This window comes from Molothrus aeneus, chromosome 6 (genome assembly GCF_037042795.1).
Source record: "Molothrus aeneus isolate 106 chromosome 6, BPBGC_Maene_1.0, whole genome shotgun sequence".
NCBI lineage: Eukaryota > Metazoa > Chordata > Aves > Passeriformes > Icteridae > Molothrus > Molothrus aeneus.
In genome coordinates, this window is record NC_089651.1 from 39428163 (window position 1) to 39568323 (window position 140161).

At 49.9% G+C, this 140161-nt stretch overlaps 5 protein-coding genes and 1 long non-coding RNA gene across 14 annotated transcripts; 3 read left to right on the forward strand and 3 right to left on the reverse strand.

The window, feature by feature from the left end:
* Positions 1–23831: 23831 nt before the first annotated feature.
* VSX2 (visual system homeobox 2) lies at positions 23832–45402 on the forward strand. The gene is made up of 5 exons (XM_066552823.1): positions 23832–24270; positions 25447–25531; positions 28360–28483; positions 43934–44114; positions 45071–45402. Exons 1-5 carry the CDS (start codon positions 23832–23834, stop codon positions 45400–45402), a joined length of 1161 nt encoding a protein of 386 aa, XP_066408920.1.
* Positions 45403–47396: 1994 nt separating this feature from the next.
* On the reverse strand, positions 47397–51978 carry LOC136558354 (uncharacterized). The gene is made up of 2 exons (XR_010783862.1): positions 50816–51978; positions 47397–49545 (listed from the first exon to the last, which is right to left on the reverse strand). It is a non-coding gene; the product is annotated as an uncharacterized lncRNA (long non-coding RNA).
* LOC136558353 (acetyl-coenzyme A synthetase 2-like, mitochondrial) lies at positions 50531–61066 on the forward strand. The gene is made up of 14 exons (XM_066552733.1): positions 50531–50904; positions 52280–52376; positions 53519–53718; positions 54188–54363; positions 54965–55117; positions 57176–57323; positions 57724–57861; positions 58009–58101; positions 58491–58603; positions 59100–59226; positions 59899–60026; positions 60266–60329; positions 60677–60801; positions 60890–61066. Exons 1-14 carry the CDS (start codon positions 50592–50594, stop codon positions 61064–61066), a joined length of 2052 nt encoding a protein of 683 aa, XP_066408830.1. The 5' UTR covers positions 50531–50591.
* A 452-nt stretch (positions 61067–61518) lies between these two features.
* Positions 61519–76533, reverse strand: ABCD4 (ATP binding cassette subfamily D member 4). 7 transcript variants are annotated; one of them, XM_066551630.1, is made up of 19 exons: positions 76489–76533; positions 76133–76257; positions 75890–76017; positions 75555–75694; positions 72244–72360; positions 71831–71956; positions 71094–71144; positions 68879–68973; positions 67829–67950; positions 66890–66981; positions 66619–66708; positions 66142–66350; positions 65759–65850; positions 65537–65573; positions 64402–64451; positions 64069–64121; positions 63641–63717; positions 62370–62485; positions 61519–62215 (listed from the first exon to the last, which is right to left on the reverse strand). In XM_066551630.1, the coding sequence occupies exons 1-19, from the start codon at positions 76503–76505 to the stop codon at positions 62120–62122; spliced, it is 1833 nt and encodes a 610-aa protein (XP_066407727.1). In that variant the 5' UTR covers positions 76506–76533; the 3' UTR covers positions 61519–62119. The 7 variants fall into 7 exon arrangements, 6 of the variants coding, with proteins under 6 accessions (XP_066407727.1, XP_066407725.1, XP_066407726.1 ...); XM_066551628.1 differs by lacking the exon at positions 76489–76533 and adding an exon at positions 76354–76446 and having other exon boundaries at positions 66142–66347; XM_066551629.1 differs by lacking the exon at positions 76489–76533 and adding an exon at positions 76354–76446 and having other exon boundaries at positions 62370–62479.
* An 11473-nt stretch (positions 76534–88006) lies between these two features.
* Positions 88007–90034, forward strand: VRTN (vertebrae development associated). Its single transcript, XM_066552739.1, has one exon. It carries the CDS (start codon positions 88007–88009, stop codon positions 90032–90034), a length of 2028 nt encoding a protein of 675 aa, XP_066408836.1.
* A 9317-nt stretch (positions 90035–99351) lies between these two features.
* Positions 99352–117191, reverse strand: SYNDIG1L (synapse differentiation inducing 1 like). Of its 3 annotated transcripts, XM_066551682.1 has the most exons (5): positions 117066–117190; positions 106245–106352; positions 104024–104479; positions 102669–102806; positions 99352–101069 (listed from the first exon to the last, which is right to left on the reverse strand). In XM_066551682.1, exons 3-5 carry the CDS (start codon positions 104450–104452, stop codon positions 100911–100913), a joined length of 726 nt encoding a protein of 241 aa, XP_066407779.1. In that variant the 5' UTR covers positions 104453–104479; positions 106245–106352; positions 117066–117190; the 3' UTR covers positions 99352–100910. The 3 variants fall into 3 exon arrangements, with proteins under 3 accessions (XP_066407779.1, XP_066407777.1, XP_066407778.1); XM_066551680.1 differs by lacking the exon at positions 106245–106352 and having other exon boundaries at positions 117066–117191; XM_066551681.1 differs by lacking the exon at positions 117066–117190 and having other exon boundaries at positions 106245–108089.
* Between the last annotated feature and the right edge of the window lie 22970 nt (positions 117192–140161).

A 140161-nucleotide genomic window follows, 5' to 3' on the forward strand; every position in this document is an offset into this window, starting at 1 on the left:
TCACCAGCTGAGTCTGGGTGCTACTGAAAGACACACTGTGCTGGTTTTTTGCCAGTGTTGCTCCAGTGACCTGAGCTAGCCTTCATAACCCTTCAGGAGACCCTTGTATGTGTTCAGGAGACCCTTTGCATCACTGTCAATGCCTGTGAGCATGGATGCTGCACAATCCCTGTGTGTGTCAGACCCTCACCCATTGTGGATGCTGAAAAAGCTGCAAGTGTTGGTAGGTTCATGATGCTGGATGGGGACACCACTGCTAAGGGGGCAGGGGGCACAGATGGCCCTGGGCCAGGGGCTGTGCACATGAAGGCAGCAGCGGGTCCAGGACGTGCTGCCTAGCGTGCAGAGGCTGTGGTGGGCAACAAGCAGGGACCATATGGAAGGTGCTGCCAAACGAGGTTGTTGAAGCAAAGGCTGCAAATGAGTTTAGCAGACAGACATTTTGAGGAGGGGGAGGCAGAGGGAGTGAAGGAGAGCAGGAGAAAGGGAGAGCTCAACACCACAACCAAGAGGGGCCTGCCAGGGCCACACAGGCCTGGTGGACAGTGCTCCATTTTCCCTCACTGCACACCTTTTCCCAGTGCCTTAACTTTAAGATCCCTCAAAGGAAAGAGGGGACCAAGGTGTTGTGGCCCCTTCTTTGTTTTTAATTACTTCCCATTTTAATCTTGATTTGCATGCCGATCTCTCAGAACTGGGCCAGAGACTCTACAAAGCCCTCGTCAGCAACTCCCCCAATAATAAACAGGAAAAGGCTTAAGGGGCAAATCACTTGCATGTTAATGAGACTGTTTGCTGGAGTCAAGAGAGAAAACAGCAAACAAACAAATGGACTGAATTCCAGCGGCAGCTGTTTGCTCCTTAATCTCGGCTTGTCAGAGCTGCCCTTTGATGGGACACAATCTACACAAACGATTGTGCTAAATCTTCTAATCTACGTCCTCATTATTACATCCCTTCTTACGCATGTAAATCAGGGACAAACTCATTTTAATATTTAGATAGATTATGGAAGGGAAGGGGAGGGGATTGGAGGGGAAAGGAGCTGTTGGTGGTGTCTGCTCCTGCCGGTTAGGAGGGGTGTTAATAAGGAGCACAGGGAGGGGACCTGTCTGCACAGAGCCCAGGGCAGCAGCAGGAGGAGGAGCACCTGTTGTCAAGGCAAAATGGGGAGTATAAAGGGGCAAGGACACCGACACTGGGATTCTGCAGAAGACATGGGCATGGGGCAACATTGGCAAGGGTATGTGACAGGGCATTGAGGAGGACCCGACCCTGGCATTCCCCAAGCCCTCTACCCATGCACTCAGCCCCTGGCTTTGTCGAGGTGGGATGCTGGAGGAAGGTTTGGTGTTGTACGTGGGGGCTTAGTGGTGGCACAGTGAGAGGTGACAGGGCCCCAGTGTGGGGGCACACCAGGGCTGTGGCATTATCCCTGGGCACCTTGCAGTGCAGGGCCTCCCTACAGCACAGCACTGTTGTCTCCCACCCCTCCTCAACCTGCCCTCACTGTTAGTGAGCTGAGGATCAGATCAACCACTAGGCTGGAGAAGCAGACTAACACCTCACTGCAGAATTCAAGGATACAGCCTCACTGCCTCCACATAAATGTCATTAGAGCTGTGGTTATGATATTTAATAATGCTCAAAATAATTGCTGTGACCACAAGTACAACTGTGGGAAAAGGAGCTCTCCTGCATTTCCCTGCTTCTGGCATCTCCTAATCCAATTGTCAACCTACAACCTACCCCTTAACCTTCTTCTTCAACTGCAGCAAACTCATGATACACCAGCCTTATTTCTCTGAGCCCATATCCTCCCCTGCTCCAGGAGGGGCTGTCATATCATAAAATAGGGAAAAAAAATTAAAACAACCTGGTTAGTTCACAAATTTGCCATTGACCTCGCACCTGTGAAGGAAGGGTGCAGAAGATAAGCAATAGCTTGGTGTACAAAAGGTGAGTACAGAAGAACAGCAGAGTCAAGCTGGAATATAATCAAAAAGGCCAAGCATAAAATAAGTTTGTAAGTAGCAGGATAATCAAAGGGAACAAGAAATCATTCTGTAAATTCATTAGTAGCAAGAGGAAGACTAAGCAAAATATTGGATCTCTGCTCAACAGGGAGTGAAAATTATTGACAGAGGATAATATTAGAGAAACTAATAACAGTGATAAAGAAGTAAAATCTTGGCATAGAATAAGAAAAGTGTATGGGAGAGGTAATGCTATTGAGTTAGGTGCATTCAGATTTATTTGGCATAACGAGCTTCATTGAAGGTGCTTAGAAATTTGGCTACAGCAGTTTCAGAGTCAGTAGTGGCTGTCTTCCAGAACCTGCTGAGATGTAGTGGAGTACAGGAAAATCAGAGGCATTGCTCTTACAGAAGTGAAGGAAAGGGTGATGGGTAATTATAGACCAATCAGCTTAATTCCCTTTCCCATTAAAATTCTGGAATAAATTACCTAGTTTTCTCTGAATATCAAAGGCTAAAATGAGACAATTGTTTTCAGTGTGAATTTGTCAAGGATCAATCCCTTTCAGTCAATCTAATTTCTTGCTGTAGCAAGGCAACAGGTCTTGTAGATAAAGAAGGAACAGAAGAGGTTGAGTATCTTTACTTCCATTAGCTGCTTAGGCTCCATTTCAAAAGCTATCCTTGTGAGTAAACTAGGGAAATATAAATTAGCAGAAACTAACATTAGATAGATGAAAAATTAGTTGAAAAACTAATTGTATGTGCTCAGTGAATAGTCCTCAGTGGTTTACTATCAAAAGAAAGGATGTATTGAGCACAGCTTCATGAAGATCTGTTCTGAGTCTGGTTCTGCTCACTGGATGAATTAACAACATGGATGACAAAAGGGGAGTGGGCACATCAGGAAGACACAGACCTGGAAGGCACTTTAAGTACACTGAAGGACAGACTTAGCATTCAAAATCATCTTGGCAGTTTTGGAAAGTAGTTGAAAAAACGTAGATGCAAATCAGTAAGAAACCATGCAAAGAATCTCAGTGATGCAGAAAGAATGAAATGCATAAACAGGGGTTGGAAAACAACTTGTTATGCAGCAATTCTTCCAAAAAAGCAGTAGGGGTTAGAAGGGATTACAAGCACTGTCAAAAATACTATGGTGTTGCAAATAAATCAAACCTCCTACTGTAAAGAATAGATAAGACTACAACTGTCAAGACCTCTGGAAATTACCTATCCTTGTACTCAGCATTGGTGAGACCTTAGTTGGTGTGTTGAGCCCAGTTTTGGAATCGCCCTTCTAAGTGGACTCATTGGAGAGTGCCTAATGGAGGGCAGTAAGAATGATCACAGATCTGACATGTGTCCTGCAAAGAAAAAACTGAAAGAAGTGGTACTGTGTGACTTGAAGAGGGAAGACAGAGAAAGGGTAAAAGAAAATCCCCAGGCATGAAAGCTGTATAGGAGGAAGGGAAAAAGCTGCCCTCTGTGCCCATGGCACAGGAAATTGTAGCAGAAAAGGTCTGTGTTAGACACTAGGAGCAAAATTAAGAAAAATGAGCTGGGGGAGCAAAACAGACTGCAAGGGAAACACTGGAAGAGATTACTTAGATGCTTGTCCCTCTGTCAGGAAGGAGATGGGTATAACTGCTCATGGCACAGGGCAGAAGGGACAAAGAGACAGCTTCTCTGGGTTCCCACTAGTCCTAGCTTTCTAGCAATCCATCTCCTGATTTGACATCCACCATCTAACCTTCAGCAGTGTTTGAGATGCAAGTACACATTGGGCAATGAGGCATTAGGAAGTGACACAGGTTCACTGAACACACCACTGCTCTCCTTACCCATGCCCCACTGTATTCCTACTAACCAGGAACGACAACAGGATGGAGACCTGAAAACTGATGGAAACCCCAGAGCTGACTGGACTCTGGAGATGGACAAAGTACTGGCCTTTACCATCTGGGGTGTGGCTAAAGGGAAGGGCAGGGGTGTGCCACCCAGATCACGGCCGTGTGAGCCCATTGCTGTGAGAGTTAAGAGTGGTGTGAGCATCTGCTCCCCTGTCACCACCAGGTAACCAACATGACTGCTGGTCCCACTCCTCCCTGCAAGGAAAACTAAATCAAGTGATGCCTTGAAGACTTAAAATAAACTGTCTACATACCTTAATAGAAATATCTATTTCTGCAACATTTCCTTTGGGAAATCTAGCAAGGTTGTAAATGTATGAGGTTGGCATGAGTATCCACCACAAGTAATGGAATTTCAAGTAAAGGTTGGAAAATTTTCCTTTACCCTTTCTCTCTATTCCCAGCTATTTTCACTCTGTATGACTGTCGTTCATCACCTACTTTCCTGGGACCCCTGGATTCTTAATAATAGAATAGAAATAAAGGACCATTTAGGTTGGAAAAGACCTTTAATATCATTGAGTTCAACCATTTACCCAGCACTGAACCATGCCCCTAAAACCCACATCTATGTGTCTTATAAATACTTCCAGGGATATACTCAACCACTTCCCTGGGCAGCCTGTTCCAGTGCTTGGCAACCCTTTTTTTGAAGAAATTTTTTCTAATATTCAATCTAAACCTCCCCTGGCACAACTTGGGACCATTTCCCCTTCTCCTATTCCTTGTTACTTGGTAGAAGAGACTGAACATCACCTGGCTACAACCTCCTTTCAGGTAGTTGTAGAGAAATAAGTTCTCTCCCAAACAACCCCAGTTCCTCACAGGACTTGTGCTCCAGACCCCTCACCAGCTCTGTTGCCCTTCTCTGGACACACTCCAGCACCTCAATGTCCTTCTTGTAGTGAGGAGCCCAGAACTGAATATAAGATCCAAGGTGTGACCTCGCCAGTCCCAAGAACAGGGGACAGTCACTGCCCTGGTCCTGCTGGACACACTGACACAAGCCAGGATGCTTGTACCACACACTTGTATCACACTTGATGCTCCACACACCCTTGTCTATCTGAGGAGCACAAACCTTTTCATTTGAGATGAGGGACAGACCATGAGAGGATAATGGTCCCTTGGCCAGATGGGCCTTGGACTTATATCCACTATATCTGGGATTAAAGGTGGACACATTCTCAGGATCCATCTTTGAGTCAATACAAGCAGCTCACTGTTGTGTTCTAGACGTCGTGCTGATTCTCAGGTTGCATTGTCTGCCAAGCCAGGATATTAGCTCTGGTCTTCAAAGGTCTCCCAGAGTCAATTATGCCTCAGTCTGCATTTTCATCACAGCCCACATGCTCATTTGGGAAAACACAGTGGCCTAAGTCCATGATGAAGTGAGGGAAACTGGAGATGAAATGGAGATAAACATCAATGAGGTTTGGCTACTGAATAATTTTGGCAAGGAAATACACTACCCCAGACTGGATATGTTTAGGACATAAAGCAGTGCTCCCTTTCTTATGAAGCTTTTTCACCATAACAGAAAAGAGGGGTTAATATTATAAAATATTATTAAAAGAAATAAGCAAATGCAATAGTCCCTTCTTAACAGACTATATAACCAATTACCAAACTAGTTTAATAGTCCTTAGGAAAACTGGTTTGAAACCCTAAGACATGTAGCAGCCCCCAGTATGCTTAAGGGAAGGCAGCATCAGAAAAGACACAGAGCATGCAGAAGATTGCAGGAAAACATGTCAAAGAGGTTGGGATGGGACAATGGTACATTATGTAGGAGTTTCCTGCCTTCACTGGGATTTATATGCGCCAAGCAGGCAGGATGTAAGGAGTTGGCAGCATTGCACAGCTCCTGTGTCTTGCAGTGGTGGCTACTACCAGTAAGAGGGCAAATGTGTGAGAATGAAAATATCTAATCTATTGAATGTTCCCCATGACAGGGCTCCCATAGTCCTGCCAGTTACTCTGGAGAAATGGCTACCGTTCAACATCCATTCCCCCTCAATGCTCACCTTTATCCTGTGCATAGGTGAACTGTGATCTGCCTTTCACTTAGTGACTAGTACTCCTTTTCCTGGTGCTAGCCCAAATCTTAGTCTTTCTCATCAGATTCTGTACCTTTCCAGTAGCTGAGGGATTCCTATTCCTCTCTTCAGTTATCACTTAAGTCAGACACATCTCTGCATGCCTCACAGACCAAAACCACAAGTTCCCAGGCATTATCTTTCTTCTTTTCTATGCTCTGTTCCATTTATTAGTATTTCCTTAAAAAACAAAATTTCAAAACTGCATAGAAAATTTGAGTTTTAATATTGGAGAAATATAACATTAATAGGCTGCTCCACAATGTCATGTTTCTGAATGTGGAGTTGTTTCAATCCTTTTTAGAGCTTCGTCATATTCCAAAGTACATTGCAATCATACCAAACTATTATGTCCAGCTGTTCTCATTGGCCTGCTGTCTGTCTCTGAGGCACATTTTTTGGCTCTGGGATTTTTCCCTTTAAGCAGGTTGCTGAATTGACTCCCACCTATGTTGTCCATGCTGCAGCACTCTGGTTTTCTTCTGCTCATGGGCATAAATTCTCCCAACTCAGTATCCTGCAAATGGCATTAATACACCCCTCGGTCACCTTTCTTTGTTGGTTATGAAGACTTGAAGAAGGGCTGATTTAAACCCTCCTTGCTGAAAACTTTTGTCCCAACTTTATGGCTGTAGTCAATCATATGGCTACATTCTTGTTATCACTGATAACTCCTATCTGAAAAACTCACAATAATTCTTCCACTGGCAATTTCACATTTTGCTAATTAGAGCCTCAAGAATCAACCTGAAAAGGGAATTTTTTAGTCAACAAAAAAACCCCTGCAGAGCTGAACAAAGCCCAGTGCATTTCTGACACTGGGCAAGAAGGTCACTTGAACCACTTTAATTTCATTTGCATTGTATTCTTAGCAATTCAACCTGAATTTATTTTGACATACAAATCTTGTGAGTAGTCTTCCCACACACTGAATGCATCTTTGGTGTTCCCTTCCTCCAACAGTTCCATAATACTAAGACAATTCAGTATGCACAGCAAAATTCCTCCAGTTATGACAGAGTGATGGAAATTAGATTTTTGTTATAGCAATTGAGTTTAGCATTCTTTGCCCCTTCGGAAGAGAAATTTATCTATCATGCTTCTTTCTTCAGCACCTAGGTCTGTGGCATCCAAATGTTGAAGTAATATAACCACAGCCCAGAACAAGAACTTCATTTTGATCTTCCCTTGTTGAGGCAGAGGAATATGCAGTTGTGCTGTTCCACTACTGCAAAAGCAGAGTAATATCTCTCCTCCCTTATAGTGGGATCCATCTTGCTTAACTTTAGATGCCCACACCTGGGCTAGTCCTGGGCCACTTCTCTAGTCAGTCTATCTCAATAAAGTCAGTGGAGATGCAACTCCCCTAATCCAGTTTATCTTACCTGTATCAAGGTAAGATAAACCATGTCCTAGGCTCTCCTGAGCCTATTGGTCAAAGTCCTCTGGCTACAATGGGAGTATGCCCAACGTAGACTCCCTACTCTGCAGGTATTCCTGCTGGATCTATCTCACTACGACATTGTGTTCTCTCTCTGGACAGTATTTGACTCCATTTCTGCATTTGCTCATTCTGACAGTGCCCATATAGATGACAATGAGCCAGAATCTTGGGGCTGTTCTTTCACATTGCTGCTGCCACAATGCTTTAGTCCGGTTCCTCTGTGGTACTTGGTTACTGCCTTTGATCGTGGAACCTCTCTTTGAACAGTCTATCTACAAAAGTTTTTCCTGATTCCAAAATTCAGAGTTTGGGACAAGCAATGAAAGATTAGACCATGTCTATCAAAGAGCAGGGAGGCATTTTCGAGGAGTAAGGCATAGGCTCCAGGGTTCCAGTCAGGCCTGTGTTCTGAGTTGGAGTAGCTCCTTCACAGCTGCCTCCAGTCAGTGCAGTGCAGCTCTGGGCTATCACACAGTAAATCATTAAGAGATCTGGGTTAGAAACAACCTCTCCCTGGAAGGCAAAGGGCACTTCCAGGTGCTGATTTGGCCACTGTTTTCAGCCCTCAGAGAAATGATGTTCAATACAGGTTGGTCCCTCAGGTAAAGTGAGACAGGTCAGGCTTGGTGGCCTCTTATATGTGTGTTAATATCCAACACACAATACCCAAATATTCCTAGCATCCCCTGTCACACCTGAGTCCTCCCAGGGAGCAAGGGCAGCTTTTGGAGAGTCCTCATTAGGTCACCGGCCTTGGGAGCCGAAATCTCCCCTCCCCCTCCTTGGTACACAACTGTTCCTCATTTACATAAATTATCTCTATTCAATTATCTGTCCAGATGTCCGAATTGTGCCACCAATGATCTGTGAATGAATTAAAAATGGAATATAATTTAATAATAACTGATTAGAAGGAGATTAGTTGTTATATAAAAAGCAAAAACCAAGAGATAGCTAGTTGCCCTTAATCCGAGCCAATCCACAGTAATTATAGAAATACAGTCTCGCTTGCTCTCCTTCCCATTTCTCTTCTTCTCCCCCCACATTTTCTCTCTTTCTGCTTTTCCCTTTTCCCTCTGTCCTTTCTTTCCTCTCTCTCTCCCCCCTATTTCTTTTTTGTTTCTTGGTCTCCATCCCTCCTGTGCCTTCTCTCCACTTTCTCCTCCTGATTATAACTACCTACGTCAACAGAGTCAAAGCCCCTCCGGCTGCTGAAACACCCGTGTGGCTGGGGATGTCCTAGCAGATCCAACCAGCAATAGCTTTCAGCTGCATTAACATGCTGTCTTTCTAGCCATGTTAATGATGGTGTCTATATACTCTCACTTTTCTGTTAAACATTTCTGGAATCACTGCTTTTTCCCTAGGTTCATAAGGCCGGCTCTTTAAAGATTTCCCTCTTCTTATCTTTTTGAGTCATGCAGAGCAATTTCTACACTGTCCTGGATATTTTAAAATCATAAGTAGCACAGAGGCTCTGCTCCTCCTCCTGCACCAGGAAGAACCAGCAGCAAGTCCCCGAGCCCCTGTGGTGTCTCTTCTGAAAAAAAGCACCCAGACTTTTGCAGAAAACTTGCCACAGGTTTTTTTTCAGTGATATTTTCTCCTGTCCCAATCATACGGCCAGAGCCAGGCTGAGATAGCACCACACTTAGTAATAGAGGCAGAAAAATATTGGAGAGAAAAATAGAGCACCTTGTTGTCTGAATGCTCCATGGGGATCCCCACCCTGTCTAACAGAGCTCCCTCCCTCCCAGCTGCCACCCACCTGTGTCACCTGGGACTTCTGGTGCAAACCTCCACCACTCACTGTGATTTGCAATGGCATGAAGCTGAATAACTAAAAACTATTATTAGTTTATTTTTATTCCTCTTGTAAATTAGAACAAGAAAAAAAATAATTTGCTGACCTTAGTGGACAATTTATTTCAGGCAATTCCATAACATGACTTGGAAACTATCAGCCAGTAATAGCCTAAGTCAAATTTCCCCACTAGTTCAACATGGGGTTTGTCAGACATGGGCAGTGATGATTAGGGATATTGCTTACAGACACACTCTTACAAGAAAAATGAAGCTGAAAACAGATATAGTCACTGTCACAGACTCACCTCCCTGTACTAAGATACCAGATATTTAAAATTTCCAATGTCTTGGCTTGCTATGTGAATGCAGTCTTTCTGAATTAAAAGCTCTGCTCTCCCTTCATACATCACCCTTAAGAGCAGTGCTCACAGCAGCACTTTTTGCCTCTTCTAAGCACTAAGCCATCTGCAGCTGGTTGTCTCTACCAAGGTGGAGCAGAAATCAGAGAGACTGAAGGTCTGAGGCCCAGAGAGCAAACCTACATGATGTAATACTACATGTAAAACCTACATGATGTAATACTACACAGATCATTTTTGATGAGCTCACTAATGACACTGTGATGGTAGTTGGTAGTTATTTTACCCCTTAATGCACCTTCTATTTCTTTAAAAGAGAAGGATATTTGTAGACATAAAGGATGTAGTTAAAGCTACATGTAGTTAAAGCTTCACCTAGAAGCAGCAAATGTTTCCCAAAATAAATTTTGAGAATGTTAGCATCAAAAAACACCAACCATTTCAAAAGCAATAGAAATTAATTACTACAAAATGTGTGAAGTTTTGAATACCCAGTCATTCAACCCCTTTCATTAGCAAAAATCAAAATGTGAAGATTTACTTTATCATTCCATTAATATGCAGTTTGGGTAAATTGTCTTGTTTTTTCAAGAAACACCACCCTGACCTTCAAAAATATTTATGAAGGGTTATTCTGGTAAGCTAGTTTGTGTAAGTGCTGGAAGCACACAGTATTTTTTTCCCTGTTTAGTTGGTAACGCCAGAATGGATGTCCAGTTCCAAAGGAAGATGATTAAGGTAATATCTTATTTACAGGTCACTGCAACTAAAATTCTTCATTAACTGTAATTTCTGTTACAATGCTGCCTTACATATCACTATATTTGTGCTTTTCATGAAGACGTCTAAGAATCAAGAGAATACAAGAAAATTTCAACTTTTATTAAAAAGCATTGCTGGTGCAAAAGGTTTGACAACACCAGTTGGAGCCATTTTATTGCAGAAAAAACTAAAAGAAGTTTAATGCATTATTTAAAGCCTTCTACAATTTTGAACCTAATATATTTATTTTTTATGGACTTAATTCAAAAACTTTGGACTCTTGGGCTTTTGCAGTGAGCATTTTTATATTTTGATAATTAAAATGTTATCGCTCTGTGGCTAGAAGATGTGTTCAGCAGACTTTGAAGGATATTATTTACATATGATTTGGCTTTGATAGTCTTATTTTTTTGAGTAACATTTTACTCACAAGTAGTTCAATTGGCTTCTATGAGTACTATTCAATATGATAATGTGAGGAGAGGTAGAAAATTTGTTCCCTAGGTTAATGCAAGACAAGCCATAGTTACTGAAGGTAGATTAATGATTTCCGGTTTGAAAAAGTGTTTTGTTCTATTTTATACATCCATCACTAAAGCCCACATGAAAACATTTTTGCATTTTGGTATTTCTGTTGCAGAAATTCACAGTTAAAGGGATTACTGAAATGTTTCTTTATTGTTAATTTTCCCAGGTTTAGATTTATGTTAAAGCATGTTTTAACTGTAATCATGATCAAACCCTTAACACACGTTACCTTTTTATTCTCCCTCTTTTTGCATTGTTTCTATCAGGGTTTTGGCATTGGTTTTCTAGGGTTCATAGTCCTCTAGAGCAGCCTTAGTTTGTTGTTTTTTTCTCGATGATTGTTATGGGGATCTTCAGGAAAAGCATGTGCATTTACAACAAATCTAAGAACAAATTGCAACGTTTTGTTTCATTTTTTAGTCCAGGTTTTGTTAGAAGTCTGAAAACAAGGGCAGTGCCGTGGCATGAGCGGAGGGACCAGGAGCACTGCAGTCCAGTCCTCCCATAACTTCACCAGATGACAGTGGGTTTAGCACACCAAAGCCAAGTGACTCCTGCAGACCACCCCATGTGCAGGACCTTCTCCAGGTGATGCTCCTGCACGTCACCCATGCGGGGCAGTGGCACCACCCTGTGCCACTGGCTTTGCCCAGCCTCACCCCTGGGCAGCAAGCACTGCTTTCTTTCCAGGGCCTGTAAACACCTTAGTTCAGTTCTGAGTGCTTCCTTATCTCTTTAACCTCTTCCCATCTAACAAACATGCATGGCTCATCTCCCTGGGCTCCACCTCTGCCACACATACCAAAGCCCTGACAGCTGGCTGAGAGCCAGCTTTGCCCGTACTGTGCCACACAAAAGCAGCAGCAATGGCAGAGGCTTCTCTCATCCCAGACTATCAAAATGCTCTCTAAAGTCATCCAAGTTAACTGTAAGATGTCTGTGGAGTGAGACTGTGGCATTTCCAGGAATCCACGCTGATCTGAAGGTGGGCTGCTCAGCTCCATACAAGGATGAAGGCAGAGATGTGTTACTAAGCAGAGGCTATTTTGCAACAGAACAGGACAAGTCTTCCAACAAAATGGGATGCACATTGGAAGATATGCAAGGATGCAAGATTAGAAAGAGGCCCAGGAGTGTTCATAAACAATGGACCTATCCCAAGCAACCCAAATTTGGGATACACATGAGGTATCCCAGCTGCTAACACAGTCTCCAAGGAAACAAAGGGCACCCTGGGCTCATTGTGCCTCCTCTGTCCTTTGGTTCACCAAGGGGGAAGCCAAGGGATGCGGGACTCCAGTGGTTGAGATCAAAGCAGTGTAAGTGACACCTGCTGGCAGATGCCTGGGCAGCCAGAGCACAGCAGGGGTGGCATGGGCTCACTGTGGGTCACACTGAGCCTCCACACAGCCCCAGCTTCATTGAGTCAGAATACCCTGAGCTGGAAGGGACCCACAGGGATCACCACAGTCCAGCTCCTGGCTTGGGAATGTCCCCTGTTTAGATCCAACCAGGGTTGCCCAGATAGGGGAACCTTTTGACTACATCCCTTCACCCTGATTCCCCATTACTGCATTCAGCGGTGGCTCCATGGATTTGTTTTAGACATTGGATGGCTCTAAGTGCCCTGCAGGTTATTAATTCATTAGGGCACACTGGGAGGCACTAAAAACTGTTGTTGCTGAAGCCTTGGCACCTCCACTGTAGACATTTGGGGTGATTTGTTTGGCTTAGCTCTTCTCTGGAGCAAGGACCTATTGGCAGCTGGAAGGTGTTGGAAGTGGGGGCTCAAACCACATCTTCCAATGCTGTTTCATCTGCAAGGACACCAGGCTGAACCTCCTGCCACCCCTGTGCAACACAGAGCAGCAACTGAGGCAACCGGGGCCTTTGCATCCAGAGAGCAACCTGGATCCAAAAACCACCCTGAATGTGGACAGACTCATTAGCCACCAGGTCTGACCTGAGCCAAAACTGCAAGGTTTGTCTGTGCTGGAGCATGTATTTTAGAAGGTCTAAGTGGGAAAGGCCATTCCTCAGGTAAACAGTTTTAATGCTGGAATATTAGACATGGCTGTAAATCAGGTTCTCTCATACTGTGGGAAATTCTAGCATTTTAAAGTATTTCTCTCCATGGAGAATTAATGTAATTTTAAGATGCTGTTTTTGCAACTGATTCTTTTTTTAACTAGTCTTACAGGTCATCAGGAACAGCTGACAGCAAACAATATATACTGCAATATACAGACACTGTGATTGACAATGGAGCTAGTGATTCCTAGTTTATATTTTAAAATCATTAAGGTCATCTGCAATTTCATGGCACATGAAATATTTCACACTTTTGGCAGCATGAAGATTCTCTGCTGTGTTATAACAAAAGGATTTTCCATTAATTTAGCATTTACTCTGTACTATGTAGCAAATGTACTTAACAGTTTGAAAATTAAAATGAAAATAGATTTAAATGATTTTTCATGCTATAATGTGATAGTAGTAGAATAATAGAAAATGAAAATGCATAAATTAACATCAGAAAATACATTTCAGAACAATTTTGTAAAACAAACGGTTTCAAAATATATTGCTCTAGGGATTTCTGTAAACAACTAGATATTTTTCTGTCAAAAGCCCAAACACTTCCATCCAAAGAAGTTTTTTTTTCAACAAGAAGCTGTTTTTAAAATATCTTGTCTACTCTACTAATTATCCTCACTGTGAAAAATTCAGGACTTATATTAATACTTATATTTAATTAAATTAATTATGAATTAGTTAGCTTGACCTTCTAGTGCTAAATCCTGTTATGCCTTTGTCAATAAATTAAAGAACCCTCCATCCTCTGAAAGTATCTCTCCTAACTCATAGGTTGTTTATGAAGTTCTTTTCTGAATAATTTCCAGTTCTTTGGTGTTTTTTATTGAAAATGTAGACACCAGAAGTGGACACAGTATGAGTCTGTTATGGTCTTGAGATGCCAAGACCACCCCCATTTTGCTAGGTAACATTTTCTTGCTGATAGATCCCAAAATGACATAGCTCTGATAGAGCAGATTACACCAAAAATCCATGCTTAGTTTTTGTTATCTGTCACATCTCTTCCATCCTCCTCAGAGCCACTGCTTCCCATGACAGCAGCCTGTGACCTTCATTTTCTGTTCTGAGATATATAGTCTTGCATTTGGCTATATTAAAATCACATATTGTTCAAATGAGCAGAGCCTGCCAAGCGATCCAGATTGCTCAGTATAACTGACCTACTCCCATCATTATTTATCACTCCACCAATTTTTATGTCAAGTTGAAATCATTACCTGCATTGATTTCGTATTTTCTTCTGAGTCACCACAAAGATATTGCATGGTATGGACCAAGAACTGATCTCTAGACAACACATCTTTGAAATTTCTCTGGCAGTGGATGATTCCTCAGTGAATTTGTCAGAAGCACTAATTAGTCAGGCTTTTAATTCATTTAACACGTGTAATTCCGATTCCACCTCAAGCTAATTTTTTACCAAGAAAGTGACGGGGTGCCAAGTGAAGTGCTGGCCCGGCACCCAAACGCACGGTGACAGCGGCTGCCCCGCACCGCTCTATTTCTCCCTCCCCGCAAACCAAGCCGCACTCCAAATGACGCTCCCCACTGAGCGCCCATGCTCCGCGATTATCGGGGTGGTGGATTCGGGCACTCCGCGCCCCGCCGTGCCAAGCGGCCCGCGGCGCTGGAGCTGCGGCTGCGGGGCTGCCCCGGGGAGAGGCGGGAGTGGCGCTGGAGCTGCGGCTGCGGGGGCTGCCCCGGGGAGAGGCGGGAGCGGCGGGAGCCCGGCTGCGGGGCTGCCCCGGGGAGAGGCGGGAGCGGCGCTGGAGCTGCGGCTGCGGGGGCTGCCCCGGGGAGAGGCGGGAGCGGCGGGAGCCCGGCTGCGGGGCTGCCCCGGGGAGAGGCGGGAGCGGCGGGAGCCCGGCTGCGGGGCTGCCCCGGGAAAAGGCGGGAGCGGCGGGAGCCCGGCTGCGGGGGCTGCCCCGGGGAGAGGCGGGAGCGGCGGGAGCCCGGCTGCGGGGGCTGCCCCGGGGGTCCCCGCGCCCGGGAGCCTCCGTGGCGGCGGAGCTGCCGCCGGTAATTAGCGGCATTAGCGGAAGGAAAGTTGCCTGCTCTGATCTCCCGTCCCGAGGCCACAAGGTCCCCGGGAGTCTCCATCCCTCGCCAGCCCTTCCCTTTCCTTTCCTCACTGCTCTATTGCAGGCCAGGGCGGCCACCCCCTTCTCCCCTTCCCTCCCCGGCAGCCGGGGGAGGCTCCCGCTTGTATTTACCAGCAAATGATTAATTGTTGCTCGGCGCTGGCCGCTAATGCTGCTAATCCGGGCGGCTGCGTGTTCGGCCGCTCGCCCGGTGCCAGGCCCCGCGGGCCGGGCTGCGCCCCCGCCTGTAATTACTGCCCAGACAAATCTCTGCAAACAGAGGAGCGGGGAAATCTCTGCCCATATTGCAAGGGGCTCCGGCCCCCACCCGCGGAATAATTTTGAGACTCAAATCCCAGCAAAGACCTGCTACAAATTGCTGCAAATTAAGCTGATTTTGCCCCGAATGAGGGATTTTCTGCTGCAGATCAGCCCTTCCCGGAGCTGATGAGGTGGGGATTAGAGAAGGGACTGAAATCAAAGGGACAGGATGGTGCGGGAGGGGGGAGCCCGAGAGGGTAGCCCAGCAGTGAAAGTCCTGGAGCATTAACACTTATTGATTTCTACTTTGCTGACATTTTATTCTATTACCAAGTTTACGATTAGCCTAAACTAGGATCTGTGACAGCCAGGGCAGGGTGCAGAGCCCCGAGGGGTGAGGGCGCTCATTTCTTGGCTTTGCACCCCCGCAGCCCCGCAAGCCTCTGCTCTGAGCAAATGCCACCTTCCGGGGGCTGCCCGGTTCCTGGCACTGGAGGGGTTGTGATGGGAACTGAGTTTGCGACCCTGGGCAGGCTGCACTCTCTTTTTGCTCACCAAGAGGATGCTGCTGATTTTGAGGAGAGGGAGCTTTCTCCAAATTCTATATCCTTATCAACCCCCAAATCTTTCCTATTATGTGTGATGGGAATAGTCAGCTCACCCCCTTTTCAACATCCGTCTGTCCATCTCTCCATCCCTTCTTCTCTCCCTCTCCCTTCCCTCTGGATCCTCATTTCCATCTGTTTAAACAGCAACAGCAATGTCTGTTGCAGGTATTTCAAATTGCACCATTAAAGATTTTATGTTGTGGATGTTAAAATTAAAAAGATATATGTGCAAATAGTCACTATGAATTTAATCAACTTGATTTAATACTAATAGGAAACAGCAAATGGAATTTATGACTCAAAAAGAAGTGAATTTTTTAAATAAATACAAGTACTTTGTGAAAAACAGAAAAAAAATCCCAATCTGAAGAGTTTATTAGAGTCTAATCCCCCAACAACAACCGAAACCGGGGCTGCCCACCCAATAATCCTGGCTGCCATTAAAATATTAAAGATAAATCTAATCGTCTCTTTATCCAAAATAAGCGACTTTTATGTGGAGAGAAAATGTCTAACCCTTTGGGAAGAGAATTACTCCTAATGCATCAAATGGAATTCAGGATGGCAAAACTAGGTTTAAAAGCAAATGAGATGGTAATAGAGATAAAGGCCAGTATAACAAATTAAAAATACTCATTTACACGAATTAAAATCACTCCTGAAAGGTTCTGAATAAGGAGGCCACTGGATGGTCTTGGCCCTTCTTGGCATGCATGGCTTTATGCAGCCTCTCAGGACACAAGGGAAGGCAGGATGTGGTGCTGAGTATCTGTGGGGAAGAAGAGCTGTTCCTGACCCCACCTCTCTGAGGCAGTTTTTACCCATATCCTACAGTGGCCCCAAGCCCATGCATAGTGGATGGGTTATCTGTCTGTGGGAACACTGTTGAGGATGAGAGTCCCCAGGAAGCTCACCCAGCTGGGGCAAAATCACCTCTGGGACCTGGAAAATGAGCTTGCTGCATGCCAGGAGGAGCTGCACCTGAGTGGTGTTTGAGCACAGCGCCCTGTGCAGAGGTCTGGGAGCTGTGAACTCCCTCTCCTTTCCTGCTACCTCAGAAGCTTAAAAGGAGTGGGCCAAGGCAGAGAGGAAACCTGTGGGCACTGCTGCCTTCCCAAGCCCTGTGCCTGGACGGAGCCAGCACGCCAGCCACAGTGCCCCTTCCCTTCCCACAGCTTCACACCTGGCACATGGGAAACAGCTTCCAGGCACAACCTGCCTGTTCTGGACCTGCAGGAGGGTCAGAGCCCCATGGCAAGGGCATGGATGTGGGCAAGGGCAGCAGCACAGCTGCTGATGGGTGCTGGGGTGGGGGCTGATGCAGCATCCTGCCTCCACACACATGCCCATTAGCACTGATGTGATGAAGAACGTTGTAGCTGGTTCCAGTACCTTGTTAAATCACTTTGAGATTGTCTGTGTGCCCCACTTTTGGAAACCCAAACCAATGTGTGGGTGCACTGAAGGAAAAATCCCACTGGAATGCTTTTTCCAAAACACAGCCCAGGGCACGCTCACAGGCAAGGTGCCATTTGCAATGGGTTGTAGGCAAGCATGTTTGCCAAAACTGGGAAGATGCTGAGTTCCCTCACAGCCAACTTCATGAAAGACATCTGGTAAATCAATAAAACACACCTTTACCTGCTCAGACTTCTCCTTCCATGCATGAAATGCAAACATGGTGCCAAAGAGAGAAAGTAAAACAAATGGAGATGTCCTCACTAGCAATCTGTGGCATGAGTAAGAGCAGTTCTTTACAGCATCAGAGCTTCAGGCTGCTTAGATTCCCTAGCTTCATTTTAGGTTCACTTTGCAGTTTTGAGATTATTGATGCAATTTTATAGGCAAAATATTTTTTCTTTAGTTAATGATTAGGATCTGGAAAGCAAGATTGCTTCCTTTAGGGGAAAAGCCACTTGTCTTCCAAAATACGCAAACCAGTCATGTGAGACGTGTGTAACCTGTCCTTAAACCTACCCTGTGAAGTTTCCCCAAGATAAGCATTCTATCCTAATGCCTGCCCTAAAGAGGATCAGCATCCTGTCCTGACACTTTCCTGACTGTTAAGGAGTTTCTCCTACTGCCTTGCTACAGACAAAGCCATCTGCTGTAATGCCTCTGGTCTATCTGCCATGCCCAGTAGATATAGTGGACAATTTTGGAAGACCACCACTGCTACATTTTTTAAAATGTATTTGAAGACTTGTTGGCATCTCACTTCAGTCATCTTCTCTGTAGACCAAAGAAATGTATGCTTTCTAGAGATCTCATTATTTTTCTGCTGTCCCTCACCAATTAGCCCAGATACGTCCTGAAGCTCAGGATGCAGAACAGGCAGAGCAGAGTGCAACTGTGCCATGGAGTGGCTAGAAAGCTGTTTTAGGTACTTTATGTTGTATATGGTACCCAGGACAGGTATTCACCCATGGACAGAAGCTGAATCTAGTAATATTTTCCTATATATTTATTTTCCTTAAAGATTCCATACCTTGTAATAAAACTAGATCTCCGTGGGATTTCCCCCCTAACACAAACACGTAATTTTCTTTAAACAAGGCAGTGGGGGTTTTTTTTATCTGATGATGGAAAGGACATGAAATTGATCCTCAAATTTCCACTTTCTCACAAACTAAGAAAAGGGAACACCTAATATAGTAAAACGGAAATACATCAGACAAACCCCTTTGATACAATGTATAATTTACTTGAAGTACTCATGTGCCAAAGCATTATTTAGAAGTGAGCAGGACATCCTCAGCCAAAAACGATATTATAATTAATTATTATAATTAAATGGTAATGAGGTGGCCAACATTCATGGTGAATCAAGCAAATTTTTATATACATTTATGACAGCTTCATTTAGGATGTCCAGGTCAAACATCATTACTTTCCTACACCACACTTTAGCTGACTTTAAAATGATATCTGCTGAACAGACTTTAGTCCACATGGTAAAGCCTATGTCTTCCTGCTCTGTTCCTTTCTAATAAATCAACACTGGAACTCTTGAAACTGGTTGAACAAAAATATGTTCAGTTGCTCCAGAAGAATTAAAAGCATGTCTACATATGGGTCTAGCTTGCTATCAAAATCATTTATAGTAAGCTTCTTCAAAAAGGAGAAATAAACATTGATCCATTGAATAATATTCTCTTCTGTTTCAGGAGTTGGAAGAGTGGCAATAAACCTCTGGAGCTGCCCCATCCAGCACTGCTCAGAGAGAGGAAGTGAACCAGATGTGATGGGGCACTGACATGCAGCACCCACTCCAGACTGGCCCAAAGGGTTACATTTTTCTCCTCTGATTTCCAGGCAACCGGAAGTTACTGATATATAATCAGCTAACAGCTTTGATATCCAGCCATTACCTGCTCAGCAGCCCCATGCAGAAAAGGTTTGTTTAACCTCTTGTCATAAGCAGAGCAGAGCCACCCAACATCTCAAGCTGTACCAGAGGAGAGGTGTCCTGAGTTACTCTGACCTTGCCACAGGAAACTGCAGGACAGAGGAACTGCCTGTGGTGCAGCATGGCTGAGTCCTTGCAGCTGGATGTTCCACGTGGCATGAGTGGAGGTGCTCAGCCAGAGAGAAAATATGAGAAATATGGATGCATCTGTGTCAGGAGAGAAAGAGAGGTATAATGGAAAAAAAGGGAAATGTCAGAAGTGCTAAGTAAAGTGAAATCCTAGCTCTGCTAAATGTCAGTGACCAAGGTCTTGCTTCTTCAGTAGGATGGAGATTTTACCCACGGGTTAAGAGGTGCAGCTCAAAACTACCAGGATGATTCAGAGCAGGCAGAAACAGAGAGGTCTGCTCAGGGCTGCAGTAACTCAGCCAGCAGCTGCCAGCTGGGAGCATTTGGCCATGGGCATGACAGGTGCCATAATCTCCTGTCATCATGTACTTTGTATCTTTGATTATTTAGACATCGATAGACTGACATGTAAAGAAAAATGTATGTTCAATAGGACACTTGACATCAGAAGCTTCTTATATGGGAAGGGTTTTATATAGAGAGAACATCCCAATCAGACACTATGAGCTCCGTGGAATTCGAGATTTTAGGGCCTGAAGGGAACATTACAACCTTCTAGCCTGAACTTTGAGATAAAATAGGCTACAAAACCAAATAATTTCTGCATCAGGCCAATATCTTCTGGATGAGTTATAGATAATCTCTTACAAACTTCCAGCCTTGGTCTGAAGACTTTATATGATAGACAGAATTTAAAACATCTGTAGGCAGATAGCTCTGGTCAGTCTTCATGTCTCAGCAGTTTTGATTAATACAGTAAGTGTCTCTTCTTGTAATATTAGCATTATCATGTCTTATATCCATCTACAGTGCAACATATGGTGGAAGGATAATGTAAAAATGTCCAGTGACTGTGACTTCAGTGTATCACCAGTGCTCCCCCAAGTTTAAGAACATAGCTAAAATAAAAACATACTAAGAGAGACTTTTATTCATAGTATTTTTATATATGTAAGTTTTGAAAGGAGACAGGCAGGAGCTGCATGCACTTGCACTGCAGAGGAGACCAAGATAACTGATGCAGTGCTGGAAGAACCCAAAAGCCATTGTAGAGGAGATGGAAGAGCCTAAGAAGCTCTGTTCTGACCTATCTGTTTGAATCATCAGAGAATCACAGAAGGTTTTGGGTCGAAAAGGGCCTTAAAGGCCATGTAGTTCTAACCCCCCTGCCATAAGCACCCACTAGATCAGGTTGCTTCAAGCCCCTGACAGAGGCAGCAAAGAGCATGCTTCTGTAATAGAAATGGAGAAGTGACACTACTTTAGAGACTAAGGGGTTAACAACAAACAATGCTTCTACTGGGATTCAAGTTTTCCAGAACACAGGAGAAGGCTGAAGTAAAGCTAAGACTGAAGAAAGAACCAAGTCAGCCCAATACATGTACCTGGATGAAGGATAGATTTGCAAACAAATGGGAGAAGTGGAAAAGTTCAACCCCAAGGATAAGACAGATGAACTATGGAAAAGGAAAAAGGATGAGCTGGATCAGAAAAATGTGAGAGAATTCAAGGTTTCTAATGTTTCTCTCCCCAGGAAACCATCTGAGTCATGTAGCTGAGGAAAGCTTACGTAAAGCCAGATTTTTTTCTGGTGAAGACAGGGTAAAAATACTGTCAGAAATTAGTTAGAGAGGTATTGAGTAATACAAGTAAGTACTGATATATAAGAAACTTCAGTATATATCAGCAAGGCCCCTATGTCTATACTTTTATATCCTGACAGTGGTCAGAGCATTAACTTGGTATGAACTATTTTTAATCACCCATCAAGGAGGCTAAAAATGATAAAGGTGACACACGCTGTAGAATGGACTTCAGGCTGATAAACTCTGATGGGCTTGACAAATTGGCCTCTGTGTTTAGCTTGAGCTAGAACACCCAAATAACCCACACCCCTCTACCTGTCCTTGGGCAGGGATGCAGTGCTGGGTCTGAAGGAAAAAGAGAGAAATTGTGGTGCACAGAGAGCTGTCAGAACACGGGCTCAAGTTGAGAAGCAGACCCTGTGCATATCCACACCCTCTGTGAGCTCTGGGCAGTTCTTCAGGCAGAACAACACTGTGCACCTCCTCACACTGATGCTGGTACTACAAAGAGGTATTACAACATTTCAGAGTGCTTTATAACTGGAGAGTTTAGTTCTACAGCAGACTGCAGCTTGGGGCCACATAACCCACACAATGTCATTCTGCCTCAGAGATGTTTGGGGAGGAACTGTTTCTGGAGAAATTTGGATCAGCTTACAGAGAACTTGAGAATAAGAGAAATCATAATAAAGTTCTGAATAATTTATTGAATTTTTACCCTAACAGACCCAGTCATGCTGAGGCACAGCTTGTGTAACTCCACATGAATGCTAGGGAAGGAAATGGCATACCATACCTGGGGAGCCCCAATGAGGTCAAACCAAGAACTGGCTAATGCAGACAAGACACAACCAAAGTTTGAGGTGGTAGGATTGTCTCATATGTCCCTGACAAGGTGTACATTGCAACCTCCCCACCCTCTAGGAGAGAAGCTGGCTGCTCCAGGTCAGCTCACTGATACAGGCAGCTGCTAGGAAAGCCCTGGAGGGACCCTCAGCAGGGGCTCCTCCCTCCTCTGCTTGGCAGCTGCTTTTAAACTGAAGGTCTCATTCCTGGCTCCTGCCTGAGCTACAGGCCTGGACCAGGCCATGTACCTACTGATCCGGACCCCCACTCAGGGACTGGACTTCATGGCCAGAACTTGGAGCTGCCTCATCCCCATCAACTTGTCTGGTGATCTGCACTGAAGGCTGAGTCTGGCTACAGCCCACAGCTGCTCTGCTTGCCTTGCTCAGGTACAGTGAAATGGGGCCAGGGCTGGGGGAAACCTGCTCCAATGACTCTTAACGCATTTGGCTCCCAGCTTCCTGTCCTTTAGAAAGCAGCTGGCCACCCCAGTGCTCTGGCAGTCTTCATTCACTTCTTCTGAACCATTTCCATCTTTGTGGAGATATGAATTTCTTTAAAATAATGCCTGGGAATATGACTACCTTGCTGCTCTAACATGAGACAGTCTCAGCAATCCTGCCATCACAGTGGAGGTGCCCTTGGTTTGCTCAGGGAAGGCATGATTTTCAGCATCTGCAGCAGCCCCAATTCTTTGGCTGGCCAAGACTCTAAACCAGGATTTCCAAAGTATGCAGGACATGGCCTTTGGGCAGTCCAAAACACTTGTGGCCATCCTGGACAGATAACACAAATTTAGGGAGAGTCCCTGCCCTTGTTTCAGATGCACCTGGCCCTGGACAGCCTTTTCCAGAGACCAGGAGGACAGGTTTCCCCTGGGGACAGGTTCCCCTTCATGGGAAGGATGGAGCCATTTATCTTGATGAACTGCCCCAGAGGCCTGCAAAACGGAGAAGGGGAGCAATAGGGAGCTGCTTCTCCTCGAAGCTGAGGCAGAAGATGGATTTTCCATGCTGATCTGGAGCTACAGTCCCAGCCCCACTGTGGTATCCCGCTGATTACCTGGCCCCATGAGCCGGCTGCAGGAGCCCTACTGGCTGCTATCACAGGACATATGCTGGGGCAGCTCCCCTTGCCTGGGGACGAGCAGAACAGGGGAAGTCTTGTGGTTTCTCTTAGTTTAGTGTCTTTGGTTGGGGTAATGCTGGCAGACATGAGGTGTGTGGTGTCTTGCCCACAGATGAAAAAAGGCAAGTTAACAAGAAACTGTGTGGTTCAGAAACCCTGCTCATGGGCATGGGTGTCTAGAGAGTCCAAGCAACTGTTTCACTTCCTCTGATGGCATGATACCGAATACTTCTCCAACGTGCAAAGCTTCCAGCTCAGTCTGTCCAAGAACATTGCTTCAACTGAACATTGCTCAGTTTTAATTCTTAGCTCACCTGCGTGGGCCCTAATTTCTCTTCTGACCTCTTATTTATCTCAGAATATGGGATGAGCAGGAAAGCCAGAGGTTTCCCTACACGTAAGCCTTGCGCATCTCTCCTCCAGGGCCGGTGCCCCACGCCGTGCGTGTTTATGAAAGCAGGGATGCCTCCATCCCTCCCTCCCTCCCTCTCTTCCTAACCCCACCTCCCCAGCACGGCTGGAGGCGAAGCGGGGCCGGGGCCTGCGGGGCCGGGCCGGCCTCTCTGCGCAGGGGCGGGCGGCAGCCCCAGTCCGCTGCCGGGCACCGGCCCCAGCCCGCCGAGTAGCGGCCCCGCCGCCGCCGGTGCCGGCTTTTTGGCATCCCTAATCGCGGCTGGCCCCTGTGATTGGCTGCGCGGCTCTGACCCCGCTCGGGCTCCCGGCTGGGCGGATAAAAGGGGCCTGAGCCGGGGGCTCCCAGGCATTCCCGGAGCGGGCACCAGGGACCGCTGGCCGCAGCATGACGGGCAAAGCGGGCGCGGCGCTGGCCCCCAGCCTGCCCGGCAAGCCCAAGCCCGACGGCGCGGCCGCCGCCCCCGCCGCCCCGCCACTGCCTCCGCCGCCCCCCGCGGCTGGGGTCAAGTCCAACTCCGGGCCCACCCCTCCCCGCTGCACCGGCTTCGGCATCCAGGAGATCCTGGGCTTGAACAAGGAGCCGCCGTCGCACCCTCGGGCCGCCCTGGACTCTCTGCCCGCCGGGCACCTGCTGGCGGCCCGCTCCGTACTCAGTCCCGCCGGGGTGGGCGGTGTGGGCATGGGGCTGCTGGGCGCCAGCGGCATCCCCGGCTTTTACACCCAGCCCACCTTCCTAGAGGTGCTCTCCGACCCCCAGAGCGTCCACCTGCAGCCCCTGGCCCGGGCCCCCGGGCAGCTGGACAGCAGCCAGACGGCCAGCTCAGGTAGGCACGTCCCCGGCCCCCGGGGACCCGCTGCCCCCCGCCAGCACCGCCGCCCGCACCCAGCCGCCGCCCGCACCCCGTGTCCCGGCGGGAGGCCACTTGCTCGGCGGTGGAAGGGAGATTTCGTTTCGATCCCGAGAATGAGGAGAAGGGCGGGCGGGACCATATTTTCCCCCGTCCGGGGCTGCGGCCGCGGTCTGATGGCGCGGCCCCGGTCGCCCGGCCTAGGGATGCGCAGAGCCCCGTCGGAGCGGCCCCCGCGACCCCGTGTTGCCGGATAATTGGGGGTCTTTCGGCATCCTTTTCCTAGACGGCAGCAGCCTCCCACAACTCTGCCTACAGGCCCCGTTCCGCGGCCGCTTCGGGTCCCCCCAGAGCGGCAGGCAGCAGCGCCGGACCCTGGCTCCGGGGGCAATTCCCGGCCTCCCTCCGGCAGCGGCGCCCGTCCCGAGCCGTGCCCGTCGCCCCCGCTCGCAGCACGGCCCGCCGAGCAGCACGGCGCCGGGCCCGGGCAGGTGGAGCGGCGCCGCGGGCAGGAGTGGGACCGGAGCGCGCATCGAAATACGGGTCCCCGATCGGTCCCCCGGTTGCTCCTTCGGGGCAAAGGCGGCGGCGCCCTGCCCTCAACACCCCCGGGCCGTGGCATCCCTGGGGAGCCGGGGGTGGCGGATAGGCAGCAGCTCTTCCCGGGGCTTGTTTTTGCTGGTTGGTAGCTCCATAAACCTCAGTTTCTCCCTCCCCGCTCCGGTGTTTCCGGGGCGCAGTCCGGGATCCCCGAGCTGGAGCAGGCGGTCGCGGTTGCCCGGCCGCGGAGCGGGGGCTGCAGCTTTCCCGTTCTCCTACGGTTTGGTTGAGCTCGCCGGGCTCTGCGTGTCAGCAGCGAGGCAACAGCAGCCTCAGCAAACGACTCTGGTGGAAAGAGGCGAGAGCTAGAGCCCGGTCCCGGCCCGGAGCCTTCCCTGGCTGGGGCGTACCGCCCCGAGCTGCTCGCACCGGATCGGGAGCGGCGCCGGTGCCGCGCTGGAGGGAGCAGCCGGCGTCGGGCCCCGTCCGCGGCGCGATCGCAACGAAATCTTCGGCCAGAGCCGGCGGAGGGAGCGGAGCCGGCGGGCCTGGCCCGGAGGACTCTGGCGGGGAGCGAACCCCAGCCCACAGCCGCTGCCTGTCTTTCCGCAGATTCCGAGGATGTCTCCTCCAGCGACCGAAAAATGTCCAAATCCTCCCTAAATCAGAGCAAGAAACGAAAGAAGAGGCGGCACAGGTAAGACAGCGGCGGCCCGCTCCCGTCGCCTCGGTCCCCAGGGAACCGGCCAGCGGCGAGCCCTGCCGCCCCGGCCCGCTCCGGCCTGGAGCAAAACATTCTTCCCGGCCGCCGGAGCGCCCCGGCACTCCTGCGGCTTCTTCAGTGGGTCCTTCCCTTTATTCTTTCTCCCCGTCCAAAATAAATCGGATGCGGGGACGTGCCTACAGGGGGATTCGACCACAGGTGTAATTTTATTTGATTTTTTCTGGCTGCGGATCCAGAGATCCCGGGTCGCAATCCTGTTCAGCCCATGAGCTGCGGTGGAATGGGGATCATCAGTGTTTGGAAGGGAAAATCATCAACCTGTCAGAAATAATAAAAGCCGTTTTCAGCTCCACATGCAGCAATCTTAATACTGGCTGTCAGCAAGATAGAATTCCTATCAATAATTTAAATATTTTATTACGTAAAAATAAATATTTTGCCAATAGATTAAATAGTAGGGAATCAGAGACAGCCTGCAAAGAAGCTGAAGAAGGCTGGAAAACTGTTTAAGGAAACGAAGATCCACTTTGGGATTTGGTTTCCTATAAGCACGGTCAGGGTAATAGACTTTGCCTGACTTCTCCCACAGTTAAAATGGAGTTGGTTTGTTTGCGCTTTATAAATAGAAACGAAAAATCCCGTGCTGGGTTCTGGCATTGCTGTGGCCAGAGAGCCAGGACAAAGGAAGGCCAAACACCATCCACTGAGGGTGATTTAGGAATAATTAAATCAATCCTGCCACGATGCAGGAAAGGTGGATTAAAAGACGCTCCAGTGAAAGCTTAGCAGGATGCGGGGTGGAAGGAGACCGACTATCCCAGGAAGACACCCTGCTATGTGTGCAACAGGAGGCTCGGTCTGGAGGGCTGCTTTCCAAAGCCGGACCCCTCCCCAAGCAAATGTTCCCAGTTTGGGTGCTCTGGAGTAAGTACGAGTTCATTTTCTTTGCACCCCAGACGGGGCTGGGCGATAACACAGCTGGGACTGGTATACAGGTCCTGGTCTGGATGAGAGATAGGAAACGAAATTCAGATTTGTTTTGTTTTCAGTTCTAGACAGAAACAGACCTGCAACATTTGTCTGTAGTTGAATATTTCGTTGTAAACAATTAAGACCTCTAATTGTACCGAGGAAGAGCTGGAAGATGACTGGCCAATAGCCTGCAAATAGCTGCAGGATAGAAACACCAAAAGGGCCAGTGGGTTGTGAATTGCAAAAGGGACGGGGACTACCCGGGCATGAGCTAAAAAGGGAAAACTTCAGCTGAATGTCAGCAAAACCCTCCCGCCGGTGAGGCTGGACAGGCTTCAGCGCTCTTGTGTGAGGAAGACGGAGGGGAATGCTTGAAATATAAATTGGATCAAAATTGGAATAATTTTTCCTGAGGTCGCAGAGAGAGAAAATACATGATTCAGTGTGCTTCTGCTGTCCCTAGAGTTCACAGATTTGTCAGAGTTGAAGAAAAACTGTTTGAAAAGAGAATGGATTTAAAAGTGAATTTAAAGAAGGGTCTGATCGCAGGCAGGTCCCTTGCATTTGCATCCTGCTTTTGTTAGCATTATTATCGATCTGGTGGAATCCTTTTCATTTTGTATAGGGGAGGATATTTCTGATATTTTCTGTTTATGCTCTCTGGAACTGAAAGGCTTTTCTGAAATTTGGATGTATTTTAGAAAATTACTCTATTTCCTCTTTCTTTCTGGGAGATACATGTTTTTTAGATTGAAGGTAAATTTACACATTTACTTTGCACAAGGGCTGCAATTCGTTGTTGGGTTTAGGATTGTTTTATTTTGGTTTGGTTTTTTCGTTGAGGTTTTTTTGTTTGACTTGGTTTTTTGGTTGAGTTTTTTTGTTTTGTTTTTGTTTTGTTTTTTGGTTGGTTGGGGTTTTTTGTTTGTTTGTTGTTTGGGGTTTTTTTTTGTTTTTTTTGGGTTTTTTTTTGCCATTGCAGTATTTTTAGCTTTTATCTAAAATTGTGCTTTCTCTACTGGAGGAGTTGAAGGGTGGGAGTTTTAACCCTCAGGGAGTGGAAGTGGTCCGAGACTTCTCATCCATCTGCTAGGGAGGGGCTTTCATCTGTCTCGGCTTTCCAGCTGCTGATTTTTCAATTTGGTTGTCCCAAAGTGAGAACTGGCTGTGTGGAGGCAGGTTGGGCTGCTGCCTGCCCAGGGCAGTCCAGGAGGATTTCTAAAGGATAATGGGGTAATGCAAACTAGCAGGGAGCAGCTAAGGAAGCTAAGGAGATTTTGGAGTGGAAGCAGCCAGGGGAGAGGCAGAGGAAGGGACCTGGTCCTGGCTCTCATGGGGAAGAACTGGTGAAAAGTGGTGGGTTAGGGTGGAGAAAACATTTTGAGAATTCATCCAAAGACTGAGACTCAAGGTGAAGGATTATTTGCTCTTGGAGATTGAAGAGGCTAAGGACCAGCAGCTGGGAAAGGGCTCAGCACCTCTCCAGACGGGGTGCTGAGGAGGGGATGTGATGATCCTCACGAGAGGCGGCAGAGACTCCGATCAGCTGCCATCTCTGCGGGCGCTGGCTGCTGGGGAGGCACTGTCTCCAGAGGCAAGTCCCTGAAAGGGAAGGTGATTTGTAACTGTTAAAAATGCTGTCTTCTGGCATTTTCTGGTTCTCCTTTCACCCTGGCACTTGACCTTTTGTGCACAGAAACACAGGAGGTGGGGAAAAGCTATGTATTAGCCGGTCACCCAGGTTTCACTGTTTTCAGTGTCCATTTCTCTGACTCTTCATCATCTTTGCTGCTTCTCGTGTTTTGATCAAAGAGTTTTACTCCCCTCAGGACAATCTTCACATCCTATCAACTGGAGGAGCTGGAAAAGGCCTTCAATGAGGCCCACTATCCTGACGTGTATGCTAGAGAGATGTTGGCCATGAAAACAGAGTTGCCAGAAGACAGGATACAGGTAATCATATCTCTTGGACCCCCTTATTGTGCTGCTCTCAGCCATGCTCATCCCTCCATGAAGAAGAGGTAGTGGCATGGGCAGGCTGACATTTTTCTGAATAAACTTCCCCAGGCTGTTCAGTCTCCTGCTTTTGATGGCAGGCAGATCAGATATTCTTGGCAGATTTGTATTTGGTGTTTGTATGTCAACATGTGCTGTGCCTGGTGTGTGGTGCTAGTGATCTGGGGGTGTAACAGAGGGGATCTTAAATCAGAGAAGGACAACAGGCATGCAAAAAAAGATGACAGTATTTCAAGGTCTTGGTAAAAGCAAGAAGAGAGCCTCCCAGAGACCATGTCTCCATGTCTGGGTAGGCATTGCTGAAGGGAAAGAGCTCATCTCTGCTCCTCTGGCCACAGAAGGATGCACAGGGATGGCGTGGGCAGCTAGTACAGCTGTGGGTAGGATGCAGTGTGGGAATGATGGGTGAGTCCCAGCGAGATGTTTGCACCACATCTGCACTTTGACTGGATTTGCCTCCTCAAGTGATGTTTCCCTGAAAGTTTCTGGGGATAATTCTTTGTTATTTTTGTATTAATCTGTTAAATTTTATTAAGGTAACAGCTTTTAACATTGAGGTTTTAGCTGCATGTCAGTCCTGTCATGGTACTGTGAGGAGGTAGAACAAGGGGGTGTGGAATATCACTGCTGTGTGGGGAGCAGGAAGGAGCAGCCTGAGGTGCAGGGCTGGGCCAGGACCAGCCTTTGGCATGCATTACAGCCAGAAAGCTGGAGAAGACTTAACAGCTGCTGTTTCCAGTGTGGGAGGCACACTGGACAGAGTTAACTGATGTTCACAAGGGTGGGCAGCAGCCCCTTTTGCCTCACTTTACCCCATGGCTTGCTCCCACCAGGTTTCTACACAAGGCACAGGATTGTAATGGTCAAGCCTTGAGCAGGTGGAGTTCTGGTCTGGCTGGAAGTTAACCTGCCCTGGTTCTCCACACAGTGGCAGTGGCTGGCTGCTGTGACTGGTGCACAGTAGTTTCTACAAGAGACTTTGTCCTACGTGCCATGTCGTGTTGGGAGGGTCCTGGTTTCCCTGGTTCCTCCTTCTGTTCCTCCCTCATGCATGCCCAGCACCCACCAAGCTGTGTCTTGAGCTTCTGCTCTTCCTTTGCTGAAGAGATGGCCCAGGAGGCTGCTCCCTTGTGGGTTTGGAATGTAGCTCAGAGGGCACTTAGCAGGATAGCACTGATGCTGGGAGCTGCTGAGGTATGACCCTGTGCAGGGACAGGAAGATCCTCCAAAACAAAAGTGTAGCCTTTCTCCGCTCTGTTCTGAGCCCCCCTCACTACCCTTATTCTTGTGCTCAATCAAAAATGACATTTTAATAAAAGCAGCTCATGCTTCTTATCCCATTGACCTGGCAGGACTCCTGCTGATCTAACAGCTTGTAGATAACCTGTGTGCTAACAGGATTTCCACCAGTCTTCAGAAATAATGCCCCACCATCTCAAATCCTACCTGATGCATTAGGATTTTGCTCTGAGAAACAAGCCCTGATGCTTTGCCTTTAGAAAGAGTGAAATGGATGGATGGTCACTTCTCCACTTGTGATCCTGTAGGACATCAGGCCAAGAGAGGAGAGATTGTTGGGAATTTATTGTTGCCCACAGCCACAGTTTGGTGCTGGGCTGGAAAGAAGATCCTTTGATTTCCCATAAAAGACCTTTCCAAGGAAGAGGTTCCTCTAGTGGCACAGTGTATGTTGAATTCCAGAGGCCCCATTTCTCTGGCCAGAGCTGAGAGCATTCACTCTGTGTGAGGTGGAGTGAGATCTTGTGGCAGACAGTGTAGAGCTGACACAGCTTGTACGGCTTCAGCACCTGGAACGCCCTGAGTATCTTAACTGATCTGGAAATTAAATAGCAGGAAAAGTATCTTAGCTGTCCCTGACTGGTCTGCCCTGTCATTCTGCAGCTGGCTAATGAGCAACTGCTTAGTCTTCCTGTATTGCAGCTTTTTAACCTAGGAGGGCTCCTTACTGTGATCCCTCTGCTCTTGAGATCAGGTTAGACTTGGGCAGCAGAAGCACCCCAATGTATGGCTGTTCTGAACATCAGGTGTAACTAATGGCATGTGTATTCCAGAAAAAAGTGATTGTGAATAACAGTGATTGTAAATAACAGTTTTTCTGGCCATGAAAGAGGAAATAATGAGAAACAACAGAATTTCTGTGGCATCTGTTGAGCACCTTGCCAGGGTGAGCATCAGGCTCACAGAGGAGTCCTGAGCACCACTGTTCTTCCCAATAGGTCAGCAATCCACTGTCCCTTACCACACGTTCTATGAAATCTTTTTGTCAAGATTTTTTTTCTGTGACAAGCCATGGCAAGGTGATTCCCAACTTTGATCATACTTCTTGATATTTTACCTCATATTTCTTTTCAACTTTGGGCCTTTTTGTTACAAGCCTAATTATTTCCCCTTGGTTATAAAGTTCATGCTCTTTAAATAAATGTAAGATATTTCTTCTCCTGGTCACTTTTGGTTTTCATCATTGCTGAAGTAAGTTGCAAAGATCTTTCCTTAAATCATCCTTCATAAATCACATGCTCATCTCTTAATCATGTGGTTGTTCTTACGTGAAGTCATCCTGTCTGTCAGCCTTCCTGGAGATAAGAGACCCCATGCCTACAACTGCATGCTGGGTGTGTTCACACCAGTTCAGCTGGACTTGTGGTCCTTTGCAGTCTTGGATTAGCACTGATCTGCTTGCTTCCCTATTTATTTCTACTATCTAATGCAGTTGCTTCAAACTTCTTTTAAACAGATTTTATTTTATGCTCAGGATTTTTCCTTCAGTGTTCTGGGTTTCATATTTTGTTAACTTTGGCTGACAAGCATAAAAACATCCCTACCAGCTCTGACAGTGGTGAGAGGTGGGTGCCACACAGGGCAGCTATCTGGTGATACTGAGCACTTTGTCAGTCTCCTGGGATTTTGAATGCATGTAAATTTCTTAATATCCCATGGCAAGAAGTTCTGCAGCAGAACTGCCTGAGTGCAGTAGATCTTGCTTTGAATCTCTTAGCATCATTTAATGCTCCTTGGAAGAGACAGCTTACCATGAATCTTTACTCCCATCTTCATAATATTTATAATTTCACATCATCACATTTTTTTCCTTGCATGAGTTTCCAGCTGCCTGAGGGAGTTGTATAGTTTTGCATTTTCATTGCAGCTTGTGGTTCCTCTCATCTTTCAGCAATCTCCTTCCTGTAGGTCATTAATGAAAGTGTTTTCTAATATTGTTGTGAGCATCATATGTTGTGGACTTGTACAGCATTTCATGTGGTTTCCCACTGGATCCTCACCTAAGACTGATGTCTACCCCTTATTTTCATTCATGGAATTATTTCTCAGGAGGTATTAGTCAAAGAGAAAGTAAATCAATCACCTATGAAATTTGATGTGAAAGTGAAATTCAAAGAGGGCAATTGAAAGAATGATATATAGGAACTGTTTGCAGATAAAGCCTTCAGCAGAACACTACAAATAGCCATCAGAGGCCAAGAAAGTTACTGGTTTAAGAGAACATTGAATACAGGAAAAAAATATTCAAACCCTCCATTTAAAGAGGATACGAAAGTGTATTTTTTTTCCAAGGCAGACACCCACTGTATGTGTCCTACTCCCACACTGAGCTGGCTGCTCCTGGAAGGAAAATTAGCATCCTCCCATTGGGCAGCATGGGAAAATAATTTTTTATAATAGTGAGATACTATGCACAAGTCACATCAGATGTCACTGTGGCCATTTTGCAAGATACTTGAAAAAGACCACATTCATCAATGTATTTGAAAGAATATTCATAGGAGTTGAAGTGCCAGTATTGGAATAAACTCTGTTTATTCCAGGCTGTTCTGTAAAATCCAAGAGAGGTAAGTAGATTCCTGTGAGGAAGTATATCCTTATTAAACATGATTAAGTATTAAAAATGTCCTGAGGCTGACAAATACTTAAATTGCCGTTTCTCATAACAAATCTCTTAAATGTAACATGTAGATTTTACATAAGTTAACCCTATTGAATTTAATTATACATAACAGTTCCAAACTTTAAACTGAGTAGTTACAATATGAAAGTTCAGTAACAGTTTGATTTGGGGATTATTGAAATGATTGTGTATGTTTGTCCTTACAGTATGTCTCCTGCTGATCAAACAAATTGATTAATCAGTATTTAAAAAAAATAAGATCCTGACTGCTATTGTAGGGACATTAGAGTCACCTTTTAAGGGAAGTAATCAATTAAAAAAGGTAATAAAGCTGCTAAAAATTGTCAGTTCTTGTTGTTAAAAGGTGCATGGTAATTATTGGATGACAATTTTTGGGACAAATGAAATTGCTCACACAAGCAAAAGGAATCCCAAGAAGAGGCTGGTGCTGTGTGAGGAGTGGGGATTGTCTGTGCATCCAGCAAGCTTTGTCAGGCAGCTAAGAGGCCAATTTTGGCTAAAAACAAAACAAGGTCAATTAAATCTCTAATTGAAAAAGTATTGGTTTAGCTACCAGATTAACACATTTCAGCATCACTGTGAAGCCCTTTAGGAGCTGAACAGGGATGGAGGAGTCAGGAGGAGTAATCATTTAGAGGGAAGCAAGTACCAAGAGTGTTTTGCAAGGACAGAGGCTTATCTTCCTTCAGTTTTGCAAATAGGTTCCCTGTTTAGAGATAATTTGACAAGGCCTGAGGAGCCTGTACTGCACTGAGTGTGAGCTCAGGAGTGAAGCCACGGAGCCCCCTCAAGGAACATGACAGAAAGCATGAAGGAAAAATTAGTTTTATGCAGCTTTAGCAGCCCTGGCTTCTCCCTCTCCTGCCAGATTTTCTTGCTTGTTGCAGAGTGCTGAGGTGTAGCCTGAATCCCAGGGTGTAAGTATGGAATGCTGTGATTGCTCCATGCAGCAGGTGACCTTTCCTGAATGTGTGCCTGGAATGGCTGCCAAAGCATTACTGAGTGCTGCAGAAAGTGGTGATTGTGGCTTTTCTAAGCTTATCACTATCACTCTAAGAAGTGAGGACCTGTCTACTTTTGTTAAAATTTTGGGTGACTGTCACACATGGAACAGAGCAAGGCCAGCATGAGGCACACTGCCAGTGGGCTCCAACTGGTACCTCTATACAGCATATTCATGGGGACCATGTAGCTGGAAGGAAATTGCCACACTGGGTAGGGTTGTTGGAGGTAGATTACCAAGGTGAAGGACAAGCCAAAATTGTTGCCATTGTGTGAGCCAACTATTTCAAAAGATATACATTTTAAGAGCTCTGCAAGCAGTTAATAATGAAATAGAGTTGAGCAGCTAGTGCTGGTTACCTTTGCTAATAATTCGTGAGCACTGGGGCAAGCCATGGCTCTGTGATACCAGATAAGTTCAAAAACTTCCCCTATGCTTCTAGAAATGTAGAAAGTGCACAAGTGAGAGTAATAAAACTAATCAAACTTAGTGGCTTACTGAGGATATTATTATGAGTTTTCATCATGGCATATGGTGCATCTTTGCCTCCATGTCTTTAATTGGTATGTTAGGAGTTCATCCACTTTTCTGCCTCTTCAATAACATGCTTGTTTAGTTGATCTAAATTCATATTCATTTCCATTTTTCAATTAAGAGTTGTTTAATTTGGCCCTTTCTCTAATGGATTGTTTTCATTACCCTTTATCTATGGCCTGTTTTCAGCCCATGTGCTAGAACTTAGTTTACAAGTTAATTACCAGAGCTGCAAACAGAGGGGCTGGGTGATGGGCAAGAGCAGGGGCCCAGGCAAGTTTTCCAAAGGAATTCTTGTCTGAAAAGTCTTACACCACATGCTTTTGGACAGAGAAAGAAAATGTGGTAAGAGAAAAGAAGGAAAATGGAGGGCTGGGAGTGACACTTTAGCTTAATGAAGTGGGGGCTCTCCTGCTTGTTGCTAGACCATGCAGATTGCCTGCTTATCTTGTGGGATTTTACCCTGCTACAGCTGGGGCTGCTAGGTGCAGTTTTAAAAGGTCTTTTTGGTGGAGAGGTGAAGGTATAAAGTGATGAATATTTTCTTTACCCAGGTACTGCTTTATCCCTCTGTGTCAGTCCCTGAGTTGCTTTAGTCACTGATCAATTTTCTAAATGAAAGAAAAAACCAAATAAAACCAAACTTGCCTCTTCTTGCCTTCTGCTCTGTTCTTACAAGATGTTTATGGCTGTCCCAGGAGAAGGGACTGGGAATTTGATGCGCTTTTGCACAGAACTGGGAGGAAAACAGGGGCCTTTACTCTGCTTGTTCTCTCCCTAGTTTGGAGACACTATCAGCAAGGATCTGACCCCTGCAAGCATTGGGTCACACGAGTTCCCTGTGAGAGGAAAGACGGGCAGGAAAAATGGGCATCCTGAAGCCCATTTCTCTGGAGTACCTTGGTAAAGGCTTTCCCCATCATGTCCAAGAGAATCAGGAATGGCTCTGCAGACATGATGCCAGGCTGGGACAACTCTTCCCTGCATTCATCTCCCCATTTTCTTGGTCTAAACAACAGTAGTTTAAGGCTAACACTTCTCTGAGTTAGCTTAGGTTTGCAGCTCCTCGATCACTTTAGCTCTTCTGGAAGTACCATCCCAAATCCCTGTGCTGGGAACACTTGTATTCACTTCTTCACTTAATTATGAACTTTCTTTTATCTCTTCTGATACCACTGCAGTTTTTCACATCTGATTTTTAAAAATAATTGGTCATCCCAGCAATTTCAGTAGTTAATTCCTCTCTGGCCTTATGACACACACCTGGCAGAGGTAACAGCTGATGGTTGTGTTCATGTTTTCCTTTAATGACCCTTTATTACAAAGTTTTCCTCCTTTCCTGGCTTTGAATAGAGATTTTTCTAACAGTTCAATAACACAGGCACTTTAGACACTCAGTTAATTTACTCTTCCCTTTATTTCTTAATGGATCTATTTCTCTCTGTAGTGTTTTTGTTTTACCCTGATAGATCTCAACAAGTTCTTCTGATTCTTCTCTGGAAGCACAAACCTGCTCTCCTTTTCATTGCCCTTCTCTGTGGGTGTTCTGTGAGCCAGGTTTTGCCCAGGCACTGTAGAGCAGTCCAGTCCTCAGCAGACATACCAAGAACCTCAATCTCCACGTGCATGAGGCTGCAGGTCCTTCTGTGGAGCAGAAAAGAGGAACTGAGCGCTGAAACAAACTGTTTCTACAGTATCTTACAACAAAGATGCCTTCCAGAGGGTGCTTTATTGGAGGCTGTGAAAAAGCATTAGGTGCTCCTCTGTCTACCCTGAGTGTTACTATCCTGGGAGCAGCAGTGAGAGGTGTTCAGTTTAGGACCTGCCCAGTGTGAGAAGCACACGTGCTCCCTGCTTTCTCTCTCAACAGGTAGCTGGTAGGGTCCCAAATGTCTGAGCAAAGGCAGAGCTGAAGCTATGGCTCCCACACAATTATTAGAGCTTTCAGCTGCAGCTTTCTCCTCAAAATTGTAGCAGGGGAATGCAAGCCAAGCACTGGTTGCCTTTCTGTGAGTTCAATAAATGCTCATGCCATGCATGTTGCACACTCATGAGCATAGGGGTTATGTTCCTTCCCTGGGCTAGAAGTAACCTGGTGACTGACTCGTGCCTGGCTGCTGTAGCTGACATGCTACAGCGCGGATGAGCAGCAGCACCTTGCCAGGCCAGGGTAGCTCCTACCTGTGCTGCTCAGGCAGCCCAGCACAGACAGGCTGCCCACCCAGCCTGGTCACCTGCAGCTTTGGGATCCACGTGGCAGCACACTTTCTCACTGTGCTACCCTTTCCTTTCTGAAGACACTGCTTGGCTCATCCAGAGGGAGGGCTGAACTGTGAGTGTTGTTGAGAAAAAAATTCTTGGAAGGATCTAGCCATCCCATCCATGTGAACATGCATGATGAATACCTGTCATAGCCAGATGTGCCAGTGATGTCCATTCCAAGACAACTTGCTTTATGTCCATCACATCTTTCTGATATCTCTGGGTCCCTTCACTCCCAGCCTTCCAACTCAGAGTGCCCCATCACTGTCACTACAACAACTGGCATTTGTTCTTTCACTGGATCAACTTCTTCAGCTTATATGATGACCATGACTGAGATCAAGGCTCAGTGTCTAAGTGACAGCTAAGGGAGATACCTGGGACTGTGCTGTCCTGGTGTGAGCAGCACTCCTGGCCAGCCTGCATGTCCCAGCTCTGCAGGTCACACCATCAGCGGTACTGTTCCCGAGCTGGTGGTGTCGACTGCAGGTGTCAGCGGCACAGCAGCAGCCGATGCCTGGAGCATCTGTTCTCTGCAGCTGGAAGATGTCATGTGAAAACCCCTGGAGTTGTGAATTACCCAAAGAAGGTTAAGGATACACAGAGCTGAGGAACCAGTAGAGCCAGGAGCAGACACATCGTAGGAGTAGAGTGCTGAAGGCCCACCCAAGCTGGTGCATGGAAACTGATTACATCTTAGAGCATTTTATAAAATGTCATGTTTGTATAGATATCTTCCAGCTAATGCTTCAAGGGTGCTTGGGGACTTTGCAGACTGTCCCCATGCATGTAAGGCTTGAGCCCTGTCTCAGGGAGCAGTGGGCACCAGCAGTACTGCAGACACCGTCTCTTGCTGGTGCACAGCCTCTGGTGCTGATGTGTTTTTCTGGAGAAGGTCAGAGAGCACCTTTGCCCTTTGCTCAGTGTCTGGGCAGGGCACCAGGGAGCTGATGCTGGCATGCGGGGGGCAGTCCCAGAGCACAGGCAGTGCTCCACAGCCTCAGGGGAATGCTGGCATCCCATGGTCTGATTTGAGGGCCCATTGAAAGGCATTGTGAAGGGGATGTGACATTTCTCCTCTGGCTGTCCTAACTCGCCTTCTCTAGCATGAAAGTGATAATGTGGTGTGTCCCTGCATGATTACAGAGTCCATTACTTACGGGTGTTTATGAAGATCTATGCTAAGGTTTCCTCTGTGCTAGGGGACCTGAAGAGCAGTGTTAGTGGAGGAAAAGAAGGCAAAATGAAATAATTCAGGCAGGATAGCTGCTTGGTTAATGGAGTCAGGTACTGGGATCACTTAAAGGATGGATGTGCACTATCACTGTTTGTGACAATGACAGATGTCTCCCTGGGTTTCTGTGAATTAGGATGATGACTGCACTCTTGTCAGCTTTCTTGTGACTATCATGCTTCTATGACCCTGATGTTCTTCTTGTTTTTCACTCAGCATGTTAGGAAAAGAGGAATTTGGGTGTTGATCTGCCAGGTCCCAGCATATGGGAGTCTATTCTGTAGTGCCAGCTAATCTACTGGTCAGTTGGAATCACAGTGTGGCCATGGTGAAGTCAGTGTCTCAGAGATGCATTTGCTGTGCAGATGTTGTGCACACACAGACTGAGTGTGTGCTGAACCACTGATCTCACTGTGCTGACCCTGCACGTCGTGTGCACACTCGTTTTCCTTTGGAGAAGATGGGATCCCTGCAGCAAATGAAGCTCTTTGCTTTTGAAAGGTTACAGGAAGTGAAAAAATGTTGCCCATGAGGCCAGGTGAAAACCCCAGATTTACCAAAGGAACACAGTTTAAGACATGTTTCCTAGTGAAGAGGGATTTTATAGCTTTGGTTGCATAAGTCAGATAAATTGCAACAAACAGTTATTCTTGGCCCATGTAGTGCTTTTAAGAGCAGGATTCAGAGACAGGACTAGCCTGCAGGGCCGGTGGCATGGTAATGCCATGCACATTTTTGCTGGGTGCCCATTAAGCCCGTACTCAATGAGTGCCCTGTTACTCTTTTAGCTTAGAGGGGACCCAAGCATGGTGCACCATCATGTCTTCACTCAAGAGGGATGAGCACTGTCTCACAGCTCATCTTGTATCTCTGGTTGGACCTGTTAGCCATGTGGGTTGGACACAACTCCAGCTTTTATCAGAAGGGCTCTTGCTATGCTATGTATAGGAATGGCCCTTTCTAAAGTGAGTTCAGCAAGCTCTTTCCCAGTGTTTAGCAAGAGGAGGGATGATGAGTCCTTTGATCAGCCATGCAGCCCATGTGCAACCTTTACTGCTCTCATTTAACTTCATAACCACTTTACACCTGCCATAGAAAGTGATGTCACCATAAACAGTACCAATAACTTTGATGTTACATTTGAAAAGACAGCAATAAACTGTTTCCAGGCTTACACAGGTGCTGCAGTCTCCACCAGCAGTCAGGAGGCTTTTCTGCAGTGATTGCTAAAACAGAGGGATTTGAGGAAGCCCCAGGGCACAGTCAGACCTCATGCTCTCCTGGCAGTCTGTTATACAGCCCCAGTATGGGTGGGGACGTGCTCCAAGCAAGATATTAGGCCATTCTTTGCAGTGTTCACATCTTCAGCTTGAACCCAGCCAGGGCTACAGGTCCTGTCTGATATGAGGATGAGAACATCACTGTTTTATCAGAGGAGGTTTTCATTTTGACCACTATCATTGTTAAGTCTTGGGTTGGACAGGGAGGAGGTAGAAAGGGAGCGGTGTGTTTGTCAGGAGACACTGGGTACTGAGACAGCAGCAGCCCGGGCGTGGCGGGCAGCCGGAGGTGCTGGCTCGGCCCCCCGGAGCGCTTCGGGCAGGAAGTGCCGGACAGAGAGCCCACACCGGCCTCCCGTGTGCTGGGGAGCCGCGCTCAGCGTCACTCGCGGGCCTTGGCGCTCTGCCCCTTGCTTCGGGGGCTCTTTTGCCCGCAGCTGGCCGCAGCTGCTCCTGCAGCCCCCAGAGGCAGGCGAGGCAGTGTCTGTGTGTCCGTGTCGGTGTGTCCGCAGGTGCGGACGGGCACCTGCCCCTGGCCATCTAGCGGACACTCAGCTCGTGCTGCTCTGGGCTTGTGCTCCACAAACCTCGCTCCTTGATACCCCCTGTAGGAATGCTACGTCAGAGGCAGGACGAGAGATTGGTTGAAGCAAAATTTCACAATTCTCAAGCCTGGAATTTTCCTTTAATAGATGAGGAATGCTTGGGCAGGAATGCTTTCTCTATTAAAAAAATATATTTTTTTATATTATTAACAAAAAAAAAAATATAAATTCTCCTGGCTTTTTACTCTAGCTTGGAAAATAGCTGCCAAGAAAATGAATGTTACCAGTGGAAAATTTTAGGTTGAAAAAACCAGAAACAATACACAGGAATACCACAGATGTTTTAAAATATCCCTTCACTAATTCAGATTTCTGAATTATGGCTAACCTCAGGGAGATTTCTCTCTTCAGCAGACAATGTTTCAGACACTGATTTGGTAAACAAACTAATATGATGAGTGTGGATAACAAGGATGTGTCAAGTCTTATGTCCCCTTGCAAAATGAGAGATTTCTCTTCCTACAATTTGCTCTTCTGCATCATCAATAATCTGGAGAAGTATCAGTTGTCATTTGTGATTCAGAGGAGGAAACTGTTGAGATTATCCTTGCCAGTCTTGACTCCAAAATTCCCACTCCAAAACCCTTGCAACACTATAGTCAAGTACAGAGTGCCTGAACTTCTATTGCTTTGGGCAGTGGGCACTGGAGGTGAGTGTTAGGTGATGATTAAAGTTAGAAACATTCCCACTTTTCACAATACTGCAAGACAAACCTGTGCACTTTTCTCCATTGTTAATTTTTGGAGAACGGGCTTCCTGGAGCAGTTTACCAGATTTCACAAAGGGTGTTTGTGTGAAAATAGAGGTGTTGAAACTTTTTGGGGTGTAACACATTGGTCCAAAAGACACCTCTGCACATCATACTGTGACAGCTTTGCACAAACGTACTTCAATCTAAAATTAATCAGAAGGTTTCAGCACTGCCCATGAGGTGTGGAAGCAGAAGCACAGTCCTTTCACCATACCCTGGGCTGTGCAGCAGAGACCCAGATGAAAACAAGTGAGAAGGAAAGTGCAGGGTACAGAGCAATGCCAGTAAAGCATTTTGCAAAGCTGAGCCAATGCTCAGGGTGGAAGGGGAAAGAGGAAATGTGGACAAACCTAGACATTGTTTGAAGCAGACCAAATCTTAGAGAGTCAGAGGAAGCTGTAGAGTAGATATCTCCGAGCAAGGACAATAAGCAGCCAAAGAATACCAAAACCACAAGAGATGTGTAAGGTGAATAAAGTGTAAGGGGGAAACCCTCTCCTGGAAAAGTGAGGTGCCAGTACTAAATAACTGCATATTTGGATGTTGTGCCTGATGTGCCAACACAGCTGAAAATAGCTCTGAGTTACTAAATCACTGTGTAATTCAGCTCAGAATCAAGGCATGTGAAAATTTTGGTAACACATCGATAAATTTGAAGAAATCACTGAGATCTTCTGTAAATGAAAGCCCCACTGATGGAGCCATCTGAATGAGGACAAAATCATGGAAACAGGACACAGGGGACAATCCTGCTGATTTGAAATGGCATGAGGGCTGCCAGTGCCATGCTGGAGCTCATCACTCAATGTTCCTCAGAATGAGCTTGTGACAGAGATGATTGACTGGGATCTGATCCCAACAATACACAGTATTGAGTACCATTGGTTTCACTTCATTTCATGATGAAGCCTCAGATGAAGATATGGTTCCTAGTATTAAAGCTAGATGGTCAGTCTTCCTGATTTCTGTTCTGCTAAACATTCTGGGATTTCAAACTTTCATTTTTCCTAATCAAAACCAAGAAGAAATTCCCATCAAATGACCAAAAATTGATTTTGGAAATCTCAGAATGATCTTACTGAGATGTTGATGCAATTTTGATTTTCTCATTTGGCTTTAAAGCATAGATTTTGCATGTCTTAGGCAGCTGAGATTAAAATATGGCATTCAGAAGAAAGCTATAGATAATTTTGATTACACTTCCACTGGCTGGACACAGTTTTTCCTGTGTGATTGAATCAGCATTTTTTGATTGAAGATTTTCTACCAGCTCTAGTCAAAATTGGGCTGCCAGCTGGCAAAGCTTCTGCTGCCTCCAGCATTTGCGTAACACTGCCATGGAAAAGGGGATGCTCCAGGGTAGCAGGTTTAACACTGCCATGGAAAAGGGGATGCTCCAGGGTAGCAGGTTTAACACTGCCATGGAAAAGGGGATGCTCCAGGGTAGCAGGTTTAACACTGCCATGGAAAAGGGGATGCTCCAGGGTAGCAGGTTTAACACTGCCATGGAAAAGGGGATGCTCCAGGGTAGCAGGTTTAACACTGCCATGGAAAAGGGGATGCTCCAGGGTAGCAGGTTTAACACTGCCATGGAAAAGGGGATGCTCCAGGGTAGCAGGTTTAACACTGCCATGGAAAAGGGGATGCTCCAGGGTAGCAGGTTTTGTGGCAGTGGGCAGTGCTGGGCCAGGCTGAGACCCAGCCAGGGAAAAGGAAGAGGAGCATGTGGCAGGCAGGAATATGATAGGGGCATCAGGGTAGGAGGGAAGAGAAAGGGCAAATGGTAAAAGCATCAGTAAAGAGGCCTCTGCAGCTCTGCACCCTGTGCTCTGGGAATGGGAGGATTGCATGACCTGGAGTGAGACCCTCTGCCAGCATCCTGCTGACTGCACAGCCAAGCAAACCCATGTTTCACACAGGCATGGAGGAGAGGGTGAAGAGAGGAAGCTCTGCATTCCTGAGGGTCTTTGCTTAGGCCCTGGAGGATTTGCAACCCTCCCCAGTCCAGGGGTTACAGACTGGCAGTATGAAAGTGTAAATCACACCGTTTATCATGCAGAGGAGATGACGTGGTGAAGCAGCCTCCTTCCTCAGCCTGGTAAAATCCTCTCTGACATGCACAGAGTGTCTTCTGCTGGGAGAAGCTGGGATCACAGCCAGTGGGACCACCACCCCACCCATTCCACAGAGCTGTCTGGGGGAGCAGGCTAGCTGGGCTCCTGGGAATGGCCAAGGGTGGCTGTCATCAGTGCTAGCAAGCCACCCATCTGCCCACCCTGCAGTTCTGTCCCTACCATAAGGTTTCAGTGCTGGGCAGTTCTCCTCTGCACAGGTAGGAGAGATGATATTGCCTTGCCACCTGAGACCAGGACATCACTCAGTGGCATCAGTCTTATGGTCCCCATGTCAGAGCTGGGGGACTGGCACAGACCCCCAGTGCTCCCCACTGCAGCTTGAGCTCCCCCACAGCTACGAGTAGTGGCGACAAGAGAGGGTTAAGCTGTCAGCTCTGTAATGTTAAACAGGTGTCAAAGGCACCTCCATATATCTGCAGATTGAAATCAAATTCTTTGCAGTATAAAAAGATAAATTACCCAGGCGATTCCCGCCTCATCCCACTCATCAGGCCAGCGCCAGACGGCAAGCAATTTTTTTTTTTAATGTGCTAACGACCTAATCAAGCAATCAAGTCGGAGAAGATTGCGGAGTGACCCCGAGCATCCATCTGCCAGCGAGACCCCGACATTCATTTCCATTCTGCCGTGTGCTTTCCGGGAAAGGGAGGGAAAAAAATAGAAAAGAAAAAAAAAATCCTAAACAAATTAACACCCAATTTTCTGTGAGTCTAATTAGTTAAATGAGGAGGTGTTTGGGGTGTCCACCGGGAGGGAGGGACTGCCTCTCGGAGAGGGACCTGGTAACTCCGTGGCATTAATTAGCGCAGGTCAATGGCGTGGTTCCCTGGGGACCAGCTGCTTTAATTTCCCGTGATATTTCAGTGCCTGAGGCCCATCGATTCAAACTGAAATTAACTTATTTTTCAATCAGGCCTGGGCTGCCCCTGGGGCTGACTCTTCCTTTGCCTCCTTCTGAATAGACCTCAAGCAATTTTTCATCTAAAGCTGATGCCTCTGCTCGGGGGGAGAAGGGAGGGGAGCCGGGGAGGGAGGAGGGTGAGGGAGACAAGAGGAATGGAAATCGGAGAGAGAGCACTAATAGATTTCTGCGAGTATCACCCCCTCCCTGCCATTGCTGCCTGCCTCTCTGCTCACTGCCCCCCAGGTCACAGCTCAGAGATTATTCTGCCAATTTTCTGAGAAGATGAGGGGTTTTTCAAACTGGGATTTCAGGGCAAAGCGCACAGAGCAGCTTCCCCCTTCTTTCGAGCATCCGCCCCCATCCCAGCCCTCCCTGCAGGCACCGCTGCCTGCGGCCCTGTACCGCTGCTCAGACACACAGCAAATAATAAACGAAAATCCCAGGCACGAGAGCCAAAAGCCACTAGAAAAAAGACGTTGCAATGGCAAATTAATTACATCCTGTGGAGAGGGATGGGACCTGCTTTCACGCTTGGCCCTCTCCACTCCTTCAAGGGAGGGAGGGAGAGATACCCAATGTCTGTTGCATGGGGGAAGAGGTTGTATTGCCTTTGGGATAAACATCCACCCATCTGCTTTCATCATGCTGCAGAAATACATGCATGTTCCCATGTGAGAAGGGGCCTGGCATGCCTTCTCCATGCACAAAACCCGTGTCCCTCCTTGCTTGCTCCAGGTTTGGTTCCAGAACCGCCGGGCCAAATGGCGGAAGAGGGAGAAGTGCTGGGGCAGGAGCAGTGTGATGGCTGAGTACGGGCTCTACGGTGCCATGGTGCGTCACTCCATCCCGCTGCCTGAGTCCATCCTCAAGTCTGCCAAGGATGGCATCATGGAGTCCTGTGCCCCTTGGCTCCTGGGTAAGAGAGCAACCAACTTCATGGGGGATGGCAAATGGGTAGAGACAGGGGGATGCAGGAATGAAATCAGAGTCATGTTGAAAATAGGTGAGGGGCAGCAGGGCAAGGTCCCCCCATCCTGCCACCCTCAATGCCTCTGTCTGCTAACGACCCTTGTCAATAGGGTTCCATCAAATTCCTGCTGGACCTTGGATCATGACCTGCAGAATCTGCCTGGACACAAATTTGCCCACATGCTCAGGCTGGTGCTAACCTTCCTGTCCCATGGCTCAAGCATATTTCATGCCCAGCTCTGAGCAGGGGCTCTAATCCTTGCCCAAAGCAGGAGGTCATCCCAGTCTCACTCCTCCAGCCCTGTGATGTTGGATAGGGTGTTAGGACTCCCAAATGCTCTGTCTTTGCCCAAGTTTCACTTGGTTTTCTGTGCAGGCGTGGAGATAGCAGCTACCCTGTCACACTCCTGCTCTTTGCTTCCCTCTTTCTGACCTTCCAGGCTGGTTCTGCCCCAAAACTAGTATCTGGCATCTTGACAATGGGCTGTCCTGTCTTTATGTCTGTGTGAAACAGAGAGAGGCAGAAGGGTGTTTGTGGTTTGACACAGAAATAAAAATATCCCTCCTAATGAGGGATCTCCTTCACCAGCCTCGGTGAAGCTCAGGCAGCTATGCTGCTGTCTGAGACCCTCATCTCCATGCAGGAACAAGTTAGCTTCAGGTTCACAGAGAGAAATGAAGGGGAGAGTAATTATAGACCTTTGGGACCAGCCACAGTCCACAGGTGCTGGGCTGCCCTTGTGCGGGGGCCAGAGCGAGTGGCTCGCCATGACTGCTGTGTGAAGCAAGGGTTTCTGCTTTTCCTTAATTCTGGCCTCTCTTTATCTTTGCTGTTTTCAGTTCAAGATGGCTTTCCCATGCCCAGGCGCTTTTCTAAACCCGAATACCAACAATTCTTTTTAGGGATGCACAAAAAGTCTCTGGAGGCAGCGGCTGAGGCGGGGAGGAAGACAGAGGTGGAGCGCCAGGCCCTGCCCAAGCTTGACAAAGGTGACAAGGAAGAAAGGGGTCCTGATCCCAAAACCACCATTTCCCAGGAGGAACTGAGAGAAAACAGCATTGCTGCCCTCAGGGCCAAAGCTCAGGAGCACAGCACCAAAGTCCTGGGGACCATTGCCGGGGACAGCCCAGCCCCAGGCAGGAAGCCGGAGACAGGGGAGGAGGCGGCCATGGCAGAGGATGAGAGACAGACGGAGAAACTGAACTCATCGCAGAAGGAGGAGAAGCTGATCTAGGGGGAACAGAGGTGGCAGAAGCCAGCCCCGACAGACACTGTGTCCTCTGGGGGCCATGTTCCTCTTTGGACTGCCAGGTGTCCCTGGCCACCCCTGCCAGGGAGAGGGGTCCTGGTCTCTGTGTTTGGGACTGCCTGGCAGGGGTGCCCACTGCCTGCTCCCCTTGAGCATACCTCTGCCCCTCGCTCCTCCACCCCACCAGGCCTTCCTCACCCCCCACCCCTTCCTTCTGGGGAACCGGGAAGTGTCACATCATTGCTGCCACCAATGACACTAAGGCTCTGGTCCCTTCAGCCTCACACCTGGCTCTGGGGCTTTCTCCTTCTGCTGCAGCCCCAAACCCCATTGGCCGTCCTGAAGCAAGCCTATTCCCTGCTGCCATGCCTCTCCTTGGTGCACATCTCTGCCCAGTGCTGCCCAGGCCCCTTCCCCTTGTGCCCTGTCCCACGTGCCCCAGGCAGACACGTCACCTTCTGCTGGCCATTGCCTCTGCCTGTGGCCCAGGCTGCAGCAGAACAAGCCCATGGCAGAGCTTGCATGAAACGATGACCATCCATCTAGGGCGGTTTGCATCTTCCACCCATCTCTCCCTGCTCAGCACTAAGGTCTGCGGGGAAGGGACTGCAGCTTAAGAGCAGTTATGTTTTGCCTCTCTTTGGCAGGGAGAGGCAGGTTTAGCCCACAGGCACGACACCCTGGTCCTACCTGGCACCCTGAGCTGACCCCAGCCCATTTCACTGGCTCCTTCAGGGCTGGGTCTGACTCTGCACCAAACACCAAAACCCTACACCCCTGCAGAGGGGATGAATGGTGAATTTATTTATTGAATACATTATTCTAGGTGAGACAACAACATCCACCTCATGTATTTATTGAATTAAATTTGTCCAGTACACCCTCTGAGCGTTAAAGGGAATGACAGCCATGCACATCCACCAATACACCCTGTAACGTGTACACGCATTCCATAGGAGCACATGCAGACCCACACATCCAAACTCACTCCATGGTACCATCACCTTCCCACCCCAGTAAAGCACTGTTCCCCCTCCGAAAGCCCTAGGACAGTGACTTCCAGGTGACCGTTTTTGTCCTGCTTTCAGCTGTGAGCACCCTTTCCCCAGAGCTACTGTTTCTCTTCCATCAGAGGTTAAGCCCAGACATCCAACCTGTTTGTCTTTGTCCCCCGATTGTTTGACGTGTTAGATGATAGCCCATGGAGTGTAAATAATGTATATACAGTGAGAAAATAATTCAGTATTGAGGTGTTTGAGATATGGAGCTGTAACAACTTCTAGTCATCCAGCATCTGTGATTTATGTGCCATTTTCTGTAAAGATATGAAGAAGAATAAAGCTAAACAGGAATACTGTGTATGAGTCCAGTCACCAATGTTCAAGGAGGGCAAGTTCAGCCAAAGCTCAGAGGGAGTTGGATGTCATGCTGTAGCCAGACAGAGGTAAGAGATCCAAAGCAGCCCAGAGGTCTGCACTTTCCTCCCCACTGGGGCATGGAAGAAATGGGGCTTGGGTCTCTCTCTGCAGTGAAATACAAAACTGAAAAGGGCGTGCTTGTACTTGGAGCAGAAGTCACAGCATACAACTGGTAAAAGAACAAGTCCCTTCAGTGTCCAGAGCAGCCGTGGTGCTTGGGGTCACCCCATATCACATTGCCCTGGTGTTCAGAGAGTCAGACAGACCTCCAGACAGGCTCAGCCTCTGCCAAAAACAGGCTGCAGGGCCCCGCTGGCCTGAGGACCTGGGGCAGCAGCCAGACACCACAAGTGCAGGGGAGCTGGTTGAGAGGGAAGGGCACCCACGGGATTTACAGCTAGGTGAGCTCCAATTCAAGAGCAATGGAAGCCTATTCTGGGTTACCAGGCACAGTGGGTTTAGTGGTGGCCAAACACCAATGCATCCTCTAGAATTATTAACTCATTTCCTGCTGTGAGAGGGATTAGGAGGAGGGCAAAACAGGCTCAAAACTTTAAAGGGTATAAATAAAACTTTATTAATAGAATTAAAAGAAAAATATAAAAAGAAAATCAGAATAAACCTTCAGAACACTTTTCCTCCCCCCACACCCTCTTTTCTTTCCCACTGAAAATGTAAAGAGACAAAACCTGGGACTTTCAGTCAGTTTGTCACCTCTAAAACAATCTTTCTTCAGTTCTCTTAGGGAGAGGAGTCTCTCTTGCCACGCTATGGAGACTTCTCCACAAGAAACGGTTCTCTCATGGTTTTTAATTTCCACATATAGCAGCCACCTGGAAATGTGAAGTCCCTCCCATCTCTTGCAGCCTTCCCACAGCCTGTGTTCATGGGCCATGTCAACTTATAGGGTACTATTTTAAGGATGAGCAAAAGTTCTTTTCATCCATCTCTGGGAACAGAGGTTTTCTTCTTTCTGTTCCTGGGCAAGGTTTCTCCTCTCTCTCATGTCTCTCTGTTCAAGCTTCTCATTGGATCACAGCCACTGCAACATCTGCTTATTTCAACACAGATTCCCTCCAATGCATTCCATGAATTACAGGGAAAAAACAAAGTCTGATATATCAAATGTATCTTCACCATAGCCTTACAAAAGAATTTCAGCCCAAAACTAAGGCATCTCTTCAATCCCCTCCCATCTAGAATTTGACTCCTTCCTCACTGACTTCAGCGTCCCATGTTGTTTTTCTCTACGTGTCTTCACCTTTCCTTTTCCTGATTTGGGAGAGAACTGGTATTTGTAGGCTTGTTTGTTCTCAAGCTTAATCAATGAAATAGTTTTTATAGAGCTCGGCAGTGCTGAAAGGTTGATCTCATCCAGGCTCTGCATCAGAGAGATCGCTCACTGCGCCTCTCGCTGCTGGTCATACGCTCTCCGCCAACACTGTGCGAGTCGTGCCGGCCGCTGGCTCTACTCAGTGCTTTTCTTCACATGGAGCACTGAAAACAGGAAAAGCTGCTGCTGCCATTTTTGTCCTTCTGTCCACAGCATGGCTGGCTAGAAGGGGCTAAACAAAGTTCATTGTGAGCCATGCTGAGGAGCCACAGCCGTGCGCTGCTGTCCTGGTCGTGCCGATTTTGGCCGTGCAGTCCCGACTATGTGGCCGCTCCCGGCCCGGGATGACAGTGGCCACTCCTGGCCCTGGCTGCTCCTGGCCTTGGGGCTACACATGGGGGCAGCTGTGGGGTCACTCTCAGCGCTGGTCCTGGTCTCGTGGTTGCACTCAGCGTTGGAATGGGCCTCGTCAGCATGGCCTGGTGAAGCCGCTGGCAAAAAAGGACCAGCAGGCTCTGCTGGGGAGGGGCCCCAGCTGCCTCACTAGCACAGGGCCTGGCAGGCTTCGCGGGAAGGGGCCAGTGCCACAGCAGAGCCCGGCGCGGCGCAGCCCAGCCCAGGCAGGCACCTGCTCACAGGCCGAAAGTCGAGAGAGCTTCTCCAGGCCTTCGGTCGTTCGTATTTAAACCCGCTTTTCCGCAGAGGCGTGTGCAAGTCTTCTTGAGTGGTTTAACCGCGTATCAATCTCCAAACTAGCCAGCTGATTGGCTCTCCAAACTAGCCAGCTGATTGGCTCTCCAAACTAGCCAGCTGATTGGCTCTGCCAGGCCCCCAGGGACCCGCCCCTGCGGCCAGTGGGCTCCTCCCCAACGGAACGCAGCCTGTGTTAGAGCAGGACGCCAGGTAAGGAGCCACCAGCCTCTCTCTCCCTGAGAGAATTCGGGAGTGGTCTGCTGCAAACACCTAATGTCTTCCAGGGACAGGAAAAATGCTGAGGTGCATAGGAAATAAGAGACTTGTGGAACAATGAGGCTGCTTGGCCTGACTTTGTGGAGAGGCTGTAGGCCCAAAGGTCTGTGCTTCCTCAGGGGACAGGGCCCTTGTAGGTCCCGCCAAGCTCGGGGTGGCTTTGATACAAAACAGGTGTGTGGTCTGGGATGTGTGCACCTGATGGGAAATGGTGGCTGTCTCCCACACTGGTGTCCAGCCTGTCCACCAAACATACCAGCTCCATAGATGGTGAGTGGTGTTGCACTTTCAAGAGCAAAGAGGAGATCTACTAACCCTGTAATCTCTGCTGTTGATTCCTTAGGTGTGCGTGGCTGAGAGCAACCCTACTTGCAGGGAGAGCCTTTCTCTGCTCTTCTCTTGTGCCCTCTAGGAAGAGAAGGGAATTTGGTCAATGACATTAAGGAATCCTGCAAATTCTACCTTAAAAAACCTACCTATATTGGGCCTGAAAGAAAGGAAGGTAGGGAAAAAACCCTCTTTGGAGGCAGGGAGGCAGCTGAGCTGGAGGTGGGAGGTCAGCGTGAGGAGATGGGCTGCAATGCTTCATGCCAAACCACCCCAGCTGCTCCACCATGGCCTCATTGAATGCTTCCAGCCCAGCTGGTGGGTGGTACAGCCATTCTGTAGTGCTTGGGAGGAGGCAGAGAGCCCAGCCCAACCTGCCAGAGGGACAGCTCTGACAGCCACCCAGCAAAGTGGGTGGGATGGGATACAATATTCCTCTCCTGCAGCTGACAGCTACGTGAGAAAAACTTTCCCTGGACCACCACAGCGTAGTGCTGTGCCAGAAATGTGCATTAATTCTGGCTGTCACTCATGACTAGCATGGGGGTGGCCCTAAGATTTATAGGGACCTGCCCCAAGGTGCCTTTGTGGCCAGCAGAGGATGGAGGGATGCAGAGGCAAGGCAGGGGATGGTGATGAATAGATGGAGGTGTGAGGGAGGCAAGTGGGGATGAAACAGATGGCTCTGGGGATGCAGTGCAGCCCTAGGAGAGAAGGAGCAGGCTCTTGGAGTGTGGCCCAGGCACCTCGGCCCCTGAGGAGAGCCCAGGCAGATGTTTAAAGACGTTTAAAGGCACACGTTTAACCTGGCTCCTGTTCAAGAACTGCTGTCAGGACTCAGATTAGCATGAAGGTTATTTTCAGTCAAATATTTCTACAGTCCACCCCTTTCCCCTCTCTTTCAGTGATTGAATTTCTTTTTTCCCATAGTGCTGTGGAAGAGAGGACAAGAGGAACAAGGCAGGGCAGAAGGGGTGCTGTGTGAGAGAGCTGCTTTGTGTCCAGTCATCCCTACCACGTAGCCCCACCTTCCACAGAGGCCTGAGTCTTGCCTGGGCCAGGTGTGCTGAGCAGCTGTGAGGGCTGCAGGTATCCATCTCCTCAGTGAGAGGCAGATACCTGAAGTGATGGCCAGGCTGCTGGCCAGGACCTGCTGCTTCAAAGCTCTTTCTCAGGCTCCCAGATGCCCTTCTGGGCTGGTGGCTGCCAGACCCTGGAGCCACGGGCCTCTCACTGCCTACATGCCTGAAGCCATCGCCTTCCCCAGACCCAAGGACCACCAAGATTTGTACAAGCTGTCAGTGGAGCAGAGTGACATCTTCTGGGGAGCACTAGGAAGGAGCCGGCTCACCTGGATCACCCCCTTCCACTCTGTCCAGGACTGCAACTTGTACCAGGGCAGAGTCTCCTGGTTCCTGGGGGGGCAGCTGAATGTGACAGGTAAGGAAGGAGATGGACGTGGGATCGTACCAAGCATTTGCAGGCGCTTCTATGTGCGTGACTTCAGCCCTGGGAATGTATCAGAAGAGCACAGAGTTAAAGGTCTGGAGAGAGGGGGATCCCCAAAAGCTCCAGTTGGTCCTGCAGTGGCTGTAGTGTAAGGTTGTGGCTGACCCTGAGGAAGCAGCTGGGTTTCATTGGAGAGGTCACAGCTGGATTGGTGTGTGCTGGGAGCTGGGTTGCTCTCCCCCAGACCCCATGGATCCCACTGCAGTGCAGTAACTCTGTCCTGCAGGACCATAAGCACTAACACCAAAACCCTGTGCATTCAGCAGGCAGGGTTGCTCTAGGTCATTCCTGCTCAGAGGAGGCAAGATATATCTGTAAAAAGCAAAATACAGGAGAAATGTGCCATACTGTCACCACTGTAGTGGGAGCCTCTTCTGTGGCCTGGGTCTGTTGGCTTAGGGTGTCCATCAGAAGAAGACACAGGATGGTGACACTGTGTCCTGCTCACAGTGCTGTTGGTCCCTGTGTTCAAAATACAAGACAGACCTCTGAGAAAATCAGATCTTATGTAATCTATTGGGAAAAAAAGCAGGAGTTATTTTCCTTTGGGATTTCACATCTTACTTTTTCTCCTTTTATATGCATTTCTTTCTCTCCTGGAAAACTGCAAATGGTCAGAAGAAAAAAGTTGGTATGCAAACTGGGGCTGCTGCATCATCCCACGACTTTAGCAGGTTTAAGGAAAACAGAGAGTGGAACAAGGCTTCTGAGGAAACTGCAGCTGCCAGCAATGTGGGAAATTACATGGAAGAACTGCAGCCAAAGCCTCAGCTTACAATGTCCCTGGAAAGCCAGGAGCTGTGCACTCTGTATTTACCCTGGCTCTTTTCCATCTTGAATGAATGCACTCTGCAGCCTTCCAGTGCAGAGCTTCCCTTTGTCCTACATTTGTTATTTAGGAGCACCGCCACTAAAAACTGCCCTGGTTCACCCCAGAGGCAGCTGCAAGGCAGTGCTGGGTGGAGTGACAGCTTAGTTAATGTTTGTCAGCACTCTGAGGGCACTGGGGATGTGACCTCCAAAGGGACTTCAGGCGTTTTCTGCTCTGGACTGCATGAGGTCACAGTTAAGGAGGAAGCTGATAGTGGGGATTGGCAGGTATTGGACTGGTGAGGAGCAAAACAGGCTTGGGTTGGTGCTTGTGATCTCCTGGCTGCTATCCACAAAGGTTGCCCAAGGCTAATGCTGAGAAGACTCACACACAGCCCTGACTTTGACCTGAAAATGGGACAGGCAGTACTGGCTTTATGAGAGATAAGAGGTACTGAGGGTTGCTCTGTCAGTTATACTGGGTTTTCCTTTCCAGTGAATTGTCTGGACCGTCATGTCCATGTAGCCCCAGACAAAGTGGCCTTAATCTGGGAGAAGGATGAACCTGGAGAGGAGGTACGGGTGACCTACAGGTCAGTAATTACCTCTCAGCATATGAGAGGCACATGGTAGCATGCATGAACACTGCACAGGGCTGATGTGCTGATGTGTGTCATGTGAGGGAATGCAGCATCCCTTCACACGGATCCAGAGTGTGGTAGCTGTTGGCTTGCTTGTGCTGATCTGAAACTTCAGCCCTGATTAAATCTCCTGGGCCCTGAGGAGTCCCTGCCCAGCTGGGGAGGCAGATATAAGCCCCTTGGGGCAGCCCTGCAATGCTTGTAGGTAAGGCACACGTGTGCCTTCCCGCCGAGGTTCCTGTTATCTAAACTTCTGGGTAAGTGGTCTGCAAGGAAAGCAAATTCATAGCTGCAAATGCCTTGAGAAATCCCACACTCATCCTCATGTCAGCAGTGCTGCTGGATTTGGCTCCCTGGGGCAGCTGCCTGTCCAGCCCTGCTAGGTTGGTCTGGGGCCTCCCACCTTCCAGCTTAAATTGCAGGCTCTCTGAGTCACTGCCACAGAATTCACTTAAATCTCTCTGCACACCAAACAAGTCCCTCTGTCCTCTCTGACTTCAGGCCTCACACAACAAATATGACCAGCCACTCCTGCCAATTCCCATGCATGGAGAGCCCTTCCATAAAATGACTCACTGACAGCCAAGCTGTGGTTTCTGGGAGGGACACTTCTTGAGAGAGCCATCTTTCTGCTCACTGCTTTCCTACAGCTGCTGTTCTTGCTTCACCTCAGCTTTAGTTAAGCATGGGACCCTGTTTTAGGGAAAGATAGCTTAAGTTCTCACATGTAACCTCCAGATGTGCAGGGTAGTGTGTCACACTGGTTGTACAGGTTGGTAAGAAATGTGGAGGCTGTCATTGAGAAAGTCAGCTGAAGGGTTGTGGGTTTGCTGAACCAGAGGAATTGCCAGTGGCTGTTGTTGTACAGAAATCATTCTAATTTATGTCTTTTCCATAAATAGCGGTCTGTGTTAGAGACTCTCTTCTTTCCTTCCCACTCATTTTTACAGCTCTCCCATGGTCTTCCAGAGTGAGGAGGGTTAGGGTATGTAGGGATATAAGCTGTGTCCTTGTGACTCTGAGGCCCCCGTCTTTATGCATGCGGGTAAGATCTGCAGGAAAGCCTCTAACAGTGTTATTGCTTCTTTGGGCAGGGAACTGCTGGAGCTGACGTGCCGCCTGGGAAATACCCTGAAACGGCAAGGGGTGAAGCGGGGTGACAGGGTGACAATCTACATGCCCCCGTGCCCACTGGCAGTGGCCAGCATGCTGGCTTGTGCCCGCATCGGGGCCGTGCACGCTGTGGTGTTTGCTGGCTTCAGTGCAGAGTCTCTGGCTGACAGGATCAGGGATGGTAAGAGGCAGTAGGTAACAGTGACATATTTCCCTTGGGGGACGGTGCTGCGCTTCTTGGTTCAGCTGCTCAGGGGGCTCAGGGTTGTGGGGATGGCAAAGGTTTTCTGAGTGAGACTCCCTGGGCTCTCTGAGAGTACCCTGGCATAATGTATAGTCATGGAGCAGGTACTAGCAACCCAATAAATGGCATGAGCTCCTAAATACATTCCAGCCCATGGGATGAACAGGTTTTCTCTTTCATCCATGGGACTGAAGGACTGGGATTCAATGTCTCCTGTAAGGGGATGCAACACAGGCAGAAATGAATGGAAAACCAAGATGCAAAGCTGCTGTATTTGTTAAGTGAAGGACATGAGTACTAAGGGCTGGGAGACAGAGAGAGAGGTGAAAGGTCATGGCAGAGCCAGACTGCTCTGTGACTGGTGAGAGGGGCAGAGTTGCTTATGTGGCTCTTCTGTCTTCTGCAGCCCAGTCAGAGACAGTGATTACAGTGAACCAGGGGCTAAGAGGTGGTAAGATTATTGAGCTAAAGAAGACAGTGGACCAGGCTGTGAAGCAGTGCCCTGGAGTGAAACGGGTTCTGGTTTCCATGAGGACCACCAGCAAGGTTCCCATGACAGCTCTAGATGTGCCCCTGGAGGAGGTGAGAGGCTGCCCAGCGATTCTGCCACTTCTCCTGGGCAAAGTGCTTGCTTGGGATGCAGGGACACTCAGTGGAGAGGATCTCGCCTGGCCATGGCAGTTTTGCTGGCATTAACAGAATTTGGGGACATTGTTCCACAGCAGCAGTGGCAGTCAGAGCTGCACACAAGTTCAGGACAGTCCCAGTAGCCATTGGTGTGTCTTCCTACACTACCAGCCCTGTGCTGTCAGGGGCAGGCAGTGTAAGGCAGAGCACATAGCAGGGTGGACAGGGGCCTAGAAACACATGAGACATGGGCTGCTACTTTGTGAATCCAGCCTTGGACTGCTACTACACTGTCACACAGGGGCTTGCTGGCAGACCTGGCATGTGCCAATTATCCATAGCACACAGGGTGCTAGGCTGCCAGCACAGAGCACAGCTTCTGAACAGGTGAGCCCTTGCCATCCATTTCTTCTGAAAGGTGTTTGTAGGGAGCAGGGTGCTCCCTACAAGCGCTCAGAGGGGAGGGAGACTTGGGAGAAAGGTGCACAAGCAGGTGTGGGGATGACACAAAGGAGGCAGTGAGACCCTGAGAGAACTGCTGTGCTTTTTCCTGCAGGAGATGATGAAGGAGGATGCATACTGTGAGCCTGCTGTCATGGACAGTGAAGACATGTTGTTTCTTCTCTACACATCAGGCAGCACTGGCAAACCCAAGGGCTTGGTTCATTCCCAGGCTGGTTACTTGCTGTTTGCTGCTCTCACACACAAGGTAATGGATCCCAGCCACAAAGTGCTCATGAGCCAGCAGTTCACAGGCAGTGCAGGGAAGACACATGCTCTTTGTTGCATTACAAGCTCAACTTTTTCCAGTGCAAAGCCTCTGGGAAACCCTCCAAGCCCCAGCAGACCGCATCTGGCTACAGGTAGTGCTCCATAGCAGGGTCTCCCAAATACATACTGCTCTGAGCTACCTTCTTGGCTTTGTTCTTTCATTGTCCTACACTAAACAGAACCATTGGATAGGATGCTCAGCCTTGCAAGAGTAATTTTATATTACTGAGTTAGGAGGAAAAAGCCAATTGGTTCCTAGAAACTGTGACTTTTCCTAAGTGTAACTAGCCCAGCTCAGGTGGGAGATCAAAGGCAGTGCTTCTGGGAGGAGCAATGTGCAATACCTGTAAAAGCTGGTGAGTGCCCTTCAGATATAGACCCCAGTGGGCCTGTATCTGAAGAGTGTGGGTCATGTTTGGGAAGAGGGAAACCTTTAACCACAACACATGCCCAAAACAAACTTAGAACTGTATAAAAGGGCACTGAGTGCAGCACAGAGATGCCTTTGGCTGTAGGAATGATTGGAAGGAGCGTTCCTATGACATAATATGAGGTTCCATGTAAGAGGGAGTTCTTAGCTGAACAGTCCCTTAGCTTTGATCTGGCTCTTCCTAAGTGTGACTGCAGTTCCAGTAGAGCCTCAGAGCACACTCCCTGTAACAAAGCAAGCTCAGGGCTGGTTGGTCTTCTCTGTTAGCCATGAATGCTGAAGGCCATACCTCCTGGGAGTGTGCCAGAGGTGTGGGAGCCCTTGTCTTTCCTGTGCACTAAGCTGTGCCCGTGTGATGGGTGACCCTCTCAAGACCCTCAGAGGTTTGCAAGAGCCAGGGCTGTCATTCCAGAATTGCAATGCAGGGGGTGAGCAGCATGTGGCCATGTTAGCTCCCAGGAGCACTGAAAACCTGGACACAGGGCTGACACACTCAGATCCCTCAGCTAGATGGAGCAGACTGCTGCTACCATAACTCACTGCTCCGCTAAAAAGAGACAGAAGAACTAAAAGAAGCTTCCATTATGGCACCTCTGAACACTTGAGGCCCTGGAGTCCCCAGATGAAAGTCAGCAGGGAGCTACAGGAAGAAAAGAGTGGGGTCTGAAACCACAGAAATCAGAGGAGACAGCAAGAAGTGATAGGGTAGGGGGAGAGTGGCCCCTAGGAAGCTTTCCAGGCACTGAGTAAATGAAATGAAGAGTGCTTTAGGAAGCTGGTTGTGTTGCTGCCAATATGACAGCACTCAGCTCTGCCCTGCACAGGGTAGTCATAATTCCTTCATATTCCAGCCTTGCAGCCAAGGGTCTCATGAGGAATAAATGGGGCAGTGGGAAGAAGAGCTTGTTTTGCTTTCTGCCTTCAGGCACAGCACTGCACTCACCCAGCTGAGATGGAAAGATTCCAACTCTTGTGGGCAGGCTGGGGTTGCTCTGGGCCAAGGCATCACATGGTCCCTCTGCTTGCTGCCTCACTGCTCCTGTGCTGGGCTCCTTGCTGAGCTCAGGGGGTTTGGAGTGTTTACTGTCCATCTGGAGTCCAGCAGCACCTGCAGGAGGCTCATGGAGTCCTCTGCCACTTTGCTCTTGTCTACAACTCCTCTCCTTCCACATGGTCACATAAGTACGGAGGCATCTTTCTTACCCAGAAGGTTCTGGGTATTACAAGATACTTGGATCAGCCTTGTCTAAATACCAGCAAAAGGAAAGAAAAGCAATATCTCTTATTGGAAAAGAGCAAATTTGTATGTGAGGTTTTTTTAAGTGTCTGTCTCCTGCATCTTCACATCTTGGTTTTTATTTAACTTCAATTTTATTTAACGAATTTTATGTTTTCTGACTTTTTTTAAAAGAAACTCTTTGCAGGAAGGTGTCCCTGCAGGGGTGGTAGGAAGACAGAAGAACACAGTAATTTTAGGGCTGACAGAGAGTGCACTGCTCCCTGTTGTGCCCCCTGCAGGAATGCAGGCCCAGGTGAAACCCTCACTGCCTCTCTTTTCTTGCTCAGTACGTGTTCGACTACCAGGACAGGGACATCTTTGGCTGTGTGGCAGATATCGGCTGGATCACGGGACACACCTACGTGGTCTATGGCCCCCTCTGCAATGGTGGTACCACGGTCCTTTTTGAGAGCACTCCTGTCTACCCTAACCCTGGTGAGTGAGGTGACTCAGGGGAGCTGGGACATTTCACAGCAGGCAAGGAGCTGGCAGCTTGATGCCAGGACATGAGCAGCAAAGGCTCTGTTGCCTCAGCAGCAGCCCATGGGCTGCAAGGGGAAGTCTCTTCCTTTGCTTAGAAGTCACTGCTGCTTCTCGAGGGGTGGAGCTGTTAATCCCTCTCCCTCCCTGCAGAAGGAACAGTAGCAGAGCTAGGTGATCTGAAGAAAAAGGGGCTGCTGCTCCTGAACTGCTTCCATCCTTCCCACCATACAATTAACTTGGCTGAGGGTCCTGGCACTGCTGGAGAGCCTTTGCTCTCACCTCTTCTTTCTCTGCCTTGGTGTTGGGCTGGGAGGACCTGTGTTGGTGCTTACTGGCCCTGTTTCCATTCCAGGCCGCTACTGGGAAATGGTAGAGAGGTTAAGAATTAACCAGTTTTATGGGGCACCCACCGCCATCCGCCTGCTCCTGAGGTACGGCAATGAATGGGTGAAGAAGTATGACCGCTCTTCTCTCAAAATGCTTGGCTCAGGTAAGTGCAGCAAAACGGGCTGGGGCAGCAAATCCCTGGACATCACATTGTGCCTCTTCACACAAATGCCAAGAGTAACAGCACATGAGACCCCAGAGTCAAGAGACTGCACTATTTCTGCTCTGCCCTATTGTTTTCCCCTTGCAGTGGGGGAACCCATCAACAAGGAGGCGTGGGAATGGTACTTCCGTGTGGTCGGCGAGACACGATGCCCAGTAGTGGACACTTGGTGGCAAACTGGTGAGATGCATTGATTCCTTGTTCTAGCTTCTGCTCTCCCAGGCTTTAGGAGTGACCTGCTGCTTTTCTGGCCAAGTGATAGTGGTTGTTGCTGACAGTCTTGTATGGGCAAGGCTGTAAGGGCCCTTGAGCACCCAAATATACAAGAGAAAAATGGCCTTTAAAGTTAACCTAGATAAACATAGGTATTTGAGGGTACATCTCAGCAGATCCCTGCTGAACTAAATGAACATCATCATCCTTCTGCAAAGTTCCTTCCCCAGCTCTCTGGCAAAGCCAGCCCCAGCCCATGCAGTGTGTAGTGAAGGACAAGGCAAAGGCCAAGCAGCGCTACTTGGCATTCCTCTTGTCTCTGACTTTGATGAGCCTTACAGTTTCTGTTCCTTCAGAAACAGGAGGCATCTGTATCTCACCCCGTCCTTCTAATCCTGGAGCTGAAATCCTTCCAGGCATGGCTATGAGACCCTTTTTTGGGATCAGCCCCTCCCTCTTGGATGACAAGGTATGTTTATAACCTGCATTCCAGGTGCTGGCTCAGCCCCCTTTCCCCCAGGTGCTTGCTGTGTGTACTTGCCAATGGGAGTGGAAATCTGTAAGCATCTCTTTCCTGCTCATCTCTGCTAGACCACAACCTTCCTTACTGGAAAGGCACAAACAGGGAAGCTGTTCTTCCAGCTAGTGCAGAAATTGAGTTGTTGTCCAGCTTGCACTGTCCTGATAAGAGAAGCTGTGTTTGGGCTCCCTGGCACATCCTTCCATGAAGGACAGGGCTGGGCAGGGACAGCCAGTCTCCCTGGAGAGGCCTTGCATCCCACCATGGGAGGCATTTTGTTGCAGGCATATGCTGGGAGAGACTAAGCCTGTCCTGTTGAAGTGAGGCACACAGGACCCTCCTCACTGCCCTCCCTTACATTTCCATTACAGCGCTGTTAAACAGGCAGTATCTACACATCCCAAGTATCTTCAGCCATGGTTACTAAAAGGTAACTGTTTTACAGGGAAATGTCCTTCTGGGAAATGATGTCTCAGGAGCTCTTTGCATCTCACAAGCCTGGCCTGGTATGGCACGAACCATTTACAATGACCACAAGAGATTTCTGAAAACTTACCTGACTTCTTATTCAGGTAAGGAAAACATGTGGCAAAATACTTGCACACATTTGATTGGGCATGGTTGGGTCCACTTGCTGGCTTTCTGTATGGGGCAGGATTCAGGAGAGCTGGTATTGCTCCTTTGTTCTTCCAGAGACCCTCCACAGTCCTGGAGCCTTTCATCTCCCTAGGTCTGATATCACAGCACTGCCCCTCACCAACCTTCCCAACTGGACCACACATTGTTTTAAGGCAGTGGATTTGTCCTTCTACCCCCAGTCCCCTTGAGCACAGACCTCTTGCTGCATCTCTTGCAAACCCTGTCAGCCTCTGTGACTCACCCAGAGCGCTGAGCCAGCCCAAGAGTGTGTGTCTGTCTTGATGTAATGCAAGGAGAAGCAGCAAGACCACAGGCACCTGCACTGGAGCAAAGTGCCCCCCAGCACATGATGATGAGACAGGCACAGCATTAGCCAGTACAGTGCAGAATGAGGGCAGGAGCCTGATGATAGAGCAGGTACCAACTTAGGCAGAAGACTAGCAAGGAAGGCGGACACATTTACCCTGAGCAGTTGAGGAAGAAGCAGAGTACATGGGTCCTGAAGCCAGCAGAGAGGAGGAAGGGAACTATAGCTGAGTATGGCTGCTGAGCAGCTCACATGCTCCCTCCAGCAAGTGACTATGGCATGGTTCTGGCTACTGCAGGATTTTTCTTCACTGGGGATGGTGTGTATCGTACCAGTGAGGGCTACTACCAGCTAACAGGACGGCTAGATGACATCATTAGCATCAGTGGACACCGGCTGGGCACTGCAGAGGTGGAGAATGTTGTGGTAAGAGATGTGGGGGGGAGGTAAAGCCATCCAAACTAAAGCAGTCAGGGGCAGGAGGAAAAGATCAGTGCTTGCAGACCTACTGAGGCAGGAAGGAAAAAGGGCAGAGGCCATCTGAGGTCCTTCCTTATCCCCCTGCATTATTGTGGGCTGCAGCAGCCAAATCAGGTCAGGGCAGCTCCAGGGGGCAGCCAGCCTGCCAAAAGCACTGAGTCAAAGCCCTGCCTGTTCTCTTCCAGAATCACCATGTGGCAGTGGCAGAGTCTGCTGTCATTGGCTACCCACATGAGATCAAGGGAGAAGGTAAGATGTTTTCTTTCCTGCCCTGAAACATCTCCTGGGGCTATGGCACTGTGGTGGGAAGTGGGACTGGTAGCAGTGCTGTGTCCACACCATACAGCATGTTAGTGGGGATCTCAGCACATCCATCACAACCTGCACCTGCCCACTAACCAGCTAGGCTTTGCCTAAGGTGGCAGCAGCATAGGGTGGCAGCAGCAGTGCTTCTGTGTAGCCAAAAGCATGCAGTTTTGGCTACAGAGCGTCCCCTGAGGCTACCAGTAGAGAGGGGCTCTCCTGGCACTAGGACCAGGCAGGTCTCAGGGGCGTGGTATGCACCATGCTCAGTGACCTGGTGGTCCTTCTGCCAGGAGCCTATGTGTTTGTTGTGCTGAAGAAGAAGGCCAGTGACTACACACAGGAGACTCTTGCTGCTGAGCTACAGGAGCTCATCTCAAAGAAGATTGCTAAGTATGCAGCTCCAGATTATGTTCAGGTAACACAAGCAAACTGGTCCAACACCCACACTGGCAGATTGGCCGAGCCCTTTCTCTGAGCCTTGACTCTGCTCCTCCCCATCACAGGTCACACACCGGCTGCCCAAGACACGCTCAGGGAAGATTATGCGTCGGGTGCTGCGGAAAATTGTGGAGGACAAGGCCAGTGAGCTTGGGGACCTAACCACACTGGATGACCATGAGGCTGTGCAGCAGATCATAGAGGGACACAAGCACCTTGTGGAGCGGCAGAAGGGCCACTAGCTTGGCTCTGCCAGCAGCCACCTCCTCCTCCTCCACTGCAAAACCAGGAAAACACCCAGAAAAGCCACTAGGCAAGTGGTGGCCAGTAAGTTCTCAGATCACACCTCCACTGCAGTCTTGAAGTGACCCCTCCACAACACAAGAGACCCTCAAAACCTGTCTCCATACACCCATGTAGACAGAGGAGAGAACATGTCTCATCATAGGCAAAAGAGTAAGGGGAGATAAGCTGTTTCATTCCATGAAAGCAGAGGGCAGAAAGCCCTCCTTGAGGTTCCTTGTGCCTTGCAGTAGCTGCAGAGGTAGCAGCAGGCAGGATGTCCAGCCCTGGAATAGGGATACTACTCCTACCTCTGCTTTGCTCTTTTGCAATAGTCTTGTTCAGGACCACTGCCAATATACAAGCATCTCCTCCAAAGCAAACCCCAGAAAGAAAACATGCAACATTCCAGTTAAGAAATATTGACTCTTCTCCATAAAAAGAGTGTGAAAACAGGCCCCAGATTTTAATACAAAAATGTTCCTTTCGCCTGTAGCCATCTATTACAAAGAGAGCAGAGACATGCCCTGTGCTAGCATTCTCATCCCCTTGTCTCCTGCTGGCAAACACAATTCTCAACAGAGCCACAAGGTACATAAATCTGTTCTGCAGAGCTGTGTATCCAAGACAGAGCTCCTCAGAAGGCACAGAGGGCAGAAGAGGAGGCTGCATTCTAGCCTCACACCAATGTATCCCAAAGTGGAGGTTTCTCTGGCTGTTGTTTCTACAAGACCCATGAGGCAGCATCTTCTCTCAGGGGCGGCCTAGGAGCTCAGCTCCTTTCTCTTGTGCGAGCCAGGGAGGAAGGAGGCTGGGAGAAGGGTGTCATGGTTGTGTCTACTCTTGGCAGAACTCCACACCATGAGTTCAGACATACTCTGTCCATCAGCAAAATCCAAAACTGGTCTTGCACTGTTTGACACAGCTGCTGGTTTGGCAGCTCCATGTCTGCTACTGAGAGCTCTTCCACACATGTGCAGGTTCTGTGGCTGGCCAGACAAGGGGCATGTTCTTCAGTATCCTTCCTCAGAGGGGAGCCGCTTCAACTTCTCACATCGAGTGAGCTCCCATCTTCCCTCCCCATGAAGTTTCAAAATCCAGCTGTGGAACTGCAATTCAACGGCACATTGAGGGATGTCTCTTCAAGGGCATGGTCCACCCACAGTGAGGTCCTCTGGCCTTAGTCACTCCCCTCTGCTTGCCAGAGACCCTCTCTACCTCACCACCACGAGGGAGGCATGGAGCACTGCCTCCCTGTCTCACCTTTTCCAGGCTGGGTCTGTGTCCCACACTGATCAGTGTCATGCCCAGCTGAAGGCACATACGGTACAGTTCATGCTCCACCTCTTCTGTCAAGGCGCTGGTGGCTTCATCTAACACTGAAAGAAAAGCCATGAGCCCCCGAAATCCTCTCCCAACCAGACATCTCCTGTAGGCAAGAATAGCAACTCCCAAGAACATTTCACATATTAACTGGAGCTCATGAAGAGCATCTGCAGAAGGCAAGTGAGGAGAAACCTAAGGACTCTGGTATTCCTCTGGCACAGCTGGTGTCAGGCAACTAGGAAAGCTGTCTTTCCCCCAAGTACTTGAATCCATCCAAACCACACTGTTCACCTCTTTGCTCTCCCTCAACAGCTGCCCACCACTGCCTCATCCCCATCATGGCAAAAGCCAAGACATGACTTTCTCCAGGCAGACCACGTGCCAGAGTGCCAGGCTGAACAGCAGTCAGTGTACTCTTCCAGCACAGACCCTACATGGAGCAGGTAGGATGACCTGTGGCACCTTCCCGACTATTAAGGGTAAATACTACAGACCTGGACCAAATCAATTCAAATAATTTCTACAGCTTTTAGTTTGCCATCCACAAGTTCCTTCTGCCCAGATGTCACTTAGCTGTGCCACGGGCTTCAGGGGAAAGACAGGTACTTACATGTAGCTAGCTACCTGCTACTGAATCTGGCTCTGTTCACCCACATCCAACCTGGCCCTCATGGCAACTTCTCCAACAGCTCAAGCCCCAGCACAGCCTAAGGAATTGGCCCCATTAGCTAACCACAGATGCTTCTGTGGTCTCTCAGGACTGTTTCTCCCACTGCTCCTTGTCTTCTTTTGCCACATCAGGGCTAAATCTTCCATATTGCCCCACAACTGTACAGATGCTTGAGAGCTTCAGATAAGACAGCTGGTGCCACACTCCCCAACACATGCACTTCTGTGCATAGCAACTGGTGAGCATGCTGACCAAGTTCTTCTGGTGCCATTGGACATGGACCATGAACATTAATCACCAGCTCCCCAAGAAGAAAATGTCTTATGTACAGCCTCTTGATTTACCACCATGCACACAAATAATGAAATGTTTTCACATTTCACAAATGAATCCTCTGTGTGCCATGCTGCTAAAATAATGGCCAAGACAAAGCATGTTCCTAGCACAAAACGGATTTCATGAGCTGTCTCTGTACCACTTCTCTATACACCAAAGGCCTTGTGTTTTTTTCTCCCCTCTTTTGTAGTCAGTCACTCACCTGCATATTTTGGCTGGAGGTAGAAGAGCCGTGCAAATGAGAGCCTCTGCATCTCCCCTGGGGACAGGATGTCATACCTGCAGCAGGGTCGAGATTCAACACCTTCCTCAAGAAACAGCTTGTTTGCTGAAAATCTTATGGCTTCTGATACTGGAGAACAGCAAACAACTGTCCCTATGTGTACCTTGTGCCCCCCTCCATACTGGGACTGGCTCTGCAGCCCTGTACACAGTCAGCTGCCTGCACAACACCACAGCTGGTGATTGTTGGCATAGATGCTTGGGCCATGAAGGCTTTGCTCCTGTATAGTGTCCACGTCTCACAGAACACAGACAGACACAGATAAATCCAGCAGCAATGTGCATCTGCTTAGAAGTGTTCCCCACTCAGAAATCACCCAAATACACACAGATAGTGGGCTCCCTTACCAGTTCCAGTCCACCTGTTCATCCAGTCCTCCAGCCCTTGCCAGCAAATCAGTCTACAGAGAGCACAGCAGACTTGTGAACACAGTCCCCAACCCTGTCAGCCTATGGCCCTAAGCATAACCACCTGCTTTTTGCCAGTCTCCCTTTCCCCACCTGAGCTGAAGTTGTACCATATTTCTCCTCCTCTTTCTGTCCCATAGACAGTTGTACCCAAGGCACAATGTCCCCACATAAGTTCAGCACACAATCATGCTGTGCTGCCACAAAAAATCATTCCTTCTTCCCTCACTGGTGGCACCAGGAAAGAAGGCAGCAGTGCTATCAGTGACTCACCAGCCCAGCCAGCTCCAGGAATCGCACAATCCTCTCATCATCTGCAGACCCTAGGGAGAGAACCATACAGCATAAGGAGAGGCAGTGTGTGTGCTGGGGCCACTGCTGAATGAAGGAGTTGGTGAGGCAGGAGGGAAGAACTCAAGTATCTCCTGAAGCTCAATGTAGTTGACCTGACCACTTAGTTATACCAGATCCGAGCTTTGGCAGAGATAGTCCCAAAGACTGACCCTCCTTGAAAGTATTAACCGTGCCTGTGAGCAGCATACCAGGAGGTAGCTGGACTCCACAGATACACCTGAGATTTGCCCCAGTTCATGGCCACAGCCAGAACACAAGGATCCAGGGTTCAACTGCCAAGGCCCTGCCCAGTTTCTCTCTTAGAGCTGAGACTGCACACTACAAGTAGTGGAGTCACGGGAACAGGGCTCAGGTAAGAGCCAGCAAAAGGACCCTTTGTGGAAGAGAAATACCTCAGGGTGAGTCAGCTGTGGAGCAGAACATACACTTGAGCTGGTACAGTTAGCATCTATGGAAGTTGAGAGGAAGGGCTGTGCATCTGCCATGGACCTCTCTGAAGCTGCTGGAGAGCCACAACAGTAGCTGAGGGCTGTAGTTACTCTCAGCAAGATTGTGACTCCCAAGCTACAGCAGACCACATGTGGTCTGGCTTCGGAAGAGGGTAGGGGAGAGAAAAGATCTATATATTCTGACCACAACAGTGTGCAAAGCCCTGGGACTTCATTTTGAAAAAGTGGAAAAGTAAAAGATGGAGGTGGATGGAAAATAAGATTAAGGCAAATACGGCTTGCTGAAAGTCAGACTGTACCAAACAAATCAGACGTATCCTGACAGCAACATGTAACATGTCCAGCACAGCAGGAAGAGCAAGGCCAGCTTGTCCTCATTATACTAAGAGAGCAAGTTCTTATCAAGTGAGTATGCTCCCTCACAAAAGGAGGGGGACACAGAATTGACCTTAACACACACAAATCTTCTAGGGAACACCAGAGCAACAAAAGCAAAATGGATGAATGTTCCTGATGGGTTACAGCAGGGAAGAAGCTGCACTGGGTACAGGACAGTGAGGCACTACCACAGCATTGGTTAATTGCTCTAATGGATTTTCACAAACCTGAAAGTGGATAGATCTCCTTCAGGGGATAGATCACCTGTTTAACAGAGCAAAAGAAACCATGTCAGAGGGAGCTGGACACTTCATCAGAGATGCAATAATACGAACTCAGGCACAAGGGAAGGAGCACCCACAGGTATCCTCCCTCTTGCAGGGTTTGCAGGGCATGACCACAGCTGGGAGCACAGCTGAGGCCAGAGCAAAGACAGACCCTGGGCTCACCTGCTCACGCAGGCTTCCGTCAGTGAAGAAGGGCCTCTGTGGTAGGAACACCACTCCTCGGGGGCCAAAGCAGGTCAGCATCCTGATGCTCCCTGCACAGAGACACTCATCACATCTGCAGTATCAGGCAGGAACTTCCCACTGCCCCATGTAGTGCTGTCCCATGAAGTAGCCAACTAGACCCCACAAAAGTGTGTTTGCAACACAGAGCAAAGCAATGAGAGCCAAAGACTGTGACAAGAGATGGGTGGCTCAAATCAGTGTATCAGTAACACATTCACCATCACATGGTGGCACTGGCCTCACAAACTACCACACTGCCACCTTGCAAACTCAGGGTAGCCTTGGTTGAGAAGAAGGCTGAGGCAAGTAGCAGTCCTCACCCTGTGTGCTCTCCCAGAGCCCTCCAAGGACCCTCAGGAGAGATGTCTTCCCTGTACCAGTGTTTCCCACAATCATCACACTGTTTCCTTGTGAGATCCTGAGGTTCAAGTCCTTGATGAGCAGCTTGCCAGAGGATGGTACTGAGAGTGTCACTCGCTCCAGAAGGAAAGCTGTGTCCCTTGGCACTGGGTCCTCCCCAGAATGGCTGCTGGGCCACCACCAAGACAAAGAACAAGAGATCCGGGGGTAAGTGACCATGCTGAGATTGGCAAAAATCAGGGACCTTAGACCTCCTGTGCCTCTGTGACAGTAGCCCTGTCCCACACACCCTGGGGATGACAACTGACGGTGAGCACTGCCTGCTCCAACCAAAAGCATGCAACAGACTGTGACACCAAGAGCCACCTCCCTCCCATGGCAACCTCACACTCTGGCCCATAAGCTGCAAGCCAGCCAGTTGCTGAGAGGCGACTCACCCGTCCAAATCCCAACTGGTTTTGGCTTCTGAGTAGTTACCATTTTCTTTTCTGCCAAGGCTCAGCAAGGTCTCCTGCAGTTCACCAATCCTAGACACACAAGAGGTTGCATGAAAGCCAGGGACAGCTCCAGCAGCCTCCTCACAATATCCAAACTTGCCCATGCTTGCACACAAACAACAGGTTATTTGGTTTTTTTTATCACAGACCTGGGCAGAGTCTTGTTCTGCACTGCCCTTTCCTCCAGAGATGTGCCCACAGATAAGCTCACCTGTGTGTGTAGCCAGCTACATCAGTAACAGTGCTGGAGAGATCTATGAGCTGGCTGAAGCAGCCAATGAGGTAGATGGAAACAAAGGCATTCTGGGGAGAAATCACACGGCAGAGTAAGGGTCAGTGCTGAGCTGGGGCCATGACTTATTCCATGACTGCAAGGAGGCAGCCAATGAGTCCACGCGTTTGGCCACATCAGCTGTCTCAGCAAGATGAATGAGGAGTGGTGAAGTCATGCAGGATGGTGGGAGTGAAGATTACCACATTTGAAAGAAGCGGGGCTTCCCTACTCAGTGCAGCAGTTTTTGCCAGCTGGACACACGTCCTGTCACCCAGGGATGGTGTTTGCAGAGTGCCTGATGGCCTGCCTATGGCCCAGCATGCTTGCCCAAGTCACACAGATCCATACCACCAGCCCTGCCTCAGTACTGTATATGGCACAGAGCAGGGTGTCTCAGCCTGCAGTGCCCACTTAGCTATTTTTAGCTCTGCATTCTCTGTCACAAGCCAGCTTTGAGTATTCGTAGAGTCAGGTCAGGAAGGTGAATGCAAGCCAGCTCAGCCTCACTGGGGGCAAGGCTCACCACAGGCAGTAGCCCAGGGCATAACCCAGACCCACAGCACTGCACAGGCCCCATCTCCACCTGCACTGCTGAAAACCAGAGGCTTTCTGACCTCCTGGGTTTTTAAGACACAGAGGTCTGAGCCAGGAAAGACTTATGTAAATGTGTCCTTGACAGTTCTCATGCCCAAGTTAATCAGATACCAGCTGCCTACAAGCTCCTGTTTCCATAACACTGTGAGCTGGGACAGTCTAACCTGAAGATCAAGTGCTGCAGGTTATCTAGTCCCAGGGCCACCAGCACCACATGAAACCTCCATCCTCAGAGCCTGCTCACCCTCCACAATGGGGTCACAGAGATTACCCTTAGCTCACCTTGCTGACAAGGGCAGTGAGCTCTATTGGACTCAGGTCACCGTAGACACCAGAAAAGATGGGAATGGCAATGACCACGTAGCTCAGGATGCTGCCCAGGTAATCAAAGGTGTTGATCCCAACTGGGCACAAGCACATTGAAAAAAGACAGTGAGTTAAAGTAGAAACCTCTGTCCCAGCCAGGCCCAAGTGCTGACCCTGAGCCCAGTCGGAGGAAGAGCCGTGTTGTTGCCTTGGCCCTTTATGATGAACCAGAGTAGAAAAACCCATTCTGCAGGATAGCACAAGCACCAGGGTGAAAATGCATTTGCCAAGCAAAGAGCACTTTGGGGCAGGCCTCTGAGCAGAGAATCATCACCCAGACACACAGCTCAGTGTGTGGGGCAAAAGCCACTTTGCCTGCTTGTTGCTATGCTTCATGGGCCTGACCGATTCACAGTAAACAGGAGGGAGGGGCAAAAAGGAAACTTTGGGGTGAGATAGTTTGCCATGAAGTGTGTCTTGGGAGCACACAGGTAGAAAGACTTAAGATTCCAAATTCCCACAGACACTTCTGTTCACGGTTCTCCCTTCATTACACCGCTCAGAAGCTTGCTGTGCTGCTGAGGTCAGGAAGAGCTGTCTTTATAGGGGTCATTGAAAGAAAAAAACTCAGTTAAAAAGGGAGAAGGAATAGTTTCAGGGAACAGCTATTCTTAAGGGACAGGTTCTATAGGAAAGAAGTTTCCACAGTTCCCAACAACATATACAATGCCCAAAACTCAAGCCCTTCCCTCTTTTCTTGGTGTGTGAACACCTGCCCCACAAAAAGCCAGATTCTGGGTCATCCACAACTTTGCCTCTTTATGAGGTTTTTACACAATGGAAATCCTATTTAGCACTGCAGGAGGCACCCTCTGTTCACCCTCAGGGCTTTCACAGAGCAGCAAGAGGCAGAAGAAGAAAACACAGCACCCACCCAACTGCTCTATCAGTAGAGTTTCCCAGTGAGTGGGCCACCAGAATGGAGTTACCACACGTCCCACTTCCCCCCCCACTCTGCCCACTCACTGTATAGCCACAGCTCCTTGCCTATCAGCTCTCTCTGGGTCTTCAGCAGGCTCTGCAGCCTCCGGTTTGTGCGCATGTGCTCCACTCGCCCAGCCCTGTAAAAGTAACAGTGCAACATGCCAGACATCCTAGGACCTTGGGCTTTAAAACTGAAGCTTTGAACGGGCCTGGCACCTTTGCTTCTGACTAACAAGCTCTTTATTGACCAGGAACTGAACAGCCAGGACTGCCTTCCTGAAGGGTATCATCAAGGAACTCTGGCTGAAGCAAGCAGTCCTACAAATCTCTCCCAGAGCCCATAGCTGCTGCTGTTGCAGCAGGAGCAGGTAAAGCCAGGCCAGACACTGTCAGAAGCTCCAGCCTGAAACAATGTACACCTAAGGTCAAACACAGTTCCCAAATACAGCCTGGCTGGAAAAGAGGGATGGCACTGCTACACAGCTGGATCCAGAAAGTAAAGGGCAGAGGAGAGTCCAGGGGGTGATAATCAGCCCACATGGCCTGCATGGCCAGCAGCCTTAGCCCACCTCTTCCCATTTCCCACTCCACAGGAATGGGACAAAGGCAAGTCCTGAGCAGTGCAGCCCCCAGTATGGGTACCCCAGCTCCACAACTTCCCCCTTCCCAGGGCTATCTCCATCAGGTCACCCACCTCACAAGTTAGTGGTGATGCTCCAGTGGCCAGGCTGAGCCAGGAGCAAGGAGACATCTCCTAAACCACCATCTTCAAGCAAGTGTGACAGCTCCTTCTGCTGCTCTGCAAGGCCTGGGCTGCCCTCAGGTGGTAAAATGCAGAGAGCGCTCCACGTCTCATTCCAGTCACCCACCTGCCATAGCACCTATTGCCCCTGACATCCAGCAGAGGCTTGTGCCCACTACACATGATCTATGCAACAGAAAAGTCACTAGGACCCAAGAAGATATGGCCAGAAGCAGCACAAAAACATCAAAAATAATATTTTTGAGGTCTCATTTCTAAAGATTTTCAGTTCATAGAAAAATACATTTTCTTTCTCAAAAATGCACCTGGTTAGAATTCAGTTTGGCTTTACTGCCTTACAACACATCTCAGGTAACTACTGAGCTGCAGTCTTTACTTTCCATGTGTTAGGAAAGGAGAAAGGCTTGGATACAAGGAATTAAAGGTGAGAAAGGGAACTGGGGACCTTTGTTCTAGAGCTATTATTCTATTGCAGATGAGGAGAGATTGCTGTATTAGTTTCTTCTTTTCCTCCCATTCACTTCACTTTTAAAGCAAGTTTGCAAAAGGCTTAGTAACAAAAGAAGTAAAAAGATGGCAGTGCTCTGCTTCTGTTTCTTCCTTTACCAAAGGAATGTTTAGGCAGTCTTAAGAGGACAAGATCACAAGCTAGAGAAGTTGAGCTATCAAAACCAACCATTTACCATATACTTCTCCTCTTGCAGGATTCTAGGAATGCAACCTTTAAAAAAATTCCTTTATTTTTAATTATGATGCATACCATGAAAATGCCGGGTTGTGTGCAACTCAGCTAAGTTCTAGTTTCACACAAAATTAAGCTTTTCTACTAAAACATTGTACTGAACCAAAACATTCTGTTTTCTGGTATAATAATCCACTTTCCATTTTCTACTTAGTAATAGAATAAAACAAATCAAAATTGTGAGGGAAAGTACTGGATCTTAAATAAGGGCATGTAATTACAGTATATTTTCCATTATAAAAATTATCATCAACCAGTAAGAAGCCGAGTACAAAAAATAACTCAGACTTGCCAGTGCAAACCAAGATTGATTTTGATTATTTAAAGTAGTTTCATGCCTGTCAATGTAAGTTGTTATGAAATCAGGCAAGCAGCAGCAGGATGGGGCCAGAAGCAACATGCAACAAGTCCTCAGCAGAATCAGATGCAATAAGACTTTGAGCAATCTTCCAGGTAAGGACCTAGCAAAACATCAGTAATGATCTCTAAGCCAGCATCAAATCTCTGTCTGCCTCTGAGGATGTTAGAAGGGAGGCAAAGGAAAAATAGTTGTCTCCAGTTGCTGTGGATTACTTCTGCAGATGATGCACAGAATGCAAAGAAGCGAGTGTCAGGGCTGTATGATGCTGCAGTGGAAGGGATAGAAAGCTGCAGCAACAGAACTTGGGCTCCTCTGGGAAATGTGAACACAACAAGGATGCTCTGTACTGGGACAATCCTTTGGAGGATACAAAGAAATTAATTCTACTAACCTGTAAAAAGCAGCTGGTTCTGCATTGACACGAATCTGCATGTGCTTGAACCTGTACAACCAAAAAAACATAATTGTGCACAAATGCTCAGTGAATTATGTAGCCAAAACCATTCCTAGAGGAAACTTATCTTGCATGTTAGAGTGGTGATCTGAGGCATCTCTTGACAGAAATATTCAACAGGCTCAGAAAGACACCAGAGACCAAGGCTTAACATGAGGTGCCATCATTCAGGGCCAGCTCAGTGGTACATTTGTTTGATATCCTGCTCTCTGTGCACATCATCTTAGCCTTGGGCTTACTCTTTGCTGCTAGTCCAGCATCTCCACCATAAAAAATCACCACAGCCAACTGCCCTGGGCTGGGTTCCCTGTGCCACAACAACTTCTGTTGCTGTCCCTGGATGCCCTGAACCCCAAGGAAAGCGACAAAGCCCCTGCTACACACACAGCCAACCCTGCAAGCAAGGGGGAGGACGTGAGTTGCAGAGCATATGCAAAGACTGGGCTGTGAGACTGAACCAAGGGCATTGCCTGCCACGACACAAGGCTGTGAATGGTTGGCAGGGACTCAGTACACTGACTCTGAGGCACCATTGCACAGGTAGCCTTCTCTGAGTGTGGGGAAAGTCACAGACAAGACAATTAGCTACATACACAGCCCTGAATGGAGACAAAAAATCAGCTTTCACAGGAGCTGCCAAGGGGAAGTGAAAACACAGCTCTGCTGGGACTCACCTGAAATCTCCCTCCAGTTTTTCCTGTTGCACAAGTTTAGACACAATTGGGCTCATCAACACTTTGTTAATCATCGTCCCAATGATGAAATACCCAAAGATGCTCACCGGGCCTAGCCAGCCAGTGCTACAGAGGAGAAAGAGAAGTCAGCCAATAATCCAAGCAAAAGGACACTCCTGCACCATTAGGCTCAAGCAATCAGAGCCCTCAGGTGTCACGTCTCTTGGCTTTCATAGAAGTTTGGGGCCAACATTGCACATCCCAGCATCCCCAAGGCAGAGTTCTCCTGGGAGTACAGAGACCACTCACCCATGTGTACAAATATCCAGCTGGGGAGTTGTAATGTGGGTGGCAGGCTCCAAAAGAAGAACACAGAAAAGAGGTGTGCAAGCAGGGCCAGGATACATCCTTACCTGTGAAAGCACTGGTATGTGTAGTAGGCCAGTGTGAAGGGTGAGATAACGAGCTTGCTGGCCATGGAGCTGAGCTGCCTGCAGAACCTCTCCACATCCTGGCTGATGCGCTGGTCCCTGCTCAACACAAAGAGCCATTGACACCACTACAGCCCAGAAGCAAGAGGCAGTACTAAACCCTAACAGGGCACAAACCAGGCTGTTTCAGTGCATGAACACAGGACAGGCAGCAGGTGAACAACCTTACCTGGGAAGGATCTGCAGATTCCCCACAGGAGACCATTTTCATGGCCCAGCAGAACCCACCCAAGAGCCTTCATGGCACCCAGGAAAAACAACTCTTGCCATTGCTTTCAACCTGTTCCTTGTATTTATCCCTTGTTCCACTTTCAACATTATTCAACACTTGTGCTGAAGGTCTCTGCATCACTGTCCTTTACTCCTCTCCTGGAACAACCTCCGTATTATGAAAAACTACTGACTGTCCCCCTAACCTTCAGTACTGGACTGAGATGCCATCAGACCCACCAGGACAGGCTAGAGCACAAGCCAGGCCTTTGCCAGCTATTGGATATTTGCAAACACTTCCATCAAAGCTACCCTTTCACAAGATCCAATCCCTTGGCTCTGTGTGGAGTGCCTCTGGTTCCTTTGTTGCAAAGAAGGAAGTGCTTCCACCCACCCCAGCCCACAAGAGCAGGAAGCAGCACACCAAGCCTTCTCACCTCACTAGCAGCAGGCACATGGGTGACAAACCCTCAAGTCCCATCTATCCCACTACTGAGCAGGAGTTGCACTTGGGATAGCCAGGAAGAATTTCAGTATATTTACTCCTCAGCACCTCATCTGTCCAGAGCACATGGATGCAGGCTTCAGCCTACTGTTGCTAAGCTCCAGTGGAAAGGCCATAACTTAATGCTGGAGTTCAGAATGAAGAGCAAGGATGGACTCCTGGGTAGTCTCAGTGCAGGTACTACCACAAAGGCACTCATCTTTTAACACTTTTGCAGTTCTGGAACAGCAATAGATTTAATTCTGGGGCAGCTCTCACCCTGACTGACCTCGCAGCATCGTTTTTCCTTCTCCTCAGACTGTAATATTCCCAGAAAATTGTAACTTAAATTGTGCTAGAGTCTCATAGGAGGATATTGCTTTTTACAAGCTATTAAGTAACATGCAATGAAAATACATGAAACACAGGAAAGCATCAACTCAAATGCTCTACTACGTGCTGCAAGTGCTTGTATGCCACTCAGAACCCACTCTTCATTCCTTCAAAGTGGGTGACTCCTTGCATTTAACACTCAGTTTGGTTTGCACTGCATAATGGGAGGTCTCTCTTGCTCTAGGTTTGTTCTCTAAGTACCTGTTGCAGGGAAAAAGCTCTCAGCAAGGAATTGCAAGATGAAGAGAATTTTTGCAGTGGCACCAAAACCACACTAAACAGTAAGATTGAAAGTTGGAGCAGAAGCAAGGTGTAATGAGACATACTCCACAGTAATCCCACACATTTGGTCTGCAAAGGCCATGAGAGCTGTCTCTTGCTGCAGGGCAGACTGACCCAGTTGTCTCCTACATTTCACTGCACAATGTGAACATGTTCCCTAGTTAAAAATAAACCTAAGCAAAATAATCATGTGGTATGGGGCCTCTGTCCTTCTCTTCCACTTGTGTCCCCAAAGAAAAAGACAGGCATGCAGGAGCTTCTGGATCACTGTGCTGCACTGCCTGGGAAGAGCTGCATGCCCTGGTGACAAACATGTTTTTTTAACCTCTCCTTGTAACTCCATGCCACTGAAAACACTATCAGAAATGAACATTTAATGATATTGGGAGTAAACACAACAGCAACCCGGAAGTGTTTGATAATGACGCCCCACTGCCCAACATGTGGAGCAGTTTGACCCAAGCTGAACCTCTCTCCTTGCTTGCTGCTCCCCCTTAGATACCCAGCATGTTTTCTTGCAGCAGCCACACAAACCACCCTGCTCTGCAATGAAGGAGCAAGGACAGGCAGCCAGTAGCAACAGGCAGCAGAACCGCAGGAGCTGCTTCAGTTTCTTGAAGTTTCCACTATTAGCAAGAGTTAGGGGTCCCTGCAAGACAGCAATTTTTTTCCCAGGACCCTGGGAAGTTTGTTGTCTTGTCCTCTTGCCATCAACATGGGATATGGCACCAATGCAGTGACTAGATCAGAGGTGCCCATTCCAGCAGAGGAGAGCTTGGAGTCTCAAAACAATGGTATAACAACACATTATTTAGAAAATATTCCCCTTTGATTTCTAGTTTTTCAGCTAGTATTTAATAATAACAACTTTAAATTCTGGAGGGGGAAGAATCAGGGAGATTCTACACTGAGATTAGCTCAGTTGGTTAAAGCATGGTGCTAATAATGCCACGGGTTCAATCCTGTGTGGGCAACTAAAGAGTTGGGCTCAATGATCCATGTGGGTCCACTACAACTAAGAGTATTTTGTGATTCTCTGACCTCTCACATGATGTCTAACATAGGATTTTTAGCTTTTCACAGTGTGCAACTATGACAGCAATGCCCTGTGTGTGAGGACAGGCTGGAAGGCCAAGGTCCACACACAGCTGTGAGGAAGGGCATTCGACCTTTGCAGCGCAGCCCAGATAGATCAACAGCTCTGCAGTAAGCAGGACAGTGCACAAAGTAAACTGGAGAGGGACCTCTGGGGGGTGGGTCTGGGATCCACAAGGAGACTGAATGCTCCTCCTCTGATATTTCAAGTCATCACTGACACTTCCTTCCTAGGAACAGGAAAGGGAAATGCAGCCCTCATACAGTGCAAAACAAAGCCCTTCCTGGATTTGGTTCCCATGGGTTATCAAACCACTAAAATACAACTGAACTGTGCTCAGCTGCAGATCCTGGCGTTTGACGTTCAAACAGAACAGGGACTGTCCTAATGCACCAGCGGTGTGAAGGAAAGGAGAGGCACTGCTGACTCCAGCCAGGCCCTTTGCAACATCACACAGTGTCAAGGGTTGAGTTTGCAGACAGCATGTTTTATAGCAGAACTAGAGAGAGCCCTGTTCCAATGGGCATCCACTTTCCTTGCAGCTGAAACATCCTGCCCCTAAAACCATCACGACCGGCAGTCACAGGAGTTCCCAGCAATAGGTATCACCTCCCAGCAGGGTAGAAGAGGGTCCCTAGATTTGTGCCTAGATGGTAAAAGCTTCTAGGGCTCAAGCCCCTACCCAGAGACAAAGAGAAGTCAGGAAAAGGTGCGCAGCAGCCCAGGAGAAGCCAAGCAAGATACTGAAAGAAGCTGCCAGCAGCCTACGGGTTATCGATGTCCTCACGCAGCACGAGCAGGTTGTAGTAGACCTGGCCTTGGAAGTAGCAGCTGTGGAGGTATTCAGTGAGGGATTTCCTCCAGTTCACATACATCATGTTGCAGATAAACTGGTCGAAACTTTTTAGCTGGAACAAGGACAAAGAGATGGATGGGGAGAGATAAGTGAGAACAAACATTTTTTCAAAACGAAATAAAAACCAACAGTTTGTACTAGTGACCCAGGGTATGGGCAGACTTGAATCCTTTATGACCAAGATCATGCCAGGAGCCATGAGCAGCTTTCTCTTCCTCTCTCAAGACATATGAGCCTCTGGTCTTACCGTGGAGTTCACAATGATCAGAGTCACAGCAACGGCAGTCAATGTTTTGAATCCGGAGAAGTCCTTGTTCCCTAGGACCTCATAGTACTGGCTGGGGATGACGCCGACCTGGTAAATAACCAGCTGCTCTGGAGGAGAAAGGCAAGCAGGGGAAGGAATTGATGGACTGCGTGGCAAGGCAAAGTGGGGACCACAGGGAGCAGACGTGGGGTGTAGCCCCCCATCCCCACCACCCGGGCTCACCCAGCAAGGCGACACCGAGCAGCGTCAGGAACATGAGGGCGCTCGGGGAGGGCCACCCGTGAAAGAGTACGGCCAGGAGCCGCAGAAACCGCCGCAGGAACAGCCCGTCCAGCCGGGAACTAGACCTGCAACGGAGGGAGACGCGGGGGATGGCAGTGAGCTCGGGGGTCCCACCCCAGCTCCCCTCCGCCACGCCCCGGCCCGGCCCGTTCCGTCCTCACCGCCCGCGGGCCCCGGGGCCCCCCGCGCTGCTGCTGCTGCCCCCCGCCATCGGCGCCCTCCGGACCTGACCGGCCCGGCACGGCCCGGCCCGGCCAGACCCGCCCCTGCGGGCGCTTCACATGAATATTCATCACCTCTCCTCGCCCTGCATCCGCCCCGCCCGGGGCCACCGCCGCTGCCGCCGCTTCCGCGTGCGGCGTCACCACAGAGCTCCCGCCCAGCGCCGCCTCTCCCCCGCGGCCGGGCGGGCACAGCGCCCCCTGGCGGCGCCGGGCGGGTGTGCCGCTCAGCGCCCGCGCCGTCCCCACACCGCGGCGCCCGGCGGGCCATCCCGGCGGGCCATCCCGGCGGGCCATCCCGGCGGGCCATCCCGGCGGGCCATCCCGGCGGGCCATCCCGGCGCGGTGGGTGTGCTCGCGTCCCTCAACTCCTGCCCCCCGCCTGCTCACAGAGCCGGACCGTGGTGCCGGGCAGGGTCCAGGGCCGAGCCGCAGCCGCAGGGCCGCAGAACCGGGCACTAACGCCTCTCTTGAGGAAGGAGCAGGACAGGCACGAACTGATCCCTCTGCGGATCCCAGGGGCTGAGGGACAGTCGCCGTGGGCAACAGGTATTGCCCGCCTGTTAGAGGGGAGACAAGGAAGAAGCACCAGTACTAATTCTGCATATTCGTCTTATTTTGGGGTGGGCAGTGAAGTTTCAGGTTGCTTCCTAAGGACTCACAACTGGCAGTGGCCACTGCAGGGGATTTCTCAAGCCGGGACACTGGGATTAGGCAGCGATCCCCAGCGCAATGGTGAATGGCAGTGCGTGCTCCCCAGCCTGCTGCAGGAACGCGAACGAAGCACTGCGAAACCCCCGGCGGAGGGAGGGACTTCAAGAAAGCAGCAATGAGCTGCCAGTGAATGGACCCTCTGGCTTCTCAGTGACCCCAGTTTTAATACAGAAACCAACTATTTTTTTTTTTCAGGTTTGGTTTGGAATCTGGTTTCATAACCCAAAAAGTTATGAAATATTTCAGAACAAGTACATTTCTAGACAAACCTGGTGATTAGAGAGATCCTATGAGCTACCGTGCCTTCCTTACTTATGTGTCTCTCACCTACCATCCAGTTGATGCCATTTCTTCTGCAGAGCCTTTGGGCTTTTGCGTGTATCCTGTGGGCGCCTCTTCCCATATGCCTTGTGGCTTTGTTCTTCTGCCATTTCCCTGCCACCCAGCCCTTCTTCTCTTCCTTCATCCTCATCTCCATCTTTTACTCTGCTGCTACCTGCTCAGTGGTCCAGATAATTCATACTTCACACTTCACAAAATGAGTGTATATGTTCTCAGGGGTGAAAGAAGACACATCAGTGTGTTTCCTCAGCAAATGGCCTTGTCTCTAAGTAGTGCCCTTTCTCCTTGCCCTCATCTCCCTTCTCTCATCTCTTTTGGAATTCACAATGCTATCAGTCATACCTAAAGGTTAAGCTCCAGAGGGCAGAGATCAGCCCTATGAAAACCTGACCTCAGTGATGACTAACTTTTATGTTAAAAGAATCATGGGGGTTTTTTTCTCAGCTGTTGCATCAGACCTGGGTGACGTTTGCTCCTAGGCAGTCACATCCTATCATGGGGCAGTACTGCAGCTGTGGCAATTGTGTGGGTCACCTTGTCAGTGGTTACCAGGATTGAACTGACTCCTTTGCTCTGTTGTCCACTTTATGATGAGGGAGTATTCCTTCCCTTCCCTCCTCGACTGATGAAATGGCTTTCCAGCACCAGGGGAGTCAGAGGATCTAACACAGAGATGAGATGGCCACAACTGTCTGTCCCAAGCCCGCCCTCCTACTTCTTCCTTCTCCCAGCCCTTTGTTCTGTCACTGGCACCCCACGACCTCCACCTGATAAAGCACACGCTGTGAGCTCCCTTCGGCGTATCAGCTTCACGATTTTTCCTGGGAACTCTCCTAAGGCAGCCAAGATCAAGAACAAAAGAGAAGTGCTTTCTCAGTGCCTCTCCATCCCCCCTCCGAGGCTGTGCCCTAGACACTCAGCTGCTGTCAGCACAGAAACATTTACATCTTTTACAGCACTCCAGCTCTACTTCTCACGTTTCTCCCCCAGCAAACACCATGGCCATTTCAGTGTGTGCCTGGGGGCAGGGCTTGGGAAAGGACTGGGGAATCACAACTTGAGCAGAGTTTTATGGGTCTGTTTGCACTGAAGGGCCATATCTCAGCTCCCTGACTAGCTACAGACCCAAGAGAAACCCCCTCTGCATTGCTAACCTGTCACCGAAGTGTATGCCATGAATCCAGCGAAGGGAGAGCTGGGCCTGGCTTGGTGGGTCCTGGGCTCCTTGAGGCAGTGCAAGTTAATTCCTTGTGGTGTTTAACCGCAGCCCCATCAGCTCCTGCTTGCTAGGTGTGAAACGTCCCATCCCCCCATCCTCCCCTGCCTGTTCCATGCATTTTTGCCCTGCTCTGGACCAGTGAAGGAAGCCAGATCCTCCTGCATCCCTGGCCTCCCAGCCCCTGGCTCACATTGTTCCCCACTGCCCCTCCATGTTTCCATTTCCCTGTGGTCCCTCTCTGCCTGCTGGCCTGAAGCTGGGATGCAGGGAGAAGCCTGACAGACCCATCTTTCGCTGCCTTTGTGTGGTAAGTGGTCCTGGGTGTCCTCTGAAGCAAGCAGCAGCTTCTGTCATCACAGGAAGAAACACAAAACTGCAGCCTTGAATCTGTAGTTTGCTTTCCCTCTTTCCCAGGTCTTCCTTAATGCTGCTGGCTTTGTGATGTTGCGTAACGAAGCACTGCCAGAAGATTATCCCCCTCCTGGGCTTTCCAAAACTGAATCCACCATTTCCTGCCCATGTTTCCAATTTCGATTCTCCTCATAGGTACCTGTCCTCACCGGAGCTTGCAGCTTCTGCAGTGTGGGATCACCTACAAGCTTTAGCCCTCTGTCAGATCATTAGTAAGGAAGGGGTAATGAAAACTCCCATCCTGAGTTTCAGCTCTGTCTATATTAGGGTGTGAACTAAACCAGATAATTTTCAGCTGGATCAGCAAGCTGAACTGACTGAGAGTCCCTCACACTCCTGTGCCACCCCAAAGCAGAGGGTGGGAATGGGAAACCAAGGGGGAGCAAACAGCATAGGCCAGGCTCAGTACGGCTTAAACCTCCATGGAGCCGCACCACGGGCTCCTGCTGTGATATCTTAATGATTCTGCCTTTTCCTTCTCCACACTCTCTGTCTTAATTAGCCTTTCCCCCTCCTGTGGGCCAAACTGCTCTGCTTTCTTTTCAATCCTCCTTCCTTGTGCTTTGCCTCTAACAGGGTCTTTCTACTGTACACTTCAAAGGCTTTGCTTGCTTCGTCTCCCCCATGCTGGCATTGGCTGGTAACACCCCCAAAGCAGGCCAGGTCTGCCATGAACTCAGTCATTGAAACGGCTTTGGGCCCTTTGGAACTGGGTAAGAAGCAGGCACAGGGGAGGAGAGGTCAAGGATTTTCAGCATTTCACCTATAAGAAGAATTATTAGTAACACAGGAAAAAAAAAAGGCGGGGGGGGGGAAGGGACCCCTCCTCCACCCACCCTCCCCAGAGGAGAGCCTGCTGAGGGCAGAGTGCTTTTATGTGCAAGTGGGAGGGAAGGAGAGTGTTAGGGCTTCAGAGGGAAATGCTTTGATCTTGACTTTGAATCTCCTTCAGTTCCCAGCTCTCCCCCACTCTCCCACCTATGGCCAGTACCACAGGATGTGGCCAGGACTCCTAGTCCTTGCTCAGTGCTATGGTACTTCACTTGCTGTTTCACATTTAATGTCCTCCTGTGCACCTGGGAGCCTCACAGAGGCCTTGTGGAGCAAGAGCACAGTGCCAACACCAAGTTCAAACTTTCCCCGTATCTCACAGAATGGGAAGAGAAAGGGAGCCCAGTTGGACAGAAGCCAGAAGGGAAAAGAGCCCCGAGATGAGCAGAGGTAAATTAGAGATGGGACCTATTCTCAAGGCTCTGGTACTCCAGGGTGGGGATCAGGCAGATCTGGCTCTCCCATGTGTCCTACTGCTTTAGACTGGTCAGTGCTGAACATGACCCAGAAGATGAACTAGGAAGCAGTAACCATTAGGAGAGGGACAGGGAGTGGCTCTCAGAAGACAGCACTGATGTCCCCATGTCCCACAAAGAGTTATTTTAAGTTGGAGAGAGGAGAACAGCAATGAGAGCCCCTGGTGTTCTCTGCAGGATGGGAAGGAGGTGGCACTGATGAGTGCTGGATGATGGGGAACGGCCCTGAGTTCTGATTCACTTCAAAGGAAGAGGACTATAGGGTGTGAGAGAGACTTAAGGGCCTCCAGTCTCTTGTCCAAGGTGGGATCTAATGTGTAGGCAAGTTCCCCATTTCCCCTGGGAGATGAAACTCCTGACTGGACCTTGCCCTTAAGCTGTCTTCAAGTTCAGGCCAAATACTTCTGTGTCTGTGTTGCTCCTTTTTTTCTCAGCTGAAGTCACTCCTGTTAACTGCTGTCCCCTGCTGAGGCTGATACACTTGAATATCCCTGCCTGCCAGTTCTCACTTCAGCACCACTAAATAGACTTTTTCCCCACATCATCTCGTATTTATAATTTAATCACTCCAGCTCTGCTACTCCTGGCTGAAAACTTCCTATAGTTTGTTTCTTTCCCTTTCAGTATGATTGAAGCAGACCTGTCTGCCAGTCCAGCACTGTCCCAGGCATGCACAGACCAGAGGGTGCCTCACAGGACTTCTCTGCAGAGCCCAACCATTGCTCTCTCTGAGCATCACTTTAAGGGCTTCAGCACAGACATGAGGCAGTGGGTTCAAAGGTGGTTTCAGGCCTGGGAATGAGAAGTACCAGACAATGTGAATGTCAAAACAGGACTTCTGTCATTCACAGTAAACAAGTTACTACAAAAATTGAGGTGGACTTCATGTTTTCCAGGTCCCTCTTGGGCAATATTGCACCAGAACCCTTGGAACTTCCTTCTCCCTAAGATTTCTCTTGCCAGTTCAGGATGCAAGCTCTGCTTATTGCTCTTTCCTTGTGGAGCAATGCAAGGCACAGGAGAGAAAGCAGCCAAGACAGTAGACACTTTGGACCCTCCTAGAAGCTCCCATGCTCTCATTTCCATCAGCCCCTCTACAGTCCCACCTCCCCTGACATTCTGGAGAGATTCAAATTCTGCAGTGCTCTGGAGTGAGAAAGGTGGGAAAAAACAGAAGCCAGGGTACCAGCAATGACTTTAGGAGGATGGATGTGCCAATTTAGCCCATGTATAAGAATATAAATGGGTCATAAAGTAGTATGGGTCAACCTTTTCCAGCTCCAGAAGTGGTTTTGGCAACTGATCCACAGTCTGACCTGCCCCAAATGGCATTTGGCGGCCCAGGTGTTTCAGTTATATCCCATCCTCTCTGAATAGTCTCATCTGGTCCACCCATGGACAGCCCTGCAGTAGGTAGGGTGCTCTGACTCCCTCCACTCCTGGAGGTCCCCTAGGTTGGACCGGGGAACTTTCCTAATGGGGTGGATAGCTGAGTGTTTAAATGTTGTCCCCATGTGTGACACTGTCAAGATTGTCACATTCCAGTGACAGAACCAGAGCAAGACCTGTCTTATTATACAAGAACTCAGCACTAAGTCCTTGAGACATCCTCATGAGGTTCAAGCCAACAAGAATTCTACCTGCTAAACAAAGAGGTTGCTCATGACCTGGGAGCAAACTCTATGCCCAAACCTGGAGCAGTAAAACCTGCCTTACAGCACGTGTGCCTGGAGACCCCCACAGCTGGACATCTCTGCACCTTTTCTCTGAGCCTAGTCTGGGAGAGAATGGGCTGCAAGCAGGCAGGTTAAAACCCAACAGACAGAAAAGCTTCTGGTAGCCATAGCTAAACTGCAAAGGTCTCCATGGTTGTAATGATGAGGCATCCTGCACCAAAGCAGGAAGCACTCTGGTCCCCCACTGAACTCCTCCAAGGAACAGAAAAATGCTAACTACTTGTTTATAAGCTGGAAGCGGGTGTGTGCGGTCATCTGCATAACAGAACTGCCCAAGCTGTCTCTTTGTGTGTTTTCCAGCTCCTATGTTAATCACTGACCCTGCTGACTCCGGCATTTACCAGTGTCTCACTGCCCTGTGAGCACTGCTTTGCATTTGCAACTGAAGAAGTTAAAAGGATGAAGGATGAGAAGGGAAGCTCAGCAGCTGTGGATATGAACACCAGCCTGCCAGAGGGGAAAAGAGCCAGGACTGGACAGGTTGATAGAGAGAGTGAAGCTGGCTTTGAAAGATTGTCTGAAGGGGATAAAGCTCACCAGAGAATGGTTTCGGTCTCTCTTCCTTGCACTGTAGCTTCTCTAGGTCCAGTGAGAGTGACCTCTTTGAGTTCTGAAGGCCAGGGTTCAGTGTCACCTGGGATGATGACTCCTAACTGAGGCTGGGAGGACTCTCAATCAGCCAGTCCACAGCTTCCAGGGAGCCCTTTCCTCCTGTCAAACCCTCCCGGCATTCCTGGGATCAAATGTGAGACAAGAGAAGTGGGAAAAAATGCTCAGGGATATGTGCTTCTGGGCAGTGAAGGTATGCCTTGATTTGTGCAGCAATGCTTGCCCCTGGACCGCGGTGTAAGCAAAGGCAGCAGGAGAGGGAGCTGGGCACATTTACCCTTTGAAATATCTGTTTAGTTGCTTCCTGAATTGCACAGGAATCCTATACATGGTGTCTCTGTGAGCCCTCCTGCCCTCTCGTTGCCAAATGCTGCAGCAGAAATGATGCCACAGTGAGGTTCCCCAAGGGCAGAGGCATGTGGGACAGGAAGCCCTTGCAGTCTCTGGCATCAGGAGTTACTTTGTGCCCCTCACTGGATTTGGAGCAATTGTGGCAGGTTTCAGGCTGGTCCCCAGGGATAGGCTGGAGAGAGGAGACTAGATACTGTCTGCAACCAGAGCTACACACACACAGGGGACATGAAGCACTGACATAGTTAGCAAAGATGCCAGCTCTTCCCTCTTGACCAAACTATGACCCCTGTCATTAAAATGCACCCAGCCTCACACCCAAGACCAGATGGGCTCCTTGGGTTCCTGTTTTGGGGTGGTGTAGGTTGGGATGAGGCAGGTTCTGGATGAAGCTCTAGAGCTCTGGGCACGTGCAGACGCCATAGGGTGGAGGTGGTGTTGACAACGTAGCAATGCTGGATCGATGCTGGAACGAGGTGCTTGATGTGCTGGCTGTTTGCATAGCCTCACGTGATGCCCAAGAGACAGGATGAAGCCATTGTGAGAGCAGGAGTTAAGGAGGGGGACCTCGGCCCTGAGATTAGGCTGACGAGGCAGCAGGGCAGAGATAATGGGGAGAAAGACAGCTCCACTGAGGGCCCAGGCATCAGCAGGCAGATATAAGACTGTCCAGAGCTGAGGACAAGCAAAAGGTTTCTGTAATTTGGGTGCCTCCCACAGACAAATTAGAAGGTTTTGACGGGCAGCTTTGCCTGCCTTAGGAGCCCGAGGGTTCCACCAGCCTGGCCTTGCTGGTGAAAGGGCCGCACTTGGGAAGGAGACAAAAGGGCATGTCCTAGCTAGCCGGACAGAAGGACCATGGCCTCGTCAGGAGCAAGTCAGGAGAAGGGTGCAGACACACATACAGGCTGTGCCAACCCTTGGGCTGCAATGACACTCACCCGGGACATGCCTGCTCCCCGTGGGACACGATGGCGCAGGCAGGCGCCCAACTCCCACCCCGTGGCCCCATGGGCTCCGCCACTCGCCATGCGGCTGAAGCCATGCGGGCGGGATGAGGGGCAGGAGGATGCTTTGGGGCGCGGGGTGCCCGGGCGCTCCGGGGCGCAGCGGGGCAGGGCGGCCGGAGGCGGCGGGCCCTTTAAGTGCGGCGGCGGCGGCACAATGGCCATTATCACTTTAGCTTTGGAAGTGACCCCCGGCCCGCTCCGCTTTCATCTGGGCCGGGGCCGCGGGGATGGCCCGCTTCCTGGCGGGGGAGGGGAGGGCGGGGGCCGGCGGGGAGGGGATGGGAGGGGCGGCCCGGCCCGGCTCGGCCCGGCCCGGCGCCGCACGCGGCCGCCCGCTCCCGAGGGTCACTGCGGGGCTGGCACCGGGGCGGCCGCGGCTCTGCACCGCTTCCTGCCGCCGCCCTTAAAGGTGCGGGGCGGCACAGGGTGCGGGTTGGGCGTGACTTGACCCGCGGAGTCAGGTGAGTGCCGAGCCGTGCTGGGCGCCGTCGGGGCCGCGGCTTCTCGGCTCCTCGCCATCCCTTCCAAAGCCGCGGGCTGTCCCGCTGTGGCGGCACCATCCCCGGGCGGGCGTCCAGTCCCCTTCTGCCCTCGGTCTCCGCTCGGCAGCTGCCCGGGCACCGGCGGCCTCTCCCCCGGCCTGGGGCTGTGTGTCCCTTTGTCTCCTGGCGAGGGGAGCGGCCGCCTGTGCTCCCCCCTGGGGTGCGGGGCCGGCCCCGTCGCGGGGCAGCCGCACGGAGCCGCCCCCGCCGCCTTCGGGAGAGGCGCGAGCAGCCGCGGGTGCCGGGGCTGGGGGTGTCCCTCAGGCGCCGCCCGCACCGAGCGCTCAGTGCCCCCGCCCGAGGGGCGGACGAAGCCGGACTTGGCTGCAGCGCTTCGGCCTAGGTTAAGGTGGGTCTGAGGCTTTTCCCTCTCCCGGTGAGCGGTGCCCCATTTGTGAACTTCGGTGGATATGTGGATGTTGGCAGATGGAGCAGGCATCCTGCTGCCGTTGCTGCTTGCCCCTGGAGTCCCTCCGGTGATATTTCTAGCCTAGACAGCTGCTGGAGGCTACCACTTCTCTGCTCATGCCCTACGGTCCCGCTGGTTCAAATAATCCTCTCAAATGAGAGCCTGTACCACTGGGGTGGTGTGAAGCCGCAGCTGGGGCTGGGCAGTGAGCCACTTTACCCGGGTAGGCTGGGGTGCATGAACACCCCTGCTTCTCTGGGGTACATGAGGTCTTGGGCAGTTGGGGCTGAAGTCTCCTGCATTCCTGCTGGTGGGAGCATTTTTGGGACTGGCTGGGGGAACTTGCACGACTGGATGCCACCAGCCCATCAGTTTAGGTGAGGGAACATGACCTGCAGCTGTTTCTTATCTGTTACAATGCAAAAGTGGCCAGGTTAGGTAAAACCTTTATCAGCAGCAAAAAGTTCCCTTGGTTACTTCTTGGTGCTGAGGTGGTTTAGTGAACACTTGTCTGTTGTGTTCAGCATGCTTCCCTGGGGCTGTGCAGGGAGAGGTGTTCCCTTTGCATCAGGTCCTCTGTGCTGAGAGCTGCTGGGTTTGATCTGGCCATGAACCAAGCCCCCCAGCTTTTCTGACTTCTGCTTCTCATTTACCCAAGCCTCTCTCCACCTGCTCCAGGAGTTCCCTGCTGCTGATTCAGCTGTGGGTTTTGCCTTAGGATTGCTCTGGGAAGCAGGAGCTGACAGTGACATTGAGGCTGTGGATTTATTGCTGAAGAAAAGGATTAATGGCCATTAAGCTGTGCCTCCAGCTCTTCCTCAGTGTATAAGGGGCTGGGAAATGCCTACTAGGACAGAAATACCAGGGTTGTTGCTGATGCTTTCTAGTCTATATCAACTATGTCCTCACCATCTTCTGGGTGAAAAACAAAACGTCTGTCTTGTCTTTCTTGGCTCTTCTGGTGGGACAGTGCTCAGCAGACCTTGGCTGTTGCAAGGGGAGGTGGCTGGCTCCTAAAGCATTTGACAGACCACAGAGAGGGAGGACTTGGACTCTCTCAGCCCTATAGTTGTCCTGAGTTGTGCCTTTGTTTCAGCTCCTCAAGCTCATGTCACTCAACATAGTCTTAGTCAAAATTTCTACAGACTTCTAGGAAAATAACAATGCAGATCTGACCTGAAGTGACAATTCCATACCTTCTCAGAACAGGATTTTAGGACAGGTTTATCTTCCCTGCTTCATAGCTGTGTGCATTCTCCTGTGTTTGTCTCTAGTAACTGATGCCCTACAGCTGTGGGAGCAGCTGTAAGAACGTTCTGGCCACTGACATGCAGGAGATTGTGGAGAAGTTTGGAGCAGGGGAAGGGATGCAATTGGTGACTACCTGTGATCTGATTAAAGGCAAGGGGCAGCAACAGCAGCACGGAGGCTCCTTGTGATGAAGAACTTGTATGTACCCGTGTAATTCTGTGGCACCTCATGTGGTTTGTTCATGGCCAGGGGCCATAGATGTCACAGCACTAATAACCATATCTACAGCAGGGCTGAAATTTGGGAGAGCTCTGGCTGGACATCTGCTTTACTGTAGAGCTGCTGCTTCTCCTGCTTCTGCTGTTCCTCATGTACCCACAGAGCTGTGAGTGCTTAGTGATACCTGTGAAGTGTTGAGAGAAGGTGAGCTCTGGCTGGGCTGTGAACTGAGCAGGCTGCAAAGTGATGCTGTACATAGTAGGTGTTATATAAGAATGAAGATTAGGAGAATATGGAGATTTGGCTTCTTGAGTGAGGTGTTGTGGTCCCTGGGAGAAAACTGGCCCAAAAGGGGGAGAGTAGGCTGGCTGGGGAGAGGCCTGAGCTGTCTGACTGTGAAAGGATGCTGAAGAGGGCTGCACTGATGAAGCTGGAGCTAAGAGCTGTGCAGCTATCATGGAAGCCCCTCGAGTGGGCGGGACACTACTGGATTCCACAAGCTGAACAAAGCTTTTGGATTCCTATGTGGAATCCAGTAGAAATACAAAGCTTTGACCCTTGGTATTCCATGAGTTCCATGTATTCCATTCTATTCCTCCCTCTGGCATGCAGAGGGAGGTAGGACAGGACTGGAACCGGCTCAGGCAGGGAGGAGTGCTCCATAAAGACTCTGTAGTACCCACTCAGTGCTTGCACTCTGTCTGTACTTTTGGGTTGCCTCCTGCCTGGTAGCTCATCCAAGAGAAGCCCTCCTTTCGTGCCTTCTCCTTAGCTGGTGGTGCGTGTCGGCTGAGCAGCAAGTGACATCTAGTGTCGGCTCAGGTAGTGTAGCCACGGCTTTGGCTCTGTCACTTCCATCCGAGGTTCTGTGGCAGTTTTTGGTGCATGCAATGGGTGCAGCTGCAGTGCCCTGCTCTGAGGGAGAAGGCAAGCTCCTTGCCCCATCTTCTGTTGAGCTTGAGCCAGGTGCACCCATGGCCCCATGCAGGGTGGTTCTGTCACAGGTCCTTTCCTGCAGCGATGGCAAATGTTTTCCCTTTGAGGGAAACCTCTCTCTGGGTGCTCGTAGGGGAGTAGTAAACTGGAAATGATGGAACCACTAGAGGGAGAGGTGGGTGTAGGGGTGATGCCAGGCCGAAACCAGGTATGCAGTGGTAGGAGGTGACCTGGCTTCCCACCTCATGGGTGTAGTCAATCCTTAGTTTTGCTTAGGCAAGTGGAGGCTGTGTGCCATATGTGCTGCCCACAGGAGGTCACTGGTGAGCAAGCTGAGCTGTTCCACTCCTGGGTCTGCCTGGTGAGGACTGGGGCTTCCTCCTTTGTCCTTGGAATGTGCACGGTGGCCTTTCCTCTACCTTTTTTCCCCATCCTGTCCTTTGGGCAGGAGCTGGACTTGGAGGCTGGGTCACTGCCAGTCTGGAGTGTGCAATGTTTTCATCTCCAGTGACTTCTTTATTTTTGCCATCCTTCAGGATGATCCAGAGGCACCAACTGGTGCAGTCTGTGCTGCAGGAGCTACAGGAAGCCACCGAATGCTTTGGTCTGGAGGGCCTCACCAGTGCTGCACTGGAGGCAGAGAGGACCTTGTCATCCTTCTCCCTGCCTGGTTATTGTGGAAGTCAGTTCCAAGAGGAGCTGGAGGTTGACCGGGTAGCCAGGAGCCTCTATCCTGAGGATGCCCCGAGTAACATGCTGCCTCTCGTTTGCAAGGGTGAGGGAAACCGCCTCTTTGAGGCTGCTAGTGTGCTGCTCTGGGGCAATCCCAGCCTCAGCCTGGAGCTGCAGGTGCGAACTGTGGTGGAGATGCTGCTGCACAAACAATACTACTTGAATGGCATGATTGATTCCAAAGTCATGCTGCAGGCTGCCCGCTACTCCCTCTGCACTGAGGAGACCCCGGAGATGACCAGCCTCCCCATGGCTATCCTGGAAGCCATCTTTGATGCTGATATCAAAGCTACCTGTTTTCCTGGCACCTTTGCCAACATGTGGCATGTCTATGCTCTTGCCTCAGTACTGCAGTGTAACATCTACTCCATCTATCCCATGAGCAACTTGAAGATCCGACCCTATTTTAACCGGCTGATCCGGCCCAGGAAGTGTGGCCCACGAACCTCCACGCTACACATCATGTGGTCGGGGCAGCAGCTCTCCCGGCAGGTCTTCAAAGCGCAGTATTTTGTGGCTGTGGTTGGCCTGGAGGAGCTGGAACCCACAATACCTTCACCAGAGCCTCCTGTCCAGCCCATGAAGACCCTTGAGCTGCTGAACAGTGACCCCCAGCTGACCTACTCCAACCTGCGTGACCGCTACAGCATTACCAAGAGCACCTTCTACCGCTGGAAGCGCCAGTCTCGGGAGCACCGGCAGAAAGCGGCTGCCAGGTTTGCCGCTAAACACTTCCTCCAGTCCTGCTTTCAGGAGGGCAATGTAATCCCTCTCCAGCACTTCCGACAAATGTTTCCAGAAATCTCCCGATCCACGTACTATGCCTGGAAGCATGAGATGCAGAGCATGGTCAATGGTGATACCTCTGCTCTGTCTGAGGCCCACAGGTTGCAGGAACTTCACAGCGTTGTCCCAAAAAAGGCTGATGTGAATGAGCCAAGAAATCCACAGGGGAGCTTAAAATCCTCAAGTACTTCCCCAGATCCCATTCAAGCAGGAATCTTTATGCAAGGAGCCAAATCCTACCTGGAGAAATGCATTTCCATGAACACTCTGGTGCCTTACAGATGCTTCAAACGCAGCTTCCCAGGCATCTCCAGGTCCACTTACTATAACTGGCGAAGAAAAGCAATCAAGGAAAACCCCAACTTCAAACACCCCCAGGCACCCTTGGATAACCAGAAAACTCTAGCTATAGGAAAGCCATTCCTGCAGTTGAAGCCGAACAGTGTGCCTGTTAGGAAGAGACGGAATGGAGACCGGCCAACATCCAGGAGTCTGCTGCAGCTCCATCCTTCTCTGTGCTGGAGAAAGCAGCTGCGAGACGTGGCCAGGAGGCAGGTCCAGCAATGGCAGCTGCCATTCTGCAAGTACCGCCTGCGCTATCCATCTCTCTCCTCCACAGCCTATTGGTTTTGGAAGGGCAATGGCCAAACCATTTGGCAGCGTCGCCTGCCCTGGAGCAGCTCCAGCCTGCCATTGAACCGTGTGTCTTCCCTGGCACCTCCAAGAGCAGAGCCAGGCCTCAAACCTCAGTGCCATGTGGAAGTAGCCACCAAGCACATAGATAAGCCAGTGCCTGCCGTGCCGTGCAACACCAGCATTTCGGGCTATGCCGTGTCGGAGAGAGCCAGCAGCCGGATGTTTGTGATGGATGTCATTGCCACTGCCCAGTTCAAGGCACAGGCCAAGCTGTTCCTGCAGCAGCGCTTTGAATCGAAGACCTTCCCAACCTACAAGGAGTTCAGTGCCCGCTTCCCACTCACAGCCCGCTCCACCTATTACATGTGGAAGCGCGCCCTGCACGATGGGCTGACATTGGTGGATGCCTGAGCTGGCCACAGCTCCTCTGCTGGTGTGCCCTTTGGCTCTCTGGTGCAGTGCTCAGGTTGGGGCCTCGCTAATTTTTGTTCTGGTTTGGTTTTGTTTTGTTCCTAGTCTCTGGCTTTCTTTTTTGTTTGGTTCAATCAGGTATGGGAGCATCCTTATAGTGCCTATTACCAGAGGCTGGAGGAGTGGAAGGAAAAGGCATTGAGTATCCCAAGGGAGAGGGGCCAGGTAATTTTCCTTTCTTGGTGCTCAGAGGATGAGCAAGGGAGGTAATACTGTGCCAGTGTCATGGGATGCTGCTGGGCCTCATGAGATGGAGGATGTGAAAGTCTCTCTGCCCCAGGTGGTTGCTTGAATGAGTAATGTGGATGTTCAGGATGAGCATGGAGGTGCCTAGCATCTCATCAGTGAGCAGAGTAGTACTGGCTCAGCTGTAGGTGAGGAGAGGTTTGGGGAGTGCTCAGCTTTATGTAAGAAGCATCTTTGCGCTTTTCCCAGCTAAGGAGAATAAAAGCTTCACTTGGGATGAGTGAAGCTCTTGTTTTTAATACCTGCCTCTGGCTGCCCTGATCTTTCCTAGATGGAGCAGAGACTGGTAGATGAGGGGACTTGTTTGTGTCCTCACTGTAATCTGTATGCTGGGAATGCTAAGCTAGGAGTCAGTGTCTTCTGCAGGCTCTGCAGAAGCTGTCCCTGACCTTTCAGGTCTTGTAGCAATAACATTTCACACAAACCTTTATTCTCTCAGCTGGCAGCTACCCTACTTTTCTAGGGTCTCTCTTCCCTGAAGTCTAGGAGAATGTGGAGAGACTGCAACTTGTGTGCCCAGTGTCCCTGCATCCCCTGTGCTGTGCTGCAAGCAACATGGATGCGTATTTCTCACTTGTAGGAAACCAAAGCAATAAAGACTCTTCCGCTCCTAGTCCTGTGTGGTTTCTCACTCTCACTGCATGATTTCTGGGCAAGGCTTTTTTTCCCCCTCCCTCTGCTTTCTAGAATTGTTGAATGGGCAGGGAGAGACTGTGCACACCTCAATCCCTGCTCCTGAGAAGGTCCTTTTCTGGTTCCTGGTGGGGAGTGTCTGCTGCTTGATGTCGCCTCTCTGGAGGCCTGGCTGGAGCTGTGCTTTCCCTGGCAAGAGCCTAAGGCTTGCTTTCCAGATCAGATGCAAGGCTGGAGATAAACCAATGTGCCCAGCCCTGTGTGACAGCAGGGATGCATGGACAATGTCTGAGATGTTGGTGGTCCTGCCCTGAAGTGGTGGTGGTGTACTGGGAGGCTGAAACCACCTGCTTGTACCTCTGCCCTGTGAGCATCAGTAGGGCTGAGGAGGTCTCTGCTTGACTCCAAAAACCCTCATCCCCTTAGTGTGTGAGTTCTCCTGTGCTGTCTGTCAGCATGGCTGTGCAGGACTAAGCTGTAGGATGTCTAGGGCTGGCTGGTACCATTGGCTGTCACCACTGCTGTGGTGACAACTGCAGTACCTGGTCTTGCTTCCCAGGAAGCTGTCAGAACTCAGAGCAACCTACAGATCTGTGGGAAGAGCTTCCCAAGCTCTGCATTTACAAGGTCAGCTCCTGAGGCTGGGTCAGCAGGACTGACTCTTGTCTTACTCTCAGGCCTTTGACAGGGCATTCGGAGCTTTGGTGACCATGTTAAGGGGAGATGCCATAACACACGTGGTGTGTCTCCCAGATCCATCCCCCTGCTCTGCCCCACCTCCTCCCAAAACTGCTCACAAATAACTTGTTTTTCCTTAAGGTGTCTGAAACCTGTCACTGGCTGCAGCCTGTTCCTGTTCCTGATGTAGTCTGGCTTCACTCCTTGTGAGCCTTCCAGGCAGAGGGGCCCTGTGCTAGAAAGTTCTGCTGAGCTTTCTTCTGCAGCAGCCTGGCAGGAGAAAGGGGTGCTCAGGCTTGTCCTGTGGTGGGGCAGCTGTGTTGAACCAGGACCTGGGGCATGTCTAAGAAACCTTTTAGCTCCTTGTCCTTGGTGATGGTGGGATCTCACCACTGCCCATCCAGTCCAGCATGTCCTCTATGGTCCCAGAGGAGGGGTTCTGTGGTACTTGCTGTTTTGGGAAGGGAGGCACATAAGGAGCAGGGAGCTGCCAAGCAGTGCTGTGTGCTGCTGCAGAGAGCCCTGGGCTCTGTGTCAGGAAGTAATTGAAGTAATTAGCTGCCAGGGAGGACTCATCCATGAACTCCTCTAAGGGAGTGAGCTGGTAATTACTGCAGAAAGATTACCTATGTCTCCAAACTGCTGGAGGTTGGAGATAGCTGCTTTCAGCGGCAGTGGTGGTTGTGGCAGCAGCTGTGAAAATGGATGGAAGCCCCCCCCCAGAGTGTTCTCTGCCATGCCTGAGCCAAGGGAAGCAGCAGGAAGGGTGGGTTTTCTGATAGTGGCTGGTGCTAACATGGGCCCTATTTGGATGGCCATGAGCCTGGGGCAGCCTGTGCCTGACAGCAGGGCTGGGGCATCCATCAGCATGGCACAGCACAAGGGGTGGTGGTCAGGTGCTGCTGGGGGCAGGTGGGCATCAGGAGAGTCTGGGGGAGCCTTTGTGGTGTGCTCTACAGAGTGAAGGAATGGCTTCTGCTTCACATCACCCAACTCTCCCTGAACTGGGAATGCTGCATGCATCACACCTGGCCAGTTGCAGGATGAACCTCTTCTGGGTACTGGTGTCCACAACCCTTTGCAAGACAATTTTTAGAAGCCCTGATGAAGAGATCTAGGTGTAATATTTTCCTTGCCCTTAGCTGGATGCCTGGGTGGGGCATAGTGGGGAGAATAATACTCATTTCCCTCCCTGTGCCTTGATGGCAGCAGGCCATGTTGGATCACTGCCAGCTGGCAGCACCTAAATGGTGAGTGCTTGTTCATTATTGATGTCATTTGTGGCTGAGCACAGTTTAAATGGGGGGAAATTGTAGCACTTGATTGGTAAATGTCGTGCTGCTATCACACTGGGCTGGTGCTGGGAGGTGAGTTTGAGGCAGGCTCTGCTGCTCCACATCACAGTGCCAGGCACTGGGTGGTGAATGCCCCTTTGCACCTGGGCAGTGAGCTTTAGCTCAGGTGTCACCTGAACTCTTTCACAGACAGGTGCTTATAAATACTGACCCCAGAAAAGATGAAAATTAAAAGGTGTCTGAAAAGCAGAAGCTGGGGGGCTGCAAAGCACATAGGGACCAGCCTTTAGCTTACCTGTAATTTAGGGCTCCCCTCTGCCCTGCCACTAAGGCACCTCATTTGCGTCCCTGGGAGGGCTGTTGAAGGTGGGCAGTGCAGTGCAGCAGAGCCTGCCCAGGTGCTGAGTAGTTGATTATGCCCAAGCAAAACTTTGGGACATTTAGCTGATATATGTTAGCTCAAGCTGGCTTTGCCTCCAGATTTTGCACAGGCAGCTTGTTTGTTGGTGTGAAGAGCAATAGGGTTGGTCTTAAAAGCACATCAAGGTGGCAAAAGGGCTGCATTTCACAGGATAGCTCCTGTGCTTCCCTGGGATCATCAGAGTAGAGAAGTAGCAGCAGCAGGAAGACAGAGAAGCCAGAGCAACCATTCAAAACTGCTCACATGCTGACAAGCATAGCAGCAATTCATTATCAAGAATATCTGTATTGGGCGGGGGAAAAAGATGAGAAGAAAAAAAGGGATCATTTTTATCAGTCCCCTGCATAATTCCCTCCATAGGTCCTGACTACAGGCAACTAGTGCTGCCAAGCCAATTCAGTTGTTCAAACAGAATCTTTTTCCTCCTGTGCCCCAGGGGTATTTGTGGGAACCATTTGCCTCTGTCCCAGCAGGTTATGCCAGCCACTGTCACTGTTCCCTGTTCCTCTACCACCTGCTCTGCCTCCTTGCCATTAAAATTCATCTCATGTGCTGTGGCTGAAAATGTCTTCTGGAGTCCAGCTGTGGCCCATCACTGCCCTGCCATTATGCTTCATGAATATTTTTTTACTGAACCAATTACCCAAACATAAGATCTGCCTTTTTCATGTTAGAGCAATGGCTCAGGCCTTTCCCTGGTTGCTGCCAGCTGAGGACCTCCCTGCCTGCTGCAGCAATTCCTGCTGGCAACACCTCATTGTGTTTCCTGCGTTTCATCCCATATCTACCACTCCTGCCTTCAAGGTAGCCCAGTTTCTCTACTCTTCTTCTGCATTTCAAAACCCTCCTAATTTGTCTTCTTAGCAAATGACACTAAGGTATGTAGCAAATGACACTTTTTCCTATGCCAGCTTGCTATTGAAAATATGGAAGATCAGTCCTCATATAGATCCTCAAGGATCTTGCCCTCCAGCCCAACTGATCTTCTAAAATATCAACAGCCCATTAATACCTGTCTTAGCTTTCTTGGACCAGCCCCCACCTGACAACTCTTGATGTGGTTCCATCCCAGCAGTTTGGCCAAGTTCCAGATGCAGTGTTCCAGCCTTTCCTCTTCTAGAAAACAAGCTGATGTGTAAGGTTATTTTAGCACAGTCAATATCTGGAAAATACTGCAGTTTTGGAGAAAGTACTCAGGTATGAAAGCACTTTAGGAAGCAAACTTTCCTTTTTCTAGCCTAATAGTGTCAAGAGTTTGATGCCTATGCCTAGACTTTCCTATGCTATTTTGAGGATGGCATTTCAGCAGATACTGCACTTATATTTTAATTTCATTTCTACTCCCCTGGCATCTTCCTTTACTGATCTCCCCATCCCTTTTCCATCACTTCAGTAACTGTAGTGCTGGGAAAGGTAGGAGAGCTGTGGCAGGATGGACACACACTCCTGCCAAACTCAGGTGCTTGAGAATAAAGTTATATCTTCAAGGCACTTCCATAACTGGGTGAGTCTGGGCAGGGAGCCTGCCTGGGTGGCTGGAAGGGCCCCTTGCCCACTGGGCTGTCCCTCAGCTCCCTGTGCCAGGAGCAGGCAGCACTCTGTCTGCACTCTGACTTCTGTGAGAAACTGGGATTGATCCTGCCTGACATTTTAGATTTATTTAAAAATTAAGTCAGCAAATGCTGCAAGGATTAAAAACTGGTTAAGCATTGTGTCTCCAAAAGTAGATGGAGCAATTGCAGAGCAGGGGCATTTCTGCTGGGAAGCCTTCAGAGGATGGGACCAAGTTGAGCACAGCCCTGCAGCCAGAAAAGCTCCTGGGCAGAAATGGGCAGGAGTGGGGCAGGGTGGGGGGAGAAGAGAGGCTCTTCCACCACTGCCCCCATCCCATCCTCATCCCCATCCCACTCTCTGTCATAGCTGGAGGGGCAGCACTAGCTTTTCTGCTCAGGGGAGATCCTGCTGATTTTGGGTAGGGAGACACAGGCTCTATCTAGCCCAGGAACTCCTAAGCTGGATGCTTCTGACACCTGTTAGTCTTGAGTCTTCAAATCTTCTGAAGTACCATCAATGAGAATATTTAAATTGCATCTTCAATATACACTTGCTAAAGGGCATTTGTGGTCCATCTGCAAAGACTTTCCTTGCTTCTGAGATCCAGCCCAGACATCAACTAGAGCAAAACCAGGGTCAGCTCAGATGAGCAGCCCACCTGCAGACCTGGTCCCCAAATGTCCCTGTGCCTGGACACCACCAGGACATGGAGTGGAGCAGTGGAGAGGGGGCTGTATTGGGTACAGTCCCTTGGCACCACAAGGGATAGCTGAGCAGTGGAGGGTGGTGCCAACACCCTCCTGTGTCACCCTCACTGACCAAGCCCCTCCAGAGACATCACAGCAAGCCCTGTCACTCACCAGTGACCATGGACACCATGCCTTGGCCTCAGCAAGGGGTCCCCACCTAGTGCTCTGTCTCCTCTTGACAGCACTTGTCCTCTTGCCCCATGGGGACAGCTTGACCCCAGCAGTGTGTTCTGGCATGTGTGGCTGCCAGAGTCAGTGCAAGAGTGAGCTGGTGCCTGCGTGTGTGGTGAGAACAGAGGTAATGAAGCTCCTGATTTCCCAGCAGCTGATGCCTGCCTGAGCAATAGCTCTTAATTGGCTTCTCTCTGCAAAAACCCTCTCTCACCAGCCCCAGGAGAGATGGCATTGCCACAGGCTGTGCCTCCCCATGTTCTCTCCACTGCAGGCTGTTTTTGGGGAGCAAGGAGGAGAAGATAAACTAGTGAAGAGATGCACTGCTACATGATTTTTAAAGGTTTTTTTTGACAGAAATAAAAATTTGCACTGTCTCAGATAATTAGCTATTTCCTTACTGCATTACTGTGAAGGGAAAACACTCACTATGATATTAAGTGAGCCAAAGGACTCACTCTGCTTTTATTTCCCCATGTCTCTTTTCTCACCATCTTCCAGATGAAAGATGGGGGTGAAATAAGGGCATTTCTGCTCCACCATGTTTCCCTTCAGGCTGTTTCCAGCTAATTTCACCAGCATGGTTGCAATCCCACCCCCCTGATGGGTGCTGTTGAAAGAGCAGATGGTGGCTTTGCCTCTGCAAGGGGCTTTGTCCTCCCAGGGAGTGAGGGTGCTGGGAGTGCAGCAGGAAGGACACCCCATATCCTGCTCTGGTAGTTTCCACATCACCCACTTTGGGGCTGACCCCAAGCAGGGGCAGGTTGGCTGGGAGTGTGTGGGAGGACCATTGTCCTAGTGGATCCCATTGGCTGGGGACAGTGTCCCACAGGGGTTCTGAGTCCCCTACAAACCACACCACGTTTTTTCCCCTTTGCCATCCTCTCACCTGTGGGAGGAGGAGTGAGATCCAGCATGGCCCCATCCCAGCATCCCCCATCAGTACTCCCCAGCTCCTGTTTGTAGCCAGTGAGACTGATTTGGCACACCACAGCACTTGCCAGGGGTGAGCAGTGGCAGCAGAGCAGGTGACAGCTCAGATGTATTTATCACTCAGATCTGTGCTGAGGAGCTGGGTCTTCTTTCCTCAGCAAATTTCTTCCTGGCTGCACCCCAGAAGGAGGTAGGATTCAAAGGCCACCCCCACCCTTCATCCACCCTGTCCTTAGCTGCTTCTGAAGAGAACAGCCCACAGGAAGTGCTCACCTTGATGCTGTGGAGGTTACAGAAGGAGCTCAAGCTGGAAGACAATGTGTTTTCCACTGCTGTGAAAAGAAACCAAGTCCCAATACACCTGAGACAGTGCTGCTCTGAGCTCCTGGCTGAGCAAGGACCATCTCCAAGGCAGGGGAGGGATGGAGGGGATGTTCAACCAGTCCAGGGAGTGGGGCTGGCTTGGTCCCCAAGTTCTTGTTCTAACAGCAAGGAGGACATCTGGGACATCTGGTCATGGCACTTCTGTCAACCCAAAGGCCACAGAGTGTGTGAAATGAGAGAGGGGTGTTTGTGCACAGATTTGGGGAAGGGGGCAGGGAAGGGGCTTTCTGGTGACCATGTCTGTCACTCAGTGTCACTGGCTTAGGATGAAGGCTGGTAGTACTGGTGGGGAAACTGAGCCAGGACATGGGCATTTGGGGAGCAGTGGGGAGGAGGGTGATGGTACAGGGTTGCTGAGGCCAGGGGGCTGAAAGACCTGTGCTGAGGGTGCCAGTCAGTACCTGTGTTCACAGGGACAGGCACCTGCAGTCATCTGGTGGGGAACTTGGTTACAAACAGATGTCCCAATCAGGAATGGAGAAGAGAGAGTTGTTCTGCTGTGTCATGGAACTCTTCAGTACCACTCGTGATTATTTTTTAGAAAGCTCTGGGATGCAGAGAAGGACAGCAGGTTGTGGTTATAGGAAGTCACTCTTTTACCAACTCTCTTCCATCCCCATCTCAGAGACCCCAAAGTCTCCCTCATCGGTCACCAGAGATCTCACTTTGCCACCGCCCCTCTACACAAAGATCATCTTTGCACCTTCTGCCCTTCGCATCACCTCCCACAGCAGTGACCTGCCAGGCTCCTTCCATTCCTTCTTTCTGAGCTAGACATGTTGCCAGGCCAGAACTTGAGGCTATTCCTCCTTCTCCCCAAATTTCTGAGTATCCCCTGTGGGATCTGGACCACTACAGAGCTCTGCTGCTGAGCTGAGGGTCCTGGTTGGGAGAGGGACCCCTTCTCTGGGAGGACAGGAGGAAGGGGGTGAAGAGTCACTTCTTCCACACCCACTGGTAGTTTAATTTAACCTTTTTTTTTTTTTTTTTAAGCTCAATCAAATTTCTGGAGCTTGAACCTTCCCTGACTGCTGTGTCTTGTTGCCTTTTTGCTTCCTTCCCTTCTGCTTAGGCAGCTACAGCAGATGCTGTGAGTCTATAATAAGTTATTCAGCAGTGATCATGCTCTTCCTTGGATTTAAATTTCCACATGTTTCCCTTCAGGCTGTTTCCAACTAATTTCTGCATTTGCATAATACCCCCCTTAGGGATGCTCTGGCACAGCCCCTTCTCCCCCACTTTGACAAGTTCATCAGGGATTCAGGCTATTAGTGGAAAAGACTCTAATTCTGTTGGCCCTTTAGCCTGCTCCTTCCCCATGCAGCTCCAATTAAAAAAAGACAAAGAAGCAGTTTGGGGTTCAGAGGCATGGGCTGCCCATGGGAAGTGGGCTGAAGACTGCTGGACCCCCCACCCTTAGAAGCCCCTGGAGGGAACCAGCTGGAAGAATTACAAATTCAGAAGCAAATGCTGTATTTTATTGTAGATTCTGGTCTGGCAGCCCAAATAATTTTGTCTCAACCAGAATCAGCAGGGACCCCCCCACCCCTGCTGATTCTGGGGTACTTGAAGGGGAGAGATGAGGAGGGCTTTAGCTGGGACAACACTGAGCTGGGGTGGTAGGGCTGATCATCCCTGCTGCAGATGCACCCACAGACATCCCCTCTCCTGAAATAATGCTCTTGCTTGGTTATTTGGAGGGATGGACATCCAGGAAGGCTGAACACATGCAGTAGAGGGGAATGAAAACCATCACATGGGTGCCAGGTGAGTCTCCCCCTTATTACTCTTCTCCAACACCACCTCATCTCTTTTGGACATGCCAGCCCTTCCCTGCAAATTCTGCCTCTCTGTCTGCCATCAGAAGCAAGATCTGCTTATTTCCTCCTGATGTTTGTATTTTTCTGTCCCTCTTCAAGCAGATTTTATGCTTCTAATACACACAGATGCTCCTGTCCCTAATTCTTGTCCAACTACACAGAGGGGGAAAAAAGCCTACACCACCATCCTGTTCTTGGTAGTCTTTGCCCACTGTGATCTACACTGAAATACACCTCCCTCCAAGATACCCAGACACCAGATAGATTATAACTTCCTTCAGGAACAGCATAAACACCTCCAGGTTTAAGTGAGTGTGGGACTCTCGTGAAGCTCGCCTCTTTGATAGCCAGCTCCACATTATTACAAACAGAGTCTTTTCTCCTGCTTTTTTATTAGTTCTTCCATGTTAAAAAACATAATGGGAACTTTCAGACCAGCTTCTGTACAGGTCTCTGATGCACTTCTCTCTTTTATGGCTCAAGTACAATGGCAATCTCAGACATTAACATGCTTCTTTAGGATGAAATGTACATTTGAATGGCACCCAGCTGGAGGAACATGCTGCATCTCTTGCAAAGCTGGCTGCAGCCTGCCCAGAAACTCTGGGAAGGGAGTGAGGGATGCCCAGAGTCTGCCTGCAGTCTCCTGCACATGGGGAAAAGAGGCAACAGGAGAGCCAGAGAGAGGAGGGTGGTCAAAGGTGGATGCTGGAGAGTGGGGGGTGAGGCATGGCTTCTTAACTCCAGCCCTTTGGGGCAACCACTGCCTTCATACCCACTTCTGAAGCATTTAATGTGTTGCTGACAATATACAAATAGGCAAAAGTAAGATGTATGGCAGGGGGTGCTTGGTATTTCCTTGTTACCAGAGGCTTTTGGATGGATGGAGATACCTCTCTCCAAGGCATGGGAAGGAGTGTGTTGAGGTCACCCTGTGTCTCAGGCTCCTTCCACGTCTCCTCCTTCTCTGGATCTTGTCCCCTCACAAACAGCACTCCCACCCCAGATTCTGCAGGTTTTGTCAGCCTTTTCTTCCCATCCCTCTTTGTGTGCAGGGCCCTGACCTAGCACAAGGAGTGGAATTCTTCAAGGCCAGCACACCTCCCAGGACACTTCTTAGGTAGAGATTTCCATTACAAAACTTTTGAGGGCCCAGCACTCTGGGATGGCAACCTTATGAGGGCTCTGACTTGGGATCATCATGGCAGTCACTGTTAACACAGAGGAAACCTTGCTGTCTCTACCAGCTTGTGCCAACAATAGGAGAGATGGTGTGCAACCACCAGCCTGCCTTCCTCCTTGGGATGTTCTCCTGTGGATCAGGGGCCTGTCTGCAGAGGGATGCAGAGAGCATGCCTGTCGGTCTTGTCCATGCTCTGTCCTCCTACTTCACTGCAGCTGAGGCGTCAGGCCACCCCATGGCACTGAAGTGGGAATATTGTCCCCATCACAGATGTCTGGAGACCCCACCAGGACTCTGGCCTCCCAGAAGAAGCAGCAGTCATTCCCTGGCACCATAACCCCTCTTCTCCCTGTGCGTACCCTTCATGGGCCAAGCCTGGGCAAGGGATGGATCTCCCAGCTGTGGGGCTGAGAAGGGAAGCTGTAGCCCCCGACTGGGGTGGTTGCACCAGCCCAGCAGCAGCGTGTGGTTTCTCTCCTGCACATCTTCCACCAGGCAAATGTGCTCCTCCTTGTCCCAGCAGCGGGGCTGGTGCTCAATTCCCTGTTGTTAGACGGTCACATGCCACAGCCTCAGGGAGAACAGGAGTCCACTGTTTGTCTGCAAGAGGAAGAAACCTGCACAGGACATTCATGCTGGGGCCCTGCTGTGCAAGCAGCCCTTGCAGGCCCCGGTGCTCTGTGCTCCGCAGGAAAGCTCAATCCCAGCAGGGTCAGTGGCCAGGGATGGCAGTGACATGCAGGTGGCAGCTACACGTGGCCCCCTTTGGAGAGATAAGCAATCAGTGCTACCACCACCCCGATGTACACTCCTGTGCCAATGGTGATGGAGAGCGCCGCAAGGAACAGGGCTCGGCGGGAAGCTGAGCTGGCCAGGTGAAAATCTCCTTTGGAGACAGCCTTGCTGGTCTGGAAGGAGAAGAAATGCTTGTTGCTCACAGCTGTACCAACCTGGCCTTTAACCAGCATGCAGTTGTTTCATTTCTGAGTCAGTGCTTTGGGCCACTGCACCCCATGGAGGCTGGGAACAGACAGCAAAGTGTCTGTCAGTCTGGGAGGGCTCAGAACAGCAGTGCCACCTGCACACATTTCCCTGTGGATTTTGCCTCCAAGGGAAGCATGGGCTTCAGCTACTTGTCTGAGAGCACCCCTCTGGGCACACAGCCAGAGCTGTGAGAGGGTGGCTGGACTCTTGTGAGACCTCAGCGCATGGCATGATGGCTGTGTGGTACTGACCAGATACCAGTGCACCCTATACAGAGCTCTAATGAGAACTGCCTAGGCTCAGGGAGCTGACTCTTGATGGCATGGTCTGTTGGTCCAGCTCTGTTGCCATCTGATTTTTCCTGCATGGGGTTTTCAGCTGAAGCCTATTTGCTGCTGAAGGGCTGATGAAACTAGCAGTGGAGACAGATCCTTATCTCTCTGGAAGAGTATGGCAACTTCCAGCTTCTCTGAGTGCTCAGGGCATATCCCAATATGCTCTTGTTACCTACTACTTGAGTTCAAGTTTCCAGGTGGGCATCAATGCACTCAATGTACAAAGACAGCAAACAACGATATGGTCCTTGCCTCAGTGAGTGAGCAAAGGGGGTAGTTATAGAAAATGGAATTAAACTGCCCCACCTACATCACCACATGGAGAGTGCACTGTGCTATCTTGCACTATGCGGAAAATGTGAAATCAACTGCTCCTTGGGGTCCTAATTAATTAATGCTTCCCCTGCCTCTCACCAACTCTGTGCCAGGAACTCATGTAATATATTTTTCCACCTCTGTTCCTATCCTCTTGATTTAACTTCTTAATGCCTCCTCCCATCTATTCTTGGTACAGCAGCATCTATGCAAATGTGGAGTAAATCCTCTGGCTCTGCATGAATTATTCTGGGTCAACAGCAGTGTAAGTGAGCCCAGGCTCCAAGCTGAGTCCTCAGGGACACAGCAGTTTCTGTGAGCTGCTGCAGCCTGAGGGCCATTGCCTCTCCAGCCTCTGCCAGCCTGGCAGTGGTCAGCCAATGTGCATCAGAAACAAGTGCAAGAGAGGAGCTGTAGTGTGATACAAACACCAAGCTCCCCTTTGCCTCCAGCCTCCAGAGCAGCCTGGCTCCTCTGGCATGAGCTGCCTCAGTCTGGGTCATGGTGTAGAACCTTCACATTACTGGAGAATGGGAGGACAGGTGGGAAAATGCCATTTTCCTGAACCTAGCTGGAGGGTGAAAAGCTGGGCAAGGGGCCAAGAGGAGCCCCAGTTCCCTAAATAACAGCCAGAAAACCCAAAGGAAAAGCCTGGCCTCCAGTAACCCACACCAGAAGTGGAGGGGTTCCAACCCCACAACAATTGTGGAGACATCCAGGAGCACCCTTTGTGTCAACCCTCAGAGTGATGGCCGTGGCACAGAGATGAGCCCCAGATTCAGAAAGGTGCTGGTCACCTCCATGGGCTGCGGAGGCTTTCAGGGCCCCTGCTGTAACACTTGGCACATGCAGGCAAGCAAAGGGATTCCTTACCCCTTGGGAGAAGTAGAAGGCAGCAATCCCCAGGGGCCAGAAGCAACACAGCATGGAGAAAAGGGCTAAGCCCAAGTGGTCCCGGGGGGGCAGCATCAGGAAGTGATCCTCGCTTTCGCTGTCACTGGAGGAGTCGCTCTGCAAAACCAGATGGATTCAGCACATGCCCACCTGCCCATGCCACTCTGCAGGCTGCATCTCAGCACCTCGCCTCCCAGCTCCCCCTCTCTCCTGATCCCATCACATGTTCTCATACAATTCCCACTGGCACATTCAAGGAGTAAATTTCAGAAATATTTTAGACTCTTCAGCATGGTTTGATGAGGAACAACATAGCTCAGCAAATTGGATTCTCGGCTCCCTGCCAGAGCAAATGCTGGGGGTCTGGGATTTCCTTGCATTAGAGAGAGTCTTAAACTGAAATATCTTCAGCTTTGGCAGAACTGACTGTTTGTCAGCTTAAACAAACTTAAACAAAGTGACTTATCCCCATTAGAGTCTAGGAGATCAATATCTTGCTAAACTAATTTAGGAAGTGAGGGAAAGCATTTGAAGTGGAGCCTCCATTGCAGGGCAGCATGCCCTGTTCCCTTAGTGAGTCACTGCTCAGTGGCTGTGGGGAGCCCTCTTGCCTTTGGACACTGCTGGGCCAGCCTCAGACCACCCTGCAGGTGATGTGTCTTGGTGGGGAAGGGACACAGAGGTGGGGACATCCCTGCTGCTGTCTGAACAGGCTGCGTCACCCACACCAAAAGAAGCAGAGCTGTGCTGGGTCATCAGGCAGCAGCTCCAGTGGGCTCTGGGACCCTCTCCCACCTCTCAAGATCCTGGATGATGTTTCCCAGCCTTGGCACCACTGTTCAAGCTCAGCACAGCAAGGAGGCTGCTTTGTCAGCTCTCATTCTTCCTGTGCAGGATTCATCTTGTCTTTATATCTATATATATAAAGCTTTCTCTCAGCTGCTGCCATCACACATGTGAATTTTGCTGTTATGCAAGAATTGCTGTTTCTCTTTAGCTCGAGTGCCCCAGCAGCAGGCTGCCCTTCTCAAAGCATTCCCATTTCCCAAGGGTCCTGCAGAGACCCACATCCCTTTTGCTCCCAGCAGCAGGCAGCCAGGCTTCTCTTAAGGAAGCTGACTTCCTTCTGAGGCCAGCAGTGAGGAAAAAGGAGCAGAAATTATAAGGAGGAAAAAGAAATACTGGGGGCACAGGGAGGCTGGTGAGGCAGGAGATGGTAGGATTGTGGGGGGAGTTCAGGGTAAAGAAGGGAGAATAAATTCTCAAGAATTTGAACCAATGTCCAGAAAGAATGACCACAGGAGTTTAGTGCCATCCTACCTGTCCAAGCTCACCTCATACTCCTGGAGCTCCTCTTCCTCCACCTCATAGGAAACAGTTTGGATACGGATGTCACTCTCTACCAGGCAGGACCCTGGTGCCTCTTGCCCTTCAGGAGCTTCAGATGAAGACTCTTTGCTCTCTGTAAAAGTGGTCTCGCAGCTTTCCATCTTGCTGTCCTTGGCCTTGAGAGCAGTCTCATCCTTCACAAGGATGAAACTGGGGCCGTACAAAGCCTCAACAGCCAGCTGCAGGGAACTGGCATCCAGCAGCTGGTGAGTCCTGGCACCACCAGTGTTTTGGAATATGTAGGAATACAGTTTCCCTTGGCAGCGATGGCTGGGGTAGTCCTGGCTGTGGTGCTGGTGGTAAGAATAGCTGCTGCCCAGGTGGCCATTGGGCTTGGCCAGGAGTGGGTTTTGGAGCTCACGCACGCTCTCCATGCTGCTGGCGGTGCTGGGGGGGAGATCCTGCAGGAGCAGAGGGGTGGGAGAGAGTAGGCTGTTATTTCAGCAAGGCAGGGGAGCACAAAAGCACAGCCAATGTCAAGAGGCTAGTGGGAACAGAAAAAATTGGCAATACTGGAGAAAACAAGACCCCTCCCCACCTCTGCACAGCTTGAATGCTGTGCTATCTCCTCAGGTGGCAGCAAGATAAGGATGCAACCCTGCAGTAAGGTTATCTGATTCAGGCTGGATTAGCATGAGGACTTGCTGTATCTATAATGCATCTTAAGTTGGCCATGTGCAGCCTGACAGGAAAGGACCTACTGCATCTTTTCTGCTGGTTCATAATGTGTGCTGTGACTGACAGCACAGAAGTAGATAAGAGACTGACAATCATTCAAGGAGCCTCCCTGACTTCCCAAAGTAGAGGGCTGCATGGCGAATTATATCCCACTGGACATTACACATAGACCTAACTGGCTTTCAGGTGCATGGGAAGTTCTGTAGGACTCATCCAAGCCTGAACTGGGGCTGAAGCGAGTGCAGTGAGCTACCAAGGGAAGCCAGGGGGCTGCTGTGAGGATATGGAGGTGGTGTTTAGGCTGGGGTGGGAGTGCTGGATGCTCAGCCAGCTGTGAGGAGGAACAGAAAGATGTGGACATTAAAGGGGAGACTCCAGGCAGTTTGGTCATCCCTTTGAAATGATGAAATTTTGAGTAAATGATCCATCACATCAAAGTGATGTTTAAACCAGCTCCACTCCTGGGTACAGAGGCAGCCAGACATCCTTGGCTCTGGGCCAGCAGCTTCAGAAAATGCTGAGTCCAGAGGAGATCCTCAGCTACAAATGTCAACATGGATTTCTTCCTCAGGGAAATTCACCTCCCTCTCCCTTCCTCCATTTCAGAGTACTGAAGGCTTGTACTGTTCTCTTTTTTTTTTCCCATGAAAATTTTTCAGATGAAATCTTTCCACCCCTTTCCTTCAGAGGAGCATTTACTATTTTGGTTTCCCAACCCACCTTGGAACAAAGAAAAAGTACAGTAAAATATCAGCATTCTCAGGAGAGAGAAACAATTACTTTGCCCTCTTCACTCCCTGAGCCCCAGGTTCTACAGTCTCTTTAGCATTTTCCCAGCTCCCAGACCATGCCACCTTATTGCCTTGCAACCTCAAATGTTCTTGTTCCCCTTAGAGACCTGGGTCACTGACTCCTCTGCAGGATGCTGTGCAGCAGGGTCACACTTCCTCCTGCTGTAAGAGTCCCTGAGGTGCACTAGGTTTTCTGACAGACAGCACATCATCTTGGGTTTAAATCTCAAGAGGAAAATATAAATAGAGCAACTGAAGACTTTAAAAACTGAAAAGCCCAAGTGGTCCTGTTTGCTTGGCCAAACTCTACCACACCATGCAGATGGAGAGCCATGCATGGTTTTAAATAGACCTGTCCATTGGCTTTGTTTGGGCAGTGGTCATCACATTTTGGAAATCTGCTCAGGAAAATGGAACTGTTCAAAAGCCCTCTCGTGCTGCTAAAACACTGTGCATTTTGGTGAATGCCCTTCACTTCTCCCTTCCTAAAACCATTCCCTGCCTTCCACAGTCTCCCACCTTACTTATAAAGCTGGTAGTGGCTCGTGCAGCAGATGGCCATTAAGTATTTTCAAAATATTTAAGGGAGATGCATATTTATAGCAAAGATGGTTTTATTTTCTGCACTGACACGGAGAAGCTCAAAGCTACATCCCAGTTTTCAGACAAGGAAACCACAATCCTCTTCTTTGCTTACCTTAACATGCAAATTAGATTTCTAATAAAATAACCTATTTTTTAACAAAACTGTAAGGAGAGTCACCAAGTGTCATTTGAGAGCAGCAGCCAAAGCAGGAGCCCAGAGCTAGGGAGAGAAAATTGACAGTTTTAGTACAGCGTCCATGCCTTATTTCAAGAAATGATTCTGGCAGCAAGCTAGGGTAGGAAGGAATGGGATCTTGCTGAGAACTGCTGAAGGGAGTCAGTTCCAAATGTGCTGAGGAACACCAGCAGAGGGACCTCGGGCAGGCTGCTGGCCCTGGGCAGCAGGTGCTGCCTGTGTGGAACCTGCTGTGCTTCTCATGTGGGTCCTCAGCAACAGGCTGGAGAAGGAGCAGAGCCGCACAGAAAAGCCACACGTTCACAGCAGCAAGCACTGGGAAACAGAGAGTGGGAGGGGGAAAGAAGGGAAAGGAGCTGGAAGGAATTGGAAACCTAAAAGGCAGTTTGGGAAGTGCCAGGGAAGCAGTGTGGGAGGAGTGCATCTGTGCAGCTGGACTGCTGCTGGACGTGGACTCTATTGAGTCCCAAAGGATGCTAGAAGGGCTAGTGGGAGATGTCTCACTGACCTGAGCTCTGGGGAAGAGGCAGCAAGGGCTTGCAGGCAGCAAATGTCCTAGGGTGAACATACCTTGGAAAAGTAACAGTGTGGGTAGCAAAAGAAATCACAGGAAAAAACTCCTCAAGTATGAGGAAGTCTGTGAATGTGGGCTGGGCAGGGCTGAGGCTTCATCCCAGGGAAGTGGGGTGAGCTCCAACCTTTCTGGTCCCTCAGATTGTCCTGGAGCTGTCCTTAGAGCAGAGCCAGGATCTTAAGCTGCTGCACAAAGCATGGACAGGGCAGGGATACAGCTAGAAGGATTTCGCCTGTGCAAGTCCTGTACCCTCCGGAATTAAAAAAGATTTACCTGTACTAAAGTCTCTTTTCCTTGCTGCCTTCCACTCCTGGGAGTTGGGGCTCATGCTCTCACTGGGAGACTGCAGGGTCAAGGGAAAAGGGCAGAAGAAAATCTCACAGTGCTTCTGATCAATAAGCAAGGGAACCACCAATTGCAGCCTTCGTGCCCAGTCCTGGCATTTGTCAGCAGTGGGGAGGGGACAATGAGGGCCAGTGTCACAACATGCTTACAGCAGTGTGCTCAGCCCTGCTGGAGAGCAGCCAGGCTGAAACCTTCCTCTCCAACAGTGGTGAAGGTGTGAAAGGATGCCAGTCCCAGAGGGGTTAGAGATGCTTCCCCCTCCTCAGTCACCGAGATCAGCACATCACACAGAGGCTGTGTACAGAATGGTCTGGGTTTGCAGGTCCTGACAAGGGCCATCAAGCCTCTAGAGATGACATTAGAGAGGGAATGGCAGAGAGGGTGAGGCCCAGCCCTGCATGCACATGTGCAGGGAAGGAGAGAGTCAGACCAGCCCTTCAGTTGTCCCCAAACCCCACTTGGGTTATCTGAATCCTACAGGGAATTTAGCTACATAGGGACTTTAAAAAGGAAGCCTAGTAATAAAATAAGCCTGGTGAGAAAGAAAGCCTGTTAATAACCAAGCTTGGGGAAAGAGGAGTGAAGTCAGAAGATGAAAGCAAGAACACAGTAAAAGACAAAATTGTCAAAGAGTGGCCATTGATTGCCAGCAAGACTGGATAGCATCCATCAACCCCATGGGGCTAGTCTGGGCTGTACTGGCAGCAGGAAATGGAGGTGAGATGCTGCAGGGTGCACAGGGGGGATGCACACACACACAGATGTGCTGCTGGGTGCACAGGGGGGATGCACACACACACAGATGTGCTGCAGGGTGCACAGGGGGGATGCACACACACACAGATGTGCTGCTGGGTGCACAGGGAGGATGCATACACACACACAGATGTGCTGCAGGGTGCACAGGGGGGATGCACACACACAGATGTGCTGCTGGGTGCATGGGGGGGATGCACACACACACAGATGTGCTGCAGGGTGCACAGGGAGGATGCACACACACACACAGATGTGCTGCTGGGTGCACAGGGGGGAGGCACACACACAGATGTGCTGCAGGGTGCACAGGGAGGATGCACACACACAGATGTGCTGCTGGGTGCACAGGGAGGATGCACACACACAGATGTGCTGCAGGGTGCATGGGGGGGATGCACACACACACAGATGTGCTGCAGGGTGCACAGGGAGGATGCACACACACAGATGTGCTGCAGGGTGCATGGGGGGGATGCACACACACACAGATGTGCTGCAGGGTGCACAGGGGGGATGCACACACACACAGATGTGCTGCAGGGTGCACAGGGGGGATGCACACACACAGATGTGCTGCTGGGTGCACAGGGGGGATGCACACACACAGATGTGCTGCTGGGTGCACAGGGGGGATGCACACACAAGCATACACACACACCTTGGGCACACCTGGGAGGAGGCAGACTGCGGTGCCCTCGTTGAGCTGAACCATTGCTGCAGCTCTGCTGCTGCCTGACAGCTGCTGGCTCCCCACCGAACTGCCTCCCCCTGTGCACGGCTGCTCCTGTAACCAGCTGGCTGAGCAGGCCCCCACGCTCCCCAGCCTGGCTGCAGCAGCCCCCAACAGAGTGGGAAATGCACAGCTGTGTTGTGTACTCTCAGATTCTTAAGGCAAATGCTGGGTAAAATGAGCCAAAATAAGGCACGAAAATAAAGAGGTAGCAAATTTAGCTTTGTATTTCACAGATCTCACCTCCACACCACATCCCCTGAGGCAGTTCTCAGAGGGACCCTTGGCACAGATGCTGGCTATGATAAGCCAGCTAATGATGAATTAAGTAGCTGTTCCAGGAATCAATCATCATTTAATTGCCCTGTCAAGCAAACACTCTGCCTTGCTTTCCGGGCTCATTAGCAGGTTGTGGCTGTGGTGCATGTCCCCAGACTCCAGAGAGAGAAGGTTAGCCCACCCTGGCTGAAGGCTTTCCCCTTCGGGACAGCACCAGGGGAGGTCAGGGCCCTCAGGCATTGGTGTCCTGCTGCACTGCCATGCCCTGGCTGGTCTGAGGGCAGGGGACAGCGTGAATGCCTGTTCCTGATCCAGCTGATGTTAAGCAGCACCATGGCCAGGTACAGCTGCCATAGCCCCAGGACAGATGTGGACCCACACCTGATGGAAGAGGAAAGTATAGGAGATTTTTTGAGCACCTGTCCCTGGGCCCAGACCTTCCTAGAAGCTCTCAGGAGGTGCTTTGGATCTTCTAAGCAGAGGCCCAGGTCCAGTCCGGACACAGTATCTCTGCCTCAGGGCATCCGAGCTTGTGATGCTGCTGAAGAGAAAACCATCTCACAAGAGCTGCTGAGAGGCAAAGGCACAGCATTGCCTGGGCAGCTGTCATTTTGGAAAGTGGGGGGACGGAATGGCTGTGAGAGCTCATGGACAATGTGTCTGGCAGGAGTGGACCAAGCCCCCTCTCAGCCATAGGAGCCCGTGCAGTAGCGTGGATCCCTGGCATGTCCCAGCCCTGAGCCCTGCAGGGTGAACCACAGCTCAAGGGGAGAAGGAAGTGCTTTCATCAGCCCCACAGACATGATTGCAGAAAGCAGTTTGGCTCCAGTCAACACTGAAGCACTCCCATGGGTGCTTGTCTGACACCACTGCTTCTGGCCTGGGCACAGGACAAGCATGTAGATTGAGGGGCTGCTCATCCCCGGGGTGTAACAAAGCCTCCACCAGTCGTGGGAAAGGTTGCTGTGGCATCAGGTGAGGTGGCCTGGGGGCTGGAAAGGTCAGAGGGGTGATGTGGAGGAGGCAGATCTCAGTGTGGGGCAGGAGGGAAGGGTGGTGAGACATGATGGCCCCAATGGGGGTGGCAGAGATGGTACCTGGAGAAACAAAAGAGCACAGTAGGGAGAGCAGTGGGAAGGGAAATGGTGGGTGAGAAGTGTGGGGCAGGGGAAGCAAAGTGACATCTGAGCCAGGCAGAGAACAACCCTGGCCACCAACATGGAGAAGAAAAGGGCTATGAAGCTGATGGAGGGGAAAGAGCTGGTGAGGACCAATGGAGGGAAGGAAGAAGGTGACACAAAGCCTGGACTTGGATTAGAGAGAGGATAGCTGAGGCATTTGTGATGTAGAGAATCTGATTCACACCTTTGATGCAGCTGGTTTGATAGAGCTGGAAAGGAGTGAATAAAACGCTTGTTCTGATCTCCTGACAGGTGGAAAGCCAGTACCAAAGGGCTGCTGGCTCCAACAGAGACTAAATTGCTCTGAGAATTGGGATGCCATGGGCTGCTTTTCAAGGATCACAAGTCAAATTGGGCAATTTCCTGGTGGAAACTGGGTCTTTATTGTCTCTGATAAAAACGTTTCTCTGCAGCAGTGTTCTGACCCAGCTATGCTCAGAACTAAGGTCCTGCTCCTGATGGTAGGGAGCAGCAAATCCATCCCTGGGGCTGGCAGGGAAGAACTGGACTGGTTTTGGAGAAGCCGTTCCAGGGGCTCTCCAGATCTGGGGCTCCCACCCCTCTCTGTCCCCAGCTCCGGTGCCAGCAATCCGGACACACTGCCCGTGCGCATCACATCAACAGGGGAGCAGCGGAAACTCCATCGCCTCCAGGCAGCATTCCCACAACACCCGGCTTCACCCCGGGCGTGCCTGCACACACGCAGGCTGTGCGGCGCCCCAGCGTGGTCGTGGCTGCCGTGTCCCCCGCCCCGGCCGCGTCCGGCGCTCGCCAGGCGGCCACGGCCACCAGGTGTCCCCGGCGCGCCGCGCAGGGCCCACGGCGCCAACAGCACCGCCCCGCACCAACAGCACCGCACCAACAGCACAGCCCCGCACCAACAGCACCGCACCAACAGCACCGCACCAACAGCACAGCCCCGCACCAACAGCACCGCACCAACAGCACCGCACCAACAGCACCGCACAGCCCCGCACCAACAGCACCGCACCAACAGCACCGCACCAGCAGCACAGCACCAGCAGCACAGCACAGCCCCGCACCAACAGCACCGCACCAACAGCACCGCACCAACAGCACAGCCCCGCACCAACAGCACCGCACCAACACCACCGCACCAACAGCACCGCACAGCCCCGCACCAACAGCACCGCACCAGCAGCACCGCACCAACAGCACCGCACCAGCAGCACAGCACCAGCAGCACAGCACAGCCCCGCACCAACAGCACCGCACCAGCAGCCCCGCACCAACAGCACCGCACCAACAGCACAGCACAGCCCCGCACCAACAGCACCGCACCAACAGCCCCGCACCAACAGCACCGCACCAACAGCACCGCACCAGCAGCACAGCACAGCCCCGCACCAACAGCACCGCACCAACAGCACAGCCCCGCACCAACAGCACCGCACCAGCAGCACAGCCCCGCACCAACAGCACCGCACCAACAGCACAGCCCCGCACCAACAGCCCCGCACCAACAGCCCCGCACCAACAGCACAGCCCCGCACCGCCCGCACAGCCCGCGCACTCCGCACCGTGCCGCACCAACAGCCCCGCAATGCCCCAACTGTCCCACACCCCCCTAGGAGTCCCGCACATCTCGCACCGCCCCGGCCGCTCCCGACCCTCAGCGCAGCGCGGCCGGGCCGGCGGCTGTGGGCACAGCCTGGGTCCGGTGCCGGTGTGCCCAAATCTCTGGGGAAGGCTACGGCGCCCCAGCACCCCACGGCTGGCGCTGGCTCGTCTAGCGAGGGCACGGCGCCGGCCCGGGGCCGGAGCTCACCCAGCCGGCCGGGATGCGCCCCGCCGTGCCCCTCGGGCAACAGAGGTACGGGAAGGGCTCATCGGGCCGGCGACGCGGGAAGAAGGAAGCATGGATGATGATGGAAATAAAGCACATGGTGGTGTGGGTGGCTAGGTGTAAAATTAGCAGGTTTGGACTCTCTCGGCATGGCCTTTTTTAAGCAGGAGACGCAAACAAGTAAATAAGGCGGCTGTCGGAATTTCTGCAGGCTGTTCTGTGTACCTGGGACCAGGGAGGAGAGCAGGCAGGGTCGGGGGCCGCTCCTGCGGCTGGTCCGGAGCTGGAGGGCAGCAGAGTCGCCATGGGGTGCCCAGATGAGGCACAGCAGAGTGGGTGACCTGACTGGTATCACTGGGCCAGGGAAGTGGACCAGGACAGGATCAGGGATGGGCAAGTTCTGAAGGTTCCAACATCCACAGTGGGACAGTCCTCAGCCTCAGAGCACTCCCGATGGGTTTGCACTCAAACAAACAGCAGCCCTGCAGCACCCTCAACAAGAAGCCTCTGCGAAGGGCTTTAAAGGGGCACATGACACCAAACAAAGCTGATGCATTGCTCTCACCAGAGGCTTCTTCACTTTCCTGTATGGGGACCCAGCAGGGTTGCTGGGAGGCAGTGGAAGTCAGGGCAATGACTCCCAGGTGTTGTCGCTGCTGGGACTGTCAGCATCCCCAGCCCTTTGAGGCATTAGCCAGTGAAGACAGTTTTGGAGGCTGTTGGGCTTTCACTTCTCATCTGAGCCAAAAAATACCAGTTGAGGGTCAGAGGAGACTAATTCCCCTGCCTGCTACAGCATCTAAATCACTGTTCTGGAGAAACATGAGCTCAGACTGGGTCTGGGATTCAACCTTCTCTTCCTCAGCTCAGGACCACCCTAAGGAATTACACTAAGACTGCTCTCTGGAGAGAGGGGCATTGGCATTCTGCCCTCAGTGTAGAAAACCTACTTGGAAAGATCCATGTATGCAGAGGCACTGAGAACCAAACTCACTGACACCTGGGCTCCAATGCTTCCAGCACAGAGGCAGCCCAGCCCCTTGCCCCAGATCAGGCTCCTTGCTCAGAGTGCCCAAAGGAACAAGTATCCCACTGGACTGCTCACAGAGGTCCTTCAAGATGTGTTTACTATCAAGACATTCTCTCTGCTGCAGGAAGATGCACAGAACCTCTTGCTGGCAGATTGTAATTTTGCTCATGGCTGATTTTCCTCTGCTAATGACTACAGTCCTCGATTTCACATTAAGTTTTCTCCATCACTATTTATACCCAGTATTGAACTGAACACAATGGTTATCCTAAATGGCTCCATGCTCTTCTCCAAGTAGGCACTTTTACCCAGACCCTTTTCTCCAGTCCCATCATCTCTGCTTCAAGGCTCTCCTGCTCATGAGGTCCCACAGGCCAATCATGGCTGGTGTTATTATGGGACCCTGCACCCCATTGTCGCCAGAGACCACTCTGAGAGCATCAATGCCCTGTGCTGGAGCAGACCTGTGCCTCATCTCCCCTCCAGCTGTGCCTCCTCCCTTTGCCCTGCAGCCCAGCCTGGGACCACATGCAGGTCTGCATCCCAGGGATGATCTCCCTTCAACATCCTGGCACCCAGCACAGCAGTGGTCAGGCAGATGGGACCTGCCTTTCTTCCCGGTGAGAGACTTGCACCATCCAAGACCAAAATGGGGACAGGGACGTAGCACTCAAGGTGGCAGCAGTTGTTGGGGACACAGAAAGATGTCCTCCCCTTCACAGCTGTGTCTTGCTGATAGAGCAGCTTAGCCACAGCACCTAACTCCATGCTCACATCTCCCTGAAAATCCCCGTTATCAATTGAAGCTGGCAATGTAAAGCGTCTGTTAAGGACTGCTCATTTGTCTCTGTTCAGAACATATCTGTACTCAAATGATTCATTAGCACCCTGAAGGCTGGTGCATGCAGCACCCTCCTCTCCCCACTGCCCTGTTTATTTTATCCATGTCTCCCTGCCTTCAGCTCAGGGCTATTTCCACCTTGCTTACTGTGTCCTGATTCTCCTGGGGATTCACAAGGCTCCTTTGTGGTTCAGATGTTTAATTCATCTGCCAATGATCTGCTCTCTCTTTAAAAATGAACTTAACTTGTGGAGATGACACTTTTCTAGCTTACTTTTCCAAGCCCTAAGTTTCCAATTATCAGCAATAAGATGATTTCCTGGTCCAGCAAATAAATGGATTGCTGTCTTCCCATCTGGCAAACATCTGCAGGCCCAGACAAACTTCAAGGTGTTAAAATTATTACTAGGGTCAAAAAGTGCAATCCAAACCAGATGCTGAGAGTCTCTTCCATATTCCAAAATTCCATATTGCCAAAGAATACTCAAGTGGAGATGTGCCCTCTGAATCTGAGGAGGGGCAGTTCACACTGGTTTATTCTATTGTCAGGAATATAATGAGAGGAAAGGCAGAAGCTGCCCCCAGCCATCCCACAACTGTTGTCCATCCCACAACTGTTGTCCATCCCACAGTATCGGACTCCAGGATGATGCAGAGGATCAAGGCTCTCCTGCTCATGAGGATAGTGCTCATGAGGATAGCAGAGGATAGTGCTAAATTTTCTTCCATATAATATGGAAATAAAGCTGTTACAAAACAATATCACATTTTCTTTTCCATGACCTGGTCAAGTTGCCTTGCTGATGCGCCTCTGGACTGCTCCATCATTTGCTGTATGGATGTTTTCCATTTCCTCCTGGGCGATCTCTCTTCCCAGCCCATGACACCACCCCCCCAGGAGAGGACTCAGCTTGCTTCTTGCACATCCAGAGGCACAGTGTGTTGAAAGAGGCAGCTGTGCACGGGGTGAGCTGCACTGTTGGTCCTACGTGGGTTGAGGGAGGACATTCTGCTCGTGGTGCTTCCCTCCCAGTATGTTGCTGCTGGGTGGGGACCCTCTTGTCCTTCCCTGCCTCCATGGAAGCCTTGGAGAGCAGGAAGGATTTGCAGAGAAACCTCTGCCCAGTTCAGGAGCAGCATCAGTGTGGCTGTCACACAAGGCATTGAATCTCTGATGTGCCTTGGGCTAATTTTTCACACCAGCTGTTGAGCTTCCAGACACATAGCTTGGGGACAAATCCTGCAACCAGCTCTGGTTTTCAAAACATACCTGGAGTCTTTTACTTCAAAAGGAAGCTGGTTTAGATAATGCACCCAATAAACACTGGGGATCATTGTAGCCTTCCCTTCCAGGCTGAACAAAAGTGTTTGGCTTGCTGTCTTTTTCACTTGACACAGAAACAGCCATAGAAGGACAATTTGGAGGAAACCTGCAACACATTATTTTTCCTCTCTAATGCTGTGCCTTGGCCCTTCACTCCGAAAAGCCAATCATTCACTCCGAAAAGCCATCTCCACCTCTACAAATAGAGAAATTCTGTCTAAAGATGTTGCCTGAAATTACCACCCTGAAAGCAGCAATGGAGTTGCAGCTCCTGCGAGTGGTACCTGCCAGTCACAGGCTCAGGTCCAGAACTTTGGAAAATAGGCAGGAAAAGGGGGGCAGAAAGGGCAGAGCTTTGGACTACCTAGTGAAGTCAAAGATGGTCCTGGGAAGATGTGAGTACATCCCAACGCAAGCACAGGGGCTGTGAGGGGCACAGACAAACCAAAGTGGCCTGAAGTGCCCATGCCCATGCCAGGGCCCCACAGACTGCTCTGCCATAAGCTCCTGGACTGGGCAGGGATTGGCCCTTTTGGGGCTTGCTCCAGGGAGCTTGTAGGTGGTAGAGGGAGATTTTAAGGACCAATTTTTTTCTGAGTACTTGGTCACTTCTCTGCAAGTGATGATGACGTCTGCAGGCTGGGCTGAGGGCAGGAAGGAGTTGTGTACCATGCAAAAGCAGGGATCTGCTGTACAAATTCACTGTGCTAGAGCTGCAGCAAATTACTCACTCTTTAATAATGGTGTTTATTACCTGCCTCTGACGGTGGCTCAGGGAGACAAAGTGAAGTGGATTCAGCTCCCCAAAGCTTCAGCTCTGCCAGCTGTTTTTATGACACAAGAAACTTTTGCCAGAGAAATGCAGTCATTCCTTTTTGGCTTGGGTAATTTCTTCTCATGACAATCCACAAAGTAACCAGCCACTATCCCTCAGAGACCAAAGCTATTTTTTTCCTTGCGGGTGGCAGGCAGGCTCAGACCCCACTTCTCTAGTTTCCCCTGGTATTTATATAGTGCTACCTTTCCTTCTGGGAAAAAGGTTTTTACTGGTGGCAGATCCAAGCTAAATGAAAGGGGAATTTATCTTTTTCAGAAGCAAAGGAAGCAGCCCAGTAAAATGGGTTTGGGAGAGCAGCATGGCTTTTGCGAAACCCACAGCAGCTTCGGAGAAGGAATTATAAACAGGCACTGGGTAGAGAAGGAAAGTATTTCTCATTGAAACTCCTGAACGAGTGGCTTTTTCTCCCATACACAAAATGGGAGGTCATCCTCAGGGCTACAGGGAGATAGTGCTGCTCAAAGAAGGGGGGTGCAGCTCAGGGAAGTCGTGTCGTTGGCACAAGTCACGGCACCCTCAGCAGCTGTATGTGCCCAGGTGCCCGGACTGCTCCCCTGCCCAGCTGCATCCCGCCCATGGCCGGCAGTGGCGTGGCTCCCGCCGGCTGCTGAGGCTTCTCAGAAGAACAAAACCACCCCCAAACTTCAGCCAGCGGCGAGCTGCCACCCGGGGAGGGAGTCCTGAAGGCAGCCTGGGTCCAAGGTGTCATTGCAATTGCTCTGACATATCTGGCCTCCAAAACTTTGGTTGAAATCCTTACATTTTGGCCACCCCAGAGCCTCTGACGAGGTAATTTGTCCCGATTTCTCCAGGTTGTAGCCTTTCATTTTTACATCCCCCAAGGTATTTTCTGACCCCCTGGCGCCAACTCGAGCTCGGCGCGAGGCTGCCTTTCCCTGGGGACGCGCTGCCATCCCACCGGAGCAGCCTGGGGACGCTGGGGATGAGCTCCCGGAGCCCCCGGGAACGCCGACCGGCCCGGGTGCCAGCGGGGGTGCCCCCACCCGAGAGCCGTGCGCGGGTCCTTACCTGCGTGCCGAGGGAGGGCTCACCCGCCAACTTGGAGCACCGGCGGCGGGAGTGGAGAGGCGGCGGCTGGCATGACGGCGGCCGGCAGCGCTCGGCGGCCCCGCCGCGGCCTGTGGCCGGGTGGGCTCCCGGCGGCCCTGCGGCGGGCCGGGCCGCGGCCGGGGGGAGCGGCGGGAGCGCGGAGCCCCGGGCGGTGCGGGGGGCGGCGGCGCGGAGCGCGGCGCGGGGCCGGCGGGAGCGGCTGCGGCCGGACCCGCTTCACCTCCGCAGAGCCGCGCTCGATCGGCGCTGCTGCGATCAGCGGCTCGAGGGCTGGCCGAGGGGAGCCGCGCCGCTGCTCCCGACGTGACTGCTTCTCCTGCTGCTTCCGAGAGCACGGCACAAACTCTCTCCTTTCTCTCCGGATCGCTGCATTTCCCAGGGCACAGCCCTTCCCACTCCCCCAGCGAGGGAAAGACCCTGGTGGTGCCAGCCAGCAGAGTTTAAAGGAAAAGGATAAAAGCTATTTCTCGCTGCCCGAGCCGGTGCTGCGGGGACCGGCAGCCCGGCCTGGGGGCTGCACCCCAGGGACAGCCAGCTCGTTTGCTGGCTCAGTCAGGTATTTTTCTGCCCTGCTCCGTAAGAATCAGGGTGGCAGGCTGATTCGCTCCACACACATCTGGGCATCGCTCCGATTAGTGGAGGTAACCCGGGTTTGCACCAGCACGGCAAGAGTCAAGACCACAGCCTCACCAGCCCATTCTTCCCGAGCCCCTTTGCCCCCGCTCCCCCAAATGTCCCGGGGAGCTCGTGATGCTCCCTCACGTTTCGGCAGCTCCCTGAGCCCTGTACCGATGCCCTGCTGTTCCTTAACTCCCTAGATGTCCCCCTAATGGTTTTCCGCACCTCAGGACCACCCAGCCCCGAGACGGCTGTTGCAGATATACACACGCGGCCGGAGCCTGGTCTAGCCACAGCGACCTGCTCGAGCGGCAGAGAGCCGCCCGCCTTCAGCATCCTCAGCGCTGCTGTGCCACGAGCAGCCCGTGACAGGGACACCCAGGTGCGACCCTCAGCCGCCCGTGGCCACCAGCAATACTGCCCAGCTGTCACCCTCTGCAGCCCACGGTCAGGCTCCCGTGGGGCTACACTGTGTCTTCTCAGCACAACGTGACTTTCTGAAGGTCCGGGCTTGTCTCTAACACCTCCCAGCTTCTTCCAGGAGCTGAACTGACAGCTGACGGGCTATGTACCATGGCAGCTGGGTCTCATGGTCCCATTACCCGAGGGGCTGGGCACTGGCTAGGGAAGATGGGCAGGGCAGCCTCCCCTCTGCTCCAGCTCTCTCAGATAGCTGCACATCTTTCCAGTAGCAGCAGAGACACCCTTCTGAAAAGCTAAAAGGACTGAATTACGTGGGCTAACAACAGGACTGAAATACATGTGTTCCCCAAGGAAGCAGTGACAGGTGGCCAGCTTTCCCTCCCTGGGGGTAATACCCGTGTCCCAGTGTTGGCAAGCCAGCAGGTCTGGGGAGGATTTGAGCCCAGAATGCAAGCCCCAGGCTGGGGGCCTCAGCAGGGAAGCTGTCTTTGAGGATGTCAGCCAGAGCACAAAGGCTGCTGCTATGAGCAGAGTGATCTTCAGGGAAAACAGGTCCCTGTGGCCAGACACAGCCAGCATAGTTTGAGGGGAATCTAAGAAGGAAATGGTTGTCCCCATGTCTCTAGGGAGTGGGACAGACAGGAAAGGGCTAGGGGAGAAGTAAGGAAGTCATGCATCTCTGCCAACCTAGGTCTGTCAATCCAGATTAGAAGAATGCTTTGGAAATGGCGTCAGGATGTGACTTGGGACACAGGAACAGAGCAGATGACTTGTAGGGGTTCCTTCAGCCCTGCTGACTCCAACTGCAGCAAAGTCCCAGCAGATGCGAGGTAAAGGTCTGGCTGTGCACACCTCAAGATACAGTGTGGGGCTGGGGTGAGCTGCAGCCCTGTGAGGAAGCAGGGGAGTCAGTGGGACTTGCTGTGGCACGGGTGGGAACAGAGAGGGTTGGTGACAGTCACCTCACCTGAGACAAAGTCGCCATAAGGGCCCTGCTCATGTCCTTGGGAGCTTGTGGGGATGAAGTCACCACTGACTGCCTCCTTCCCAGTCCTGCTGTTTGCCTCAGTTATGAGATCCCATGCAGCCCTGTCTAGCCAGCATGGGGTAGAGTAAAGGCAAAGAGGCCCCATTCCTCAAGGACAGCCTCTTGGCAGGGATGGAGAGGCTGTGGAGTTATAGGGAAGCAAGACATGCTCAAAACCCCATCTCTCCCTGTCCTGTGGGAGCATGAAAGAAAAACTCAATTGCTGGATGAAGCATCTTCATGCCTTGCTAAAGCCCAGAGAGCTTTGTTGGCTTTTCCACATGCAGAAGGCTGGGAGCATGGAGGATAGCTCTCCCAGGGGCATCTCTGCCACAATGGTGTGCATGGTCACCTCCACCACAGCTGTCCCTGCACAGTTCTGGCCAGCTCCTTCCATCAGCTGGGGATGGCTGCTCCATCCTTCACCAGAGCCACGCATATCCCTGGAGTAATGTGCAGGTGCAGCAGTTGCCTGGCCAGGCAGAAGATTAACCCTCACCAACTTTTACAGATATACTGCTTAGCAGCAGAGCTGCAGCACTGGTTCTCCTGCTTGAACAATGAGAAGGTGACATTATCATCCCAAATCAAAGCCCCTCTGACCTCGGGTGGCTCCGAGAGAAATGTATGCATACACAGATATGTACAGGTTTGTGGAGGCATGGGAAAATCAGCCTACATGGTGTGGTTTGGGGCTTTGCTTTTATAACCACAGCCATTCAGTCCAGATCTGAGATGGGCAGTGTCCCTGGGAGGTGACATGAGGCAAGAGGCTGTGTGACCTAGAAGAGTCGGCCAGAGATAAAACACTTCTGGGGCACTGAGGACAAGCTGCCAGTTGGAAACTTTCCTGCCCAGAAAAAGAAAAGGGACAGACTCTGAAGGGAATGTAGCAAAATGCACAGAGCCTCCCACTCCACTGAAACTCCTTGTTGTATTTATGCATCCACTGGGATGCATGAAATGAAAATGGATATCAAAATGGCCCTTTGCTCTCAGCTGCAAGGGAGACTCTGTTGAGAACCCATCCAACAGAAGAAAATGAGATCTCATTACATTAAATATTAGCTGATGCACTATCCCGTTGGACTTGTTATACAATCCAAATGATGCACCTCTTAAAAAAATAATTAGAAAAAATGTTGCTGGAGATATAAAGTAGAAAAGGAAAAGGCTATACTTGTGTTTCAGGCCTGCCTGGCATGGAAAGGTGGGGTTTTGTTTTTGATTATGTTCTCTCAAACATTAAAATCTGCCTGCCAATACGTTCTGAGCTTCACATGCTTCATTTAACTACAGACATAGCAACAGATAAGTATGCCATGACAAATTTGGTAACATTACTTTATTGACAGCCAAAAAATCCCCCAGATCACTCAAGACTAAAAGCCTGAACTCCTGCCAAACAATCACAAACGGAGTGCTGAGATGAAAGATTTCGCGCCAGAAATGGACAGACGCTACTAAAACGCCCAATAACTGGAAGGTCTCCACAAAGGTGAGGGCTCAGCTGCAGAGCATCCTCAAAGAAACAGAAACAGAGAGTGAAAACACAATGAAAGGGACATAAACCACACTTGAGATGACTGAGCATTGCTGCTCAGGTGACTGCATCAGCAGAAGAGAACATCAGGCAGGACTCACTTGTGAGAGGCACTCAGTGCAGGTGAGGCATGTGGGGGGATTTGAAGTACCTGTTTGTGATGGCTGAGGGGGGCACCGAGCAGATTAAAGTTATATTTGCAGCTATTAAAAATGATCAGATTAGTGAAATCTAGAGACAAGAGAGACGCTTCAGAGGGATGAGCCAAAGCTAATTAATTGGGCAGCGTGATGGGAGAAGAAATTAAGCGTGGACAGGGGGAAGGTAAAACATATTGGAAGGACCAAGTTCAGTGCTTCATAATCACTAGTGATTTCTAAATTAACTGGAAGCATGAAGGCAAAAAAATTATGTGGGCGTATCTGTGGACAATAGAGCGAAAACCATCTGGTTAATGTACAGTGGTGAGGAAAAAAACCCTGAACATGCTGTCAGATTGCTTTCATAAAGGGATACAGAAAATAATAAAAAAATTACAGTACTGTGTTGGTCATGACTCAGCTGTTATGGATAAATTGGGATTTTTCAATTAGAAGAGAGATTCAGATCATTTATTGTGAAAAATACAATTAAAAAACCCCAAGTTTTCTGTAAAAGTGAAGCATTATGCCCTGGAGGGCAGAATGAAGTTTTTAAAGTGTTCATGAGGAAGTCTGGCCATTTAGGAGACAACAGTAAAAAACACATAAGATGCAGTTCCCTTATGAAACATGGCACCCAGCATCAGATCCTGTCAGGACTCTGATATGATGTGAATAGCATCTGATAACACAGATAATTCCAACCTCACATGGAATTAAAGCTCCTGAGCAGCCTGTGTTTGCAATATATATGAATAGCATCCTTCTGGAATTAGTGTAATTTTCCTCCTTCTTAGCAAACCTTGTCTTCTGACAAGGCTGGAGACTAAAATGCTCCAGTGCAGTAAAATCCACAGGGAATCCCTTCCTATCCCTCCCTTGCTCCCCGTCACCCACGGCCCTGAGTGTCTCATGTAGCCATGTCCAAGGGGGCCTTCTTAGCCCTTGTGAGTGGTGCTGAAGCAGCATTCAGGTGTCAGGCACTGTTCTTTGGCACGAGCTGGATGGGGGAAAGAGGTACTTTAGGAAAGCACCTGAATTCTGCAGTAATTTAGCTCCCAGCTGACATGCTGTGAATAGACATTCAGTGTGACCTTTTCCTTGCTCCAACTATGAAATCTTCCTGGATGCCTAAAGTATGTGGCAGAATCTCCATCTCCTCACAGCATTAGAAACTCCCATTCTCCTGGGCAGTAGCCTTAGGAGAGCAGGACATGGAGGTCATTATGGAAAAGGGCAAGAGACCTCCATGAATTCCAAACATCCCCACCAGAGCTGATGCTCCTGGAGCAGAGCCAGCTGTGGTGTAGGCTGGGAGAGCTGGGGAGCAGTGTGGGATTTTCAAGGATACGAAGGGGGCAAGGAGGGAGAAGGGGGTGGTGTGTATGGGTGCAGTCACGTCACGTAGGGGATATGTGCAGGGAAACAGCAGACATCTGGAGGACGAGTGGGATACGGAAGGGAACCCTGTGTGCTGTCTAGCTGCTTTGCATTGCTCTGGAAAAGCAAAGCAGCTCTAAACCCAGAATAGCTGCTCCATATGCTTTGGCTGTTTTCGCCCGCAGCCAGCAGAGCTTTGTGGTAAATCTGGCCACGAAAGATAACAGTCTCCTAAAAATGCTGAGCTGGTGGGACTACTTCTCCACCATGGATGGCCTCAGAACAGTCCTTCCAGCCTGATTCACTGTGATTCTGCAACTGCTGAAGGTAAAACTCTGAGTTATGAAGAAAATCAAGGGGCTGAAATTCAAGGGGGAAAACCACACAACCTCAAATCTCTACTCCCATATAGCTTGAAAAAAAAAAACTCAGTGAGCTTCAGCTGTAAAAATGTAGATGTGCTTGGGACAGGGCAGAGTGTTTGAGGCCTCTCTGTGCACTTCTGCACCATATTATGTTGAATTTAAGTCACAAACTGAAGAATTCACTTCGACATAACTCTTCCAAAGAATAGAAGTCTGTGACGTGGTTGCTTGGCAAATCTTGCCCATCTCTGATTGTGAGAGAAGTGAGGTCAATGGCTGACAGATGTGATCCAGCCTTGCTGTTACCAGGGCTGGTTCTGCCGCTCATACAGACTGCAGCCACTAGTCCCTAGGGCCTTGGAGGGCACAGAGCAAATAGCAGGATTCAGCCATGTTTTCAGAGGAGATGACAAAGAGAAAACTCCTCATGTCCCACAGCTGGCTTTGAGACAACAGAGTTCAATCCCATTCTCTCCCAAGGGCCTGGACTGTGGTGTGTGCTTCACTTCAATAAAGATTCTTCTACTTACTGTTTTTTCCTGTTCCCTCTCACTTTTTAAAGTTGTCCCTCTCTGCCCAAAAAACCCCATGTTGAGTGAGGATGTGTCCCAGCCTATGAATGGGGGACATGGACAGCCACAGCAGCTGGGGGCTCTCAGACTGTCCACATGCTGTGATGTAGCAGCACAGGGTTTAAGTCCAACCCCAGGAAATACAGCTGCTACTTTAGGTAGCCATCACTTGCATGATAGCAGGTCTCCCACTGACTAATTGCTGAATAAACCCTCTTTAGAGCTGGCAGAGTGATCCCTGGGGACCTCCTTATGCAGCTATTAGCAGGAGGCAATGCCTCTGGAAATGAAGCTTTACCAGGCTGCTGAAGCCCCAGCAGAAAGGCAGGCAGCAGAGTTAGGAGGAAAATATCCGTGAGCAGCTGTGTGAGCACCACTGGGACCTTCCCCATTTGTGCTCAGTGCCTTGCTGGATCAGAGGAGCAGTGGTGAGCTGCATCCCTGTCTTTGGGATCCTGTGGTCTCCTGCAGACCCTTTAGCATCCCTCTGCCCTCCCCTGGGGGCTTGTGCTCGATTTGTGAGCAGTTGAGGGCACCCTCCACTTCATGGCTGTAGTGGGGAGTGGACCTTGCACCAGGGCAGCCTCCTGGTGCAACCCCATGCACACAGACCTGCAAATTTCTTGATTTCTCCTTGTTTCCTCATTTCTGGTATCCAATCTCTGAGAAACTGACTATGAACATATTAAGGAAATTCAACTTGTCAAACAGGAACAGAAGGACTTTGCCCCCAAAACCCTTAAAAAGTATTAAAATTCACTCGAATAAGCAAAAAAAATGACTGAGCTGTCACACATGAGGCACATGAATCATCTTCAGGGAGGAAAGCAGTTCTGGTGATGTCTGGGCTTGAAGTAACTGTAGTTAACATTATAATGACTCATACCACATATGCGTCATATCGCTTTTCATTAAGAGCAGCATTCTGATGTCCTGTGACTAACTGGAAGCTGGAATTGTGCTCCCAAAGCCTTGGGATGGGAACTTGTCTTGCTCATAAGTTCTGTCTTACTGTCAAAGGCATTATCAGCTTTCAAATATTAAAATAATAACAACAACAACAACAACAACAATAATTCTCAGATCAAACACTTCATTCAAGTGACAAATTGAGATGGGCTTTGTAGCTGTCATCCTCAAGAGTGCCATGATTTTAGTGGGGAGAAAATGGATAAATTGAGGGCAGGCACCTCCAGAGAGGCCATTCTTCTGCTCTCAGCTCATTAATGTCAAACCAGGCTCTTCAGCCCATTTCTGATCTTCAGACAAGGTCAAAATTTCCATTTTTGTCTCTCCACAGAAAGACCTTGGATTCTTTTTCTATAACCTTATGACCTCCTCAGCATCCTCCCAACAAATTTTTTGATGTGCAAATCTGTGCTAGTCAGGCATGGACATCAGCTCTGGCAGCCCAAGCCGCTCAGCCCACACCCCCCAGAGCAGCCTGTGTGTCACCAAGCCTCTGTTTGTCTGCCCTTGCCAGGACGAGAGCTGGCACTGACCCTCACCCTGCAAAACTGGGCTCTGGAGGCTGCTGGGGTTTGGGGGGTCAGAGGTGGAGGGGTAATGTTGCACAAGAGATGTGATACAAAGATGGATGAGTGGGGGGCCACAAATGCAGGGGATTAAGGGAATGAACCAGTGGCAACTCATTGAGGACAACCTCAATTTTTTGAGAGCAGAAGCTACGGTTTTTGTGGGCTCAGTCCATTACACTCAGCCAGGGGAAGTGTCATGGCTCTGGGATGATGTTAGCTCATAGATCAGACCAGTCCTCTCCACCATTTCAGTCTTGCTGTTGCCCCATGAGGTCAACCAGGCTGTTTTGGGGGCTGCTTGCACTCTGTTGGGGTGGGTCTGGAGGACAGTAAGCACACCCAAGGCAATGCTAATGAACCATTGCCTCTGTCCCACAAATTATATCAAAATTTGAGGAGTGGTGGGAGAAAATTACCAGGCAATGGGAGGTAAAGGTGAGGAGATCCCCAGGAACAGCCTGTAACAGGGAAAAATGGGAGAGAGGTAGTTCTGGGATATGAGCCAAGGATGCACTGAGCTGCCAGGGGAGCAGTTTTGGGTGCCTACACCACAGCCATGTTTTGATAGAAGCATAACTCCACTTCCCAGAGGGCTGCCATGGGCTTTGAAGCACAACTGATGTCACTTGTTGGCCATGGTTGCCTTGTTTTTGTGCTGGTGGAGCTGCAGCACCCACTCAGGGATGGAGTCCTCTGTGGGGGATTACAATGAGCAGTCCTAAAGTGACTGCTGGAGCCTGCAGCAGGTCACAGGCTGGATACCATAGGAGGCTGTTCAGAAACCTCTGTGTAGCTGAGACCTTCCTGCTGAGACCTGCCTGGGATAAGGCTTTGAAGAGATGGGTGAGAAGCCCTGGTGCAGAGCAGCGGCAGATGTGCTAGATGGAGTTCCTATGGCTGTCTTTGGGGTCAGCCTCATGTTCTCAGGGCAATGGCTCTTCCAGGCTCTGGACCCTACTAAATACTGTGCTGTCAGCTTAAAACCTCTTCTCATAACCTCCAGCATAATGACAACATCAAATCTGGGTGTGAGCAGAGAAGCTGAGGCCTATGCTGGAGTTACTGTATCAAACTGCAGGAAGAGAAAAAACACAATCTAGAAGATACCTGCGGTGCTAAACACACGTTACCCTGCTATCTGAAGAAACAGATCAGCCAAAAAAATTATTATCGAACTGTACAAAATATACCACCTATGGGCTGAAGGAAGCAAGAGAAAGTGCATCTCAAAGGGACATATTAATAGAAAAAGTTTTGAACTGCAAGAATCAGTTGCTTACATTTGCAGCTCCCTCTCAATCGTTGCAGCAGGACAAGGACAGTACTCTCCCTGCTGAAGAGCAAATGCTGTCATGGGTGGCACTGATGCACCATCTGAAATCCATAGCAGGCCAATAATCATTTACATCAGCTGCTGAAATACCTTTGAGAGGCTAGATTGGCAGGAGGAAGACTCTTACAAACCTTGGGAGGTGAGATTGCCTGGAGATAGAGACAAAAATACAATAGCAGTGGGGTCCAGAGGGAAACAGCAGTCATATAAATTGCCCATTCAGCTTTGCCTCCCTAACCCCAGGACATCCATCCCCCAAGCTGGACCTGTGAGAAGGCTGCAGCATCTGCAGACCAGTTCCAAAGTACATTCACATGCAGACAGGCTGTGCTGGGGAGCTTGACTCTAAGAAGTGGCCAATATATTTGTTTTCTTGTGGATGCTTGGTTGTAAAAGCAAACTGTGCATGAAGTCCACACAGCTATTTGTTTTTTTATTTGGGTCCCTTCTCAGGGTTATAGATTTAGCTATATCATTAATTGCCTCAACCTCAGACTAGAGATCATTTATAAACAGGAAAATATTTCAAGTGTTGAAGTGCCAGGTTATGACATAAATGGGTATAGTTTGGAGGGACTGTGCTATAATCAATTGTCTCAGGATACTGTTATCTGTGAGACACAGATACAATCTCATAAAAACAGTTCTAAAAGCTGAGAATACAAATAAAAATATTTTACAACCTCTCTCTCATTGATGCATTTTTAATACAGCAATTCTAATACAGCATGTCAAACCCATCAGCACAAATGGCATCTTTGCTGCCCTTTTCCTTCACCTCCCTCCACCAGCTGGTGAGACCCACATGTGCAGCCCTGTGGGCTTGGGTCACAGCTCTGGGCCTGAGCAGGTACAGCCTGAGCACCAAAATGACTGTGTAGCTTCTGGATTCAGGTGTCTCAGCCAGGGTCAGCTCACAGCAGCATAAGATGACCCTATTGCAGCATCTCTCTGGGGTCATTCCCTATTGCAGCATCTCTCAGTGGTCCAAAGGTCCCATGTTTTTAAAAATAAGCTTCTGCTCTAGACTGATGGGCCAGCTTTGCAAAGTTGCTCTGATTCAGCTCTTCACAACTGAGTATCATTGCCCTGCACTTCACCCCATACCAGTGTACTTTCAAAGCATCAAGGTCCTGCCTCTGGAAACAGGGAAGGTGGGGGACCAAAGTGCGTTCTTTGTTTTGAGCCAGTAGTGCAATTTGCACTGGCTGTACTCTGATTTACTGCACCCCCTGATGACCATGCAAGGGCAGTAAACACCCCTACATGGCCATTTGGCTCAATTATTGTAATTCCCTCTCCACAGGGCTTCTCCTTTGTGCCTTGCAGGTTGTTCTGGAAGCAGCAGCACACTGGCTTACTGGCTGGAGCTTCATTATCATATCATCTTCACTTCTGCCACCTGTAAAGCAGAGGATTGATTGACTTGGTCTCACTAGTCCCTAAAGCCTTCATCAATGTTTATTGTGGATGTCTTAAAATCCCATTCTCCATCCACACAGGAACTGCCTGTCAAGTCTTGTCAAACCCCTGTCCTCACCTTATCCCCCTCTGCTCTTTCAGCAGTGCTGCTATGGAGCAGGAGGGGCGGGGCCCTGAAGACACTGCACGATTGGTATTATTCTTGTTTCTCACCCAGCTGCAGTGTAATTTGTAATGGTAATTGCTGAAGTAATTACCATTTTCTAACACCCAGAGATGTCAGTGACAGGCAGTATGCTGGCAGCAGGTATTGCATGGACATGAAAAAGGGAAATGTAGAGGGCATATCTGGGATGCTGCACATAATAGCACACAGCCAGAAGTGCACTCAGAATAGCACTCAGCAGAAGTGCCTTTGAGAGAGCTCAGAACTAGAGTGGTCAGTGGACCAGGAAGAATGATCAGAAGCTAAACAGAAAAGAGAGGAAGGATAGAGTTAGGGAGTTGAGGATGAAGAGTTCAAACCTGATTCAAGAAGAAGCCATCAGAGAGAAAGCAATTGATATCACATCCTGGAGACAGAAGCAGGTGCTATAGGGCATGGGCTGAAGAAGGCAGAGATAAAGAGCATGGTTGGGAGCTGCAAAGCAGAGGCTTTCAAAGCATGATTTTGACCAGCACCTGATTAGAGCTGTCCACAAACTGGGGCAAGCCAGACTCTAGAAAGGCCAGGCACAAAAGCCAGGCACAACAGATTGGCACAACCTGGACGTGGGCTGGGTGTACAAGGAGAGGGATGGAGGATGGATGAAATGCTCACTCCGGATGGAGGATGGATGAAATGCTCACTCCATCTTCAAGCTCCGGTCACAGTGTGGGGAGCATCACCAGGAGAATGTCCCCCCGCTGGTATGGTAGCTTTTTAGCACTCTCCTTGCCACCCTTTTTTTCCCTCCTGTTCTGCACCAATTTCCTTTAATTTGCTCATTAAAGGGAGCTGGCTTATTACAAAAAAATTGTGGCATTTTCTCTTTAAACCTGTGGAATAGTCAGAGCCCTGAAATTGCCCTGAAATCTAATGGGTACAATCCTGGCTCTAATAAATTATTGGCAAGCTTCTCATTGGCTCTTGCAGAGCCAAGATTTCACCTCAGATGGACCCTATCTTTCAATTAAAGATATTACTCTTAATATTCATTAAAATTCTGTCTAATCCTAGCTTTGCAAGGGGCAAACCCTGAAATTCCTTAAGATTTGTATAAAAAGCAGAAAGGACCAGTCAGGAAAAGGGCCTTATTTGAGAAGATAGGGAATGCCACCTTAAATTGACCTCAAATTGGCCAGGTGTGAAAAGTGGGACAACTTGATGCTGGAGCCCACTGGGAACATGACATCCCTGGGTGTGAGTGGCTATGGAGCTGGTGGGAACTCCTCCAGCTCCCCATGGTTTTGTTCTTGTACCTCCTTCCCTTTTCCAAGGGTCCCAGTGCTGAGGCAGAAGAAGGCAGGTGAAGGAGGCAGCATGGAGCTAAAGATGTAGGAAATGCCCAGCTCATGCCTTTGCTTCACCTTCTCTTCAGGTACCCATCCACACAGACACAATCTTGCTCATGGGTGCTTCCCCCAGCTGCCATGCCCAGCAGCTCAGCCCACAGCCATACTGTGGGCACAGGGCAGTCTGGTCTGTGATCCTGCAGGCCCCACCTTTGTTATCCTGTGTTGTGTCAATCTGCCATCCTTCAAATCCTGTCACAGAAAAACCTTGAAAGAGTGCAGCCATCAGTGGGGAGCAGCTGCTGCCTGCTCTGCACTGGGGAAGAAGCCAACAGTACTGCTTATGCAGGGGTCTAGTGGTGATCATCCACCCTTCACCACTCTTTGAGGCCAGGGATGCAAGAGACACTCTGTGCTCATGAGGGAGACAGCCCAGAGCCCAGCTCCCAACCAGATGGAGGGGTTGTCACAGCTGACCCTTCCAAGGGCCTCAGCTGCATTCCTGACTCTGGGATATCACAGCATCTACCCAGGGAGCTGTGCTGGTTGTCAGCTTCCCAACACTTCTCCAGGCTGGAAGCATGCCAGACACTGGCTCCAGCTCACAGACTGCCAGCAGACTTCAATGCCTGTGTGAAAGAAGGATAAGGGTGACAAGCAAACATGGGAACCATCTTGGCTGGCTGCTGCCCACCCTCCTCCAGCGCACTGCCTGCCGCTGGCTAAGCAGCCATGTGCAACTCCTTCCTCTTCATGGCACTTTGGCCTCTGCTTGTGGATCAGGAGGTCACCCAAGAAGTGCCAAGAAATCCAGGGGCCACCATATTCCTGAAGAAAACCAGCCCTGGTTTTGCACTTCACTCAATGAGACCCTTCATCCCCACCACAGCCTGCACTTCATTGCACACCTGGGCAAAGCTTGTGGCTTACTGCTGGCACCTGATGCTGCTCTGGCCTTCAAACCCAGCACTCACCAAGCTATTGAGAGAACACCCTAATAAGCTGCCCAAGGAGTTGGTGTTACCTGCCTGGAGAGGCAGCCCCTTCTGGCAGGGAGAGCCAGTGCATGCAGCCCTGACGTTTGCTCTGGGATAAAACACCTACGGAAAGGAAAAAATATCTTGGAGGCTAGAAGAGGAAGAAATGAAATGGAAGAAGCTGGCCAGGTGAACTCTGCAAGGGTCTTTTTTCAGACCAAGGCTGGGATCAAGTCCCAGGATTAGAGACATTTGGCCAAAAAGCTAATGAGTCACCTCAGTCAGGAGCTGAATCCCAGATATCTCAGTATTTTCTGGCCCTCAGATGTGAAGCAAGGTGCCTTGGGTCTGTCCTTTGGTCACTTTATTTCAGTGTAGGCATCCTAGATTCTCTGCTTCTGTTTGCATATGCCGTAATTTTGTATACATTCTCATGAGGCTCATATAAATAAAAAATATTTCTTCATCAAATAAGTATCAGTACATTATTTACAGGCTGCAGCTGTAGGTGTTTGCTTGACCTCTGTGAGAAGCCCTGGTTTGCTACATGTTAGACAAACAATTTTTCACTGTCTCTTGTGTTTCTCTGCACCTCTTAATTCCTTTATTTTTATTTCTAAAGCTGTCCCATCAGGCTTAATGACTCCCAAATCCCTGTTCACACACTCTCTCTCTCTCTCTCTTCATTCTGAAATCCAGGTTTAACCCTAGGAGGGCTAATGTTGTCTGAAGCCAGAAGGAAGGCTGCCCACAGTCCCTGCTCCCTCTTCTCCCAAACTTCACCTGCTTTTCCCAGCTATGAAATATGCTGGATGAAACACATTAGGTTCCCTTGGTTGATAATCCATCAGCACTCCTTAACACCAGGGAAGCAGCCATCTTCTGCTTCTTCCAGCTAATTGCCTGAGAACTGTTCTCCTGTCTCCCCTGTTGCCCTGCCAGATTCTGTTTCTCTCTATCACTCCCTTGTCCCTGTCTTGCTTCCCAAGTCTGACACTGTTCCTCCTTCTGCTCCTTTCCTTAAACTGTGTCCATAATTCTCTTATTTCTTACTCTCTAGCTCTTCTTGCTTTCCTCTTCTAGCCTCTCCACTCTGCTTTCTCCTTACTTCTATCTCTTAATAAATTGTATACTGTCATTTACAACTATAATGATGATGAAAGACCAGAGATGTGGAAACATCAGGCATCAGTTTCTTACCTGTCCCTTCCCTCCTCCCCTCACACCCCAGGCATATTTCATTTTTCCAGGTCTCCTACAGCCAGAGCAGCAGAGATCCAGCCTGGTTAGGGAGCATCCACGTCGTGCCAGCAGATGCAAAATTGACAAAGGATGTCAGAAAGGGCCATCTTCCCTGGCTAAGCCCCTTTGGGAAGCTGTGATATTACAGCTGGAGCAAGGTGAGGGCTGGCTTCAGAGTGCTTTCCACCCAGCCATCGCCAAGTGCTCTGCAGTGATAGGCAAATTGCTTTATCTCTGTGACACAGATGGAGAAGTTGAAACAAATCATTGGGTTCTGTAATGAACGAGAGGGACACAGGCAGAGTGCTTTCCCTTTATGCTCTGATGAAAAATATCACTCAAGGGCCCTGGCCCCAGGGACCAACCATAGCTGAGCTTGACTCTCCCAGTGGGAGCAGTAGCAAACTTTTCACTGCAAATCTGGAATCTGCAATGTGAAATTCAGCCTAAACTTTGACACCCTTCTGCCTCCAGCTTGCTGCTGAGGTGGCAGAGGGCTGACTCGCTGGGAGCCCATGCCAAGGCTGGACCTTGGCTGCAGCACACTGCCTGCTGGAGAAAGCTGAGGGCAGCAGCCCTTCAGCAGGGAATCTGAGAGAGCAAATGAACACAGCAATGGATATGACCCTGGCATAGCAAATGCCATGAGAGGCAGACATAGCTCACATAGCCTCACAGAAACTCTCACCTTCTCATTACCCAGACCCCAGGGAAGAGACAGATTTTTTGGAAGTTGATCCAAGCAGTCCCTGGACAAACCCAGCCCATCATCTCACCTTGGCCGTAGCTACAGGCCAGGCCCACAGAGCCACCAGCTCTGCTCCTGTTCATCCTGTTTTCCTTCAAAGGAGGGGATTTTAGTCACCTCTCTTCTTCAGGTGCTTTTTGGCTGTCCCTCCTCTTGAAATACCTGCTCCTGTCCTTATATTGTGTGTGTCATTCTTGATGATCTCAGTAAATCAAGCAGGTAACCAACTGTTGGCTGAACATTAGCCGTGCTGGAGATGCCTTTCCAGTGGTATAAGCTGTTTTGATAAGATAATGAGAAATTAGTCAAGCATTCATGAACAGATGCTCTTCCTTCTGAAGAACACAGGGCTCACTTCATTGTTTGAACAAATCTTTCTGCTAAGCCACTGCTTGCTGCTAAGGTGCTGATTTGATGTGACGTGTACCATTTGTCTTCATAACAGTTTCCAAGTTGAGTGCTACAAACTGAAGCCTGTGGACACCCATGGGCTGTTTTGGCTGAGTCAGACACACTTTGCAAGTGCCTTCAGTAGATGGAAAGAAAACTTCTTGACCTGGTCCAGGAGGCCACCACATTGAAAGTGGTGGCCTCCTTATTTCAGTGTCTCCCCACCACTCCTCTTGCAGCGCCACTGGGCACTTGGCACTACGTGTGAGATCCACAAGGCCAGTGGTTGTTCTTGTGTGGGTCCTGAGGAGCACAGAGACCAGTCCCCTGTTTTCTTTCCTTTGTGGAAAGCGTGCCCAGCTCTCCACAAGGGCACAGTGTGACATAAGGATGGAGGGTTATCTTCACAGTGGGTCATCCTCATGGCAGTGGCCCAAGGGTGTGGATACCCAGTCAGGGACAGACACCTAGATCCAACATTTCTGCCCATTTGCAATAATGAGTGAGAAATGTAATGTCTTCTCAAGAGGGCCAATTCAAAACAGCAGGTCAGTGCTGGCTCAACCATGTGATACAAAGCCATGCTAGCTTCACCTGATATTTGTAGGGAGAAATTAAAAAAAAAAACACAGATTTTTTTTGTGTATCAGGAATCCCTGTGAAAAAAAAAAAAAAGAATGTGTCCAAACAACTTGCATTTCTGGAATAAAAGCAAACACTGGAGTTTGGAGGCTCAGTGGCTTCATTCACATAGATCAAATTCTCTATAAAAAGTTGATAAATTGATACTTCTGCTCATGAATCCAAAAGCTACAGCTCTTCACACAGGGATTGGATGAAGCTAGACTCTCAGGACCCTTATTTAGTATCTGTCAGGCTCTAGCCATTTATTCTTGTCCAGCCTCTCAAAGCTTTAAACATCAAGCACAGACCCATGCTGCTCACTCCATGGGGTCTTGTTTCTAGGCTTAACACAGCTTTGTGCTGCTGAAATCCTTGCACCAATACATAAAAAAGAGGTAATTCTCCTGAATGTATGGGTCTTTCCATTGTTCTTACAGCTCTGAGGCTATCTTGCAGTTCTTTTATTTGGTACAAGCTATATTTATTTGGTATGAAGCCATAACCCAGCCCATTCTTTTTCTTCAAGGTTGCACACCCAAAGCTCTAGTTTTTTTGCCCCACTTCTCTCCCTGGGATGCTACATTTATTCCTTGTTGTCTGATGTGAACTCAGTCATGGACATCATGGGGCACAGGAAAAAATTATAAGGAGCAGAAATAGCCCCTACACACAGTGGGAGCAGCTCTCTAATTCTGAGCCCTTATTATAGATCAGAGCCCATAAAATTCAAAGTCCGTATAGACCATAAGAGACTGTGTGGTTTCTGGATTTCCTCTGAAGCATGCTATGGCAAGTAGAAAAAGACACATCTGTCATGTAAAAAATAAAAAAATAAAAAGAAAAAAAATTAACCCTTGCCAGCCTGGGGTGGACCAGTGTAGTAGAAAGATGGTTGTCTGAAGCTGGGGATAGGTTAACGTGGGACACATTAGCCCAGATAGTTTTACATCTGGATTCTGCAGCAGCAACAGATGACTTGATTAGGTTTGGTGCTGAATCTCCAGGGCTGGTTGGACTAATTGTCTCTCTTGCCCTGAAAACGCACTCTCATCTCTCAGAAAACACTTTCTGTGTCCATGGGCATCTTCTCACTCACTGATATACCTTGTACTCTGGTGGAACTCTTAACAGGCAAAGGGGTCCAGCTGGTAGGACACAACTTACTCTGAGAGATGTTTCTAACCAAAGTCACTGCCTCTCCAAAGCAGGATTACCCTGAATCCTTGGAAAGTCCCCAGTTTTGTGAAGATGTACATGACCAGGTTGTATTTGATGGCACTGCTTCCCCTGTGGCTCTGTGCTGCAGGTGGCAGAGCAGGGATTTCTTCACCTGCTTTCCTGTTTCTATCTCTACCCCCAGTGCTGGACCCATTCCTTTCCTGACACCACTTGCTTGGGGTGTGCAGAACATCACCTGGATCTGCTTTACCAAACAGTCTGCACCACACTCGGTGCTTCCTGATCATCCATCATGGCCACTGAAGATGCAGCCTCTGCTCAGTGCTCCCAGCAGAGGACAATGATATTTGTTGTTTCCCCTCTGCTTTCTGCTGTCAGAGATTCACACACCTCACTGCCCCAGCCCAGCAGCTCGTCAGTGCCAGGGATGTTTGTGAGGCCCATCAGAGCTGGGGATTAGGGCCTTCACAAGACACCAGCTCTCAGCTGAATGTGCCCCCAACTCCACTGACAAATCTGCAGCAGCAATGACCCAATTTCATCTCTCTCCACCACTCAACCTGAGACAGGAACATGGGATTTATTATGCTGGGATTTGTGTTCCTAAGCGTGAGGATGTTGCTATTATCAGCAGTCGACAGGCCATCAAGAAAACATTGCTGTCAAAGTGACAAGTCAGTGGTTAGCATTTCCCAAAACCCCCATTTGTTGGCAAACAGGAGGAGGAGTACAGCTCCTGCCTGTGGACACAGGTTCCTGGAGACCTGGGGGGATCATCCCCCTGACCAGGAGGGGATGTGGGTCTCAGCTCTCCTGCATCACTGCTGGAGAATGAACCATTTCTGATCTGACTGCTGTGCCCTGCTGCTGGCAGGAGGAAGCCCTGGCTGCCTTGCCAAATACTTTTTTGGTTGGTGAGAGATAATGACAGTCAGTGTGCTGGGGCTCTCCACCATGTCAGCATCCTATTTTTTGGAAGAATGTGTGTTAGGCTTGAATAGCCTCTAAGCACAGCAGGAGAGGTCTCAGCATGGAGCATTAGGCCCACAGGCTTCCTCATCTGAGAATTATCTAGGAGTGGCTACTAGCCACATTCTTTTCATTCTTTTTCCTTTTTTTTTTTTTTTTTATTTTAAAAAAATCTGTCTTGTTAAGCCTCCTTTTCAAAATTTAGAACCACAGTTCTCAGCATGCCATTTTCCCTGGTGATGAAGACACTCTTATGCTGTGTCCTCAATTCTTTCGGAGGAGGATGCCCTGCCAGAAGCATCAAGGGGCCATCACACACACAGCACTGCCAGGCTGGCAAAGAGGAGGTCACCTGCACATGCATTATTTAAAGCAGAGCCCAGACTGACTTCTCCCTAGAGTGCTCTTGAGCTGGGCTGCTCTAAAATGCAATTGTTTGAAATGTCATGTCAGAAGGACCTTTACCAGCAACTGCTGAAAAAGAGACACTTTGGAACGATGCATGTGTTTTAGATCTTTTTAGGGGTTGGTGTCACAGGGGAATGGGCTGTTTCCATCACTTTGTATCTGTTTTCTCTGGGTCAAGGCAGTTCATAGCTGTTTGATTACTTTTCATAACGAATATGGGGTTTCTGTCTGAAACAAAGCCAGTGCACAGGATGTAAAGTGCTCTTCCACAAGGGAAACTAGCCTAAGGTTTCAAGGTATTGAATTGCTCCCTTGTGTACATGGGTGTTTTTGCTTTAAAAATATGTCACAAAGTAATGGGGACAAAAAAAAAAAGAAAGAGAGGAAAAAAGTGATGAAGTCCATTTGTGATTCAAACTGCCACGTCCAAATATTAAAGACAGATTTTAGCACTTATATCCTCCTTTTAGAAAATCCTCCATCCCGGTGAGGTGCTTTAGTGAAGTGCCCAGAGGTATTAAAAGATTGGGGATGATGCATGACCCTGGCTCTGAATGAGCACCCTTGGCTGAAGTTTCATCACAGAGAATCAGGAGCCACCTATTCCCTAAAATTAGATTTTCTGCAGCCTGTTTTTTCATCCAGGCAGTGTCAGCAGCATTAGGTGGGACACGGAGTAAAAGCTCAGCTCTGCTGTTGGTGGGCAGGGGGTGAGCTGGAGCTGTCCTCTTTAATGGGAAAGGGAACCAAATTAATCCTGTTCAGACTCAAGGCCTACCATGAGAGGAAGGCTGAGAGGTCAGTGGAGAACTGCTCTACATAGCCACATTTTTGTTGTATTAATTCCCCTGCTGCTCAGTCAGAGGATTCAAGAGCAAATCCACTTTGCGACTAACATGTAAATAGAGAAAACATTTTAGAAAATGGTGGGGACCAGTACCACCATGGCAAAAGTCTGCATCACCCAGCTTTGCTTTCCTCAGGAACAAGGCTACCTTTTCAGGGTGATCTCCTGGTGCTTGTTCTAATGGTCCTTGAAAGCAACAGATACTAAACAGGGGTTTCACTGATGGGGCTGACTCAAACACTGGAGATACTCATCTGGGGCAGATACTTGTCTGAGTTCCCACCCTCTTTCCTTATTTCAGAGAGCAAAGATGGCAGGAAAACCTTTCCCACAATGTCAGTTGGAAAGGAAAGACTCCTTGTTTGACTCAAAGTCAGAAATTCAGAAGATTTGGGAAAAAAATGGTCAACTGCTATTTTTATCACTTAGATAGAGATCAACTTTCTCTGCCTTGAATGAGCTTCTCTTTCTTCTCCTGCTAATGCAGAAGCTTGCAGAACAGTTTCCCAATTAAGTAGGGATGGTATGCATGTTAACTGCTGAACTGCATGAAATTCTTATGACTCTATATTGTCATTATTGGAAAGCTGGGGTAAAATTTAGCTGTCATCTCATGAAGCTGAGGCTTGATTTCTACTTCCCCAGTGTTTTGGCTGCTCATCTTTGCAGGCAACTGCATGGACCTGGTGAAGCAGCACAGTCTGATGGCTTGGGAAGGGCAGCATGACTATCAGGGACTGTTTCCCTTATTCCATTTGAACATCCTCTTTCTGCTGCTGATGTGGAGGTCTGTCTGTGAAGGTGCTTGCCATAGGAACTACAGTTGCAGGGGATTTCCAGCATTTCCAGCCCCCTGAAGCCTCCATCATCACTCTGTTAGGAAATACAGAGCTCACCAGCAAAAGCTGAGGCTGGTCCCTGCTCCCCCCTCCCAAAGGAGGGACTTTGGTTACTGTTTGAATTATTTGGGTCCAGCAAGGTTCTGTGAGGGATCCATAAGACTGCAGAGAGGATTAGCACCCTGATCCCATAAGGGCTAGAGGGGCTAGGGACAGAGCCCAGGACTGGCTTTGGCGCAGCTGCTGGGATGGGGGAGAACTGGTTGGGAGCACTGGGATGGGGGAGCACTGGAAGTGGGTCCAGCAATGTAGAGGACTTGGGGGAACAGGGAGGTGCCAGACAAATGTAACAGTGAGGTGCAAGATGAAGGGAAGCACAACCTAACCAGAGCTGCTCTGAGCACCTGAGGACCATCAAGGAGCACCCAAGTCCAGGCAGTGACTGACAGTGCTGTTCCTGACCCTGTCTTTAGCCTCACTGCTGCAGAGCCCAAGTTCTGGGTACCCCTCCTGTGGAGCTTGCTCAGCCTGCAGAGGAGTGCCAAAGAAGGGAGGCCTTACTCCCACCCAGCTAGTGCCTTGAGATGCAGGGACAGCTACAAGGGAAATGGCAGGAGGCTGCAGTCATTGCCACATTGAGTAAAGTAATGTTAGACCTGCTTCTCAGCGTGACTGCAAGCAGGACGATGCAGGGAGGACTCTTCTGTGATAATTCCATTTGTCTCATTTTTATCTCTCTTTTGCTACCTTGCCTGGTTTTCTCCTACAAGACCTCTTTCTATGACTCATCTCCCTTTTCTTCTTACTGCAGGACTTCTGCATCCCTTCTCCCGCCTTCTTGTTGGTCCCATTTTTTTCCTCCTTTTCTCTGTGCCCACATCCCTGTCTGGAGTTTCCAGATGCCCACACATCAGTGCTACATATGACAAGGTCAGCTTTTCTGATCCTCCTTCACACCTAACCCCACTATTGCTGACTTCCAAGAGGCAAGAAAGAAAAGGTAGATTGTTGTTCTCTTGGGGATGGAGAAATGCTTGAGCTGGGTGACCCAGGCATTGGATGCTGTTGGAAAGGGCTCAGCTCTGATCCAGGATGGGAAAGTTGCTTCACTGCCATTGACTTTTGGTGTCTCTGTTGGTCTGGCCTCTGTGCTCTCAGCTGAGTGCTCACTAGAGGTGATCCTCAGGCTCTGGGGCTGAGCACAGACATCCTCTTGGAGATGGATAGGTCTCCTCTGGGCAGGTCTTCAATGACAGTTTTGCTGGCCTTGAAGACAGACTGATGTTTGACAGAGAGCCTGTTACCTCTGCTTTACAAGTGTCAAGCAGAGTGCCCACAGCCTGCAGTGCCCACTCTCCAGGCCAAAGGGAGAGACACCATGCTGTGGCCACGTGGTGGGGGGATTCCTGGAAATCACCTTGGTGGGCAACAAGATTCAAAGCACCTGCCCGCCAGCCTGCCCCCACAACACCCCACCCCAGGCCCCTCCCTGGGTCACAGGACCCAGGAGAACATGTGTTTTGGGATGTTTTTAGCTGATCCTGTGTGGGCTGCTCTGGTTGAAGTGCCTGCCAAGGCAGGGCCCCTTCACTGCCAGTACACTGCTGACAGTACAAGTTCCCACAGCTGGCCCTGTCAGCCCCCTCACTCACACTTATTGGAAAAAATAATTGGATGGATTGAAGTGCAGCACCGTTTTACTTAACAGATAAGAAATTTCATATCTGTCCTGATTAAGGGCTAGGAGATATGAGCTTGCTCCAGAGCCAGCAGCAGAGGCAATTTCATTTCACTTCTGCTGACAGAGAAAGAAGTTTGAGGGGCTAAGCACTGCTGCAGTTTGCTGCATTAATGTCACCACAGGAGGGACCTGCCAGCTCCCAGTGGGCATGGGGACACTGAGGAGCACAGGGACGCTGAGGAGCTTGGCCAGGAAGGCATCATGCCAGCTGGCTGTCATCTGGCAGTGAACACAACATGAGGGCTCGGGGCAGTGTGAGATGCTCATCCTCTGCTCAGCACCTGGAGGGCAGAGGGCTCCCAGGCCCTTGCTGCCTGTGCTGGTGGTACCTGGCACCTCATCACCTCTGCTCTTTCATCCTAAGTGCAAAACACCCAGACTGGTAAAGAAAATCAAAGTCAGGCTGAAGCCATCATAGCACATGGGTGTGTTTAAGCTTGGTGTCACCCTGTGTCAGATGTGTAGCACTTTTGTGATGTCTTTCACACCTCAGCATGACAAAATGTCTTTACTAGATGTATTGCCTAATTCTCTTGGAACTGAAGTCCCTACTGCTTTCTGGCTGTCTTGCTGCCACAGACCATGTGAAATGGGCTGTGTCACAGCACAGTGAGCTCTGCACATGGGCCAGAACACAAATCATGTCATGGCAGGGCACATGTGCTTGAGCATCTCTGTCCTCAGCAGTGGTCCAAGGTATGCAGCAAGTCCATGGTAGGCTGGATGTCCTTCATGACCCAGAGGGGCCAGCTGGCCAGGACCAAATTGGTCTCAGTAGTCCTGGCATCCAACTGGCATCCATCCTGGCATCCAACAGGGCAAAGCTCAAGGGAGGAAAATTTGGGCAGCTCTCCAACTCTGCAACCAAAGCTGGAGTAGGTGAGTGTGCAGGTATGAACAGGAGGCATGAAGAGAAGGACCTTTGCTGGTACTTGGAGTGAAACCAGTGAAGTTATTGATTGCCATCAGCATGATGAGCCAGAGCAGGATGCTACACTGAGCTGGGGGAAGTGGCATCTGAGATTGAGGCAGCAAACTCAGGAGAAGATATAAACGACAGCAGGTGTGAAGTTGCTCCTCAAACACAGGGTCCTCTGAGTGGGGACAGAGGAGGAGGAGATATGTGGAGCATGGAGCACTGAGGACCAGGCCACTTGTTTCCTGATAGCACAAACACTTGTCATACAGACAGTGCTGTCAGTCTTCACAACATCATTCCTAAGGTCATGGAGTTT

Excerpts from the sequence above, each read along its gene's own strand:
- VSX2 (XM_066552823.1), top strand. The coding sequence starts at position 23,832 with ATGACGGGCAAAGCGGGCGCGGCGCTGGCCCCCAGCCTGCCCGGCAAG. Across the intron at positions 28,484-43,933 it reads TGCCAGAAGACAGGATACAG|GTTTGGTTCCAGAACCGCCG; the intron begins GTAATCATATCT and ends TGCTTGCTCCAG. Across the intron at positions 44,115-45,070 it reads CTGTGCCCCTTGGCTCCTGG|GGATGCACAAAAAGTCTCTG; the intron begins GTAAGAGAGCAA and ends AATTCTTTTTAG.
- LOC136558353 (XM_066552733.1), top strand. The coding sequence starts at position 50,592 with ATGGCCAGGCTGCTGGCCAGGACCTGCTGCTTCAAAGCTCTTTCTCAG. Across the intron at positions 53,719-54,187 it reads GGCTGACAGGATCAGGGATG|CCCAGTCAGAGACAGTGATT; the intron begins GTAAGAGGCAGT and ends TGTCTTCTGCAG. Across the intron at positions 55,118-57,175 it reads TTGCTGCTCTCACACACAAG|TACGTGTTCGACTACCAGGA; the intron begins GTAATGGATCCC and ends TTTCTTGCTCAG.
- ABCD4 (XM_066551627.1), bottom strand. The coding sequence starts at position 76,403 with ATGGCGGGGGGCAGCAGCAGCAGCGCGGGGGGCCCCGGGGCCCGCGGG. Across the intron at positions 76,258-76,353 it reads GGCCCCGGGGCCCGCGGGCG|GTCTAGTTCCCGGCTGGACG; the intron begins GTGAGGACGGAA and ends CCTCCGTTGCAG. Across the intron at positions 66,709-66,889 it reads GTAGCTGGCTACACACACAG|GATTGGTGAACTGCAGGAGA; the intron begins GTGAGCTTATCT and ends TTGTGTGTCTAG.
- VRTN (XM_066552739.1), top strand. The coding sequence starts at position 88,007 with ATGATCCAGAGGCACCAACTGGTGCAGTCTGTGCTGCAGGAGCTACAG.
- SYNDIG1L (XM_066551680.1), bottom strand. The coding sequence starts at position 104,452 with ATGGAGAGCGTGCGTGAGCTCCAAAACCCACTCCTGGCCAAGCCCAAT. Across the intron at positions 102,807-104,023 it reads AGGAGCTCCAGGAGTATGAG|AGCGACTCCTCCAGTGACAG; the intron begins GTGAGCTTGGAC and ends CTGGTTTTGCAG. Across the intron at positions 101,070-102,668 it reads CCTTCTACTTCTCCCAAGGG|ACCAGCAAGGCTGTCTCCAA; the intron begins GTAAGGAATCCC and ends TTCTCCTTCCAG.